Source organism: Callospermophilus lateralis, unplaced genomic scaffold, assembly GCF_048772815.1.
Source record: "Callospermophilus lateralis isolate mCalLat2 unplaced genomic scaffold, mCalLat2.hap1 Scaffold_65, whole genome shotgun sequence".
Lineage (NCBI taxonomy): Eukaryota > Metazoa > Chordata > Mammalia > Rodentia > Sciuridae > Callospermophilus > Callospermophilus lateralis.
Window position 1 is genome coordinate 3621866 of NW_027514826.1, and position 144179 is coordinate 3766044.

Genomic DNA, 144179 nt, shown 5'->3' on the forward strand with positions numbered 1-144179 from the left:
AAGTAAATACTAAGGTCTTGGCATCAATATGAAACCCAGTTATTCAAGAGATGTGTCTTGCTTTCATCTGCTAGGAATCAATGTTATTTTATTTTTGTTCTATTCTTTTGTTTGGTAGAAATTTGACCTCAGTCAAAGATAGCAATCCAAACCTCAGTCAATTCAAGATATCCTTCACACTGGGTTTCCAACACTCCTGAGGTTGCCCCATTCCCCTGAAGGGGCTAATGAGTGTGGAGCTTGATGATTATTACTCAGACTGGCTTCTGTCCCATTTAATTGGGCCACAGAGGTCATAGCTGTTGTCATCCAGGCTTCAGACATTCTCAGGTGTGACTCAATGTCGCATACCTCCTTGACTGGCATGCTCTTCTCCCAATCTCTAGTTTAAGGGCAACCATGGAGGCCGTCTCCCGCCATTTTGGTACTTCTCCAGTGATCCCCGACAGTACCGAGGGTGTGTGTGTGTGTGTGTGTGTGTGTGTGTGTGTGTATGTGTGTGTGTGTATGTGTGTGTGTATGTGTGTGTATGTGTGTATGTGTGTGTGTATGTGTGTGTGTATGTGTATGTGTGTGTGTGTATGTGTGTATGTGTGTGTGTGTATGTGTGTATGTGTGTGTGTATGTGTGTGTGTGTACTTCAGAATCTTACTCCTTTCTAGCTCTCTCTTCCTGAATTATTTAAACTTGTCCATCCAGGATTTTTGCTGCTTTTACCTGCTGACCCTTACTACAGAAAGTTTAGTCTGAGAAATGTAGGGTAGGTAAAAGTTATAGTCATTAACAGAGTACGGCCAGGGCTACAGGAATGTGGAAGCACGTGCTATCCCCACGTGAGCCTTCTGCACCTGCATCACAGGTAGTTGGTTCTGGAAACCAGAGCAGGCTTGATTCCCACTGAGTCCTCAAATCTCCCTACCCAGAGAGCCCTGATCCTCACCCAAAATAGACAAAGACATTCTGAGCCTTGGGTGGGACCCTGAAGCTCCTAATTGACCTGCTGCCCTGATCAGGGTGCAAGATGACACTGGGCTGGGCTGGAAAAAGGGGTTGGGTGGGAAGGAGATGGTCACCCCAGAGGGAGGTAGACATTGTGTAACTCAGCCATGGGGCAACCACGGGGTGGGGACCCTCAGTGCCCCCAGCTTTCATACATGGTTCTATCATGGACTTGGCTACCAGCTGATTACAAGAGGTTTGTCCTCATGGGCTCATCTCTAAAGGCTCTGTCCTGACCCCTGACCCTGGCCGTCGCCTCTCTCCCATCTTGCCATGGCTCTCTGTGTTTGCGTGTGCAAGTCTCTTTGTGATGCTATCCTGAAGTTCTCTCCCATTTTTTTTGCTGCTCTTTTTCTCTAGAATTATTTAGGAAATGTTTACTTGAAAGTTAGTTATACAAACCACTTAAAGCATTTTCTCCAAAGTGCATCCTACAAATAGTATAAACAATCCTCAATTATAAAATGATACATGAATGTATCCAAATTACAGTGGTTACGCTGTAATTTTCATTGACAAAGACGTGGTTGGCAGGATGTGCAGATTATTCCAAATTTCATCAAATCATATGGGAGTGTAATTCCATCCTCTGAATGGAATATTTAGCCCAATGACTAACTGAAAATTGTTCTCTTTCTATTCTAAAGCCCTCAAAACCTGCAAAGTCTAGGGAGGTTGGTGACCTCCAGTCGTTCTGCTGAGAAGCCATTAGCTCTATTACCATGGAAACTGAGGAAATAGAAGATTTGGAAAAACCCTGGAGGAAATCAGTGAGAAATTCATGGAAGAATGACAAGGAATCAGTCAAGGTGAGACCTGAGCTGCTTCCAGAAAAAGAGGAAATGCCCTGTACTGAGCAGGAGAGCCAGGATACAGAACCCTGCCGCCATATTCCCCTGCAGAGAAACTCTATCTTCAACTGCACCATGAGACGAAGAAGCCAAACCAAGGCCAGAGGCACCCCTGAGCAGAACTCCAGCCACCTGGAAGGTCAGTGTCAGGGTCAGAGGTCACAGCTGCGCCTTCACATCCCTGGAGAGTGATTAGCATGGAAGATTCTCATGAAATGAAAAGAGAATAAAAGGCACTGTGAATCACCAGGGGCAGGTCTAATAAGGTGGACCATTTTGAAGCCATTATCTACACAATGTGAATTCCCCCATATAAAGGTGTGTGCTGGTCATGAGAGTCTTGACCCCAATGATACAGTGAGGCTGACTTTTACTTAAATGACTCAACAAACCCTCCTAGCTGCACGTACCTTCCAGGAGGGGATTCTGAGCCCACTGAGGAATTCCTCAGTGGGGTCACATTCTATCCTGGCTTCTCCCTGTCACTGTGAGGATCAGAGTTTCTGCTGTCCTGAAAACAAATGAGATTCAACCTTTGGGCTATCTTAGCACCAGGACACCTTAGTCTCTTAAACCAGTTCCTGGCTCATTTTGTCTGCCCAAAACCTATTTGTTGAGCAGAATAAAGCCCAGAAGCCTTTACCCATGGGTGTGTGAGAGCTGCAGACCCTTTCCCTTGTGACCTGCCACCAAGGCTGAGTGGGCAGGGCAGGATTGCACATGCAGATGGTCTCCTGGCCCCTGAGGCATGGTGGATGCTGCCAGATGGTGCATTGGAGGTAGTAACCCTGCTCAGGTCCAGGGACTCCATAACCTCATCCATAAAAGCTATTCTTCAGTGAACATCAGGTATCTTTTGCCTTGAGTTAAACTACTCCCAGACAGAGACATAAGCAAACAATGTCTGTGATTTCTCTCGATTCTGGGATTGGTCAGCCCTCTGCTGTCAGCCAGTGGCTCATTTGGGCCTGGAAGGCTGGAAGGATCCTCAGCTCTCTGTGTTTAGCAAATGGCTCAAGGAGGGCCTCAGCTCCACCCTGGTGTCTCTTCCTCCAGCCCTTCCTCCAGCTCAAGGGCTCGGGCTTCTTCACCCGGCAGAGGATCCTCAGAGGCCAAGGAAGCTGCAGGGCTCCTCGCGCTTTCATCAGAGCATCGTGGTCACTTACAGTATGTTCCGTTTGTTAAAGCAGCTCCCAGGGCCAGCCCAGGTAAAGAGGGTTGGGGTAGATGGCCCTAACGCTCAATGACAGTAGAACTTGTGTTTGCTGGAACCTCCCAGAAACATTCACAAAATCCTGTGTCCAGGACTAAGTGAAGTGAGAGCTACACAACTACGGAAGTACTCTAGTCACGGAGGCTGGCGATGGGGACTGAACACACCCTCTCCACACCCTCTCAACTTTGTTTCCTTGAAAATTTATATAAATGAAAGTTTACAACATACTTCACACACAGAGAAAGTTGGAGTCTCTTCCTTCAGGACCCCATGATATAATGATGTCACTTTCCTGCAAGCCACATGCCAAGGTGGAAAAGGTGAAGAATGAGACTTTTCTGGTGGGGTCTGGAAAGGTTTCCCCAAGAGGAGGGTGTTTTGGAGAGTCTTGAGGGATGAGTAAGGACCTGGCCAGACGGCAGTGGAAGATAACTGGGTCAAGCACTTGTAGGTTCCCAGGGCTGTGTAGACAGACATTCCAAGGGCAAGCTCACCAAGCCCACTTTACAGATTAAAACAGCAACAGCCCCAAATCACAGCTAGTGAGTGGTTCGGCTCACAATGCAGTTCAGATGCTTCGAGTCCCCAGACCTGTGCAGACAGAGGAGCAGGCTAGAAGGACACTGTGCAGCAGAAATCCAATGCAAGCCACATGGCTTGCTTGAATTTTTCCAGTGGCCACATTAAAAGATTATGAAGAAGCAGGCAAAATTAATTTTAACAATGCATTTAATTTAACCTAATATATTCCAAATATTATCATCATATTGTAAAGTTAACTAATGAGATACTTTACAGCCATTTTTTTTTACATTGTCTTTGAAATCTCTTGGATATTTTATATCCCAGTCCTCTCAATTTATATGCCAACTTTTCATTGGAAATACTTGATCTGGACTTAGATTTCATAAATTGTACAGTCGGAAGAGTAGATCTATAAATGGTTCCAAATATCCTTAGAAGTTTCCTAATCGCTGAATCAAGTATCAGTTTTTACATTTTGATTTGAACTAAGTTGAAGAAAATGGAGCGTGCGCTGCTTCAGCCACACCAGCCGTGTTTCAAGCATGCAATGATCACTGGTGGCTAGAGGCTATCCTCTGGGGCATAGTGGGCATGCAGCCCAGCCAGCAGACAGAAATGCATGTGCAGCTGGTGAGCCGGGGGGGGGGGGCAGGGTGATTTCTACAGTGGGAGAAAACGTGGGTGTGGGGCTGTGTCTGAGATGATTGTGGAGACAGGATCACTGGGGAAGAGCCTTAGATTTGAGGACTCTTCAAGACCATCCAGGAATGCTGACCATGACAGGGGATACCTCACCTCCTGTCACCTCCACAGGTACCACTGATGCCCAGCCCAGAGGTATAAGATGCATGGCTTTATGGTCAAAATGAATCCCTCATTTCTCTGCCCTAGAGTTAACCCCACAAGATGGCCCAGCATTGCCTGACTCCAAATCCAAGGAGAAAACATCCTTTTCCTTCTCTCTGATGAGAAAGGACACAGGACGAGGAACTTTTAGGAGCAGACAAAATGAGCCGAGGCTGCTCTGGTCCACTATGTAACCAGAAGGCTCGTGCTCTGGGTCCACAGTGTGGAACTCAGGTCTGGGAGATGCAGGACACTCCCCTGCTAAATGGATGCCCTTCAGAAACATGCTCCAGCATTGCCTAATGGGTCCAGCTGGACTTACTATTAATGTTGAAAGGAACCAGACATCATAAAATCAGTTGAGAAAAGATGACAAGTTGTAGAGGATTTTAGTTCAGTGGAAATGAAAGTCCCAGGGGTTCTGGATGTTTTTGTCCTCTAAGACATTTCCAAATTTCCTTCAGGGGGTAAGAGGAGAAACCACCCTCCTCGCTGCCCTTACCTCCCCTTCCAGGGCGACAGTCACTGCTGCCCTAGTCTTAGAATTGCCTGAAAAGGGGGAGATAAATATTTTCTAACTTGCTCCATTTCTTAAATACCACAGATTCACAGGAAAATGGGAAATCTATAAACGAGCCTCTGACCTTGAATCTTCCCCAGAGCAGAAAGCCTCTCTGGAGAATACCAATGCAGATGGGACCAGGAGTCCAGAAAACAAGGTAAGAGCTGGCAGGACCTGCTCATGCAAAGATGTGTCAAGCATCAGTGTGCGGAGCCTGGCGGGGGTGGGAGGGGGTCGTGTTTTAACAGCACAATTGCTTATGTTAAACACACACACACACACACACACACACACACACACACACACACACCTCCACTATTTCCTTATTTAAAAATAAAAAGGACCAGGAGCAATGCTGCCCACCTATAATTCCAGATCCTCGGGAAGCTGAGGAAGGAGGTTCAAAAGTTCAAGGCCAGCCTGTGCAACTTAGCAAGACCCTCTCCCAAAATACAAAATAAAAAGGGTTGGGAGTATAGCTCACTGGTAGAGCACCCCTGGGTCCAACCCTGAGTACAAGCAAAAAAAAAATTTTGCTTTGCATGTCTGAGGAGCAGACATGGTTCAATCCCCAGTATGGGAAAACACACACACACACACACACACACACACACACACACACACACACACGACTTTTTTTCTCTTCCATCACAAAATTGAGAAATTTTAGATATTATGCATATTGAGAAATGGAAGAAAAAATGGCCAGAAAGATAAAGGAAGGGAAGGGGCCAGGGTCCTGTACCTCCTTCCAGGGCACACCCCCATATGACCAGGAGACTTCCACTAGACCCCTTTCCTTGAATGTTCCACCGTCTCCCAAAGGTGCCACTGGCTGGGGACCACGCCTTTAATACATGGGCCTTTGGAGGACACCTCCCCAAACCATGGCAGTCTTTCTGCTTGATTTGTGCTTATAAATGGAGGTTTCATGTTCTAAATTTAACAGACCAAAAAATACCATCAGCACCACCAGCAAAACCCCACCTGGCACAACACCAGTGAGTGTGAAGGGTGCCAGAGCCCTTATCTCAAGCAGAACCCCAACGTTTTACCTCTCTGTCTTGTTGTAATTGTCTCTATAGTTAGTGTCTTCATAAATCCCATTTTAACTACTCATCAAAGTCATTTTATGTCACACTAAATGTGTAGATCTTGAGTCTAGAGCTTGCATGGATACTCCTTGATGAAAATAAAACATAAATATATTCCCCTTGACCATCAACCAGACAAAGTACAGCACATGCCCATTGCCCCAGGAGGCCCTTCAGGCTCTCATATGTGATCATCTTCTGCCTTCCAACACCATGATGTTAGTTTCATTGGTTCTTAAACTTCACGCAAATGGGATCACACAGTGTATACCCGTGGTGCCCAATTAATTTTGCTCAACATAATATTTTTTAGATCCATGTGGATGAGATTTTCTCATTTATTGCTAAGAAGAAAAACCACAATTTATTTATCCACCCATCCTTTTTTTTGTTTTTGTTTTGTTTTGGGTGCTGGGGACTGAACTCAGGGGTGCTTGACCACTGAGCCACATCCCCAACCCTTTTTATGTTTTGAGACAGGGTCTCACTAAGTTACCTAGGGCCTCAGTAAGTTGCTAAGGCTGGCTTTGAACTCATAATCCTCCTGCTTCAGTCTCCCAAATTGCTGTAACATCCCTAGAAGAGTCTTTTTGTGGACATACACCTTCATTTTTCTGGAATACATATCCAGGAGTCCAATTGCTGGGTCTTAGGGTAGGTGTATACTTAACTTTATGAGAAATAGAAAAATAATTTCCAAATGTGCTATGTGCTTGTACTCTGTTACCCACTCAACAGCAAGGAATCAAAGATGGTTACTCTGTATCCTCTGCCACACTTGGAACCGCCAGTCTTTGTAATTGTACCTTTCTAGTACATTGTGGTTTCTCCCTGTTGTTCCAGTTTCCCTGGTGACCACCATGTTGAGCACCTCTTCATTGGCCTTCCATGGGTCTTCTTTTGTGTAGTGCCTGTTTATTTGCTGATTATTCATTCCTTATCTTTAATTTATAGTTTTTTATTTATCAAATAAAAGTCCTTGGTCAAATAGTCCAAATATATTTCCTACCAGTCTATAGCTTCTTTTGTAATGAGCAGAAAACTTTGATTTTGAGAAAGACTAACTTTGCAATCCTTTTTATTGTTTATCATTTTCTATGTTATCTAGGAAATATTTGACCACATCAAAGACATGAAGCTATTCTGTGTTTTTGCACAGGAATTTATGTGTTCAGCTCTCACGTTCATGTCCCTGTAGTCCATGGGGAGGTCCTGTGGCTCCAGAACCACCTAGTAAAACGGTCTCTGTCCCCCTCAATGAATCACACTGATGCCTTTTTAACAAGTTCCCTGTAGATATGTGGGTCTATTTCTGGACTTGAATTCTGTTTCACTCATCTAATTATCTATCCTTATGCAAATACCAGAGTGTCCTAAATTCTGAAGCTTTTTTGCAAAGTCTTGAAGTCTGGTAGTGTAAGTCCTCCTACTTTGTTCTTTTTAAAGATAGTTTTGACTATTTTAAGTCTTTCATATTTCCATATACATTTTAAAATTGCAGTGTCAATTCTACCCCCCCACAATATCTGCTAAAATTTCAGTTGAAATTGCATTGTTCTCATAGATAAATTTGGGGATCCTTTACACTTAAATACTGGCATTTAAAATCATTTAATCTACAAACACATCTTAGCTTTCCATTTATTTGCTTATTTTAAAAATTAATCCAGCAATGATTCATAGCTTAGAAGCTTTATGTATATTCTAATTAAATTTGTTCCCAGGTAGTTTATGCTTTTTGATCCTATTTTAAAAGCCAGTGTTTGTGATTTCACTTGTAAATTGCTTTTGAGCAAAATACATCTGTAGTATGTAAAAATACAATCAATTTTTCCACATTCACCTGGTAACCTGTGGTCATGATGAACTTGGTAATTACTTCTCCTGGTACATCCCTTTGGATTTTCTGTGCACACAGTCATGCCATCTGGGAATACAATTTCACTCTTTCTTTCCAGTCTTCATACCTTCTATTTGTTTTTCCTGCCATATTGCTCAAATAAGGACTTCCTTTACAATGCTGAATAGAAGTGGTGACAGTAGATATCCTGGTCTTACTCCCTGGTCAAGGTCACTTTGGTTGGGAACATCTGAAGCCTACTCATCTTTTTCAAGTGAAAGAGGTAATTGTAAGAGTGCTGAAGTCTCAGAGAGTCCAAGTACAAGAGAAAGCCCCTCTTCATAGGAATGGGAAAGGCGTTGAAACCAGGGTCACGTTACCCTGTTCTCCAGGGTCACAGGCCCATGGCTCCTTGCTTCTCCGTGTCCAGTTCTGTTCTCCTACATATTTCTCAGACCATCTTATTTTTCCTGTCATCCTGCGCATGACCTAAATGGCAGCCTTTGCCAGTAGGACCCTTCAACTCATCTCCCCAAAGTCTGGGAGCTTCTTTTCATTTGTCTTAGAGAAAAAGAATTTCTAAGCAACAGAATTGGTTGGCCATCCTTGAGTCAGATGTATATCTCTAGAACAATTAGCTGAAAGGACCAGGACAGGATTAAAGGGCCAGTCCCCCTTCATCAGAGGGAGCTGTGGGAGAATCAAGGAGACAGGGCATTATGTAGAGTCTGGTCTCACACGTGACAATGCCAAGGGTACCTGGGCGAGGGGAGAAGTAGCAGCAGAGATAATGAATGGGGAGTGGGGCTATAGAGAAGAATTGGGGTCTTCGAGACCAAGGTGGGTGTAGAAACCTGTCCCCTAGAGGGTTAGGAGCTTGGGTGGTGCTGATATAAGGCGGGTAGTCAGTGCCTCTTTTCAGAGGTTCTGAAATTCTCCACAGCTCACCCAGGGGCATTCTGCAAGTCCTCTTCCACACACCATCAAGCAGTGAGAGTCACGGTGCCACAGGACAGGGTGGCAGGAGAGAGGCACAGTGGCGGTAGAAAGATGCTCGATACAGAGGATTATGGGGGAAGAGAAGTGCTGGGGGAGATGGGGACTGACATTTGTTGAGCCCTGTTATACACACTCTCATTATTCACAGTTCACAGAAAAGAAAATTCAGTGCCTGGCCAGAGGTTGTACGGCTAATGAGACAGCTAGACCATGAACACAGAGACTCCTGCCTCCACTCCCCGGGGTCTCCCATGCCCAGGCTGCCAATGGGGACATGGCCAGGTGATCTTGGCTGTGAGAAGGAGGCTGTCCCTGTTAACCTGGCTGCAGAGGGCAAAGGCCAGAGGCATAGGTTTCCCTCACCCCCAGCCCAGCGCTGGCCTGGTTCCTCAGAGACCCTCAACCAAGTCAAGATGTCATAAGTTGGATCTTTATTTACGTAAGTGCAATGTCATGAATCAGGGTTCTAACCTTCAAAATCATCGCATGCCATGAAGACACCAAATTTATTTGAATATATGTAATGCTCACTATTTATGTATTTATATATATTACATACATAGTAAAATAGCATGTGCTTTCATAACCTGATATTTAGTATATACAACTAAGTTGCATCAGAAAACTTCATGTGGGCAAATTTCCTGCATCAGCTGAGTGAGCATCAGCTTTCCTTTCCCCAGCAGCACCCAGGGGAGCTGTGGAGCTGTCCATCGCTTCAAGGATCCTCAGCACTGAAGTCAGTGTTGCACCAGGGCTGTACTCTGTGGGGCCGCAGGGGCAGCCCTAGGTTGCCACAGCTCTGCTCTAAATGGTTGAGCCATACTCCCTGGTTATCAAATACTGTGACTACTGTCCCTGAATTCATCTCAAAAAAATGCCATAAGCTCCTTTAATGTAGCTAAGACTCATGCATGGTACTGTGAGTCTTTGCTGATGTTGGGAAAGGACCAGTGTCCATGCTGGCCATGGCATGTGTTTCAGGAAACCATGGAAGTGGCCTATGCAGTTACCCTGGGGCAGCTGGCCATAGGTTTGTCAGCATTTGTTTGGGTTGTTAATTCTGAGAGTCCTGCTGTGAGAATCTGTAAATATCGCAGACCAATACTGAAGTAGTCAGGGGCTGCTGTTTCAGGGGTTAGTTCATTTACAAGGTTTCAGGGCAAGAGAGGAGCTAAGGAACTGCAGCCTGACGCTGGCCAGTCTGTAGCTCTAGCTGTCAGATTACAGGAGAGAGAGCAATGGATCAAGACCCCACACAACGCGATTCAAATAGGGGGGTTGCGCCCCAATTTCTCATCAAACTGCAAAGAAAAAATAAACAAGAGTGGGAGGAAGCCGTTAGAAGACACTAAAGAAAGATGGAGTCATTACAGGGTGGAAATCTTACTTGAACCGTTTTTACAAATAAATGACCTGCGACCTGCAGGGGGAGATTAAAAGACAATTGGGGAAGTTTGAACTCAGATTAGAAATTTGGTGATGTTAGGAAATTGTTCATTTCCTTGGGCATCCTGGTGGTGTCATAGTGGGGTTTTAGCTACGTGTAACTCTTCCTGTCTCTTAGAGATACATCTTGAATGTTTTGGATGAAATGATATGATGTCTGGCATTTGCTCCAAAATAATCCAAGCCAGGGAAGGAGTGGGTGGAAGTGGAAGTGAAGGCCAGGAGTTGAGAAGTGTTGGAGCTAGGTGGTGAGTCTTTGGGGGAAATCATTATACTTTTCTGTCTACTTGAGTATATGTTTTTAAAATTTTACACAATAAAAAGTTTAATTGTTATCGAGTTTATTTTTAAAAGATTAATTATTTTACTTTATTTTTGAGGTGCTGGGAATTGAGGCTGAGCCTTGCACAAGTGCTCTACCACTGAGCTCCACTCCTGCCCACTAAAACTTATATATATATATATATATCAGGGGCTTAAGTAAATTGGCAAAATCATCAGCTCTTACTGTTGACCATGGCAGCCCCAGGGGCATTGATTCCTGGCTCCTCAAGGGCAGGCCCACACCAGGTTTTGCTCCCTCCTGGGCACCTGGCACGTGTCTGAGACACACTAGAGGAGCTCCGCCCTTGCAAATGATTGACACATGCACACATGCAGACTCCTGAGCAGATTGTGACCTTTAATCTCTTGAAGACACAGCTATGCAGACTGGTCCAGAAATGACCCAGGACTGTGGGGAACAAGGCTCTTACAAAGCCAGGTCACAGTGTCACCAAGACAGGTGACTGCTCCTGCAGGAATGTAGCTCCCCTGACTCAGGGCTCACCTGCCTTGCTGCCTGTTAGAGAAAAACTTTCCTTTTACCTCCTCTGTGCAGTTAGGAGACCAAATGCCTCCCAGTGAAGGCACTAAGGGAGCCACAGGAAGTGACTTTCTCCTGGCATGCCTCCACCCAGGTGCTACCTGAGGTCCCCACACAGGTCCCACCACCACCAAGCTCGTGGACTGTAAGCAAAGGTGCTGGCTGGATGGAAGAATCTCAGGCCCCTTGGACACAGTGACTGAAGGGAGGCTGGGATCTTCCATCTCTGAATTTGTTCCTATTTTTACCCTGTCTCAGAACAAATATAACTGTGACTTATATTTCACAGTTTATGCAGCTAATTTCATATACTTTTGACAGCTGTATCTTATTTTCAGCAGTTCTGAGCTTTTTTCCCTTCTGGAAACTGAAGGGGTGCCTTCCCCACCTCCCCACAAGGCCTCATGGATGTGGGATGCAGGGGAAGGGCCCTCTCAGGAGTGACCCTTGAGTGACACCTGCCCTCACCCAGGCACTGCCCTGCTGGCCACAGGCCCAAGCCCACAGGGGACCAGAGAGAGGCTCAGGAAGCTTGCGAGGCATGGGACGGAAGGGGTCTAGGGGACAGCCTCGTGGACGTGCTCATTCCTTGTCATTTACAATAATAATAGTGACAGCGCAGGGGGCGGTGCCAGGCTAGGCCTGCAGATTTGTCCACTGGCGGTAACATCTTTAGTGCTCTGGGCCACGGGCCTCTTCCCTCTCGCCACGTCGCCCGTCCAGGATCCCTTTGCCCTCTCCTGCTTCCTCGCGCCCACTTTACCTGTCAGTCTTTAATCTTCAGCCTCCTCACTCCACCCTGAAGGCCCTCCTTCATTTTCCCGGTTGTAATCGCCTTTCTATGTCCCCTTTGGGTTTTAGCTTATAGTTACCATTATCGAAATTCAGACCCTTTCCTTCAATGCCAAATTCTTCCCCCCTCTTACTTTGCTGCTATCTTATTATTTAAATTCCTAAGTTTTTTTTGTTTTTTTTTTGGAGAGGGTTACTTATTTGATTTCTTATTTCTTTTTAACTACAAGCCTTTATATGCTCTTTTATTTTGCTTACTTTACTGATGATAACTAACTTTTCAGTAACCTAATTTTGGTTCACTTAAACCAATTTAACTATTTTTCTTAAACTAATATTTTATGCATAATGTTAATTATACTAAGTTCCTTCTATTAGTCACAGCCTGTATCATGTTGGTCTTATCTTTTTCTAATTTTTTTGAAGTCTTAATCTGAAATTTTCCTCTAACGGGTTGGCTCTGGGGAGGGCGTGGAGGGTGGAGGTTGTGCACCGTGGGCCTGCTTCTTTCAGCTTTGAAACCCCACCTGCCCTGCCCTGCCCTTAGGAGCCTCCGCCAGGTCTTGGGGGCAGGTCCTGGTACAGGCAAGAGAACAGTGTGGTTCAGTGCACTGGGCTGAGGTCCTATTCATACAGTGTGTTGGTCTACTTGCTGTTGCTATAACAAAATGCCTAGAGTGGGTAATTTAAAAAGAAAAGGAATTTATCTCTCAAAGTTTTAGAGGCTTGGAAACCTGGACGTGTGGCACCACATCTGGTGAAGGCCTTCTTGCTGCAATGTGACATAAAACAGGACATCACGTGAGACGTGGTGGTGTAGACCAAGGCTGCCAGCTCAGGCCTCTCTTCCTCTTCTTGTGAAGTCACTAGACCCCACCCTCATGATCTCATGACCTCCTCTAATCCTCATTAGCCTCCCTCAGATGTCCTAGCCCAAGGCCGCTGATGAATGAATGAACAAATGAATGGCCTGCTGCAACCTCCCAGTCCAGGTTACAGAAGAAAGCCCTCACCTTGAGGTTGAGGTTGGGATGCCAGGGCCCAGTTCCTGAGGGTTCCATTGACACTACTCTGTGCAGTAGGTGTTCCCACAGTGGCCAGTGCACAGCCTGAGTTGCCTGGTACAGCCCTGACCACAGATGAACGTGCTTCTGGGACGGTCTGTGCTTTATCCATCCCTCAAAGGAAGGAGGATAGCCTTGCAGTCAGCTGCTGGAAAGAAGAGCGTTTTGGGGGGCAGATGCTTCACTCCTCTGACTTGAGGCATCTATCTGTTTGTGTGTTCACTCAAATGACAAATATTTACTGAGCACCTCCACTGTTCTGACTGCTGGCTCCTATTGGAAGATTCCTTATTTGGTGACTGAGGGTGACAGCCGCCACTTCCCAGGTAACCTCCCAGGAAGCCCCCAGGCCACAAAGCCAAGTTCCAGGAGCCACAGTTGGGCCTTAGCGGTGCAGCTCTGATGCACACCTGCTTGGAGTATTTCCAGGCCCCAACCGCCTCATCATGCCCCATGGAGGGATCTGCATGTGTCCTGGAGCCTGGGATGATTTCAGGAGGAGATCCTGGCCCTGGACAGATGCCCTGGGCAAGCAATGGGGACACTGAGGACTGTAGTCCCACTTCCTAAGCTTTATGAAGATGCAGATGTCAATGTCAGCAAAAATGTATTTCATACCTTTTTATTAAAAGAATGCATGTCAATCATCCTCTGGGTTGATCTAGCAAGTTGGTTGTGTAGGAATAGCTGTTTCAAAGCTATCTGGACAACATCAAGAGGCACTACACTGCCAGGTGCACTGGCGCATGCTTATAATCCCAGAGGCTCCAGAGGTTGAGGCAGGAGGATTGGGAGTTCAAAGACAACCTCAGCAAAAGCGAGGCACTAAGCAACTCAGTGAGACCCATCTCTAAATCAAATTCAAAATAGGGCTGGGGATGTGGCTCAGTGGTCGAGTGCCCCTGAGTTCAATCCCCAGTACCAAAAAAAGAAAAGAAAAAGAAAGAAAGAGGCAGCACACCAATCATTTTTTAAGTGTATATTGATCAAAACAATTGATCACATTCCCAAGATTTTCCAGCAGCAATAAGATGGCAGAGTCAGGAAATAGGGACCCCCAAATTTTGTGTGGTGAATATCAGCATTTCCAAGTAGAGAATGACGTGAGGTAAATCAAAGCAAGATTAGAAAGTGTAGCTGTCACCAAAAGAGGAAACAGTATCTCTATCCAAGGGGATGTGTTACTCCTGGAGATCAGCTATGGGAATCCTGGGGCTTATGTTCTCAGGGGATGGGAAGAGCAGAGTTCAAGAAAATAAAGTGAATGTGGTTGGTCCAAGGTGTTCTTAGGCTGAGCGCAGTGGCACACATCTGTAATCCCAGCAGTTGGGGAGGCTGAGACAGGAGGATTTTGAGTTCAAAGCCTTAGTGATGCCCTAAGCAACTCAGTGAGATCCTATTTCTAAATAAAATATAAAAAAGGCTGGGGATTGTGCCTTGGTGGGGGAGCACCCCTGGGTTAAATTAAAAAACAATGGAAATTACATTCTACCAGATTGCCACAAGGAGCCAGTGAAGAGCGTATGGTCAGTAAGCTGAGGAGTTCTAACACAGACAGGGGCTCAGTAAGTAGTGTCCACTGGAGCTGGACAGCCTGCTCTCCTTCACTCCCTCACTAGAACATGGTTCTGAGGTCCCATCCTGGGAGTTCATGCATACATTTCCCAATCTCAGTGGCCGCAGTCTGTCTTTATTTCTGAAGATCCACCTTAACCACCAGGCAGAGTGCTGGCTCTGCCTGAGGCTCCAACCCCAGCACTCTGCCTCCAACAGAGCCCTGCTAAGGCCACTTGAAGGCCCCCAGCCCATCTGTCCTTTGGAGAATCTGGCTTCAGACTGCACCACGCCACGCTGTCTGAGGCTGGGTGCTGGGACTTCGCATCTGTGTCTGCCCTCTACTCTTGAGCTCTGGAAGAACGTCTCCACTGAGCTGCACCTTAACATCACACCATGGCCTGGGTGAAGCCGTGCCACAAAACACAGCCACTCCAGATGCCCTGCCATGGTGACTACAGCAGCATCGCTGAGCACGTCATTCTTCATGCAGAACAACCCGTGGGAAATGACTTGTTTCACCCTTAAACAAGGAACTGGGGAATGGAGAGGGGGTGTGTGCTGGAGGGAAGATGTGGCCCTCAGCACCCTGGTGGTTCCAAGAGCAGCCAGCACGTGCTACCCTGAGAGGGCACGTGAGCCTCCCCACTTCCTCCTCTCTCTGACATGCTTAATTGGCGCTGTTGGTCCTGAACCTGACATGCCAATCATGCAGCTCTAAAACCTCTGAATTAAGATCCTGACTTGTGGAGTAGAAGAATAGCAGCTCTATTTGACCAAGTTTAATTACGATGCCAGGATCCAGGTCTTCTCGGGCTGCAAAGTCATGTGTGTGCCAAGAAGGTGGTGCTGCCTTGAACTGCAGGCAGCTACGAATTGTGTGTGAGCAGAATAAATGAGATGGGGCTCCAGGCTGGCTGTCAAACAGAAGAGTCTATTATGTCTAAAAAGGACCACAGGACGCACCTAGGTTGAAGCCTGTCTTCTGCAAGCAGCGCAACACCCCTTGGAGAGGTTTAAAGGGACAGTGGCTTTGTCAGAAAAGTCTCAATATCTGTCCACTTTGGGATCCACTTGGTGAGTGCCAACATAAAATGGGACAGTGGTAATGGTTGTCTTTGTCACTTTCCTGGCTCACCTCCAAGTTGGCCTCTGATGGCCCCTCAGCCCAGGATTCACACCTTCCTTCAGGTGTAGCATCAACTTGTGTCCGATCACCCACTCTGGCAGCTTCTGTATCTTTCCATGTCATGGGGACACTCGGGAGCCCAGGGAAAGACCCACATGGGGAAGAATCAAGGTTTCCAAGCAGATGCATAAGCTTGGAAGAGGGGCCAGCAGCTTCACCACAGTCTCAGGGAGGAGTGAGAACCACAGGCTCCCTGACCCCTAGGAGCTAGGGGACAGAATCAATGTCACTGTAAGCCGCAAAGTCTTGGGGATGCTTATTACACAGCCAACAGCCATAGATAACCAATTCATTGGGAAGAGTCTAGAAAATAGGGATAGAAGGTAATTCCACCTTCACACATCCCATGCTAGGCAGAATGCTGGCGCCAAGTCCCCCTGACTTCTACAATTCCCCTGTCCCCATGACAGGGAGGTGACCTGCCCTCTACTCCCTGCACTGTTCATGGTCTGAGGCAGCTATGGGCTATTGCCACAGTAGCAAATCCCAGCTTCCTGCCTGAAACAGTGAGGTGCGGCTGGGCCTTCTCTTCCCCCACCCTGCATCCCAGCTCCCTCCCTAGTTCTCCTTCCAGCTCTTCCTTCAAGAATCACTGCACTGACTCTCAAGGGCACCTGACCAGGGTTAAAATCCAGGCTCCCAGAAACAAGAAAAGGGGTGTCTTACAAAAATTTCCCTTGAAGATTTCCAGATTCTTAAAGAAATACTTCTATTCCCAAAGTTAGTGATGATCGTTTTTAAACAAAGAAAATAGAAGTTTACAACTTTAAATATGTCACCTTTCCATTCATTTTTCAAAAACTATTTACTAGGCCTCTATGATGTGAAAGACTATAAGAATTTTTTTAAGAGAATATAAAGATAAGATGATGTGCCCCCAAAGAGAAGAGTCTTCTGAGAACGTGCCTGTGTCAGATGACCAGCACCTGCTGTCTGCAGCTTTGCCTTTCTGTATGGCAGTCCCGGGGTGCACAGGGCCAGCCATAGGGTTGGGGCTGGCCTCTCATGTTAGCAAGAAGCCGTCTGAACTGACAGACCAGGTGAGTCTGGTTTTGACGGTGACAGTTATAGATCAAATTGTCTCTGGCTGGGGTAAGACACAGACAGTGGTGACAGAACCTCCCACAAGTGATACGCATTCCCAGCGGCTGTTCAGAACCCAGGAGCCTCCCCTACACCACCCCACTCAGGTGACCCAATGTGTGTGTCCCATCTCCAGTGAGGATTTGCCCCTTGGTTGGCTTTTCTGGAAAACTGGAATTCTGCTGTCATGCCAGCAAGGGTTGGGCGAGAAGACCCGAGAGGCTCCCTCTGCCTCCACCTCATCTTGGGGCAGATGGAGAGTTACCAGCACCTTGCTCCAGACTCAGGGGAGATTGGGATGGGATTTTCGAGAGCCGGTGGCTACTGAAGAGCTGACCATCGGCCTTCATGGATTCTTAGACTCATACATCCCTCAGAAATCATTTCCTTCCCTAGGAAGTGGGCCATATGCAATGTGTATCTGCACACATAAAAAACATTCACACAAACAGCACAGCTCACTGTATTTACAAGTCAGTTGGGAAAACAAACATCCTACAATTGAAACCAGTAAGAAACGTGAATAGAGTATTCACAAGTGTATAGAAAAAATCAACTTCACTTGTAAAGAAAAATGCAAAGTAAAAGAAGATATCATTTTTCAGCTATCAAACTGGCACTTTAAAAAGAAATTCTAATACTGAGTACCAGAAAGGGTGCAGGGGAAGACCCCGATGGGTACAGAGGCTTGACCTTCTGTAACCTCATGATGTGGGTGAAGAGCAATCAGAGAGTCGCTGTTCTTCATCAAAAATCTACTCTGAGAAATAGAAACCAGACAATGAGGTTTGTCACTGAGCTCTTCTCCATTTTCCCAAGGCTGAGAAGTGCTTACTGAGCACCTACTGTGATCCTGGTTCTTTGTTCTGGTCCTGGGGATTGAGTAGTGAATAAAAGGGAGGAAAGCCATGCCTCTGTGGGGCTCCACACCAGCAGGTCCCAGCACCCAAAGCCCCAGCTTTGCAATGGGACTGGCAAACTTCTTCCTTCCCTCAGCCTCCGTGCCATCCATCCTCAGTATTTTACAGCCCTCTGCACTTAAACTTGATTTTTAATACTTCTTTTAAGTCAAATGTGCTACTTATCTATTTTATTCGCCTCCTCTGTAACTCGTGTGGGCAAATGTGTATATGCGCGTGTTTGTGTTTTGCTGAGGTGGGGGATGGAACCCATGGCCTTGCACATGATGGTCAAGTGCTCTACCACTGAGCTATGTACCCAGCCTTTCACCAATGTTTCAGAAAAAAAAAATAAGCATAGAGAATAATTGAAAGACAGTGCAATGAACTTTCATATACCCTCAATTTAGATTCAAAAAATTTATTAATCCCTTGCATATTTGGATTCTCTTTTCTCTTTCTCCTTCCTCCATTTTACCTAAATTGTATGAAAGTAAATCACAGACAAGGTAATTCAGTCCCAAATACTTAGCATGCAGCTGAGAATAAGAATGTCCTGGCCGGGCATGGTGGTGCACATCTATAATCCAGCAGCTTGGGAGGCTGAGGCAAGGGGATTGTGAGTTCAAAGCCAGCCTGTAACTGAGAGAGGCCTTAAGCAATTTATTGAGACCCTGTCTCTAAATATAATAAAGTCCTGGGGATGTAGCTTAGTGGCTAAGTGCCCCTGGGTTCAATAGCTGGTACAAAAAAAAAAAAAAAGGGACAAACAGTGGTGATAGGATCATTAAAAAAAAAGAATGTCCCTCAACACAATCACAGTGCCACCTCCCACCTAAGAAAATCAACAGTCATCCATGATAGATCCACAAAAGATCTGATACCTACATTCAAAAGCTCCCAATGTTCCTCAAAACGTCTTTAGAGCTGGGCTTTGTAATCAAGGTCCAATCAGGCCTCAGTCACTGCGTTTGATGGTTTGATGTCTTTAGATTCCTGACTTTGAAAAGGAGCCCCCCATTTTTTTCCATGCCTGACTTTTGGAAAATCTAGGTTTATGGCCTTGTGCAATGGCCCCATGATGGATTGGTCTCAGTACTTTCTCATGCACTGTTCAACTTGTTCCTTTACTCACTGTGCAGCCTTTAAACTGAGAGTTCTTATTGCTTGATTAGATTCAAGTCGAACATTTTTAACAAAAATACATCCAAGTGTCATACATTCCAAACTGCACTCCAGACAGGACACTGATGTCAGCTTGGCCCACAATTCCCTTTTTTAAAATTTGATAATTTGGTTAATTTGGAAGTGGCTAGATTGCTCTGCAGTAAAGGTACAGTTTTTCCTCTTGCAGCAAATGAGTTATCTGTACCATGTAAATATCCTCTTCCCTGTTGAACTTTTGTGTAATGACTTTTAACATCAGATAGTGATCCTTCCTGCATCAACAATTATATTGGGAACTGTACACGGTGATGTTGTGCATTCTTTCTAATTTCTTTAGTTAATTTTCTTTTGAGGGGAAAAAAAACTCCTTTGATACCTGTTTATTTTGTTGTTGTTGTTATTATTTGAGTCCATCAGTATGGACTCATGGTTGCTGGGTTTTTATAATTCAATGCATTTTAATTCATCACTGTTATATTCCTTCTAACACATGGCCACAAATGTGGACAGGGGAGTCCCTACAAGCTGACTATGACGTCTCTTTGATGTAGTTCTTCCTGACTTTAATTGAGCACCTCCTTTCCGACCGAGCAAGGTACTTCATTTACTTTCTTCCACTTTCTGAATCCTAAATATAGAATCAGACATTTTCCCAAGGACCCCTCATTCTTTTTGGTGGAGAATGGTATTTAGAAACCAAGATCTGAGTTCTGGGTGTGCTCATTACCACTGGTAGGTCAATTCTTCTGGGACACTGTAGTACACAGACCTAGGAAATAGTGTGTGTGTGTGTGTGTGTGTGTGTGTGTGTGTGTGTGTCCATGTACAGTGCACAGTATTCCTTCCTTCTTAATTCTACCTGTTCCATATTTACATCTTGCCTTTCTAATACTAAGGACTCTGATTCTCAACATCAATGTATCATAGAATATTGCTCTATTTTACAACTACAGAAGAATTTCAAAATTACCTGATCCATAACCAATAGCAAATGTATTGTATTAGTCTCTTAGGGCTTCTGTAACAAAGATCTCATGGTTCTGGAGACCAGGAATTCAAGAAAGGCATTGGCAGGCCACGTTCTCTGGGAAGGCCATGGGGAGAGTCTGCTCCCTACCTCTCTCCTGGCTTCCAATGGCCCCTGTGACACACTCCTTGGCTTTGCCAGATGCATCATTCTAATCCCTGACAAGGTCTTCATGGAACTCTGTCCCAGTTCCCCTCTTCTTATAAGAATACCATCAGCTGGAATCAGTATGACCTCATCTTAACTTGATCATATTGGCAAAGACCCTACTTCCAAACCAATTACACTCAGAGGTACCAGGGTGAGGACTGGAACATATCTTTTCAGGAGACAAATTCATCTCACCATATCTACCAAGAGAAGTTGAAGATTTCCCTTCTTCTTCCTCCTCCTCCTCCTCCTCCTTCTCCTCCTTCTTTTTGAGTTCTAGAATAGATTTCAAAAAGGTTATAGAGTACTATGTTTAAAAATCACTCAACTTGGAGCTGGGATTGTGGCTCAGTGGTAGAGCGCGCATCTAACACATGCGAGGCCCTGGATTTGATCCTCAGCACCACGTAAAAATAAATAAATAAAATAAAGGTATTGTTTAAAAAAATTACTCAACTTGATTGTATTTGTTTATTTGGGTGCTGGGGATGGACCAGGCCTCCTGCACACCGTGCACACATTGCACACTTCAGCCTGGTGACTCTATGACACTTATCCCACCAATATTCTTCCCATGGAGACCAAGGCTGTTTCCAAAACACAGCTCTCAAAAACAATGCCTCAGCACCTGACCTCCTGCTCTCAAAAACGATGCTGCAGCCCCTGACCTTGTGCATGTCTTATTTAGCGCCCAGGGCCTGCCTCTGCAGGGTAAACTCCTAGATGTGGAGTTGCTGGGCAGGGGCAGACGAGGCATGATTCCAGGAATTATTGTCCAGTTCTGTCCCACAAGGGACTGGATGGTTGTCCTCTCGGCGTCAGTGCATGCCAGTGCCTGTTTCCTGACTCTTAGCTCAGTGATCATGATGGATTTCAGTCCAGGAAGCTCAGAGCTCCCATCTTTATAAGGATGGCAGGGTGGATGGAGCTGCCGAGCGTGCCGTGCTGGGACTCGGGCGTGGTGTCAGGAAGGGGCAGGGTGCTGCTCAGGTGCTCTCCAGGGAGAGGAGTTCTCTGTTCAGCTGTCATGTCTCTGATTCATGCTGTGGAGGAAGTTCTCCCCTCTCCTGCTAAGAATCCTTCACTTCTTAACAGAAAGCACTCAGCTCCTGACAGGTTGGACTCGCCTTCTTTTTTAAGGCATAAATGACAATTTCACAGTAGAAGCCTGTATTTTTGGCAAGCCAAAGACTTTCCTTGAAGACCCTACAAGGGAGGAAGGAAGAAAAGACCTATTAAAGACTGTCTTTGTAGCCCAAGCAAAAACAGAGAGCCTGGCCTAGAGATCCCACTGGCTGTGATAAATAAAAGCCACTATAAGAGCTGAGCAACATTTTAGAAATAGCAACAACTTAACATGCAATCTTCACTGCATGGAAAAAATGAGACATGGCCTTAAAATTAGGAAAGCCAGCAGCCACTGGTCAGTCCAGGGGAGGGACAAACAGTGGGTAGGTGAAAAACAAAAATGAAATTCACTGTTTGACTGGTAAACTGACTTTGTCCCCGGAAAATAATGGTCCTTTAACTACAGATACAATCACCTTTTAAGGGAGCAGAAAGGAGAGAAGATTATATTAATGAGTGAAAGGAAAAAGGGTTTGTGAGACGTTTCTGTGGCTGTGATTTACTGAGAGGCCCTGGGAGAGTCCCAGATCGGCCTCACTGAGCAGATACATTCAGAACCTACAGGGTGAGCCTGGGCCCTGTCCAGCATAGGGAGGGACAGAAGCCAGGGGCCACGCCCAGTCTCCACGCACAGCCCAGTAGGCCGGAAAACTCACTTTCTAATAAAGTGATCAGAGACTTGAGGGGGCGCAGCCAGCTGCGTGGTGGGATGTGGAGGAGGCTTCTGCACTCTGCAGGGAGAGAGCCCTGGTGGTGCCGGCCGGGGCCGGGCGCTGCCTCTGGCTGGAAGGGTGGCTTCTTAGGAGCGCTCTGGTGAGAACATGGCTTCAGTAGAAATGTGAGCCACATTCTGGTTAGGACTGTACACATGGATTTATGAAGGAGAAGGAATTTCTGGAAAAGGGACTATTTTCATAACCAGGCAGATTGGAATATCTGATAAGTGCCTTCATGTTAATGTTGCCAGGAAGCAATTTACTGTAAAATTTGAATTCATGATTCTTTGGAAACTGAAGAGCTTTCTCAGAGACAGATTTACGTAACAAAAATTGAGATGCCTCCCCTCAACTCATCCCCAGGTACCTGGAGAGAATGCAAGCAGCCCCGCCCCCTTTCCAAGTTCATCAGAATGCCCCACGGTGAAGCAAACACTTTGAATTCATGCTCTAAATTTATGCACATTAAGCGATTGATGTTGTTTTTAAAGTAACTTTCCTCCCTTGTTACATAAGTGACACATTTATTGTAGAAAAATTTCAAACACATATGAGTAAAAAGAGGAAAATTCCCTCAGAATCCAGCCAACCAGCTACAAGTAATGCAAAATATTTTTGGTGATTGGTCTACCAGTCCTTTAAAAGACTGTGTACATGCTTAAAATTCCATACCTAAAAGTCTACTTATAAACCAAATAAGACCATACTACCCTCCAGTTTAGAAATCTGCTTTATTTAATTCTGAACATTTTTAAATATTATTCCATATTATTAAATATTCTTCAAAAATGTTCATTTTTAAATTGTTTTGGTACTAGAAATTGAACCCAGATGCACTTCCCCACTGAGCTACATCCCCAGTCCTTTTTTTTTTTTTTTTTTTTTTTTTTTGAGAGAGAGTTTTGCCAAGTTGCTGAGACTGGCCTTGAACTTGTGAACCTTCTGCCTCAGCCTCCTAAGTGACTGAAATTACAGGCATGTGCCACTGCACCCAGCTCTTTTAAAATCTTCTTAATGGTACAGTATCCCATGATTTAAATCATCAATCTTCTGTCATTGGACATAGGGTCGCCTTAAATATTGCCCAGTTATAAGTAACAGTGCTAATATTAATAACACCATTGTAATAGACATCCTTACAGAGCTTTTTTTATTTTTTTCACATACTTAATAGTTTGTTAGGATATAGTCCTAGAGGTAGACTCTCTTTGCCAAAGAGCGTGAACATTCACAGATTTAATGTATGTGTTGTCAGATCACCCCTGAGAAAGATAATATCAAGTCACACTTCCACTCTCAGAAGCCAGTGACAATTTCTGTGCATTGGTGACCACCAGCTGTTCATTTTCAAACCTCTTTGATTGCTGTGTTGCTGGTATGTTTTGGAATTCCATGCTTTCTCTCTGTAAAATTCAAATATTTCATGCTCATTTGAACACCGCTGTCATGGTTCCTTAATAGACTCTTGGAAATGCAAATATCAGTAGTGGCCCAAAGCTGTGAAGTTCAAGGGAGAAATGCATTTTTTTCGACATTCCAGGGGCAGGCGAGGGCTGGCACTGAGCTCCAACATCTCAGAATGTGACCATTATCATCAAATACATACTGGTTTTTCTAGGAGACCCCAAATCCTTCAACAGATAGAACCGGTAACTCATCAAAGAGCTCTCCTTCTTCAGGATGTTAGGGCAAGGTGGTTGTTTCAATAGGAAATGGAAGGTTATCACAGGACTTCTTATGATGGAAAAGATTTCTCTAAAATCCAGTTATTTGGAAATTTCCAGGAATAAAGTCTGAACAATTTCTAATTACAAATATTCTTGACTACCTGCTACTCCTTCAAAACTACTTGTGTACCCCTGAGGGTCTCCTTCCAAATTACATACAAGAGGAAGTGAGGGGAAAGGAGGAAAAATATAAGGGGGAGAAATGAACTACAGTAGAGGGGGTAGAGAGAGAAGAGGGGAGGGGAGGGGGGAGGGGGGATAGTAGAGGATAGGAAAGGCAGCAGAATACAACAGATACCAGAATGGCAATATGTAAATCAATGGTTCTTCAACTGATGTGATTCTGCAATCTGTATATGGGGTAAAAATGGGAGCTCATAGCCCACTTGAATCAAAGTGTGAAATATGATATATCAAGAACTATGTAATGTTTTGAACAACCTACAATAAAAATTAATTAAAAAAAAAACTACTTGTGAACAGACAGCCTTTTCTTTCTGGTTTTACACTCTAAGCAGCTTTGCTACATTTGGCAAATTGCCAAGGAAATGCATTCTCCTTACCACAATGAATGTATTGCAGTACTAAATGTAGGCTACGTAGGAAAAAAATAATAATAATGTCTTTTCTATGTGTAGCACGTGATAGTTTGCAAAGTGCTCTTCTAAAACAAGACTAAATTAGATCTAACAATGGTTTATAAATTAGATGGAGGGGGCGCCTAGTCTTTTGTTTACATTTTGAGTTCTGATTAACAATCTCTAACCCCCGTGGCCACAGCCTAAAGCATAAACTCTGTGCACCTAGGCAACTCTTAACCTTACTTACTCTAAATTCCACCCCCCACATCTTTGGGAACTGTCAGCCCTTCAGTACTCCCTGCCTCAGATGCTCCTGTTGGTCAAAATCCATGACACTGGCCACTGCCCGACCCCAGGCCCCGTGTGCTCCAGCCTCCTTGGTTAGGAATACTCCAGAAATCCGTATTTAAGCCCTCCCTCCCTTTCCAGATTCAGATCAGCACACGAATCACAGCCTCTTATCTGTGAGGGTTTGGGGGAGGCTGTTTTGGGAAATACATTTCTATTTGTTCCATAAATGTGTGAATTGTGTGCATCTCATAGTTTAAGATCATGTCCACCATTTGTCCCAGCCTTTTAAGGACACTGCTAAGGACACATGAACAATGAAAATGCTTTTGGAAATTCTAATTTTCACTATTCAAGCCCCATCCTCCAAGCTGCTCTTAGGTTGGAAGTGGAGTAAAAATCCTTGGTCACCTATTTTTTATTCAGAAAATGTACTCACCCTAGCAATGTCAGATTTTTGGCAGTTAAGCCCTAAGATTATGGGCCTGCTTCTCGGAGTCACTGAACCCATCCAGTGCCCGCATTGCTCCTCAAACCAGACAGGGCTTTGTCTGCATCTCGTCACCCTCTGGCCTTTTCCCCATTTAACCAAGAGTGCAACTGTCCACAAGGCAACCATGTCAAAAAAGGACAAAAACAGAACAAACCACTCCTTGCCTCACCAAACCCTAAATCCAGGTCTAATGGGTTTGGAGACTCACCACCACAAGTGCAGCTGCCTCCCTCCAGCCTGCAGCACCAGGCAGGTGCCACTCCCTGCCAGTTCCCAAAGAGGTTGGCTGAAGAGACATCATCGTCAATCAAAGAGGCCAAGAGCAGGGAGGGCTGGTACACAGAAAGGCCCAGCCACGGCCTCCGGTGTCTGAAGAGGCACCATCTCTTTCCCAGACCTGCTGGGGATCAGAGATGAATGACATTTTCATAGCTGCTCCCAAAAATCTCAGAGTGGAGACAATAGAGCCATGGGAGCTCACAGGAGGGACCCGCTCTCATCTGGGCAGGGCCAGCCTGGACTGGACATTAACTCCATTGAGCATAAGTTACCAACAAGGAACTAGGGAGTCACTGAAGCTAGCAGATGCTGGGATCAGTGATGCTGGCAGCCATGTTTAGGACAGACAGAGGGTGGAGGGGAGACAGGGGAAAGAAGGCCAGGGTAGGAAAGTGACGCTCCACTCTAGGTCAGGCTAGAGGCTTGTGAAGGGAGGCACTGCCCCAAAACACCTCACTACAGACACAGCTGCAGAGTTTGGGGGTCTGCATGTCACCCTCAGTTGTCATAATTTGCTGGGACTTACAGAACCCCCTGACAGCTGCTATCCTCCAGAAACGACAGGCTACAGGGAAGCTTCCAAATTAGATTCAGCCGAGAGAAGAGGCAGGGGACAGTCCAGAGAGTACAACACACACAGCATCTGGAGGTCTTCGGAAGTCGGGGGCCATGCTGCCTTCCCAGCAGCAGTGGGTGACAGTATGCATAGAGCACTGTCAACCTTGGTTGCAATCTTGGGGTGAAATCTTTTCACCCATCAAGTGTGAGTTCCCGGTTTCTTGGAGCTGCAGTGAGAGGGTCCTCCCCTCCAAATACAGCTTGTCATTTGCTTCACTATCCCTCTAGCTTTTGGGGTCCAAGCAACTCTGGAGGCTGTGGCCCTCGATAGATTACTGTATTCACACAGATGAGTTTTGTTCATTTCCAAACAAATTAGAAGTCTTTTGAGAGTGACAGAAACTACTGCTTACATATTTAAAAGACACAGTTAATTAAAAGCTATCAAATGACTGTTTCTATAAGTTTACAATATATATTTGAGGAATGTATTCTAATTCCAAAAAAAAAAATCCAAGATATTATCCTATGAGATTAAGAATACAAGTGATCTTAACGTTTGGTAGTCTGCTAGCAAACCATGTGACCCTGAAAACAGGGTGATAGAAATCCGCAGTTCCTTGGGCTGGGGACACAGCTCAGTGGGAAGCATTTTTCTAGCATAGGCAACACCCTGAGTTTTTTTCCCAGCACTTTTTTATGTATAATTTTCTATATATGATTCATAAATGTGTATATGTATATATAAATATATACACATATATATTTATATATATGTGCCCATATGTGTGTATGTGTATATATGTATATGTATATATTTATGTATATATATATATATATATATATATATACACACACACACATATATGCAGTTCCTATTCCACACAACGCAGTCTTCATTCACTATCATATGTTCCCAAATCAGCTACTATCCAACTGTCAGATCTTGGACTTGTCATTTAACCCTCAATCCTGCTTCTATAAAATCAAAGTGTTGGACTAGATCATCCCTAAGCTTCCTTCCTCTTCTAGAAATTCTCTCTCAGCATCAAGAAAAAGTTTATAAACAAAGATTCCTGAAAGCTGAGGTTGCTACATAAATAAAAAATCCATTTTGCTGCCAATATTTATAACCCAAAACAAGAAGTAGATCCCTCAGATTGAATACCTAAGATAGCTAGGTATGTCTTTTTAAATGCAGACCATTAATCCATTCACAAATACTTAGAGAGCACCTACTATGTGCTAGCCAGGTACAAATATTTGAATATTTCTCAGTACTTTATTTTGTGAATGATTCAGAGGAAAATGTCAGTTAAGTGGAGATTTTAATAATAGACTGCCTAATAAGCACTAAATATGATAGAAAATAGAACATGGGAATTAAGCTTAAGGTTATATGCCTGAGAACTCAGTGACTTTCTAAACCAATTTTATAATTAAGGGGATATTTTTAGCTTATTTTTCAATTGGAAGATTTTATCATGCTCACCTTAATAGATATAATTTCAGTTTGATATTTTCAGATTTTTTTTAAGTTGAATCCTTCATATTTTGTGCAGCAAAGGGGGAAGGGACAGCTTCCATTTAGTGTCTCTAGGAACTTAAGGGCTGACACAGCCATGCAAACCAGCAGACCCTACTAAGGGCCCATAAAGTGCTCTTCACAGTGCCAGGCAGTGAGGGCTGTGATGAAGGAGAGGGAGGGCCCTGTGGGGGCAGCTTTTCAGATGGAAGTCGTCACTGGCAGGGTGGGGAGGTGCAGAGTCCTAGGGGAGGACACAGCACTTAGGAAATCCACAGATCCTGGGATAGTATGGAGAATCCATGCAGGGCCCATCCGCAAGCTGACAGGTGTGTGCAATGGCTGACGGGCTTTGCCCGCAGGTGATAGGGCTCCAACACAAGTGCTTAAGTAAAGGGAGAGGACAAAGTTGGACCCATAGTTTAGAAAAAGGAAGGAAAGAAAGAAGGACCCAGGAGAGAAGAGACTCCAACAGTCCAGACTCAAAAGAGAGGTAGGCTGCTCGAGGAACTCTAGGGACAAAGGGAGCATGGTTAGCCATTGGCACATGGAGTGACAGGAGATACAGAGCTGAGACACCTCTCAGGTTCTCCCTGGCCTCCTGGCTGCTGGGGCAGAGTCCCCAGTCTGGGAAGAGCAGCCTCCACCTCTCTTTTGAAGGGCTTGCCCCACCCCAACAAAGAACTTCAGTGTGGACCACACACAGAACCTTGGCATGGCAAGGGTGGGACCAACCACAGCATGGGCAGCACCTCCTCACGCAGTGGGGGCAACAGTGCCACCCAAGTGGCCCCTGAAGGTGGAACCATCTCTCCATTGGATCTGGAATGCAGGCTGTCAAGCAGAGAGCAGGTGCCTAGTTTGTTGTTTAGAAGGCACCCAATCTATGGTATTTTGTTATGGCAGTCTGAACAGAGGGTATCCAGGTGGACATGCTAGTTAGTAGACAAAAATGTGAGGGAGAGGGAGATCAGCTGGGGGTACCTGCCTCCCTGAAAACCATTGCAGAAGGCAGGTGCTTGACTTGGAAAGATTCCCGATGGGTGTCTCTCAAATATCCTGAGCCCTTGAGAGCAACAGGCATCGAAACTTTCGGTTCTGGCTCCTCCCAAAACAGAGAGCTGAGTGGCAGCTTTGGGAGCTGGGTTTCAGCCAGCTGCAGCATACCTTCCCACAGGAGGATCAGGGCAAGATGAAAGAGGCCAGGACAATGGGTGATCAGCCAGCGGATGGAAAGGGCAGTTCCCTTCCTGGCAGAAGGCCTTTCATCCTAAGTTTCTTGCTTACCTGCGCCTTCCCAACCCTCCCTGCAGAACACCTGCCTTATTCCAGGCTGGAATATATGAAAGCCAACCAACTGACAGGATCTGAACCCCTCCCACCAGCACTGTCTGCCCCAAAAAAAGGATTGTGTTAATTTTAACCAATGTGGAGGGGAAGGTGCAAAGGAAGACTCTCCTTACTTTTCTCTGTACCCCATCCCTACCCTCTGCGGACAATTAGCATTGGAATTGTCCTGGCTGCAAATCAAGGCCACTTTACCTGGATGTACAACAAGGGGAGCAGGATGGTCCCAGGAAAAGATACTGGCCAATGTGCCAGTGTCGTGCAGGACGGAATCCCTCTAGATTTCCCAGGTCACCTCTGAGCAGGCAGCAGGGGCGGCTTGCCTGGTCTCATGCCCACCTTCAGGACCTTGCCGAGGGGAACACTAGCTTCCTCCTCCTTTCAGTCACCTAGTTTTGCTCGCTTTCTGAATCCATGAACGGACTGAACTAGCTAACGGAGGAGCGGGTTCCAAGAGTCAAAGTGACTAGACAGGGAAACTGGGCAGAGTCTTGGCGCACTTCGTTTCTCCCAAACCCAACCCTGTCCCGCCAGGGTCTCTGGGTCGCTAAGAGCAGATGGTCCTGCAGCAATACCCGCAGGGGAAAGGTCTCCGCGCTACTCCCTTCCCACTCTAAGTGTCAGGAGCCATCGTGCGGGGGTCCTGTAAGACCCGAGTGTGTGCCTCCAACAGGGAACAGAGGGAGGCACTTCCAGCGAGGACACATTCCCCGAGGCCGGGCTCCGGGCGGCAGCGGCAGGGTCGACCAGCCGCTAGCCTGCCCGAAACTGCACAGGGTGCCCGGCGTGGCCAAGTCGGCGGTTCGAGAGTTCTCGGGGCAGAGCTTCACCTCGACCGCACCTTCCAGGAATGCCCGGCCGAGCTGCGACCACCGCAAGCAAGGGGCGGGCCGGCGGAGGCGCCGCTCGCGGACCCCCAGTCTACCCTCGCTCTCTCCGGGCTGGAAGCGGTCGCCGGCTGGAGGGAGGCGCGGAGGGGCGCGAGGTCAGCAGTTGGTGCCGCTGGGCCCGAGTCGCGCCCTGCCTGAGCGCCCCCGCCCCTCAGCAACCCGGCCTCGCCCCCGCCGCGCGCGCCCCTTCCGCCTTCCCCCGTTGCCGTGGCAACCCCCCGGAGCCTCCTGGCGCGCGCGCGCCAGCTGGAGCGCTCCACAGCTGCGGTGGCGCTGGCGGCGGCGGCAGCTCTGGCTCCAGCCTTGCGCGCTGCGACCTCAGTCCAGAGCCCACGCGTCGCCCCCAGCCCAGCCCGGGCCCCCAGCGCCGCCCCCCACCGGCCCCTGCTCCCGCCCCGCCGCCGGCCCCCATGGAGCTGCTGGCTGCAGCCTTCAGCGCCGCCTGCGCTGTGAACCACCCACGACAGCTCCACCTCCGAGAGCGCCGCACTCGATTTGGCGGGACACCTGCCCGGCAGGTGAGGACCGGTGGCCATCCCGGTTCCCGCGCACTGGCCCTGTATGCTTCCTTCCCTGCTTGCTCCCCCAGCGACGGACACCGACTGGCAAGGCCTATACCCAAACCCCGGCCCACGGGCTCCCGCTGCCCCCCACTCCTACCCGGGCCCTCATCGGGCGGGCATCTGGCTGGAGTAGGGCAGCTTCCCTGTCCTGGCCGCTGGCTCCTCAGTTGCTCCCCAAGATCACCTCCAGTGCCTTCGCCCCGGACGCCCTGGGCGTGCGCGTGCCACATGGATTCCCTCTCCGCCCTTAGTGGCCCTGGGACTGAAGGATTGGGGATGAAAGGGACTGGGGGCTGCATGACCCCGAGGGGCTCAAGGTGGCCTCCTGGCCGCGGGACCCATTGGGGCGACCATTCGGCGCCACCGAGCGCGCGGGCAGGGCGCGCCAAGTTTCCGACGCCTGCCCGTGAGCTCGAAAAACATGAAGGTTTGGGCGGTCTAGTGTGGGAATGAATCACCCCATCGAGCCCTGGTGCAGGACTAAAAGGGCCTTTGGGTCCGCCCTGCTGGGATGGGCAGTGGCTGCTGTGGTACCTTGGCCTGGACGGCCTGAGGCAGGGTGCCACTGGCCTGCACCCGATTGTGAATACGCCTCTGGCAAGCCGACCAAGGTGTGTTGTTGCTTAAAAATAACCAGTCTTGCGGCCCTCCCTCTCTGGTAGCGAGTCATCCTCCACCCTGGGAAATGGGACCACACCCGAGGAGTGCCCAGCCTTGGCGGACAGCCCCACCACCCTCACCGAGGCCCTGCAGATGATCCATCCCATTCCTGCCGACTCCTGGAGGAAACCTCATCGAACAAATAGGTGGGTGTCCTTGGTTGAGAGAGAGTTTTGTTTAAGAAAGTGGGTGCCAGGTGGACTCTGAGATCTCCTGGCCCATGGGATGTGGTTCTGAATGGTCCATAGGCAGAACTGCTACATCTTATTAGTGCTGTACCATTGAGCTAATTTAGCAAATGGATTTCTATCCTGCTGACTCTGCTTGGCCCTACTCTCCTGAGCAAGGGCTCTCTTCAGTCACTTCTGCTAGAAAGAAAAGAGGTGAACCAGTACTGCTGGACCCTGCAGAGTGAGCCTTCCTTGTGCTCCAGGCAGGGACGGGCCTGGGAAGAACAGGGCGTGGGCCCAGAGTTGGAACAGAGAGGGAGGTGTGTGGAGGGCCCGCCTGGGCAGAGCCAGGCTGATGGCCAGGGACTTTGCAAGCCAGGAAAGGGAAAATAGAGAAAGAAGGAGCCCCAGAAGCCCTTGAATAAGGAAGGGAAACCTCTCCTGGAATATGGCTCTGGGGAGACACCCAAGGAGCAGCATGTATGTCCAGCTCCTATAGGCCACCAAGAATTCACAAAGGGGGCGGAGAGTGTCCAAAGAACTCCATGCCTTGCACTAAGAAATTGCTTGTAACTTCAGGCTAGTTCTCATACCATCACCAGGGGCACCAGTGAATGGACCTGTAGTTTCCGTTCATCTGAAAGTGGTACTGGCTGCTTAGAAAATATTCTTCAATGTTATTAGAGCAGACTACTTGTTAAAATAAAAATTCTAAATTTGTAAATTTTCTTGTCTAAATAATATATCATTATTGTCCTTTAGCCCCAATCACTGGAATAGACACAATGTGTCCTCAGAGTGGAAAGGAGCTTCTGTCCCTATAGGAGACCTGGCATTTGGGAGGCTTTTCAGGCAGCCCCCCTCCTGGCTGCCAGGGAGCTTTCTAACCCAACCCTGAGAGGAGCGAGCCCCTGTGAAGCTGGGGGGGTGGAGTGTGCACTGCGTGCTAATAGGCTGCTCTGACTCCCAGAAGTTTGTCTCCTGTGGCACCCTGTACGTCAGGTTGGGGTGGGGGCACGATGGGGGCCTTTCATTTTGTTGGCTGAGGAAGTGGAGAGGGGCTAGTCTGAAACTGATGCCTGATTTCAAACACAGGGGCTCTTAACCATAAGGCATATCCCCAGCTCTTTTTTTGTATTTTATTTAGAGACAGGGTCTCACTGGGTTGCTTAGGGCCTCACTAAATTGTGAGGCTGGCCTCAAACTTGTGATCCTCCTGACTTGGCTTCCTGAACCACTGGGATTATAGGTGTGCACCACTGCATCTGTCAGAAATCCTGATTTTGCAACAAAGATTTTCCCAATGCTATGCCACATTGTCCTTTGTATGAGGAGAGCCACCTCTGCCTCAGCATATGATGGAAACTTTGGCTTCTACCCTCTTGAAGGGGCTCTTCTAGGATCAGGGCCATGACCAGGAAGGAATTAGGGTGGGGAGGGGCCAAAGCCCCCATCTGCTCCCAGGAGGCCGAGCACTTCCCCTGGAGCTGCAGAAGCTCCAAGCTGGAGTCCGGGCCCCTGAGACTTCTATCTGCCATCATGGGCCTAAGTTACCTCACCTGACAGTCAGCAGAGATGCTGAGGTTCTGAGCCTTTCCCCCACAGCCCCTTCTCCATATCTGCTGGTGTCATGGGGAGCATCTTTCCCTGTTTCCCATAGGTCTCCATGGATGGGGCGAGGGACAGCACAGAGCTGTCTCATGCCATCTCAGTCTTCACTGGAGACTGCATGGCTGTGCCATGCAGGTCCCTTCCCCAGCCCAGCTGCCCTCAGCTATGTGAGTGAGAGGATTCTTCACCAGGTGTCAGGAAAGGACCGCAGGGTCCTGAGGGCAGAGTGAAATCCAGGGGACAGAAAGTGGAATGAGTTTGTTTGCATTTTGTAGACTGTGTTTTAGATTTTGCAGTGGCCACCACTCAGGTTACACAGAATGTGTAACTAGAGTACACAGCTGTTGTCACAGTGGCTGTTGCCTCAGAGATCACACAGCCTGAGCCCCTGGAGTGGTGTGTGTGTGTGTGTGTGTGTGTGTGTGTGTGTGTGTATGTGTGTAAGAGAGAGAGAGAGAGAGATTGTCTATGCTTGGCACATAGAATTGCTCACTAAATCATAATTGATTCCCTGCCCTTCGAATTGTATTTGAAGAATGAAATAAAAAGGAATCCTCTTCAGGAGGAGGGATTTGAAATGACTCAGGAGGCTTTGGCCAAAGGAGCTGGGGACTCACCCTCCTTTTCTAGCCAACCTGTTTAGATCTTTTAATAAGAGTTGGAACTGAGCCTTCCTATTCCACATGCATGTGATACCAAGTGCAAGCTTTTGTAAATTAAAAAGATTTACAAAAGGGAAAATTAACTTCCATATAAAGTTGTGCTTACTGAACATTCAAATATAAAATAGGAATACATGCTATATTCACAACATTTTGAGCTGAGGCACAGCTGAGTGGTAGAGCATTAGTCTAGCACATGTGAGGCCCTGGTTTGATCCCCAGCACTGCAAAAAAAAAAATTAAATGCAATACTCTGAGTACAGCGAGTTCTCAGATAACATGTAGTTCCTCATATAAATCTACTGTATTTGGTGGTCTGATTTAGATTATACAGTAATCTGAATTTAATGCAAACAAAAACAAAAGATTATGAAAAGTAGTTATAATAGCATGTCAAATAATTTCGTAATCGTAGTAACTCCAGAAAAAAATTGGAGTTCCAATTTATGTTCTAAATATATAACTCAGTAAAAATGTCTGCATTTTTTTAATTCTAAAATTATTTTGGCTGCTATTAATAGAATATCTAGCAAAAACTGATCTTAAATGATGAAGGCATCCCATGTCAGTCAATGAGTCCAGGGGTGAGAAGGTCCTGAATAGGTTCATCACCCAAACAGGCATCACAGTGCTTCTCCTCCTCAATCTGCTGTAATGGCTCCAGGTATCACACCCTCCAGCAGTGGTCTGTAGCAGCAGGAAGGGTGTTGTCTTTTAGTGTTTCTTGGGGAGAGACATCTTTTTGAGAAACCCTTAGAATATGTCTCCTTTCTCTTTCTCTCCTTGGCCAGTGTCTTAATCTGTATATAACAAAATACCTTTTTGAGAGTATAACAAAATAACTGAGACAGGGAATTCATACAGAAAAGAGATTTATTAAACTCACAGTTCAGAGGTCTGAGAGCATGGCACCAGTCTCTGATGGGCTCTGATAAAGGTTCCCTGGTACTATTACAACATGGTGGGTGGCAGCATAATGGGAATGAGCAGGAGAGATTACATGCAAAAGATTCCAGTGCCAGGCTCATTGTTTTTAGCACCCTTTCTTTCTTTTTTTCTTTAGTTCTAGATGGACACAGTACCTTTATCTTATTTATCTTATTGAACCCAGTGCCTCATGTGTGCTAGGCAAGCGTTCTTACCACTCCACCACAGCCCAGCCCCAAGAACAACCCATTTTTTATGTGTATGGTGCTGGGAATTGAAGCCAGGGCCCTGTGCATGCAAGGCAAGCTCTCTACCAACTGAGCTGTATCCCCAGCCCAACAACCCATTCTTAAACTGAGGTTCTTGTGGAGTCCTTAAAAGGAAGTGGCCCATGGCCTAGAGTACCTCTCAACTCCACCACACTGGGACCAAGCCTCCACCTCGGGGACAAGCCATATCCACACTCTAACACTGGGTGACTCATTATGGTTCTGGAGGCTGAGAGGCCCAGCACCAGAGCTGATTCCCGATGGTGAGGGCTCAGATGGCTCTCTCGTGGAGTCTCATGTTGCAGGAGGGACAATGCGACTCCCCTCAACCTCTTTCATAAGGACAGTGCTCTGTTCATGGAAATCACTTCCCCAGATGCCCCACCTCTTAGACAGTCACCCTGGGCACTAGGTTCCAGCATATGAACTTGCAGGTGTCACATGCCCATGCCCAAACCCACTGCTGGCAAGGGGAAGGGAGCTGACAGGGAAGGTGTCCCTCAGTCAACATCACCCACGTCCTGGAGCACAGATGGGCGGCACCCAAACCAAACCCCTGCCCTGCTACCTGGGAAGCCAGGGTGTAAGGGACGGAGGGGAGGCCCTGAGAGTGTCTGCCACAATGTGGCAGTGCTGAAGTCTCATGCACCTGTGAAAAGTTGGAGGTAGTTCTGCCCCGGATTAGCTGCCTGCAGCATGCGTAAGATGTGCTTTCTGAAATGTCAGAAGTATGTTAGGTCAGACACTCCGAGGAAGCTTGGAAACTGCATTTAAAAAGATGTTCAACAAATGTTTGAGGGCCTCGTGGGTGCGAGTTAAACATTGGAAGGTGAACCCAGGTGGAAGCCTCCGTAAGCATCCTGTCTGTCAGAAGCCCAGGAAAATAACGAGCTTGATGGCAACAGTCATGTGTCACAATTGAGCCCATTTATGTAGTGACACTCAACTGTCCTTATAGGTCCCCAACCTGAGTTGTATTTAGCATAGATCGACTTTCATTCCTTTGTCACATGAACTCTATATTGTGTTCTGCTGGATGGTGACATTGCAAAGCACAGGGGTTCATTTAAAGGCTTTATGATTTAGAGTCATGGAACATTGGAAGCCAATGGTGTGACCCGCGGATAGACTGATGAGGTTCCCACCCGTGGATGTGACTGACCCAGCTCACGTATCCAGGGTCTCCGAGGTAGTCTGTTCCTCTCTCACCCCTTCCCACTGTTTAGACATGCTTAACACGTCTCAGCTGTACTAAAGGAGAGGGTGCTTTCCAAGTGGACAAACCTAGGGATCCCAGCCACTGTCCCAGGCTCCAGACCAGTAAGTCCAGCTGCCCAACTGGGTTTCTCCACTGGGGACCCCAGGACATTTTCATCTCTGCACTACCCCACCCACAGTCAGAGCCTCCACTCGTGTTCCTTGTCCTCTTGAATGGTGCCACGAGACCCTCTTGCCAAGCTGGTGACCTGGATTTTACCCAGCACCAGCCATTGCTCTATGTTGGACTGTCCCCTGAGTCTGGCCCTGGGCTCTGTTACTACCACCACTTCATCTGCTGTCCTTGGAACTGCAGCCCTCTCCTACCAGTCTGGTTCTGCTGAATGCAACCCAGGCATGCTTGCCTGAGAGCTCCTGGGGCCTCCCTGGCCAATGGGCAGAGTCCTGTTTCTGTGCATGGCTGACAAGACCCTTGGGGCTGACCTGTCCCCGCATCCTTGTGGAAGGCAGGGTCGTGTGGAGGGACAGTCCCTCTGCCCACAGCCAGTTGCCCTGAAGGGAGTTTTTCTCATGGAGCAGCTACATCCATTCCAACTTCTCGTACCCCCAGTCTTCCTTGAGACAGGTGCATTTGCTTTAGAACCAGCTGGGGAAGCCATGGGAGACTGTGCACAAGAGATGGGTCCCTTTGGACTCCTCAGGTTGCTGAGACAGGGATTTTTCCTCCATATGCAAATTGACAGGTATTCCCACGGCATGGATGAGTGTGCTTGAGGGTTACTATTGGGGCATTAGGGCTGTGGGAAGGTCCCTGCTGGATGTTGAGACCTAACCAGGACATTTCCGTCAACAGCGCTCTCCCAGTTACTGACACATCAAGGTCTGCCTTCTCATTTTGCTGAAGAAAGCCCGCATTTGTGTGACTGGATTTTGAATCAGAGACTTTTCTTAGTGGTGGAGAAAACTTGCACATTCTGGTCTTTCCCACGAGGGAGAGGAGGCAGTTTGCTCTGTGGTCCAGGAGCCTATTACTAGGAAGCGAGAGAGTCTGTCTTTCTCCGTGTGCTCCTCAGTAGAGCATCCCCTCACAGTAAGAGTGTGACGTTATAGTGATTTGAAATGATTGCCATCAAAAATCTTGTTCTTTTAAAAAATACAACTCTTTTTTATTCCAGGGCTCCTATATCAGAAATACCGAGATAAATCAACCATTCAAGAAATCGAGACCAGGAGGCAACAGGACACAGAGATACAGGGCGATGAGGATGGGTCCCCGACCGGTGAGGACACCCCAGAGGAAGAGGAGGAAGAGGAAGAGCTGGTGAGCCCACCCCAGAGGAGGGCTGTGCCCCAGATCTGCCTGCTCAGTAACCCCCACTCGAGGTTCAACCTCTGGCAGGACCTTCCAGAGATCCAGAGCAGCGGGGTGCTGGAGATCCTACAGCCCGAGGAGGTCAATCTGCAGGAGGTAAGTGCGGGGGCTTCACTTGGTCCCAGCTGATGGGGGGCCTTCCTCTGGGGGCTGAGGTTCTGCTGTGGTTTATCAGGAGGATGACTGGCAGGGCGCGCCCATGAGACCACGTGGGAAAGAAGACATTATCTCGTGGGCAACTGAAGGCACCTGTAGCCTCTAGGTCTGCCCCTCCCCAGGGCTGAGGCCCCGACAGGCACGTGCCCTCGGGTGGGAAGATGGCATTTACGCACCCTTCTTGACTGCCATGGGGCGTTTCTGCTAAAGCACCAGGTGATGCTAAGCCTGTGGTGACTGTGAGATCACCCCAGCCACCTAAGCTGGGTGACAGAAATCTGCTGTACTTCCTTTCCCTTGTCATCTTATCCCCCAACTTTATTTGGGGGCCATTTGAACTTTGGAGGAGCGGGGGTGCTGAAAGAAATCCCCCGGCGTGTCCACCCCCAACCCCAACTGGGCAGTGAGTCTCTTGCCTGGGTTTGTGGGCAGGATCCTTCGGCTGACCTTGGGCAGTTGTGAGGTTGCCTGGTCTGCAGCTGCAGGGAGAAACAGTGGGACAGAGACAGAAACAAGTTTAGGGGAACCTCAGGGCTTGTTTTAATGGAACAAAGATTATTCGGGAATCAAAGAAAGTTGTGTGATTTAGAGAGACAAGCATATGGTCAACTCGAGAAGAGAGGACTTGTGGATGTGTGTGTGTTGATTGTATCGTGTGTGTGTTTGTGTGGTGCTGGCGAGGGAAGCCGGGCCTGGGCGTGCTGGGAATGTGCTTTCCACTGAGCTACATCCTAGCCCTCTTGTTGTTATTTAAAAAGCAAAACAGCCCAGCTACTTGGGAGGCTGAGGCAGGAGGATCTCTTCAGCCCAGGAGTTCCAGGCCAGTCCATGCAGCAGAGTGAGACCCCTCTCTTTAAAAAAAATAAATAAATACAAATTAAAAGCAAACATGGTAGACTGCAGCATCCATTGTGAATGATCAAGACTGAGAACAGCTCCCAATCTGCATCCTCTAACTCAGACTTCGGCTTCCAAGCAGGTTTGCAGTAGGGAAGGTTTGATAAAATTGGATTTTTGAAGGACCACCAGGGATTCATCTAACCTCCTGTCCTGTAGAATCAGGAAAAATGAGTTTAAATGCTGGCATCCCTCCTGTCTCTTGAGTGGGGATTTGTAAGTGGCTACATCAAGAGTTTGTTTTAGGAGACTTCTGATATAAAACTTAGAGATCAGTCATAATATGTAGAACTTAAAAGAAAGCATGAGCCTTTCACAACATAAATGTAGCTAGAAGCAGAGAAAGGGCCTTTTGTATCACATAGAAAAGCACAGCAAACTGCAAAGAAGCACAGGAAACAAACAGCATTGAAAAAGGAGGCAGAGTTAATAACAAACCTGTCAGTTATAACAATAAATGCAAATTGCTGAAGCTCCTCCACTAAAGACGGAAGTCTCCCTTGTACCACAAAAGTAAATGACTTCATTATTATGGGATGGTAGAATCACTGGGCCAGCAGTTAGTAAAGTGAGCAGGAGTTACCTCATGCTGTTAAAGGTGTCCTTTACGTGGATAAAGGTACCACTTTGTTTTTAAGTATTTTAACGTTGCATATATGACTCATTGCTACCCTTGCATTACTTAAAAAAAAGTCAAACAACACTAAAGTGTCTACCTAGGCCTTTTCTTTGACCTTAGGTTCCCGTTGGAGAACTAACTTCATCTAATTTACCTCTTCTGATAAAGTACAGCCTTAAGGCACCGTCTGCTTTTGAAGTTTAGACATGTAGGACGACTCCATCAGAAGCCTTCTGGGTTGTTGTGACACTGTCCCCAGTGCTGCGCTCAAGGTTTTGGCTTCACCCTAGGGGCGGTTTGGTTTGGTTGGGGGGTGTTAACAACTTGCCTTTCATGAACTCAGAGTTTTCAGCTTAGTTTTTATAAAATGCTTCCCTGGCACTGGCCACCACTGATTCTCAGCATTAAGTGATAGATGGTATCACAGGTACAACTGGCTTGAAGAAGTTGAGGGAGGGACACAGGTGGCTTGAAGTGCAATGAGCGGGGTGTGTGTGGAGTCTGCCCAGAGCTCTCCGTGGGCCCCACAGGGCACCAGGGGACCTCAGTGAGGCGGGGAGCACAGGTGGCTGGGGAGAACTCCTGCGTGTGGCCTCCTAGCACCCACATGAGCGGTGGCTGTAGGGAGGGACCTCACCCGAAGCTGCTGGTCAGAAGTGAAGTGCATTTTGAATGGTAGTGGACCCCACCACACCGTCATTCAAAAGGCAGTACAGGCTGAGTGTCCCTAAGAAGAAGATTTGAAATGTGAAAGGCTCCAAAATCAGACTTTTGAGGCACTGACATACCACAAGTGAAAAATTGATACCATGAAGCTTTGCTTCATATGTTAAATTATTTAAGATATTTTAAATGAAATTACCTCTGGGCTATGTGTATAAGCCTTTTTGAAACATAAATGAACTCTGTGTTTAGACCTGGGTCCCATCCCCAAAATATCTCATTATGTATCTGCAAACATTCAACCACCCCCCAGGTCTGACATACTTCTGGTCCCAGCATTTTGGATAAGGACGACTCAGATCCATCTGGCCACCCACAGTGTGAGGGCCATTCCCACTGCCCTCCTGGCTCTGTCAAACATCCTGGTTTTCTGTAATCTGTCAGATAAACTCCCGCTTGTTCCCCTGCCTGTCCCCAGGACTTGCTTGAACAGCCTTTCACGCAATTATCATTTCCCTTCCTTTGTCAGCTGGCTGTTTTATTTTTCATCCTTTTTTAAAATTGGTTTGTTTATATTGGTGTTCTGATTGGTTTATTAGCAGCTTTTTGTACATTCTGGATGTTAATTCTTTTTTAATGTACTCAGATGCTTTTTCACGGTGGAGTGTGGGGAGCAACAGAATGTAGTGATTATCATTCTCAGTCCCACTCTACTTCTTAGCTGTGTGACCTGGGAAATATAGGTAACTTCTCTGTTCCTCAGTTGCCTTATCTGTAAAATGAAGATGTTGTGGTTCATTTTCTGTTGCTAACCTGAGACCAGGTGATAGGTAAAGAAGAGTTCATGGTTTTGGAGGCCGGGAAGTTCAAGGTGGCTGTGCTGGTGAGGGCCCTGCTCTTCAACTCATGGCTGGAAGTTGAAGGACCAGCAGGCCAAGGGGAGAGATCAGGGGGCACTGAACTCCCCCAAGAGATAATCCCCCTTGAGAGGAGAACATGAATCCACTAAGGAGGGCGACCCACAAGACCCCTGAACTACTGCAGTGGTGACGGGGTCTCCATGTGCGTTTTTGTGGGGACTGACGGCATTCCGTTGGGGTTCCTGGTGCTGCCTCCCGGGCCTGTGCACTGGGGGAGCTGACCTGCTCGCTTTGCTGAGGGTGTCTTTCTTCGTGAAAATCTATCGCTGTTTTCACCTGAGGTTCCCAGGATCAGGGAGGCTGGTCCTCAGAGCACACTGCACAGTGGAGGTCACGCGGGATCGGGGGCCGTGTGAACTGGAATGTGGGGTCCAGCACATGGAGCCCAGGGACCGCCCTGCTCTTGTAGCCCGCTTCCGAGCACAAGTGGCCCCACATCCTCATGCTGTAGCGGTGGGGCATGCCAGGCCCTGGGGGCCTGAGACAGTGGCTGACTGACAACGTTGTCCCTGGGCTCTGTCTCTTCAAGCTGTGCCACCCGCCCTAGTGGAGGCTGACCACTGGACACATCACCAAAAGTTGGTCATCGATTAATTAACCGAGATGTATAGCTCCTTAAATGATGACTGAAGTGGTCCAGGCTACATGTCTCACTACGACACTGTGGAACAAGAGATAAACGCTGTTACAACTTCACATCAGCAACCTGGACACCGCTTCTAACCAAGGAGATGGAGGATGCTGCTTAACATATCAGACTGTTTCAAAGAGGAGGGGGGCACTGAGTTCAAGATGCTGTGGAATGGAGGGGGTCAGGCGAGGCTGCATTTGGATAAAAATACTCACCCTGCTGGGCTTCCATTACTAAATAAGGGAGAAATCCAGATCAGATTAACTTCTCCCTGGCCAGGCCAGCCGGAGGCTCGCAGAAGACGCCCTCCAAACACGCTTCTGAGGAGAGCAACTGGCCCAGCTGGAAGGAGGCTCTGTGAGTCTGAGAGAGCAATTTTCTAGGAAAATACGAGCCTCCAAAAACTGACTCAAAACCAAAAATATCACCCAGGCACAGTGACAGCCATCTGTAGTCCCAGCTGCTCCGGAGGCTGAGGCAGGAGGATCGCTTGAGCCCAAGAGTTCAAGATCAACATAGTGAGACCCCATCTCTTAAGAATCAATCAAAGTTTTAAAATAAAAATGCTAAAAACACAAAAATACACCAGTGACCAAAAACTCACTGGCAGAAGAGATGCTGTGGCCAGTGCAGGGGGGCCACCATCACGGCAGGGCTGCTTCAGAACACTCCACAGTGAGAGGATCGTCCCACAGCTATCTTGCCACGGTCACCAGCCTCGAGTGGAACGTGGTTCCCGCGACTGAGGAGCTGAGGGCTAGACCCGCTCTCTCTCTCCCATGTCACTGCAGCTGCGTGGCGCTGGGCAGAGGTCAGCGGGCTTCTTCTTCAAGGGCTAGATAATGGCTGGTGCAGTCTCAGTCGGTACCGCTCGCCCTGCTGCCCTGGTGTGACAGAGCTACGCACATAGGCAGGAGGAGGCCTGCGTGTGTTCAGGATAACCAGATTTACAACCCACAGGCTGCCGTCTTCCCCACCTGGGCTATGGCATTCAAAAGAAGAAAATGCCCAAATTATTCAAAGGTAGGGTAACATTGACAATCAAAGCTGCCCTTATTGACATGCACATGCAAAAACATCTAAACCCACAATTGTAGTTGAAGACATGCTGAGAGGCTCCTCTCTCAGTAACCAGTGGAACCAAGAGATGTCAAATCAGCAGGGATGGGGCTGGGGCTGGGGCTCATGGTGGAGCTCTTGCCTAGCATGTGCGAGGCCCTGGCTTCGATCCTCAGCACCACATATAAATAAAATAAAAATAAAGGTCCATCAACAACTACATATATATATAGTTGGGATGTGGAAGAACTGACCACCATCAGCCAGCTGGAGCTGGTTAACTTTTATAGACAACTCCACCCAACCACAGCAGAATACAATTTTTTTTCAAGTACACATAGAATAGTTACCAAGACAGACCACAGCACACCTGAACAAATGCATAAGAAGTGAAATCATACAAACGGTGTTATCTGACCCTAGAGAATTAAAACAGAAATCGGTAATGTGAAATAACTAGAAAATGGCTGGGGACATAGCTCTGTGGCACATACTTACCCTGCATGCACTGGCCCTGAGACCCATCCCCAGCACTAAAGGGGGAAAAAGATAACAGGAAGATATTCAAACACTTGGAAAATAGATAACACACTCATAAATAATCCCTGGGCCCAAAGGAAGATAAACACACAAAAATTTGCTATTTTGTTTTGTTTTGGGGCTCAAATGATTTGTCCCAGTCTGCTTTGTCTTTTTTATTTTCTGTTTCATTAATTAATTAATTAATATTAATTAGGTATATATGAGAGCAGAATGCATTTTAATTCATTGTACAAAATTGCAGCACAACTTTTCACTTCTCTGGTTGTATACAATGTAGCGTCACACATATGTGCAGTCATACATGTACCTAGGGTGATGATGTCCATTTCATTCCACCATCTGTTCTGCCCCCATGCTCCCTCCCCACCCCTCACCACTTTGTCCCATTGAAGTTCCTTCATTTTTCCCATGCCCCCGACATTATGGATCAGCATCCACTTATCAGAGAGAACATTCAGCCTTTGGTTTTGGGGGATTGGCTTACTTCACTTAGCATGATATTCTCCAACTCCATCCATTCACCTGGAAATGCCATAATTTTATTCTCTTTTAATACTGTGTAATATTCCATTGTGTATATGTACCACAGTTTCTTTACCCATTCATCTATTGAAGGGAGTCGAGGTTGGTTCCACAGTTTAGCTATTGTGAATTGAGCTCCTTAAACATTGATGTGGCTGCATTACTATAATATGCTGATTTTAAGTCCTTTGGGTATAGACAGAGGAGAGGGATAGCTGGGTCAAAAGGTGGTTCTATTCCATGTTTTCTAAGGAATCTCCAGAGTGGTTGCACCAATTTGCAGTTCCACCAACAATGTATGAGTGAACTTTTTCCCCACATCCTCACCAACATTTATTGTTGTCTGTATTCTTGTTAGCTGCCATTCTGACTGGCATGAAATGAAATCTTAGAGTAGTTTTGATTTGCATTTTTCTAATTACTAGAGATGTTGAATATTTTTTCATATATTTGTTGATCAAATGTATATCTTCTTCTGAGAAGTGTCTGTTCAGCTCCTTAGCCCATTTATTGATTGGGTTGTTTGTTTTTTTGGTGTTAAGTAAAATTTTCTGTTTTAACAAATGTTGGCAAAACCCAGATTTTATTCAACTAGAAAATTCTTTTCAATAAGAATACGAAAGCACCCCAAAGAAAAATGGGTAAAACAATTCACATAGAAGGAGAACAAGTGGGTAGTGAGTAAATGAAAAAGAAATCAAACTCACTAATATCAAAGAAATCCCAGTATTGAGGTACTGTCTTCTGCATTTCAAAAAGACAGAGACTTTTAACCCAAATCTAATCTAATCTTTTAACCCAAATCGTGAAAAGCCTAGTGCTGGGGGGATTTTATTTTTTAATTTTTTATTCTAATTTGTTATATAAATGAGCATTCTGTTACATCAGTGATAAGCAAAGCATAGCAATCATTGTACCAAAATTCCAATAAGAATATTTTTGTACCTTTTCTAGTATTTCTAGATACAAATTTCTAGTATCTAGAAATTTGTCTTGCAAAATAATAAGATGTGTGCACAAGTATTTATTTATTAGGATGCGCATCCCAGCAAAAAGTTTCAAAGAATAAGGAGAAGAAGTCTAAATACCCAACAGTAGAGGAATTATTTAGCAAGACAGTATATCGCTATCCTAAGACACAGCATTAAAAACCATGTTTTCAAAGAATAAAATAGCAAATATTCATGATATATAACATTTTTAAAAAAGCAGAATAGAACATTCATCTATAATAGAGTGTGCAAAGAAAATAAAAACTTTATACATTTTTGGCTGTTTCCTGTGGATCAGATGAAGAAATTTGAAGATACCGAGGCGGATGGAGAAGCAATGTAGTTGCGTTCAGTGGTGGGAACAGGGACACACAGGCTTCAATGTGACTTGCTCCGAGTTTCGGGGATTGGCTTTTCATATTTAAAGAGGTCAAAGTAAGCTTTCTGTCTTGTAATGAACACAAAGCTGAGCTGTCAGACTGTACGCTCCCAAACTTTGGGGTCACATGCCAAAGCCCCGGGGCGACCCCTGCTGCCCCAGCTCCGTCTGCTGCCGGACCCCTCTCCACCTTCACAGATCTGGGTTCCCACCGGCCTCTGAGAGATGGTTTTTGAGTCACTGAGAACACGACACTTGGAGAAAGTAATTGGGATATATTCAGATTAAAAGAACAGGAAGGAGGCAAGTTAAGAAGGGCAGGGCTTCCTGGTGGGCAGCAGGGGGCTCTTCCAGGACCTGCAGGAAGGGGTGGGACACAGAAATGTCCTGAAAGAATAAAGAGAAAGAAAGGGAATGTGACTGTGGAGGGGGAGGGCAGGGCCACGCAGATGGCACTTGATTCTCCCACCTGACACCTGGCACTGTGGGACTGACACAGCCTGCAGCTGCCATGCCTTCAGCCTGGTGGGCGGTGTCCCCAACACATGCAGGACCTGTCTGCCACTTGGTCTCCATGGCTGGATGTGCAGGGCTGGAGACATGAGCAGGGAGTGATGTTCTGAGAATCTCCAGGGGACAGGGACACACACAGGTACACTCACGGGCGACGGCAAGTCCCCAGTATGCCCAGAGAGCGGAAGGGAGGGGCCCAGTGGTCTCCAACACAGTCTGAGTCTGCTCGTCCTCTCTTGGGTCTTGTTTGGCAGCTGCTTTCACTGCTCAGGACTGATATGTATTGCCTTCTTTGCGCCTGCAAAAGGCAAAAGGAAATTGCTTGGGGTTTTGCTTTTTGTGTTTTCTTCTTCTGTAGTTATGTACGGACAGCGTGCCTTTATTTTATCTGTTTATTTTTATGTGGTGCTAAGGATCGAACCCAGTGCCTCATACAGGCTAGGCAAGCGTTCTGCCACTAAGCCACAACCCCAGCCCAGGCTTAGGGTTTTTTATATGATGGGCCTATCAAAAACTTAAATTGTGATTGTTACTTTATTAACCAGCCTTCACCAAATCTCTATCTATAGGGTTAACCCTAACAATTCAGCAAGAGAGTCCTAAATTGGGAGGGGGCCAGCTCTTAAGGTGGCAGTAGCCATCACCCAAAACATCAGGTATTTCTTTGATCTGATGTTCTATTTGATGCAGAAAATAAACACCAATAACTGTTTTAACCAGATAGTGAAATTAGCACATACAATTTTTGAAATGAATCATTTGGATAAATAGTTTATGCATCTGATATAAAATTTAAAAAGAGCAGAAGTATTTGCAGAGGAAGAGTCTCCCCGACCCCATACCTATCCTGAGCTGCCCAGGTCCCTCCTCAGCCGCCTGTTTGCAGTAGAAGGTGTATGCTTGCGCTGTTGTATCAGTAACAAGCTGCTCTGGGCATCGCTGTGAGCCTGGCTTCCTTGACACTCAGCAAAATATTTATCATGTCTCTCTAAGCAAAATGTCTCTTTGTACCAGGAATTGAACCCAGGGACACTTACCCTTGAGCCACATCTCTAGCCCTTTTAATGTTTTTCTTTTGACACAGGGTCTCACAATTTGCCTATCTAAGTTGCAGGGGGGCCTCTGTGCGTGAGAGGGTGGCTTTGAACGTGGGAGCCTCCTGGGCTGCTGGAATTACAGGCATGTGCCCCTGCACCTGGTAGCAATCCATTTTTTTTGCAGCTTTTGGGGGCTCTGTTTTTTATCCGGTCCATATTTAACCAGCCCCTGTTAATGCACATTTGCAGTTGAAAAGGTCATATCTCAGGGATGTTCCCTGCAGAATTATTTAAAATCATGCAAAGACAGAATGCCCTCAGTGGGTCCGGTGGGGACCGCTGAGTGGAACAGCTGGTATACAGGCCACATGTGTTTGAACTGGGAAGACACCGCCCAGTTGTCCCCATGCTCTGTCTGTGGGTGGGTATGCTCTCTCCCCACCACGAATGTAGCACATTATCTAGCGATTTTACCTTAACTCTCATGCTGGATGAAAAATGGAGTCTGGTTCATTTGTATCCCTCTGTGAGGAAGCCTGAACATGGTGTACATTTATACCTGCTTTAATATATAAATTTTTTCAAATTGCTTTGTTACCGGGTTGTCTTCAGGAAATTTAATAATCAGCATTGTGATGGGGGCTTGCTGGGCTAGGCAGGGACTGCTGGTGTCAAGGGGTGCTGTTGGCCCTGGTACCTGCACCCCAGGGCTGCCTTTAGGATGGGGCTGTGCCTCGTCACACAGAGTGGCACTAGAAGTAGTTGTCACTTGAGCCCCCACACATGGGCTCCTGCCTACGCTCCAGAGCCCTGTCCACTATGCTGTATTTGTCAGAGAAAAATCCAAATTTACTGAGAAGAACATGACCCCCTGCTTACTGAGTGGGGGTGACTCTGCAGGTGGACAGATGTGGCTTCTCGGAGCTCAGGGCCACAGCCCTCCCTGTTCCTGACTCTGGCTCCTGGTGTCCATCCCCACATAATGGTCAAAAGGGATGGACCTGAAAATGTAAACCAGACCTGAGGGTCTCCCACTCATCCCTGTCAGTGATGGCCCACGACATGCACAGAGGGCCCCCCCCATGTCCTGCCCCCTCCCTCACCACCATCCTATCTCCTGCCCCCAAGAATCCATCTTTGGCACTCCTGGGAATGGGCTGTCTTGCCATCCTCTGGGGAACAATCCCAGTGTCCTCCTAGGACAGCCCTCTGCCCGTCTGGCCAGAGCACCTTCCCACCACTTGTGGAGGCAACGACAGTGGTTGGACGGGAAATGCCCAAGTCAGGCTCTGCGACAGGCCAGGCTCTGTGGCAGGCCAGGCTCCAGGCCGAGCATTTCACAGTCACTTCCTAGTAGCCACATGATGAGTCAGGGGGCCATTTGTACATGAGGAAACTGAGGCTCAGTGGGAGGCCGAGCAACTGTCACTGTGGCAGAGGTTCTGGCCAAGTCCCCACTCCAGGGCCTCAGGCCAGTCTGCAGCTCAGCTGCCCACAGAGGGACATGCCCACCAGTTACGTCACAGTCCTCGAAACCCTGGAGAAATGCCCCGCCTTGACGGGATCTTATGGGTCACAGGGAATCCAGGGCGGAGCTGGCAATCGCAGTGGCAGGTGGACAGGCCTTTGGAGTGGCTGTTGCAGATACCAAGTGCAATAGCCAGAGCTAAGAGCGCCATTTGGGGACCACGCTGTGATTTACAAATTTGGTCAGTCTAATGAGTATTCCCTGAGGATGGGAATCCTAGGCTGGCCAAGGGCTCAAAGCAGCTGCCCTGGTGGGGACGCAGCCGGCCAATGCCAGCCTGGCCAGAGCATGGGACATCCGGCTTCAGCAGAAGTTGGGACGCACACTCACACTCATTCACACTCGCTCTCACACACACCTGGCCCTGCCTGCTCCTCGATGTGCCTCAGCTGGCTCCACTGCAGGCTTCTCTCACACCTGCTCTCTCTGCTCCCCTGGGCTGTGAGCCCATGGTGACAGCAGGGACTGTGCCCGGTCACCTGGGAGCTCAGGCCTAGACCTGGACAGAGCAGATGTCCCGTGAGCTCTGTGGCACCAACAGATGCAGGAGTAAAGGAGTGAGCAGGCTGGCCAGGTCCCTCGTTAGCCCTGTTCCACCCACAAAGGCTTCAGCCTCTGATAGTAAAGTTACACGGATAAGGAAAAGGCGACCATATTGATGTCACTAATACCAGGACATATGCCACAAGACAGACACCCTGCCAAAGGAGAATTCGCAGATGACCAATTGCCTGTAAATGGATAAAGTGGGGGGTGAGTTCTGAGAGAATGGGCTCCACCAGCCTCCATGAACGGTGGTTCAGGCCAAAGTCAGCCTCTGAAAGGCCAGGCCTGGTTGTTCCCGACCACCTTGTCCTCCTGGTGTCAGGATGACAATGCCACCAGCCAGGGAACCAGGGTGGACCCGGGCTAGGGAGGCCCTTGCATGCATAATCGTGGTGCTCTGGTAGGCATCCTTCCTGGTGATGTGGTCGACAGACCCCCTCTCCCTGTGCTGCTGTGATTTGGGCTCAGTGCCCGCTGCCCCATACCTGTGGCGCCCTGTACCTGTGACACCGGTCTGGATCACCTTTGTTAGTTATGTGTGCCTGGAGCTTGGGAGCTGTGAGGGCTTGACATTGCCTCAAGAAAATTAAATTTAGCAGCAGGAAAGTGAGTTCCTGACAGCATCTGTAGCCAAGAAAGCTTCCAGGAACCTTCTCATGAGGGGCCTCCCTTGTCCAGGCTGTGTATAGGTAGATGGAGCAGCCAATGGCTAGCTGGGCATCGGTGCTGGGGCTGTAGGTTGACCACCAGGAGTCCAGGGCCGTGCGTTTTGTGTGGGTTCTTATTTTCAGGTGGACAAGGCAGTTGTGGTGCAAGGACGTTATGGAGAGGCCACTGCTTGTCTCAGCGTCTTGGTTCTCGCTGTCCTTATCTCAATCAGGGGCAACCTGGTGGCCCAGGGCCTGTGATTGGCAGCTCAGCCCTGGAGGATGTCACTGTCAACTTGGTTGCTAGGCAGGTCTGCCCTGCAGGACATCCTCGACTTACAAATCTGTTCCTCATCTTAAACTGCCTGGCTGGGTGGGCTGTCGGCAGGGTTGCTAGTGACTGCAGTCGCCCAGCCCACCCCCGCCTGCTGTAGTCCTCAAAACCCTGGAGAAATGCCCCGCCTTGATGGCATCTTACGGGTCACAGGGAATCCAGGGCAGAACTGGCTTCGCAGTGGCGGGTGGACAGGCCCTCGGAGTGGAACGTGGCTGTTGCAGATACCAAGTGCAATAGCCAGAGCTAAGAGTGCCATTCGGGGACCACGCTGTGATTTATAAATTTGGGGTCAGTCTAATGAGTATTCCCCGAGGATGGGAATCATAGGCTGGCCGAGGGCTCAAAGTGGCCGCCCTACTGGGATGCAGCTGGCCAATGCCAGCCTGGCCAGAGCATGGGACATCAGGCTTCATGGCAGGGGCTGTGCAGAGCCAGAATGGGGAAACCCACAGTCGTCTCAGCCCTCCCACCACAGAGGTGGGTGACTTCAGGCACGTGGCCTCAGCTCTGCTCCTGCTTCCTTCTGGTGACACAGGAGCTTCTATGCCTCCTTCCTGGGGGACCTTGGGGATTGAAGGGACAGCTGTACAAAGACCCCTGTCCCCAGAGCCTGTGTGTTCTCCCTCCCTCCTTCCTGACCCCTGGAGCTGGAGCTTGCTGAACCTGGGGAGGCCAGAGCCCTGCCTTCACCATGGCTGTGTCTGTCCATCCTCCTCTGCCGGGCCATGTTGGTTCCCAGGACTGTCCACAGCCTGGGGGCACAGAAACCTGAGGTACTCACCCACAGGTGTGGACGCCAGAGGCCTGAAGTGGTCTCTGCAGGGCTGTACTCCCTCCTTCTGCGGGAGAGTCCTTGCCTCTTCCAGTTCTGGCAGCTCCAAGTGTCCCTTGCTTTGGCCACACCTCCCCAGCCTTTTCTCCACCCTGTGTGAATTCATCACGGCTCCCTGTCACTCCACTATGGGCATGCCCACCAGAAATCCAGGACGACCTCACCTTGACATCCTTAACTCACATCTGCAAAGACCCTTTCCCAAACAAGGTCACACTCACAGGCTCTGGGGACTAGAATGTGGGCGTAGCCTCCTGTTGTGGGCACAATTCAACCCATTACATTGTCCCTCTGGGGACCTGAGCCACCCGAGGCAGATAAAAAGTGGAGGAAGATGGGGAGAGGAAGGTGGAAGGTGCCAGCTGACTTTACAGATTGAGGTCATTGTAAGCACGGAAGGCAGGCAGGCCAGGCTGCTGCATGTGCTTCACGGAGCCACACTTGAGAGGGCAGAGCTTCGGTTAGTTTTGTGGTGTTCACAGCTTCAGTGAATAAAGAACAAAAAAGTGCACGCATGCACACACGCACACACGTGGACACGTGCACACAGACACACATGTGCACACTCACACATGAACACACATGTGCATGCACACATGCACACACACACACACACACACACACAGATGGAAAAGAGGTGCCTCAGAAGAGCTTATTAGATTAAGGATTTCTTTTTCAAAATGAAGATTGTTTATTACATTATAAAATCCAACCTTAGGAGCGATGATACAGGCTCATTTTCTAATTTTCAGACAATTCAAAAAGTAAAAAAGGAAACAGTCCCCACCAAATTCCTCCCTGCTGGTGCCGGAGGTGTCATGGTGACCCGTTTCCTTCGAAATGTTTTTCTGGGCATGTGGAGTCGGGGACCTCTGCTCGCCGACTTTCCCTCCTGACTCTGCCAGTAACCCGGGCAGGAACCCGTGGCCTGGAGGACCCTCACCCTGGGGCTGACCTCATGTGTTCCTCCTTCTCCATGTCCTGGACCTCAACTTGTCCCCGATGTCCATGGCAAAGGAAGAGTTGTTGAGAGCATGCTCTAAAAGGGCAGGACACGGTGCCCTCTTTCACGGGGCTGCTTGTCCCCTTGGTAGGGGTGGCAGCGTCAGGGAGCAGCCATCCACACACCTTCATGTCTCCCTCCAGCCGGCTGGGCTTCCCGGTGCCTCTGAGCAGGAGGATGCAGTTGGGCTTCCCTGGAATCAAGGCAGTGACCACAGGGTCTCCTGTGTTGTGTCCCCGCCTCCCCTGACACAGGCCATGTTCGAGCTGGTCACCTCCGAGGCCTCCTACTACAAGAGCCTGAACCTGCTGGTGTCCCACTTCATGGAGAACGAGCGGATGAAGGAGATCCTGCACCCGTCAGAGGCACACATCCTCTTCTCCAATGTCCAGGACGTCCTGGCTGTGAGCGAGCGGTGAGAGCCGCCTCCCGTCCAGGCGGCCGAAGCTGGCCATGGTGCTTGTCCCAGGGCTGCTCTGCTCTTGATTGTTGGGAATTTTCCATAATTAATATGACCAATAATGACATAAATCCAAGATCCACCTCCCCACGCAGCGGGGTGGCCAGTGGCAAGTCCCAGGTCCGTCTCCATCAACCATACCCTGTGGGTCTCCATGGAGCCATGGCCGGAAGGACCCCCACCCTGAACTGGAGCCATGTTGAGTGGTCTCTCTTATGCACGGAACCCGCAGTTGTCCACTGCAGTCCATCTCTCAGGTGGGTGCTCGGCCAGTCCATGACTTGTGGGTGTGTCCCCCTGAGCAGTTCACCCTCCTGCAGTTACAGAGCCCCGGCTCGGGCCCCTGGGCTAAGACCTCTGAGCGTAGCCTGCCTCAGGCTCCCGATCCTCTTGGATGGTGTGAGCCGTAGTTGGGGGAAGTGGTTTTGAGCTTATGGCTGGGCCTGGTTGAAGTCAAGGGTGAGTCAATGGAGGAAGAAGAGACATCCATTGATTCTCTCAAAGAAGGAATGAACTCGGGCATATTATCAGGGTCAGAGGCCCACTCACCACCTCACTGTGGCCTGGGAATCTTGGCTGCTAAAGGTCACATGGGGAGGAGCTGACCAGTGTCTGCACTCAGCTGTGAGCCCCGGGCATGCCATGTCACATGTGGCCTTCTGCACTGACACCCACCTGTGCGTTAGTCCCTCCACCTCCCTGTGGCAGGCCCAATCTGGATGGCTCTGGACACAATGGTCACCGAGGCCTGAGCAGCTGGAGAGACCCTCGGCCTTGGCTTCTGCACCTCTTATCTATGTGCTGATTCCTGTTTCACTGTGGGAAATCCTGAGGTGCAGAAGTAAAGACACCCACACAGTGAGCCCTGGGCCGAGGCCCCTGCTTCAGCAGTGACGGGCAGCACAGGGGCAGTCCAGGTTCCCCCACCCCGCCCACCCCCATGGGACCATCCTGATGCAAGTCCTCATGGTCATTTTACTCCCTCTGTAAACACAGCAGTCTGTCCTGAGACAGAGATGAGGCGTCTGTCTACCGCGATGCTGTCATCCATCCAAACCAGATGTGCCCACGTGTCCCGCCAGCGTGCAGGTTTCTGGCCAGTCTCCTGGACCTGCGCGCTGCTTTGTCCCAGCCAGGGTGTGTCCTGAGCCTGCCTGCCCTGCATCCTCAGCCCAGCCGCTGCCCCTTGCAGGTTTCTCCTGGAGCTGGAGCACAGGATGGAGGAGAACATCGTCATCTCTGATGTGTGTGACATCGTGTACCACTACGCCGCCAGCCACTTCTCCATCTACATCACCTATGTGAGCAACCAGACCTACCAGGAGAGGACCTACAAGCAGCTGCTGTGAGTGTCCCTCCCCATCCCTGCCTTCCCTGGTCCCAGGGGCCCTGAGGTTGGCCAGACTGGTGACCGCATCCAGGCCTGCCACCTTCCAGGCCAGTGACAGTGCCCAGACCTGGCATGTTCCCAGAGCCTTACCCCACTGGACCCAAAGTGAGTGAGTTGTCGTCCCCCAGACCCGTCCCAGACCGCTGAGCAGGCCCTGTGCACTCAGGGAAGAGGAGGAGGCCGAGAGAGCCGAGAGATTGAAACGGGGATGAACTAGCAGAAGGGAGGGGCAGGGCAGGAGCTGACTTTGTGGCTACCCAGCCCTGCCCTTGGCTCGATTACCAATCCACCATGTCAGCAACTCCCTCTGAGGTTTCAGTTGACAAGATAATTTTTCAGTCACCTTGCCTCTGTTGAGTTTTTGCACTGGTCAGTCTTAAGGTACTGGGGCCATCCAGGAGGGCACTCAGTTCCACTCAGAAACTTCGAAGGCCTTTCTGAAGGTGACCTTCCACATCAGAGAAGAGCATAACTTCTGAGCAATCTTCATTTGGGAAGGAGGAACAGGATCGCAGGCCAGGACACACAGCAGGCTGAGGTGGCCTCTTGTTTGTCCTGGGAACGAAGGCAAGGTCAGGGGTTTTATGAGGACAGAGAGGTCCTCGCATGTTGGGGGAGCTGGCAAGCTTGATTGGAAGCAGCTGCCATGCCACCCTGGTCTTGTGGTCATAGTTCCGAGGACACTTGCTGAGAACACTTGAGATAGAGTGGCTGTACTGGCCTTTCAGGGCATCTCCCGAGACAAGAGCTGGTGACCGGTCCGTATGCCTGCTATTCCTGTGGGTCTGAAGCCTGCCCTTGGCTGGCCTTTCTGTGGGACCCCAGGGTTACTCGTGGATGAATTTGCACATCCAGGTGCTCCAGGGATAGGTGCCCACGCACCACCATGCCCAGGAGCCCTGAGGCCCCTCCCTGTGCCACATGAGCAGCATCAGGCAGAGCACCACCACTCAGCACGTGCAGCCGGGCCTGACACTCATCTCCCACAGCCTCCCAGGTCCTGTCAGCGCTGTGCCCAGCCCACCTGTCAGAAATAGCTCAGGCCCTCCTGGCAGGTGATTGGCACCTGCTGCCTGTTCCCGTCACTACGTGGGTTACCTCGCCTTGGTGTCCTCCTGAGTGAAATCATCTAATTGTGTGTCTGATTCACAGACTTGTCCACACAAAGAATCCTCGCCCTCCCACACGCCACCTATTTTGCAGACCTCACGGGCTGGGCCTGCGAAATCACTATTGTTATTTGACTTGTGCATGAACAGTTGATTTCCCATTAGAAAAGAGACAGAGAGAGAGAAAGAAAGAACTCGACACATTTTCCCTGACCGTGGGTCTCCGGGTCCCTAGGAGCTGTCAGTGGGGAGGAAGTGCCTCCATGTGCACCTCCAGGAGAGACCCACTGCTGTGTCTGTGTCCCCAGCCAGGAGAAGGCAGCATTCTGGGAGCTGATTGCACAGCTGGAGCTCGACCCCAAGTGCAGAGGCCTGCCCTTCTCCTCCTTCCTCATCCTGCCCTTCCAGAGGATCATGCGCCTCAAGCTGCTGGTGCAGGTGCTGCCGCCGGCCCATGCCCCCTGGGCTCCACAGGGTCCCCGGCACCACACGGTTCCCTTCTGTCTCCCCAGAGCTCTGTTGGCTTTCTAGGGAGATCATTTTTTCCACAAGTACTAATTAAGCTCCTACTATGTGCCAAGCATCTCCCTAAGCTGTGAGGGCCCAGTCAGAGAAAACAACCAGGAAATGGTTTTGACCATGAGGACAATTAATGAGGTCACGTGACTCCCTCGCCACTGCCAGTGGGGCAGGGGGCAAAGAAAGATAAGTGACATTCAAACAGAGTCTTGGCTTGGGAAGAGCCAGCCAGGTGGCCATCCGGAGGAAGGGCCATTCTATGTAGAAGGGACTGGATGCACAAAGGCCCTGGGGCATCAGGGTTCACAGGAACAAGGTGGGAGTGACTTTGTCAGAGGCAGACTCGGGGCCTGGGGCTCCATCCTGTGTGGTCTTCACCTGACCTGAGGGTGCTTTTCCGGGCTTACTGTGGCAGCTGCAGAGGAAGGACCGGAGGGACAGTGACTCAGTGAGCTGAAATCAGTGTCAAAGGAAGGAGGACAGACCAGGAGAGACTCCCAGGCTTTTAGCAGGAGCAGCCTGGTGCCCTCAGGGAAGTCAGGAGTGGAGGAGCCAGGGCTGGGCTGGAGCCAGTGGAGTTGGCCGTGACCTTGAGCAGCTGAGGAGCCACTTTCAGTTAGAGGGAGAGGTCAGTATTTAGTAGAAGAGGCCACCCAGGAGGGAGAGAAGGGGCAGACAGGCCCTGGGACAGAGCCCCACCTGCCTGAGAGGGAGCAACCAGGATAGAGGGAGGAACCAAGAGAGGCGTAGCCACAGACCCTGCAGGGGACAGGCCAGAGGGGTGGGGGCATCCCAGCTGCCCCACCAGGACAGCAGCTGGCTGGTGTGTCCAGTCAGGTCCTGAGCCTCAGGAAGCCACTGGCCATGGGCAGTGAAGGGCCGTGTGAGTCTCACTGGGGCCCCAGATGATGTCCTGGAGCCACAGCTGTGGAAGTCAGGGTCAGGCCAGGGGGGGGACACCAAGGGGCACCTGACTCAGAAGCAGAGGGGAGGAGGCTGGGAGGAGGTCTCAGAAGCACAGGAAGTAGCATCAAAGAGGTAGCAGCTGAGGGAACCCACGAGGCTATGGAATAAAGGAGGGACGAATGGAATGTTTTTAACTGAGAAAAACTGAAACAGTTTCTAGGGATGCAGAATAAACAGCTTTGACATGTTGTAGAGATGAACATACATGGATATATAAAGACCTTGATTTATGTGGGATGAAAACCAGTGTCAGATTGAAACCCACCTGCGTGGTGGTGTAGGAGAGCAGGGGTAACTGGGGGGCCCTAGGGAAGGACTCAGAGGAAGTGTGTTTGGGGATGAGGTCCACCTGGAACTGCAGGTCACAGTACTAGGGTACCCAGGGACATGCTGAGATAAGCACACAGCAGGCCATGGGGCTGACACTGTCCTCCATTTGAGGCCACCAATGTGACCTGGTTGAAAGGAACTTTTGCTCTAATGAGACAGCTGAGCAGCACTGGCCAGTAGGGACAGTTAATGACAGGGTTTGTGATTGGCCTCGCATGGTGAGGAAGGAGCGGAAGGAACCTGGGGAAGCTCGCAGGTCTCTGGCTTGGCTGCTGGGAGAGGAGGGCAGGCAGGGGTGGAGGAGAGAGCTGGGACCAACGCCGGGGAAGCTGGAGACACTGGGTACAGCCATGGTCCATGACAGCCAGGAGGACCGGGAGATGGAGCCCAGACACCCAGACCTCACGGGACAAAAGCAGACCTCACCAGGCACCCACACCATGGGTACCTGAGCACAAAGTTTTGTTAATTGAAGAAAATGGAACAATTGGAGAAAAGACAATTGTTTATTGATGGGGCCAAAGTTCAGGAAGCCTCAGGACCAGGCTCCCAGCAGTAGCTGAGGGAGGGAGGGGAACCGCAGGCCCCCCCAAGGCCCTTGGCCCCTGTCCAGGACAGGGGATGGACTGGGCTGTGCTCATCCTACTCTGGCAAGCCTTAGGATGGGGTGCCTCAACCCTTGGTGTGCCAGATCGAGGGCTGTGTGTGTGTCACGGTCACAGCTCCTGGGCTGGCTTGGCAGGAAGGGTAACGCAGCCTGTCCCCACTGGCAGAACATTCTGAAGAGGGTGGAAGAGAGCTCAGAGTGTGAAGGGACTGCCCTGGAGGTACACAGGGAGCTGGAAATGGTGAGTCCCTCCTGCATGCACGTGGGCCAGCCGGCCACTTGCCCAACATGGGCCACCCTCCCACCAGCCCCCTCATCTCTTTAGACCAGGCCTTCGTTTAATTTTTACTTTTACCATCAAGAAAAGTCACCAGAGCTAAAAATGTGCCCAATGGTGCTTGAGCAGACCTTCCTGCCCTTGAGACCCCCTCAGCACCCTCCTCTACTAATTCATGGTGGATGTTGGGGCAGCCACAGGGCACTCGGGGACACTCTTCCCCATCATGGAACTCTGCCACCATCACAGGCCCAGGCCTCCATCAGCTGTCTGGTGTTGCTCATGGCAAGTGTCTGGGGCCCATACAGACCCTAAGCTTGTCTTTGCCTCTCTCCTCAAGTCACAAATGATCTCCCTCCCTCCTATGGCTGTGTGGAGGCTGTTCCTGTTCTTCCTGTCCACTGGCAAGCTCTTTGTCCCAGCCCTGTCCCTCCACTCCCCTTCCCCATCCCTCAAGACTCACCCCCGCACGTGTCTCCTGGGAGGATTCACTGGCCCTGCCCAAGAGCGCTGGGCTTTCCCTGTGGCTGAGTGGAGGGCCCTCTCCTGATCCTCAGAGAGGCAGAGGACTCCTAGAAGTGTCCGGCAGGCAGGACTCGGGAGGGGTGAGCAGCTCTGTCTGCATCCTCGAATGCTCCCGGGCTCTGCCCTATGTGCCAAGCGGCTGCATCACTGCAGCTGAGAGCCAGTTGGGGCTGCTGTGTGGGATGTCTCCGCTGGGCTCTTGACTGCCATGATGGTGAACAGTGGGGTGCAGGAAGTCCTTTCCACTCTGTTACCGAGGGGCAGAACTTCGTGAAAGGAGTCCACCTTCCATGGACGAGTGGCATGGTTCTGTGCGAGTCGGGAGGCCAGCGCTTCTTAGCTCAAGGCAGTCGCTTCCCTGTTTGGGCTGCTGCCATGTCCTTCACCCAGGCAGGGGTCACAGAAATTCGCTGGCAGTTGTCCCCTTTATCATTGGCAAGGACAGTTCTCCTCCTGATCCTCACAGGGCAAAGCTGTAGCCACCACGGGGCCGACCAGGGGGTTCAGCAACCTGCCAGCTGGGCAGCACCTGTCAGAGCACCTGCCCGCCCAAGGCAGAGCCTCCTGTGCCCCCATGCCAGCCCCACTGGAGCAGCCACGCTGGGCTGCAGGAGGCAAGTCCTGTCAAAGGCCACATGCCCCAGAGGGTCTCACTGTGGTCATAGGGGGGCCAGGGGATGCTTCCAAATAGATTTGTTTCTACTTTCATTTCCCTTTTGCTTTTAATGAAGGGTATACTCTGTTTCTTACCACTCATTTTTTTAATATAAAGGGTTTTTTTTCTAATTTATAAAAGTAATTGATGCTCAACACAAGAAAATTCAGAAGATTCTCATAAGCAAAAAGAAGAGAGCGAAGGTGCCTGGCCATCTTGTACCCAACTTCCAGCAGGCTGCCAGGCCTCCATACAGACCCTGTGCACGCAGGTGCACACAAACTTTCTTTGCCAAAGGGGGTTAGTTCCTACACTCCCATCCAATTTGATACATGCAAAGTTCACGGCCTTGGTTGTGGTTCCATGGGACTGTCACATGGGTGTTCTGTCATCATCCCAGTCAGTCCCACGTGATGGACGGGTCTCATGCTCAGGGACCCCCCACAGGCACAGACATCACCTGCCGCTGCCCTGGCCTGTGAGCCAGCACAGAGCTTAGTTCCTTCAGAACGAGGCCCTGAGGTCCTGGTGGTGTCACAGCCCCAGCCTCTTACTGGGGAGCCAAGGAGTCACATGTGCACCCTCCATGGGCAAGAGGCCAACCCGGTGCCTCGCAGTACATCTTCCAGCCCGGCTGACACTGTGCCTAGTTGGGAAGTATCCTCTGGGAACAAGGCACTGAAGGCCACCAGACTCTCAGGTTTTCACCTAGAGAAAGGAGTGTGGCTGGGACGTTGGGTGGGCTGGCCTGAGGCAGCGTCTCCTGTCCCAGGTGGTGAAGGCATGCAACGAGGGCGTCAGGAAAATGAGCCGCACAGAGCAGATGATCAGCATCCAGAAGAAGATGGAGTTCAAGATCAAGGTGAGCCTGGGGTGGGAGTCAGCCTGCACCGCACCTGTGCATCCCACCTGTGTGCCCAGACTTGCCCCCGCCTGGGCCACCTCCCCGGCCCTGCTGAATCCAGTGCTCATGCCCAAGACCGTCCTCCAAACTTGCCTTCTGAGAGCGAGTGCCTGGCCCCAGCGCTGCCTGCTGGCCCGAGGCCCACTCTTAACTACTCACCGTGAGACCTTGAGCTGGTCAGTTTATGGTGACAGGGACTACTCTAGGATTCTCATGTCTGAGAATTTTCTGGTTATCAACCTTCTCCCCAAACTTTACATAAAACTTTGGCTGTTACTAAAGCCCTGAGGGCTCCTGGGGCCTGCGTTTCTGGTGACAGGCCACAGCACACAGCGCCCACCAAGGGCCCCAGAGATGGACCTGCTGTTTTCTGGGCTGATGGCCAATGCCCCACTCCCACCTGTTCTGCACAGCCAGGGCCAGCACCAGACCCTGCAGGCCAGGCTTCTGCTCTTTGGTAACTCTCTTTGCTCTTCCTGTGAACATGGCCATTCCGACTCTGCACCAAACAGGCTGAGTCTAGTGAGATGCTGATCACACACATGGCGCACACACTTGTTCACACACAGTATACACATGGCAGCACACACATGCTCACACACAGTATACACATGGCAGCACACACATGCTCACACATGCAGTATACAGATGGCAGTGCACATGCATGTGCGATACACACACAGTAGTACACACACATTTAAGAAACACACAGCACACACATCAACACAGGCACAAACACATGCCCTAAAGCCTATGTGTGGGTACGTACACGGCACAGAACACATGTGCACACACAGAGCCACACACGGGTTGAAGCACACACACACACAGGTGAAGCACACTTGCACAAGGGGCGCGCATTCACATACACTCACACCGCTGCTGTTTCCCTGTGCCTGGCCAAGCCCAGCCACCCTCCACCGTCACACCAGTGTCACTCGGTCAGTTTGCTGGGGGCTGGGGTGGGCAGGAGGGTCCAGGCCCTGACCCTGCCACCCCTCCTAGTCAGTGCCCATCATCTCACACTCCCGATGGCTGCTGAAGCAGGGCCAGCTGCAGCAGATGTCAGGCCCCAAGACCACCCGCACCCTGTGGACCAAGAAGCTCTTCCGAGAGATTTACCTCTTCCTCTTCAATGACCTGCTGGTGATCTGCCGCCAGATCCCCGGGTGAGCCGATGGGATGGCATGAGCCCAGGTCTGACCATGGCCCCAGGAGCTGGGCAGGTGGAGGACAGAGCTTGGGCTTGGGATCAGGTTTGGAGGTCCCCTGCTGTTGTCCAGAAGCCTCGGTTTCCCCTGCCATGAGGTGGGTTCTGCTCCCGTTAGTGTCTGGCACCCGGAAGCGCTCAGCCACTGCCCGCCCCACACCCTGGCCAGAAGGCTCCTGGGGGACAGGCGTGCAAGGGCTGGTAGGGGGCTGAGGAGGCTGGGCTGGGCTGGGCTGTGCTGCCTGTCCTGCCGGACTGACACGCCCACCTGCTCCCTTGGTCTCCAGAGATAAGTACCAGGTTTCTGATGAATCTTGCTGGATCACTTCCCCACAGTCGGTCCAATCAGTATGGAGGATGTAGTCCATGTTTTCCTTACCCTGAGAGAAATGTGATTAACAGCCTCCTCATCATTGTTCTTAGTGAAAGTGGTGGTTTCCTCAAGAAGGTATTTCATCTTACCAGAACATATCTACTATGCTCTTCTCCCTTTCTTTAAAACTTTATCATTACTGTTTGGTATACTTAGAATCAACTATAAATGTGTTTTGAATTACCATTTATCTATTCCTCTGCTAACATTTTAAAAACTGAGGATGTGGATCATTTTTTAATCCTAATATCAAAACATTTTTTCAAGAAAGAAATTCTCAATAAAATTGCTGGGATAAAGTCAATTCAACTGAAAAGGAAAAAGCAATCCAAAAATAATGCAGAAATAAATATTTACAAAAATACAAAGAAAAATATTTCAAGAAAGTGTGCTATTTGAAATTTTTATTTTCTGGTCTCTTTTAGTCCAGAGTTCCAGATGAAGCTCTCTTTGAAAACATAGCATTTGCACTTACTAATAAATTCAAAACCTTTTGTTGCTTTTATACTTACTAGTAAATTGAACAGGTGGATTAGAAATAAAACTTGTGACAGCTCTCAAAAGTGTGGTCCAAGGTGTTACACAGGACCTTGTTAAACTGCAGATCTTTGTTTCAGTTCATGTGCAGCAGGATCTAAAAATCACATATCTTATAAGTTCCAAGATGGGAGTATTGTTGCTAAAGTGTAGACTACACTTTGGGTAATAATGGTTTAGACTAGAGGACAAAGCATGGATCCAGTTTAACTGTGGACCTAATTTGTTTAGGTATCCAACATTTTAACATGAATTTAAATGCCTTCTTATAGACTTAGAAATTCTCACTTATCTTGTCCCTGCATTATTGCTATAAAGATGACTTTCTGAATTTAAATGAACAACCTGCCCCCAGTGAATGCATGAAGTTCAGATGCCTATTCATAGACTCCCTCCATTCATATTAAATGGTCTCTGATGCCCATGAATGTGTCCAGGAATGAGGCTCCAGATGAGAGGCACCCTCACTGGGACTAGAGAAAAATAAGAGTCCTGTATTCTTTTTCAAAATATTTGAGTAAGTTTAGATCTTCTAATCATTTCTAGTGGTTTCTATTCTGCCTAAAATGGATGGAATGTGTAGCATGTTGGGGGTTGTGGGGAGGAGGCAGTGGGAGAGAGCAGTGGTGGTTTGCTGGATTCTAATTATCAGAGAACAGCAGACAGTCTGCAACCTTTTAGACTTTCTCTTTAAGAACTTGCCATGTCCAGATCAAAGGAATTTATTAGGCTTTTAGCTCCCCTGTGTTTTATAGCTCAAAATGAACAAATTTTAAAGTACAAAGAAATGCTTTAAAAGAGTTCTTTTAGTCTTTATTTGAAGTCTCCTGCTCTCCTTCAGTTCACAGATATGTCGTACACTGAATGGAGGAATCAGACTACTATACTTTGATCATTTCACTATCTTGTTTGATTACTGTTTTCAAACTATGGAGTTTATCAGCAGGGGGCAGGTTGATTCCTGTGGCTTATAATGGGCAAAGTATGGGGGAAAATAGGTTTTTAGAAATAGTTTAAGATCAATCAGTTTCCTCCTTCTTCAAGGTTTAACAATAACATCATGGATAGATAGAGTCTGACACAGAATAAGATCAGATATTTCCAAAGGGGAAACTGACCAGCATGTATGGTGTACTTTTTTCCGTTCCTCATTTTCTCTTTAAAATTGTGACTTCTACTCCTTAGATTATTATAAACTATAATCAAACTCCTTAAAAAAAAGCAAGGGAGGGAGAAGCAAGCAAGAGGTAAAACAGCTCAATTTTATCTTTCATTTACTGAGCAAACACCACTTTCGGAATGAAGGCTAGGGCTGTTAAATGAGATTTTAAGAATTCAGCTCTTTGGGGCAAGGTATTGAATTGTATTGCATGCAGCAATTTTAACTATTGCTGTGAACTTGAGTTATTCATCCTCCCCCTAGGGATCATCAATTTATAGTTCCATAGCTCTAATTCAAGAAAAATAGCTCTGCTTCTGATTTAATAAATTAACACTAGCACATAGGCTTCCTTTTTTGGTATTTTGGAGGTGCCCTGAGTGACATGTTCTGCAGGTTGTTAGCTGGTGACTTTCACTATGGCTGCAGCATGTTAGCTCAAGGACTGGCTTCCTTTGTAGATCTGGGGACTAATGTCTGATTATGGAAACTTTTAACTTGGAGGTAAATGAGATCATGTGGGACTTTCCACTTTAAATAAATTAACTAGTTTTCAATTTGAAATGCAACCGTAAGCACAGAGGATGACAAGAAAAAGATGCTAATTAGACAAGATTCTGGACAAACTGTCTCTAGGCTTATCCCTCCTTCCTGAGTTTCTACTTTGAGAAAGGCAGTGCAAGAACAGGAGACTGAGGTGTCTGTCTTCTAAAGTTGTTCATGACACAAACCACCTTCTTCAGTCTTAGGTTATGATCTAAAAGTTTTCTTCTCCCCTAGAGTTTTTCATTTATTGCAGATATGGGGTGGCACTCTAGAAAAACTATTTCATAATAAAATGTAAGTTACCAGTAGATCAAATAACCAAATAAAAAGAATTTTAATGAAGAAAATCTCAGGTAGCTTTACAAAATAAAACTGAGTGTATCCTAGGAATACTTTTTAAATATAGGCACTCTAAAAGTCATTTTTTAAGGTTGACCAGAATAGTCATTATCAATTTTAATATGAGATAGAAACAGTAGATACAAATATATGTAATTTTCTATTGTCTTTATCTGAAAGCAAGATGCCATATATATTGTCTTTTTTTACTTTTTTGTTTGTTTATACTTACCTTTATTCAAAAGGACTTTGTATATTTGAATCTTTTGAGAACTTTAAAAATTTTGGTACATTAAGTATGTGCCAAATTTCTGTCAGTTGAGTGTTCAGAATGAATTTGTTAACTAGATCACATGTAATATGTTGACAGAGAGTATGACACATGTTTATTAATTATTCACAGTTACTTTTAATTTTAGTTATTTAAGTCCTGAGAATTTAGGGTTTTTAAAATAGATATATCATAACAGGAGGATTCCAGATTTGTGGTAAAACATGAAAGATGACTTCAAGACATTTCTGATTGTCAGGAATTCATCCCTTTGCATCTCCACAATTCCTGTTTTACTCCCAGCTATTAATAAGCACTAAAATGGCCTCTTTGTCCTAAGTATTCCCTCCCACTGCCTTTCCAATATAGCCTCAAAATTGAGTCCAGCATTTTCTTCATAAAATGCAAATCTTCTCATGCCACCCTCCTCCCTCTTAGTTTTAAATAACTCTCCAGCTGTTCCCAGCCCACCTTTTTTACGTAATCACCCTACGCTTTCACTATTCCCCCACAGGGAACAATTTTGGGCCCTTGAAAGCAATATTTTTTCCATGTATTTTTACAGGCTTTTCTTTGCCTGAGGGCTTTGTTTTCTTTCTTCAAGAATCTGCCTGCCTGACCAGCTTACCATCTGGGAAGTGTTTGTGGACACCACTTCCTCCCAACTCTCCCAAGAATGGTTAACACTCCCTCCTCTGTACTTCCATTGAACATCAATATAGCACCTATCCTAGTATATTGTGTTTCTTTTATTGCCTGTTTCTCTACTGAAATATGAATACTGTGAAAGTTGAGACCAGTTTTATTTTTGGAAACTCACCCATTCCCCTACACAAGTACAAAATTGCAATGAGTTTCTAGTTTCTTTGTGCTAATGCCTGAAGTTTCCTCATTCTTCCCTCCACATCATAGAAAATGACAATCACATCACTTAGTTTCCCTGTGCAGATACTGATGTATTCACAGAATACGTAGTTCATGGTAGTAGTAAGCACAGTGTTTTAGTCAGCATTGCTTTGCTGTGACAAAAAGACCTGAGAAGAACAATTAGAAGAGGAAAGGATTATTTGGCTCACAGTTTCAGAATTCTCTTTCCATAGATCGCTGACTCTATAAAGATCTAGGCCTGAGATAAGGCAGAAAATTATGACAGGAAGGTGTGGTGGAGGAAATAATTCAGCAAGTAGGAAGCAGAGAGCTCTATTCACCAGAAACAAAATATTTCTCTAGCCACACCCTATCTGCCTGCAGTTACCGCCCAATTAATCCCCATCTGAGGCTGAATGCATTGATTAGGTTAAGTGTCTCTTAACCCAATCATTTCACTTCTTTTTTTTTAAAGAGAAAGTGAGAGAGAGAGAGAGAGAGAGAGAGAGAGAGAGAGAGAGAGAGAGTTTTAATATTTATTTTTTAGTTTTTGGTGGACACAACATCTTTGTTGGTGCTGAGGATCAAACCCGGGCCGCATGCATGCCAGGCAAGCACGCTACCACTTGAGCTACATCCCCAGCCCTCATTTCACTTTTTAACATGTGTTATCTCACTCATGAGATTATGGGGGATATCTCATATCCAAACACATAGCATAAATAGTACAAGCTATTGTACCAATGCCTACTAATGACCTTGGGTAATTTCCTTTGCCTATCTTTGTTCTTGCATTTCTTCCACTTCAAGATGGAAAAGGCAATACTGTCTACTTCAAAGGGCTGTTGTGAAGATTACTCTATATCCACTCTCAAGGTAAACAAAGCTGAAAATTAGCTCAGGAGCTGCTGACAAAAGTACATTTAAATGTAGGTCCACTAGTCTTGATGGTTTCTAGTGATCAGATTACATTCCGGATTTGCTTATTTTGTCATTCTGGTCAGATGATCATGGTATGCTGTTCCTTCTCCTCACCTTCAACACATCTCTCATTCCCACTTGCATTTGATAATTCTGCTTGTTTCATTACTAAGAAAAAGAGAAACAGTCAGAATTGGACTTTTCACACTGCCAATCATTAATCTCTGTGACATGCATGCTCCCTCTTCTCTTGCTCCTTCTACTAGGCCCTCATGCTGTATCACAACATGGCAGAGATACCAAGTGGTGTGAGCCCTCTCTTCCTTTCTCACCTAGCAACTAATCCCACCACAGGGCTTCACTCTCAAAAGTTTATCTCAGCCTAGTTACCTCCCAAAGGCCAGACCTTCAAATACCAAGAGCATATGAACTCTGGGGGACACCTTCAAAAAACAGCAGGTTTCAAATTAAGCAGATGCACTTTACGCAATTAGCTCTTGATTCCTAGTGGAAAGATTTTATTCATTTGCTTGTCAGAAACACATGTTTCTGATTTTCCCTCTCTTTCCTGGAATGATCCTCCTCAATTTCTTTGGGTGGTTCCTTCTTAACTCCCCAAAGACTTTGAGACTTTGACTCAACCCATGGATCCTCTTCTAATTGTATCAACTTTTATTTGGTGATATTGTTGAGATTCACACTTGTTAGTGCCATTGCTAAGTTGATGGTTTTAAGCATGTGTCTGTACTGTGCACCTCTTCTTTGAACTTCAGACTCACATAGCTGTTAACCACCAAACTCTGTTTTTATGTCTAGAGTATTTTCAAATTAACATGTTCAAAATACTTTTGTTTTTATTTCTAAAGCATATTTCTTTGATGTTCTTACATGTTTTAGATAGTGGCACTTCCATTTTTCCAGTTTCTCAGGAAAAAAAAACCCTCCAGGCATCTTTAATATCTGTTCCAATCCCACACTACTTCAGATGCATCAACAAAATTCTTGTTGGCTCTACCTTCATTTGTATATCTCAAATTACTCCAATACTCATTACTCTCCCAGGCAACTGCCTGGGCATAAGCCATCATCATTTCTTGTCTTCATAATAGCCTCCAATTTATCTCTCAGTTTCTTTCATTACTTCTCCTGCAGCCTATTCTTGTTTGGCAGGGCAGTCAGAGTAAGCATTTAAATATGCTATTCATATCATCCCCTTTCTCTCTTGTCCTCCCATTGCCTTCTCATTTTATGAAAAGTAAATGCTGGAGTCCTCTGGCTCTATCTGTTATCCTGTTTCCTATATCCCTCTATGGCTGGCTTTCTTTGGTACTTCATTACTACTTCAATAATCCTTCCCCCCCCATTGAAATCCCTTACCCTCTTTCCACATTTATATTTCCCTCTAGCATTTGTCACAGTTATATTTTTAATTTACTCATTTATTTGCCCTCTCTTTCTACCAACTAGTATGTAAGCTCTATGAGATAAAGAAATTTTGTCTGTTTCGTTTACTATTAAATTCTTAGAACTGTAAAGAGGTCCAGAATATAGGAAGTCTCATTCAATATTCATGAGTAAATAAGTTAACTGGGAAACTGTTATTATTTGCCATTTAAATGCTAATTGTTTGCATGTGGCACACTGCACATGCTTAGGAATTGTATCACTGTATCACATGGAATGGTGACTTCTAAAATCTTAAGATACATTTAACTCTACATATTTGCTAAAATGTTTTTTTATAGTTCTGAAAACATTTTGAACATTGTAATGACTTGAAATGGAATCACTGCAGTCCTAGATAAAATGAGTGTGTAGTTTGCCTTTAATCTCTACTGTTATTTTACTAAAAAATTAGAAGTTATTTGCTATTTAAAGTAGGTTTCTCATAACCATTAATTGTGGTTTTAGCTTTCTTCTTTAAAATGCAAGTGAATGGCAGAAATTTAACACTAATATCTAAGCTGTGCTGCCTTAGCACTTTGCTACCAACAGTTGCTAATGGGAACACAAGTACCCTTTTGCCATATGATTTCATTTTTTTTTACTAAAGTCTTTTATATCCTTAAAAAAATTGTCTTTTCGGTAATGCATCATTTCCCATTCTTTCAGCAGCAATGTTGTTGTATTTCCTTGTTCCTGTCTTCTCTGCCTTTCATTACACTTTCATATTTTTCATTCTCTCTATCTGGAATATGATCCTCCCCTAGTTTTCTTGCCTCATCTCAACCATTTCAAATAAATGTTATTATGGTCTCCTGAATCACAGTAATGAAAAGGAAGCTTTTTGCTTTCATAACCTCTTTGAGATATCACATCAGTCAACATTGCAATGTGAAGTGTCTCAATGTTAATATTCAATGTAAAGTTGATGTGACCTTGATTATTCCATGATGATGTCCTGGAACCACAATATTCAGCCTCCAGATCTCTCATCTGATTTAGACATGCTGCTAGTTTCTTTATTCTATCCTGAAGCAAGCTGAGGGACTAATCTGACTTTCTCTACTCAATACATCTCTGTCTATAGATATCTCTGTGTAGTTTCTCTCTCTCTCTCTCTCTCTCTCTCTCTCTCTCTCTCTCTCTCTCTTCAGTTTTCAAGTTGAAAAACTAGTTATCTTTCCTCACTCAACACAGGGTTAATAGCTAAGATACCTGATAACAAAAGAAAGATTAACCAGAGAAAAGCACTATAGATTTCCTTAAAATATTTTCTTGACATGCAAAACTTCAGAAATATTCAATGACCTAAGAAAACTATTCTCATTGGTAGTCACACAGAAGTGTGATTGGACAACCAAAAAATAGCATATAATGGTAATAAATGTGAGGGTTACTTAGAGAGACCTGTTTGTTCAGATTCTTCTTGGTGTTTATTTGTGATTTTTCTCCTTTCCAGGTTTAGGGTAAAACACTTGTTCAATGAGGTTTTTCAGGGGTGGAGTGAAGGAGATCATCAGAGATGAAGTGAACTTCCTGTATTCCATGGCCAGTCTCAGGGAACAAAAACTGTTGACAGTGTCTAAAGGGTGAGGGAATGGGAGTGGCCTTCCTGTTTCTACTCTTTTCTGAGATACAAGGGGTCAGATTATGGGGTGGAGCTTCCAGCACATCCCTAATTAAGGGGGTGATGAAGTTTTATTCCATTTCATCCTCTACATTATCATTCTAAGCTAAACTCTAAAATTAATTTGGTTGTGAGAGTTTTACTGCTCATTAGTAAGTAAACAAACAAACAGGGCACCGTAAGATGAACAAGTGGAAATAAGAAAATCACTCACATTCTTATAACTGAAAAATCAGACCTAGGTAATCTGGTCCCTTCATAAAATCAATATATAAGAGCAGTTGGAATTTATAGATCAATAAATCACTACTAAAAGCAAAAGTCATGGAAGAAGGCACTGTAGATCAGCACTGTATGATAGAAATATAAGGACATCCACACATATAAATTGAGACTTCTTAGTAGCTATGGGTTTTAGTCAACTTGCCACGCTGTGGCCAAAAGACCTGACAAGAACAACTGAGAAAAGTAAAAGGTTAGTTTTGTTCACAATTTCAGTGGTTCAGTCCATGGCCAGCTGACTCCATAGCTCTGGGACTGAGTGAGGCAGAACATCATGGAGGAAATACATTGCAGAGGAACACACCTCAGGACATGGCAATAAGAAGCAGAGAAAGGCACACCCTCCAGTTACCCACTTCCTCCAGATGTACTCTACCTACTTACAGTTACTACCCAGTTAATCCATATCAGTTTATTAATTCACTGATTAGGTTTAGGATCTAACAGCATTTATGATCTAACATTTCACCTCTAAGTTGGATTATCTCACACATGAACTTTTGGGGGACATCACATATCCAAATCATAATGTTATATATTTAAAGGCAACACTTATCTTAGTAATATATTTAACCTAGTGTATCCAAATGTTATCATTCCAACCTGAAATCAATGTAAAAAATACTTAATATGAGCCAGGAGTGGTGGCGCATCCTGTAATCTTCCAGTGGCTCTGGAGGGCTGAGAGAGGAGGATCACAAGTTCAAGGCCAGTTTCAGCCACTTAGTGAGGCCCTAAGCAACTTAGTGAGACTCTGCCTTAAAATAAAAAAATGGAAACAACTGGGGACGTGGCTCAGTGGTTAAGTTCCCCTGGGTTCAATTCCTGGTACCAAAACAACAACAAAAAAAACTTAACATTTTGTATTGTTTTTCCACTAGTAAGTCTTCCAGACCAAAATATGTTTTCTATTATAACACTTTTAAATCCAATTTGCCCATTGTAAGTGCTCAATTGCCATAAGTAGCTGGTAGCTTCCATGTTGAACAAAAGCAGTCAAAATAAAGAAATAAATAAAGAAGCCTCTGATTGAAGAACACAATTAACATGGCTAAAGACCTCATTCAATATAAGCCAAATCCAAATCTCCCTCTGAGAATTTTCTCAATGGGGCAAAAGTACTACTCTGGAAATATTCTGAGTCTAGGACTTTTTTCATTTTCTAATTTTGCCTCAAAAGTTTTGAATCTATTAAATCCAGGAAGAAGAAAAATGAGAGAAAAGAAATTTGTCATCTCAGAGCTGTTTACTGTTTAAGTAACCTTAAGTTTAACCCTCTAGATCTCTATTTCTAAAACCATGAAGTCAGATTCATAGAACTGCCTTCCTCATAGAATTATAGCAAGAGTTAAATGATACATAAAGGTATAATATGAGCTTATCACCATTGTAAGTGAGTATGAATTAATAAATATTACCCCTTATTATTCTAAATTTCAAGGTTATGTTAACTTAACTATATGTATTTCAAATGTTAGTTCATTGTAGACCTTTAGCAAATTTTGCTTATGAAAGTGTTTATAAATTCAGTTTCAAGCATTTTTACTGCAGGTTTTGGATGTTTGGAAATGTATAGAACCTTAGAAATCACCACTTTTGGGGCTGGGGATGTGGCTCAAGTGGTAGCACGCTCGTCTGGCATGCGTGCAGCCCGGGTTCGATACTCAGCACCACATACAAACAAAGATGTTGTGTCCACCGAGAACTAAAAAATAAAAATATTAAAATTCTCTCTCAAAAAAAAAAAAAGAAATCACCACTTTTGTGATAGAGTTGGGTAGTGCTGAAGGTCCTTCTTTCCTCTTTCCTCATGATAGCAAAATATGAAAATGACAGACACCCTGTCCCCAGGTTTAGCATTATTTACCTTCAGAATGTGAAAGAATGATCATGCATTTCTATTGCTTAAGCAAAAGAATTTACATAAACCTACTATTTAGAAATAGATTAGTGCTGTTTTAAAAATAATCGAGGTGGTTTATAAGTCACCTTTTTGAATGTAAATGCCCAGGACATGTGATTTATATACTTTTGATTCTGTGCAATGCCTCTGGTTATTCTCTTTGTTGTAATAGTTAAATACATTTTTATTTCCCCAGAAAGAAATGAATATGGATTTCATACGTGATAGACTTGACTCAACTTTTTCCTCTGATAGTGAAATTCAATTTTCCTTTTTATAGTTTTAAAAGCAGAAATAATTTTACCTGATAAAATGTAAATGTGGTTAACACATTGCCTATCTCATTCATTAAGGAACTTGTTACCTTCTAACTTGTTTACTATACTGATTTCTACCCTCAACATCATTTTCTATCATTTTATTTTGACACTTTAGTATCCTTCTTGAGCTAAGCAAAGTTTCTTTCTTCAATAATTGAGAAGAAAAAGAAATCTAAGACTTCACATCTAGTTCATTTTTTACTTAGATGATTCTGCAGGCATCATTTGCAGCAGAAAGCACATTCTTTCCCCGAAGCCAAAACAATTATCTGTGACATCATAAAGAACTTAAACTGGCACATGTGAAAAATGCTGAATGTATTTCATTCAATGAAAAGAGCAGAAAAAGGTTAAAGGTTGACCGAGGTATGGGGAAGGCATTGGGCATAAAGAATAGGAAGCTATTATGCACAGCTATACCTTTATAAAAATGAACACAATTTCACTTGCTTTTGTGAAATCTGAGCAATGGTTAGTTAAAAAACAATTATGATGTTTGCAGAATGAAGAGTGATTTTAGCCTCACCACATTGTGAATGACTAAATCTTTTAGAACATTTCCTTCAAACAGAGAGGCATACACAAAAGGTAGAATATAATAGTACAAATTACAAGATCCCATTATTTCCTACATAGAATAGCAAATCCCTAAGCCTAGGGAAAATGTAAGTACAACAAATGTATGGAAAACAGAATATAAAAAAAAAGCATCAGCAACTAAATGTAGCAGCACTTACAGGACAAAAATATACACTAGTTTTTTTTAAAAAAATATATAGGTTCCGTTGCCCTCTCCCCATCCCTCCACCCCTTTCCCCCTTCCCCCCTCCCCTCCCTCATTTTTTTGGAAGCTTACGTCATTGTGATAAAGGAGCAGTAGCCTGGTATAATGGAAAGTTGCCCTGAGAGAATCAGTCTTTCCTCCCATCTAGGCTAGAAACAGAATAACAATTTCAATAAACTCTACCTCTCTCCTTGGGTTTTAGTTTCCTCATCTGTAAAATGAAAGGATTGCATTGGATGCTCTCTAAGGCCTCTGCTAGCATAAACATTCCCTAATTCTAAATTTATGTTACAAACTTGCTTTTGTTCCCAGTAGAGAGAATTTAGAATCTACAAATTTGGCCCTAGCAAATAGTGTACTGTAAAAGAGCAATACTGTTCATACACTTTCTCTCATTCCTGTTCACATATAAATTATTTTTCTAATTAAACATGAAGCTATATTGTTTGTCATTTAGGAGAGAAAACTAAGTGAAAATGAATAATACAGTAACCTTTATATTCTTTTTATTCTATTAGAAAGTAGGAAATGTGCCGGAAATGTTCTTGCTCTTTCCTATCTCAAGTATCCTGAATATAGACTCTTTCTGGGTCTTGCTGAGTGTTTACTAAGCATAATTTCTGCTGATCACATTTCAACATCTAGTGCATCCCACTTGCTAGTCTAATCCTCACAAATCCCCAAATTTCCTTCAAAACTCAGCTTAATCCCAAGCCAAGAAGATTCAATTTTTTAACATTTCAACATTTGAAAGTGAGAGCTAAATTAGAGATAGTAATATAAAAAAGAGTTCATTATATGACCTGAAATTGTTTGAGAGTGTTAATTCTGAGGTAGAGGTAGATGATATAAAGAAGAGAGAGGGGGCTGTTTCACAAGACAGCAGAGCCATGGAAGAATCCAGGACTGACTGAATTGTGCTCCCTTTATTGTAGGTCTTATTCTTCTTTATTCTCTGTTACTGCCCTTGTCAAATTAAGATTTTGGGAGCCCTTTTCACCCATAGAATGCTCACCTTTCCCCTCATTCACCCAGCCTGCCAAAGGAAAGTCAAAATGTGATTTGTTTGTGGCAGAGCAATCCATTGATCTTTTTGCCCAAATAGCCCCCATTTAGGCTAATTCTGGAAGGTTTGGCCTTTCATAACCAAAGTGGCCATTAAGTGCTTTCTTGAACTAAAGACCTTCCAGTTCCTGGAAATAAGAATGCTTCTACCATAGATGGAAGAAATTTTAGTTTGTCTGCTAAGTTACATTTTCTTTTAATTTTTTACACTGAATAATAAATCCCCTATCATTTGAAGCCACACAAATGAACTCTGTAACCTGAAATCAAAAGACCTGCTGAAACCATGAATATTCACATCTGAGACAGGGGCTGGAGGAGAAAGGAGCTTCCTGATACTTCTTGCTCTGATAATTCTCACTGCTGGAGCACTATAGTACAGCTATAAAACTATTTTCTTACAGTATAATAATATTACTTTTTTATAGCTAAAATCTGCTCTTCAGTTTTCAAGGCAGCAACTCCTAATTCAAATCTGCATGTGGCATCTAACTGGTAAGTGATGGAAGTGAGAAGAGAAACTGGATAACCTATCTCCTGGCCATTTTTTATAACATATCACACCTTTAAGCATAGGAGATTCAACATTATCTTTCCCCTTTTCACTTCATTAACTCTTTAGCAGCCATATCAGCCTTTCTTTCTGCCCCTTGAAAAAAGCAAATAAACCTTTACTCCAGGATCCTTATTGGTGGTATATATATATATATATATATATATATATATATATATATATATATATATATTATATATATAGTCATAATATATATGTGTGTGTGTATGTGTGTAATAAGAATTGTAATGCAAAAGAGTACAAGTATAAAGGCATGAATTGGTGTGAACATACTCTATATACAAATATATGAAAAATTGTACTCTGTATGTGTAATAAGAATTGTAAATCATTCCTCTGTTGTGTATTTTAAAAAATAAAATTAATAAAACTAAAACCCCCCCAAATTTATAAGTAACTCTTATAATTCAATAATAAAAAAACTGAAAAAATATTTATATATGCTTAACTTTCAATTTATTCATATCCCTAATTAAAATTTATCTCATAATGTATGCATTCTTTAATCTGTTATTCTTAGTACAACCCATTGCTTTCTATCACCTAATTTTTGTTTCCCAGTCTTTAACATTACCTGGCATTATCTAGGCATTGGTAGACTTGGTGTTGCTACTTCAAAAATACCCAGGAAAAGAATCTTCAGGAGTAGACAGTGTATCCTCTGTTTACTGAAATATCCAGAGATCCTATTAAAGTGCCTGTTGTGGGAGAGAAGGTGATCAAGAAACATTTATTGAGTAAATAAAGCAAACAATCAGCATAGAAAAACAAACGAGTATTTAATGACCTCTAGGTCATTAAATGTTAGGTCCAGAGAAAAATAACCAAATAAGTAAAAGTTCCATGTTTCTAAAATTTACCTCTAGATTTTTCTCAGTGATTTAGGTAAAGGCACCTATGAGGTAATATTGCTACCCACCAGCTTGGCCAAATAAGCCTCTGTTCCTTAGTTATTTAAATAGGGATATTTCTTAAAGTGACATCTAATTTAGATCAATATGCTGTTAGGAGAGAGAAACTAACCCTTGAATTTCTGGCAATTTTTACTAATCAAAATTAGTATAATTTGGACTGACGAGGTATCTCAGTGGGAGAGTTCTTGCCTAGCATGTTCAAGACGTGTGTGTGTGTGTGTGTGTGTGTGTGTGTGTGTGTGTTTGTGTATGAAATGAAAAATGAAAAGCAAGCATTTGATTTTTAAAATATTCCAAAATTATTCCTTAAACATGTAAAATTATAAAATACTTATATTTAAATATGTTAACAAAAAAGATTATGTACATGCAGAAATATTTAATCAATATTAGTGTTTGTTTATTGAGAGTATACAGATTTTTTTTAATTACATCTTCTAAATCAACTTTTGCAAGTAAGCAGGAAATTTAAAAGCCTGGTTAAAGACTTAGTGTAGAATGTAGAGTGTTTCAATACCTTATGTTTCTACTGTTTTTCCCTTGACTGAATATAAAAAGTGTGCTAAGTATTTCTTGCCTGCCTGTTTATCAAGCCATGTTGGGTCAGGCTTTCTGGGACTAAACTGGTAGCCTTTGACTATAAAGAATGTCAGGTAAATGGATGTAAATTGTCTTGTCTCTTGACCTAAGGGCTGAAAAATAGCATCACGGGACAAGTGTTCCACAAACCCAGGCCATTACCAAGAAAAGCCTGTGCTTACACATAGGGACAGAAGGTTACCAACAGCATACAAGTAAAAACCTCACTATCACTTAGTCACAATTTCCTTTACAAGTTTAAAAGAAGAATGCACTCTGCGAGCCAACATTAGTCAGCTTGTACATTCTGTCTGCTCAGTTCTAAGACACTGACTATCTACCTAAAGGTCTGATTAAGAAGGAAAAATAGAGTAGTCTCCAGGGGCATACTAATTTCAAGCTTATGTGAATGTTCTCATAGATAAATTCACCAAGGTTACAATGTGCTTGCTTGGCAATTTATCTAGATTACTAAGAAGAGAGTGCTATAGGAAAAAAAGATACTTCCCCAAAAGCTAAAATAATCTTTTCCATTAGGTATGGAAACGAAGTGCCAAACAAACAAACAAAACACACCAATATCAACATCTCCTCAGAATTATTGAATATGCAGATAGGCCTGTTGTTTCTGAGAACATACACTTAGGTTGGTAAGAAGAAGGGAGGGAAGAAGGAAGGAAGGAAAAAAAGAGAGCAAAAAAGCAAAAGAGAAAAATAGTATACTCCGTACTTTAGGTTACTGGCTCTTTTTAACTCAAATAAATTTTGCTAAATCTTTGTACATTCTTTTAGGATGTGTGGGATGTGGAGAAGAGGTTGCTAAATTAGTGGTTCTTAATATATTTTAAGTAAGCATTAGGATTTTCACTAAAACCTCTACCTAGAAAATCTATAAATGAAAAGATCATGGGATGCTTCCCATCTAAATTATGCGAGCATTTTTTATTTGACCACAATTCGCTATTGTCTGTTTCTCAGGGCCATCCCTTGATTTAATGAACTTCCAGTAGGAGGGAGGCACTCTGTTAAACTTCTAATACAGCAGTCCATAAAACCAGAAAGGATTGTTGCTTTTGTGAAGATTACATATTATTAAGACAAACAGATATTAATACAAGCATAGCACACACAAAAATGCATCAAATAAATGTAAATATGTACAGAACATGCATGCTGGGAGCCATCAGCCAAGTAGGTATGACAATCTCCTTGCCAGCTTTCTCCCATGCTGTCTAGTGGAAGGACTTCTGAAAGGTGACCTTGCTCAAGGACCAGGGCAGTTTAGCATAATAGGAGATTAGGGTGTTCCCCCTTTAGAATAGGGCAGTTTAGCATAATAGGAGATTAGGGTGTTCCCCCTTTAGAATAGGGTGTATCCTGCTGCTGAGTTCCTCTTGAGTTCTTAGGGTCAGACAGTATATTTTGGGAGACAGAAGCCCATGTGGAGTGGATTTGGGCAGAGAGTGGATTTGGGCAGAGTGTGGATTGGGGCAGAGAACGTGGATTCCCCCAGAACGTGTTTGTAGATGGCCAGTGTGAGTTCGAGAATAAAGAATTGCTGTTTGAATCTACAAGCTGTGTGGAGACTCGTGATTTGTGCCCAGCCAGAGACTGCGGCACATGCAAACAAATTTAAATGTAAAAAGCACCTGCAATAAGAGTGACAGAAGAGGTCTCCGGTGACAAGTATCTACTTAGTCTCAAAGATAGCGGAACTATTTTTTTCTGAAGATGTGACATTTGTAGGAGAATAGAGAGGTATATGGGAGATAAACAGAGGAAGGCAGTAGGAGCAGAGAGTACAGAGAATGCCTTAGGAGAATATGGGCCATGACATTAGAACAGGCCTAGATCCCAAAAGAATGGAGGTCTAGGGCTAGATGAGGGTGGAGAGCAGCCACAATATGAGGAGCTCCTACTTTCTGATTACCTACCAAAACTTGAGGTGGGTTGAAAAAAAGTCTAAAGATTTCAATATTTGAAATTATTTCAAATTAATTTTTCATAATTATTTTTAAAATCTGCATCATCCCAAGTATATTATAGCCTCAGGTATCTCAAACAAATGTTATTTTGTTAATAAAAAACTGGTTGGAGAATAGAAATGCTCAAGTCACAGGGTTTCCATCAGACACATTAGCAAAGGATTTCATATGAAGTGTTGGAGGAATTGTTCATCCCACAGATATTGACCATTAACCCAGAGAATGTACCTTTTAACCAAAATGTAAATTAAACATTATCATCCAACTTTGCAGTCAAAAGCACTTTTTGAAAATTTCTTCTTGGTATGTCTGGAGTGAAGGCTGGGAGTTAGAAGGGAGAGGAAATAATGCATATGGCTTGTACTGGAAACTTGTGATTTTGTACTGAAAGAAATAAAATCCTGCATATTATATATTATCAGGTTTTTATCATCAGTGGGCTAATTAGAAAGACTCCTTTTGATAAAACTATGCCCTATCATTTGGCTTTTTGCATTTGTCTGCACGGAAGTAGCCAGCACACACTGGGCCACTCCTGGCTATTGACACCACAGCAGATAACTCACTTTGATGTCTTCCTGATTCCCACTGATGGAATCTGTTACATTAGGCCTCCATGCCTAAGTATTGAAACATGGCCCATTAATTCTAGGGAGCTTTTGTCCTTTATAATAAATAGGCTTAAATTCACTTTATCAGCTTTATATCACAGAAATCCATATTCTGGTGATTTAATGATCATCTTGTCTACTTTCCACCCAAAACCCAACAGGATGCTCGAGTTCTAGCTGACATAAAATCCCTGTGAAGCTGCTATCAAAATCAATGTGATTCATAAAATGTTGATAAAATTTTCCTAGTCTATTATTTTAAAATGTAATCCTCTCTGGTTGTATTTTAAAAGTAGGAATGTTGCTCCTTTTGCTTAATCCTTTTAAAATTATTTATTTGTTGAAATATGGTTTTGATTCTTGTAACAGGAGATAGATGTATGAAATTCAGAGGTCAGTGATTAGCATTATCCAAAGTGATTTCCTGGTCATGTAGGGTCTCCCATCTTGAGATGTCACTCAATGTTGGAAGCAACTTCTTCATATCAAATCAGCATATTGTTTTCTTTACACCTTGAAAAACAATAGTACCTATTGTAGTCTATTTATAAAATCATACTTAATAATACTTCTTCCATACAAAAATTCCTTCACTAAATGAAACTGTTTTATATTCAATTTCTTTCTCCAAATTAGATCTCAATTTTGCAGTAGCATTTTATTGTCATCCTGTTTATTCTTAGAACACTACCCTCACCATTATACACAACTTTGTTTTTTAATTCCTTTGAAAAAGACTAATATCCAGATTATATAGAACTTAAAGGTGTTTTCTGTACTGTGGACAGTGATATGGAATAATTATATAGAACTTAAAGGTGTTTTCTGTACTGTGGACAGAGATATGGAACTATCTCTGCCCAGTTTAGATAGGATACCTCTGCAAGTGTAACCTTAATTAAAGTAATTTTGCGCAGCCCCTTGAGATGATTCATATGAGTGTCTTAGCTTTGTGGCAGATTAAAACAACCATGCCCTTTACCTACTGTTTGTATTTATATACTGTTCTTTTTTTTTAATTAAAAGAATGAGTTTGCAGATTTTGGCAATTATCATTCAATCAAATATTTGATAAGGCAGTAGCCTGAATATATTTTTAGCTTGAATTTTTATTATTCCAATTTTATGTCATTCATGGTATTGAATTGCATGTTCTTTATATAATTTCATTCAAATATCCAGAGAACAGGTTATTGCTGAGAGAGAAAAATAACAAAGTAGAAGAGCAACTTTATCTGGGTATGGTTGGAGTATCAGCCTTAAATTATTGAAACAAAAATGTACTTTGAATTTATTATTGCATACTTTATTATATACTAGAGAGTATATGTGAATGGAATTTTAAAAGTTGAAAGATACCCACTACATTTCATCTTAAAATGCTCAATACATATCACAATAAAATCCATACATAAAATAAGAAACAGTTTTTAAGAAAACATGAAACAAAATCAAAAGGGCAAATATATTATAGTCCCCTCTTATCAGTAGAGGATATGTTTCAAGACCCACAGTAGATGCCTGAAATCTCAGATACCAATCCTATGTTTGCTGTTTTATTCTATGCTTATGAACACACAATCTGTACCATTTTCATCTCAACAAAGCATTTATCTTTCACTATAACTGCAATTTTTGAAGTTTGAGGCACAACTACAAAAGTAAATTTCTCTTTTCTTCTTCATAATTTCATGAAAAGAATATTTGTTCTTACCATAGAGCTTAGAAACCTTGGTATATATTTCTTTTCTCTCTTTATTAAGTTGAGAACATTCATCTTTTCACTTAAAGGAAGCACTATATGGCTTCTTTTTGGCATATTTGAATTGCTATAACATTGTGGTCATGATTAAGTAACTTGATCTGATCACCAAGATGGCTCTTGTGTGACTAACAGGTAGGTAGCATATAGAACATGTATAACTGAACAAAGGAATAATTTATACTCTGGTCAGGATGGAGGTAGATGGTGCACAATTTTATTCTGCTACTCAAAATGCAGCAAAACTTAAAACATATTAAATGTTTTGAAATTTTTCTTTTATATGTTAAGATTGTGGTTACCTGCAGGTAACCAAAGCAGCATAAAGTGCAACTGTGGATAATGGGGGCAAGTAGAGTTGAATGGTGAGGGACAGGAACTCAGGAGACATTTTGAGGATAGTTGAGTGGATCCACAAAGCAGTTTTGAAGTTATTTTTTTGTAACTTGGAAAATATTTTTAGTGATAACGTTTTAAAAAAAATGACAAGATGAAATAGTGATCTTCCCATCACTAAATATTAAATAAGCATTATCTAAAAATTGTATTTCTCGCAATTATAGTAGGTGTTTATGAATTTTTCTGACAGCTCAACAATGAGACCTTTTAATTATTTCTAAATTTAATATTCTATGTTTCAGAAAGTAAAGAATAAAGTAAAAAAAATCATTACTTTCTATGCTTATAACTAACTCTCTTTGAGGGATATAAAATAAATAGAAACCAGAGTCTAAACTAATACTGGCTTACCCAAACTGAAAGAATAATGGTACGATACCATGTTAGACAATGTTCTGCTAAACTATGTAGGATCAATAAGCAAGAAGTCCAGTTGATAAGAGATCCAGGTGGGCCAAGCATGTTTTTTGGATTAAACTTCTTCAAAGTTGGGAATTGAGTTTTGGTTTGTAGGCAAAGAAGAGTGAGATAGATTTAATAGGAGAGACTTTTAGTAAGCAGTGAGCTGTGGAAACTTACATTTTATTCTAGTTCAGGACCTTATCCTTCATAACATGCTTGGCCATCCTAGAAATTGTTAGGGTCCTATGCTATTTTAAGAGGAGTGGCTTTTAATGAGTACTGAATCATAGTTCCAATTTTATGCTGCTTGTTAACAGGTTTTGATATCTTTAGTCTCCAATTAATATCAATATTTCTTTTTCTTTCCTCTAGTCATTCTTCATACCTTGTCAGTCTGTCTTTTAAAATTATTTGTTTCACATGCATTTCATATGTTTAAGAACCTATAGTGATGGCCAATAGTCCATGTCTGTCTGTAACATATAGCCTTCTAGTACTGTTCATCCATGGCAGTAATTGCTAACAAGTATTCATTGAAGATTTTACATACCATCCACTAAAGATTCAGATAAATGCTTTTCATGTATGTTCTCATTTAATCCTTATAAAATTATGAAATTGACAGCATTACTCCAGATAATCTAATATTCACTTACACATCTTGAACATGTGAGACCTTTTATCTATTCATTTATTCATTAAATGCATATTTGTGTTTGCAGCTATTCTAGGGTGATTGAGCTCAACCAGAGAAAATGTTACCCTCTAAGTAACATTTGGTAATATCTGGAGACATTTTTGTTTGTTATAGCTGAATTAGGTTTCTACTGGCCTTTGTTGGGAAGATGACATGAATTGCATTAAACATCTTACAATTTATAGAGCAACTCCTCACAATAAATGATCATCTGACATTCACGTCAATAGGGCTGAGGTTGAGAACCATGAGATAAGGTTAAGGGTTTTAATACCTAACAAATCAGACAGCCTCAGCCCCGGTAGAGCTCCTGTCATTAGTAAGGAAAACTGATATAAAATCAATAACCATAAAATTAAATACATAGGTATTATATGTGATAAACTGAAGGAAGTTAAAATAAACGGTGCTAGAAAAAATAAAATTGGAGTAATTCATTTAGATTCTGTTGGAGGGAAATAGCAGGGAAGGAGGTCTGTCTCTTTGTGAAAACAGTATTTGAAATGCAACCTAATAAAAAAAATAGGAGTTCAGAAGGCTAAATATGTGCAGAAGATCTGGGGAAGGTAAGAGCATTATATATTCAAAGAGTAGGAGAAAAGCCAGTGGGAACAGACCAGGGTGAACTGGAGTGTGTGGGGGTGAGAGATGAGCCTCGTTTCTGATTGTCTTATGTATATAAGTCTTTTCTCTCTAATAAGATTGCAGACTCCCATGAGGAGAACATGATAAATACAGTATTTATTTTCTATCCCATAGAGCACTTTGAACAATATTGGGACATAATAGGTACAGAGTAACTTCTTGCTAACTTGATTTGTGCATTTTTTCTAGGAATCCAGTTTCTAGATTGTATTATGCCTGTTTCCACTTTTGGGGAATGCTAGTGTGTTTGACAATTGTTCTGATTAATTCAGGGATTGCTTTCAATTGTAGACCCAACTTGAGCATTTCCATTTGTCAGGCAGCCACCATGTCTGCAGGCTGCCCAGGGCTGCACTGAGCATTTTATGTAACCACTATTACTAAATCACTTTTTGTCAGCTGGCCTTACTTTGGAATCTGAATAAAAACCATAGATATTATTCTTCCTGGAGAATTCATGCTAAATACCATTTTTCTCTCTATTGGATATTTGTAAATTGTTTAAATACTAGGGCAAATAGTTGCTTTGTAGTGTTTTGCTATATGAAGAATTCAGATTATTTGTAATGCCCTGAATTACTACAATCCATTTAATATCAAGAATAATCCAATATAAATACTCACAAAATATTTTAACATAGAGAGAAAAGCCCTTTGGAACCCGATATATTCTTTGGAAAACATTTCAATTATTATTAAGAGGATGAATTTTAAAAAGGTCCTGTTAGGCCCAAGGACACATAAAAATATTTTGATTCATTCCAAATACTCTATAAATTATATTATATTCATAAAGTAAATGTATTACATATATAATATATTTATACACATATAACTGCCATTTTAAATGGAAGTTAAGAGAATTGTCTTGGTCTGAATTGTTGAAATTTTGATGATGCTTACTCTACAGAAAAAAATAAAGAACTGATCTTTAAAATTATATGAAAGCAATAAAATATTTCTACTGTACTAGAAAAACAAAATACTTTCTATAAACAATTATATTGCCATGTAATGGGTCTCCAGTTAAATATGTGAGCTTAACATAGTGTTAGATGTCTTTCTTCAATGTTTCTTAGTATGTTCAGCATATGATGTGCTTCATAAATGATTATCGAATAGCAGGGCAAATAAACACTTATTTATAAACCTAATTTTTGTCATGTGCCTTGCAATAAAAATTGATAAATTGAGTGTGTATACATATATATATACACATACAGAGCCTATTCATATAACTCCAATAGAACTTTGCTTTAGGCAATATTTAAATTTAGGATAATTCAAAATACCTCTCTAATTAGCACTTTACTCTTTCTTGTTCTCTTGATTTACAAATTGCTTACTTTCTGAAATTAGGCAGACATACTTCCTCTAAGGTTGCAAAAGAAGGTACAATCAAACTTATTCAAAGGTCAGTTTAAGCTCATGTTCTTTTGGCCTCTTGCCACCAGGGGATAAAGTTCCTGATAGAAGACTGTGTAATCACTGTGGAGAATATTGGTGTTTGGAGGATTGAAAAAGAACAAAATATATGAAAAATTCATGGTCCTTCATTGACATGCATACTGTTCTTCGATTTTCATCAGACAGTAAATGAGAAGAACCTGAAGTCTTGTATGTGTTAACAGAGCTCTTTTAGATGCTGGACAACCTCTCTAAATAAATGCTCAGCATATCATGAAAAATCCTAACTCTGCATACAAGAATAGACTTTGTCACATGGGGGCCTAAATGTAGGCAGTGATTTTCATGACTGGCCACTATTAATAAACAATCTATATTAATGACAAAATGCGTGGAAGATAAGATGCATCATGAGATGACTTTAGCATATAGGGTACAGAGGCAGGTGTGAGATTTACTGTTCATTAGGCATGCTGATTACATCCAGCATTATATTAATGTAGAGAGATAAGAAGAATATCAGTTTTGCAAGTATATTTTGGAAAGCACTTTCTGCTTAATCTCTAAGCTAAGTGTTGTAGCAGAGGTTAAGAAAATTTTCCATCTACAAGAAGACATAATGAACATGTTGAATTGCAGTGCAGAGTTAGTGGCAGGCCCTAAATATTCAACTTTCTTTGAATGATAATCATCTTTAAGTCATATATATGTGAATGAGAGGCACTGCATGATTTATGATACTAGGGAGGCATAACATGTTGGAGTTGAAAGTGACCTTAGAAATCATCTAAAACTGTCTGCTTCATTTTGCAGGCGATGAAACTGACACCAGTGGAGTCAAATGATTTCTCAAATTTTCATGATAAATTTCTGAAAGGTTTTCATGCTAGTTTTGCTACTCCACAACCCCACTTAGGTTCTTATTACCAAGAAGAAAAGTTAAGTATCATATTTTTACCCACAGAACTCAAAAATTAAATTTGGATTCATTCCTTGTTTCTAATTATTTAGTAAGTACTTTCTAGGTTAAAATCATTGCAGAAGCAAAACAATTGGTTTAAGCAAATGCTTGACCTCTTTTGTACCTGTAGCTTGTTTGGGAGGTAGATGAAAAGGTGCTAAATGGCTCAATATGTGTCTTGCGGTGTGCAAAAGAAAGGCATTGTTAGTTAGCTGTTGATCTGTTGCTTTTTGCCACAATGGAAAGAATGTACTTTGTTTTGCTTTTCTCACAGCTTCATTTGTCATGTGTCTCAGAGTGACACAAATAGACAGGCTGACAGCAGATTTATTATGTAAAGCTCAGCTGAAAAATTAAATGACACTGCTAAAAGTCATAGTTGGCCTGACTAGCCACTTGGCATTATAGGAGTGAGTGAGCACTGAAAAACCCAGAATAATAGAGTGGTGAAATATTTGTGAGAAAAAGAGGTGGGGAATAAATCAATAATCTGATCAGACTTGACTGACCAAAGCTGGGAAAACATTTTTTATAAATCTCTCATATCTAAATTTTTGGTCTTTCCAAGCACAGAGAAGTCCAGTCCTTTTCAAGTTCTGGGAGGTTATCTGCCCACATGTTTTTAATGATTGAATTCTTTAATGGCACTTTCTCATATTTTCTTAGGTAAACTGTTGGCCATTAAAAGAAGCTAGTTTCCTTTAGAGTGGTACATGAATGTGTCTCACCAAACTGAAATCAGACCTGAAGAATGTTTGAATTAGGTATTATCAGGTGGCATTGCATATACATGGATAAAAATAAGATTAAATGAATAGTGTAGATGAAAGTAACCACTCATGTGATAAAAATTACAAGAACATAAAATATTCTAATTTTTATTAGATGTCTGATAATAATTTCTGTCATGAGATGGACTCCAAAGCTTTTATTTAAAAATAAAAGCCAAAGTAGCATTCTCTATTGAATACAAAGTGGGTCCCGAATTTCACTGAATTATAGGCATTTTTGTATGTCTCCCCCTTTATACTGTTTCAAGAGGACAATATAATGACTCTGGTGTTCTTTATTTCAAATGTCCATAATCAGGGTGGAATTATAAGGAAATAAAGGTATCTTCAGCATTGAGAAGATTTTAATGAGTGTGAATAACATGCCCAAAGGTAAAACTAATCTCATGTCTTATTGAATATGTGCCAACACTTTTTCCCCTTTATGATTAAGCAAGGAAGTTATTTCAAAAGAGCTGAAGGGTTTATTATCCCAGCATTCCTATGCAGTGTGAGAGAAATAATATGAACAGAATAAAAATATTTTTACTGTGAGTGCCACCTGGATAATAAGTATATGTGAATACAAAAGTGTATTTTAAATAGAGTAAAACACAAAATCATTCTCTTTTTTTCCCCAGGGAGAAAAGGGTGGGGGAGGGGAATAGATGCAGTAGTTCACTATTTTATCTAAAAGCCTCAAAATTCCCTAATGTGTTTATTCAGAACTACCCTAATGGGATATTGTTCTTTATGGTTGTCTGATTTGCTTATAGGATGCTCTCCCCATCTTAACAGGTTAAAAGCAGAACGAATGCAATAGAGCTGTGTGAGTCCTTTTGGCTGAATAGAACCCCTAGTGGAAATCTAATAACTTCAAACATAAAATATTGATCCCTTTCTACTTATTCTTGTGAATTCTTTTAATATTAGAGAATCTTATGTTTTCAAAATTACATGAAAAGCAAAATATAACGTTGAAGTTTGCTTTCCAAAGTATCACTGACTTTTTCTTTGTAATGTTGAAGGTCAGCTTTGTTTTGCTGAATCATTATAGTAGCATTTAACATAGAAAGTGTTCAAATACCTGGAATTATAATGAACCTACTTGGTGCCAGTAGGAAAACTGTCTTTTTTACTTGAAACTGTCTTCTTTCTATCTTCAGGCATGTAGAAAACACTGGAAGAGTTAGCAGGAACCTTAATTTTTCATCTTTTTCTTCCGTTCCTTAAATATGACAAAAATATGACTCTTAGAGGATAATAAGTAATCACTGTTACCACTCAAGGTGTGAAAATATTTGTTGGCTGAGATCTATTTGCTTTGGTATAGACTTAAGTATCTGTAGTGCTATACCAGAGATCCACCCTCCTAAGCAATCCTTAGGAATCATTTGTTCTATACCCTGCTGGAGCAAAATAATATAACATAGTCACACTGATAAGGAGATTAGGGTTATCAGTTGCAAAGATGTGGAACAAGAAAACAAATGGGAACACATATATGATATCTCTTAATATTTAATAACTATAAATCATTCTTATACCAATAAATTGTTTGACTCCCTTACACTGACAAGTATGTCTCTATATAACCAGGAATAACCAATTTGAATTTACAATTCAATGGATTCCTTTAAATTTCTCCTTACCACAGTGATACAGATAAATTTGGCCACTGCTTCCTATCTATTTCCCCTTGCCTCCCAGACTTCATTTTATGTTAGAAGATCCTTTGCTTGCAAGTATGGATACCTCAGATCTTATGTCAATACAGTGTCTGTATCTCTATAAATAACTGCCTATTGGTTTAGCAGAGGCAAACTGGTTCCCCCCAGAAAAGAGACCCAGGTGGACTCAAACTAGTTTAAAATCATTCAAATAGTGTTCTAAGGTCTTGTGAACTTACAGTAGAGCCCCCAGCTGGCTACCCCGTAAAATCTACAATCTTATTAGAATATCTAACCACATTCCAGAACTTCCCAATCAAAATTTGCATTTGAAAAAAAAAAAAAACCTCTCAGTGGTTTGAGGCCCATTGGTTTAAGATAGAGTTATGGGAGTCACAGATACTCTGTTGGTAATTTCCTTGGTGGCTCAGACTTTTGGCTCTGTGATCTACCTACCTTCAAAATCTAGACTGTAAAATATGTAAGGACATTTTCTTATTTAATATTTAGTCACTATGGATGAAAATACAGGCCAAAGATTTGTTACTTCTCATGGAAGTAATGGATAATCAGAGAGACTACACATATCTGGGAGTTGAGGCTATAATAAGAAATCTCTATGTCTTCTTCTCCATTTTCTGTGGACTTAAAATTGCTCTAAAATTTTCTTTAATAAAGGAAATACTCTCATAAAATAATTTGAATACAAAAACCTTCTATCTCATACTTATAGGAAATAATGATTGTAGTGGGAAGTTCAATTTAAACAATCAAATGATTTTATGGAGATTTTTAAACAAATTTACAACTATTTGTTTCTACTTCGGGGCACAAGCTCAAGTTCTGTTCTGTTCATGTAAATACATATATTTAGATACTTGAAGAGTACAGGCAGCTGTTGATCATAGCCCCAATGCCAGCTGCATGAACTCACAGGCTAAAACACAGTTCCTTCTGTTTATCATCTAATTGTATACCTAATACTTACAACTACAGTTAAAGTTTTATTATTAGTCCTTTTTATTTCTGTCTGCCTTCACTTACTGTCAGTGTTAATCATGTACATATTGAAAAAAAATGCATATTTGTCATCTCAGTTGCTTAAATGAATTTTGTTTTAAAAATAATAACACTAGTTGATACCCAAAAAGTTTTAATGAAAGTTTTAATTAAGTATGTAGATAAAGATTTTGAATAATAATCTTTCAATTTCATGTAATTTGACACTATTTTAGATGATGAACACTGATCTCTATATGAAGAATTAATATTAGGTAAGAAACATTAGTAGTTTTCCTTAAAATTGCTAATGGACATACTACTTAATTATGTAAAATATTTAATTATTTATAAATAACTTCTATCTACTTTTTATTATCTAATATGATGCAAAAATGTTTATTTAGAAAATCTACATCAAATATCTATTTGAAATTTTGTATTATTTCCAGTACTTCTCAACCAAATATAATTGTTTTGCAAGTCATAAAAATTTAAATATTTAAAATTACCTTTAATAGGTCAACACAATTTTAAACTCATTAATTATGAGCACTTACCTATTGAATAGAACATTCAAAATTAAAATATGATCAGGAAATTTGAAATAATCCCATTATGAGTAAACTATAACTAATCACCATTACTTTCATTTATAATTATTAGTAAACTTACTTAGCTTGGTATTTGTATATGTATATGAGATGGGAAAAGCAAAGGGATTATAGAGATAAAAGTAATGTTGAAAAATAAATTAAAATTGTAAATAGAAAAAGAATATAGAATTAATATCAATTTCATCTTTATTTTATTTTATGTGGTGCTGAGGATCGAACCCAGTGCCCCACGCATGCCAGGTGAGTGCGTTATCGCTTGAGCCACATTCCTAACCCATGCTAATAAATTTTGAATGCCTTCTAGCCAGGTGAAAAGGACAAGGGACATGCAAATAATAATATCATTGTGTAGTTTAAAAAACTGAAAAAAAATACTTTTTGTCTTTTGTTTCTTAGAATAAACAACATGCATTTTTTAAAAATTAAAATAAACTTCAGAATGCCTATAAAATGTAAAGTTCTGTAGGAGGTAGTGGCTTCCCCATAATTACCAGAGAAAATCAAGTCCTCAAAGAGAAGACAGGAAGGAAACAGACAATCCAACATAAGGTGATGAATTTTAATATAAATACAGGACATTTTCTGTGCCCTCATCTTAGTTTAAGATGTTAAAACAAAGAACCATCAACTGAGTGTGTTAAACAACAAAAATTTGTTTTTTACAATTCTAGCAAAGAGAAGTCCAAGTTCCTGGTAGCAGTGTGGTCCAGTTCTTGATGAAGGCCTACTTACTGGTTTACAAATGGACCAACTGTGGTTATATTAGAATATATACATTCTGGCAGAGACAAGAGTGAGAGAAGCTCCCTATTGTCTTTTTTTCTGAAGGCCCTCCTCCCATTCATGAGGATTTCACCCTATAAGCTGATTACCTCCAAGATTTTTCCTTCTGCTAACACTATCACAGGTAGGATTCAGGATTTAACATATTAATTTTGGGGGAATATAAACATTCAGTCCAAAGCACCTTACTGTATACCAGCCCCTATTCAGAGTACTATCTGTATACTGATTCATCTATATTTTATTATAATTCTGCAAGTCAGGTTCAGTTATTATCATTACCCGATTAAAGATGAAGAATTACCAGCACAGAGAAATGGCATCACTTGTTTACCTCAGTACATGATAAAGACTGTGCTGTTCTGAACTTGGTATCAAATGCTTATACTGAGTAGATAATTTATATGAGCCTGACAAGGAGCAGTATATGGATGATTTTAATGAAAGTAACTAGGTTATCTGGCATAAGCTTATTCCTGCATCTACATTGTTTCTATTAAGATTCTTCAATTTGTAATATATGTACAAGGAGTCAGATCCTCATAATAAGCTTCATGGTGCCTTCGTTATATATTTTTTTGAACTCTGCAAGTTGAGACATTTTTAACTAGACCTTGCTGCACAGAATCTCCTGCCATTTGTGAGCTTAGCTCATTAAATATTTGTTAAAGGACTGACTGAGAAGTCTAGTATCTGACCTCCCAAACTTTGCATTCCAAAGACTTAGGAATGAAGAAGCTAATTGGAATCTAATTTAAATTCTGAAAAACTCATTCAATGGTAACATATGGATTTCTCCCCTCACAGTTTATCCTTCATTATTTTTAGCGAATTCCTTCTCATTCATATAATTCACTCATTGTGTCATAAAACCTAGAGAGCATCCAAAAAATATGCACACTAACTCTTAGTATGCCACCAGATTTATTACTCAGAAAATAGTCCTCCAAACTATATTCACACCAATAAGTTCCTTTTTAGATTCTTCGTCATTTTATTTTCTTTAGTAAATCTAATAATATGATTAGAGTTGCTCAGATAATCTTCCATCTCAAGGTTTTATTCATTTCTGATTCATTGTGTCTATTATTAAACCCAGCTGTTGATGTTTTTGAACAAACTGATTTCTGAATTAACTCTACATTGTGTTCTCTAATAACCCCACTTCAGTATTACCATGGGTTGCTCCCAATTTACTTTTAGATAATTAAAGCCTCTCTTTATTTCTATCTAAGTTGCCTGTTTTATTTCCCAGAACACAAGGATGTGATTTGATTCATGTTGCTCTAGGGGTCTAAAGTTGATAATCATTTTTCTACATCTGCCCTCATCAGTGTCTGCTTGCAATATATGTTGCTATATCCCCATCCCTTGGCTTCTGCTCATTAGCATTCACATTCCTACTGATATATTATGTTTCTCTGCCACAAGCCATTCCTTGTTGTTTTCCTATAAAGTCGATACCTTTGTATCAGAATTGTCCTAATTTCCCTAGCATATTAGATATTTTCACTATTGACTTGTTTATGATGATTATTTACATATGAATGCATCTGCTTCAGAACTGATGACACCTTTTACTGAAATATGAATATATATGTATATATATATATATATATATATATATATATATATTATCAATATCAGAATAAGCAATTTGCAAGTGAATATAGGGAGAGAAGAAAATGTAGGTCATCACACAAAAATCCCTGATTGTTTCTCTGTTATTTTCATGATGGAAACTAGAAAATTTATACATTATTTGTTAAATCAGAACAAAGAGAAAGTGGTTTAGAAAATTATCATATTCAATATATTCTAACAGAGGTTTTCTTTTAGAATTATATACTTATAATTATACATATGTATCTGAATATGTACCTATGCAGGTACATACTTTAAATTTGATATGACTTTGGGTTTATACTCTTAAATACTTAATTTTAATACTTAATTACTTAAGATTTTTTTTTACCAAATATGTATGTCTTATATGACAAAATCAAGTAATAGAATTTTTGAAGAATATGTAGAATCACTAGTTTTCTGTATGTAGATTTAGAACTAATGTGTCTGGTATGAGTTTCTTGGATTTTATTAATCTCCTTTAATAAAATACCATTATTTTCTGGATGATAAATATGTAAATTTATCAGGAAGACTATGTCATTAATAGTTTTATTGTGAAATAGGAATTGGAATATATAGTTAATGCAGGTAGGAAATTTCTCTAAAAGTCACTATCTTCTTATAATTCTTGGATCACTTCGTTGTTTCACAACTTTCCTACCTAATTGTATAGTTACCAAAATAGTAACATCTATACTGAAAAATCCATATTCCTGGAAGTTAAGAAAGTGTGCTTTAAGATTGTGCAGATTAATTTAATGTTACCTAGTAATATAAAAACAATTTCTTGGAAGCACCCAACCCTCAACCTTTTCCCACAATTTTTACTAAGCAAAAAACCTAACTCCCTTTAGTTTAGCTTCTTTAAAAATGTGTATTAGTATATTTTGCCTTTTCAAGAATAAGACTTTCTTCATTCTTTTAAATAACTCTCTAATAATATGTACTTGAAGGAATTAGATTTTAAGTATCAGTAATCCAGATTTTCCTCTTACATGCCAACTCTTTTTACCATGTGGAATAATATCACAGGAATCCCTATTACCAGATGTGAAGAGTTTCTTGGAAAGATTTTCTATTTTACAAAAGGGAGAGTTAGAAAAATAATTTCTTAAAACTTTAATGCTCCAATCGCCTGCTAGTAGGGAGCTGAGATAGTAAGTAGAATGTTTTGAGCCTTGATTTGGGACAACCTAAGAAATCCAAGCCTGTGAAGAGGACTTAGAAGTTGACGTTTGATGTCCTGAGACTTTTCTTTACAGTACCTAGAGTATTAAATATTTCCTATACTATAGGAATCTTAATTTTTTAATATATAAGAAGAATCCAGATATAAAAACAAAGCTATTTTTAACAATCACCACAAAAAACATTTCATCATGGAAGCACAATCTTATGATGTTTTTCTTAATATTATTGACAATACAAAAGTGACAAGGAAACTGTGTTTCAGGGGAAAATTAAATAGACCTACTTAAAATATATACAGAGGTTAAATGTAGAAAAATTTGAGAAAATGAGGTTGAATATGTAGGACAGTTTTGATATGAAGAGTCTATATTTTCTTTATATTGTTTCTGTTTTACTACAATCCTCTCTATCTTTTGGAATCTAGTGTTTTTCCTAATTCAATTATCAATTTTCGTGTATCTCAGTTTAAGTAATCCTATGGTATTTATTTTTAATCAATGAGAATTAAAAAAAACTAGTTGTAAGATCTTTTCATACTTTTCAGTAAGAAGATCATTTCTAAATCACTAAAGTTTTCAAAAACATATTGTAACCTTTACAAATACTTGATATTTTTCAATTTAATTTTGACCTTTAAGTTTATAATTTTACCAATGCTTCTGGTTCTCAGTTTTCAAAACCAAGCATTAAGCTGATCAGTTAAAACCACTGTCCTGTACTAAATAGTGATCAATGTATTGACCTGTTCCCTAACATAATATTCTGTTTAAATTTTAAACAACAACTAAAAACAATTGTGACTGTTTCTTTTAGTCTTTAAGCAAGTGAAAGCATTTTCTATACTTTTCTGTACCCGTCAGTGAAAAATGTCAACGTGAGCCAGCAACATCATATTACACTCTTTGTTTGTATGTTTTGTTGCTTTACATACAAGGTTTTCCTTATAGTTTATTTCTCCCTAAGAGGCGGCACTTTGTTAATACGGCTATGTACAATTTTCTGACAAGTGCTGAACCTACGCTAACAAAAAATGGTTCTTATTTATGATGTGTCAAATTACTGTTCTGAGAGTAGACCTTTTAGGTTGCATTCAGCCTTTAATTTGACTGAATTTAAATGGCATAAAATGCCTTTTAGTTGGGCTTTGGCTGGCATATTATATATCTCATTTCAATGAAAAACATTCACATGCAAATACGGTTTGGAGTGAGGACAAATGCGAGTATCATGACTGATGAAGGCTTTTGATCACAGTTCTACACACTGAAACCTTGAAAAAGAAGAGGCTATTTGGACTGGCATCTGTAATCCCATGAATTATTTAGTTCACATTATTCATAAATCTCTTTGAAGAGGAGGTTTTATGAGGTTTTAAGGAGGAGTTGTCTTAATTTTGTTGCCAGTTTCAATGTATGCTGTAAGTGCCTGCCTGCATAGGAGCACTTTCTTTAAACGCTAAGTCTTCCCTAGTCTGGAAAGTGTGTTACTCTAGTACACTAGCAAGTAAATCTTGTAGCTCTTAGGAAACGGAATCACATGCCCATTCCATCTTTACTTCATCTACCAGGATCTATTACTATAGAAAAGTGAAATAAGTATAATTTGGAGCATTTCGTTCTGAGTATATGTAGAAGTAGACTTTTCCACAAAACACATTTTCTATTTCAGCTTCACAGCAGAGCAATCTGAACTCACTCCTTCCTCCCAACACCATGAATCCCCTTTCCTCTGGACCTTTGCATTGAAGTTGCTGTCTGTACAGGCATCTCTTGCCCCAGATTTCCAACCAGCTTCATCTAGCTGGGGAATTGATTTTTTCAAAATTTAATCCCACACTGTTGACCTAGCCCTAGTTTTACAATTAAGTTCTATTTGAATTACTTCTCTAGATAGTTGTTTTCTTTTCTACAGTATAAAATCTCCCATGACAGGGACTAGAAGTAATCACATTCTTTGTCCAAGTACATCATTATTCCTATAATTTATACTGCACATTCAATAAGTGGCTCTTAGATTATCTTAACTTGAATTATATTCAAATTATATCTCCAAAATGGAAAAAATGGATATATTTTGTTTTCAGTTTATACAAAGAACTATAACTTCAAAATTATTTCCACATCTGAGCCATTGTGAGAAGTTTAATATTAGGTAGTACTGTGGGGAAAAAAATCTTCCATTCATTGATCTTGCATTGGCTTTTGGCTAGCACAGCATGTGACTCATGTTCAGGCCTTGTTTTGAAAGTGTGAATCAGAATTTATAGTTTGCTCACTTTAATTTTTAAGCGATATTATCTACATTTTAAAACTAATGAACAGTTGCAGTTTGTGATTCTAAATAACTATCTCAGCCTTTCAATTTAGAGTTCACAGTATTTAACAATGCTGGGAAGGAAGAGACTTAGAATACATAATATTTAACAGTATCTTCCCACTCTTAGGATTCTCTGATTATCTGAAATTATCCCAGGTGGGATTTTAGGCTTAATAGTAGATTAAAATGTAAACAACCTGAATAAATTTAGTTACAGTTTGACTATTTAAAAATCCTGATAACTTTTCTCTCATAAATATAATTTTCTTTAGATTTGTGGGATTTGTCAACATATTTATTAATATGCATACATAAACTGGTTTGTAAAATTATAAAACAACATTGTGACACAATATTTACTTTCCAAGATAGATATACTATGTAATTCTATAGATGAGATAAGCCAGAACAATGGCTACTGAAAATCAAGAGTTATGGTATAAGGGGAAGATTCCTGTGTTGGGACATGGAAGCTTTCGAAACTTCGTAATCCTATTGTCAGTGACTTGGTATTACTGAGAAAATTTCTTACTGTCCCTCCAGCCTAAGTTTCCCCATATTCAGTTTGGAATTAACAGTGACAGATCTTAGAATTTTTTGTGACTCCTTATGCAATCATAGATGTGTAAACATTTTATTTAAAAGCATTACATTGCTTGTCAAATTGTGAGATTTAATAATATTAATTAACTCTACAAAATTTATGGTAGATCATTTTCTGTAAAGGAAGGTTACTTATTAAAAGAATGTATTTTTAGTTTGATTTAATGAAGTTGTTAATTGTTGTAGGCTATTTACTTTTAACAAATGCACATTTCTAGATATCTTTGGTATGCTTAAATAGGTCTTTCAAGGTAATGGCCTACAAAGTTATTGTTAGGTTTCATTATGAATGTAGCTGTTACAGACATTAAAACTCAAAGCAGCGGGGCATGGTGGTGCACGCCTATAATCCCAGTGGCTCAGATGGGAGCCTGAAGCAGGAGGATCATGGAATCAAAGGCAGCCTCAGCAATTTAGCAAGGACCTAAGTAACTCAGTGAGACCCTATCTCTAATTAAAATATTAAAAAAGAGCTGGGGATATGGCTCAATTGTTAAGTGCCCCTGGGTTCAAACCCTATTACCAAAAAAAAAAAAAAAAAACCTCAAAGTGGAAGGTATCAGTTTAAACAACAGCAACAAACAAAAAGGATAACCATCTAACTTCTTCACGATTGGGTATTTTATTAAACTATGAACTATTGTATATCATAATCATTATCTTTAAAAGTATATGTTGGTAATCTGATAATTCTATGTAGTATTTGATATATAAAATGTCATGATGATATTAGAAGCAAAAATAGAATCTATTTTACCTGTAGCACAATATGATGCCATCTCCCCATCTCCCCACTTGGTTGCCATAACATTTTTAAAATTTTTAATTATTATTTTCATATTTTTTATATGTGGCAGTAGAATGTATTTTGAAGTTATACATATATGGAGTATAATACCTCATTCTTCTGGTTGATGTGATGTAAAATTACATTGGTCATGTAATCATATATGTATATAGGATAATAATGTCAGACTCATTCCATTGTCTTTCCTATTCCCATTCCACCTCCCTTCCTTTCATTCCCCCTTTGTGTAATTCAAAATACTTCTGTTCTTCCCTAACCACCTCTCCCACCATTATGAGTTAGTATCTGCAAATCAGAGAAAATGTCTGGCTTTTGTTTTTTGGGGATTGGCGTATTTCACTTAATATGATATTTTCCAGTTCCATCCAGTTACTGGTGATGGTCAAAATTTCATTCTTCAATATGGCTAATATCCAATTGGTTGTATATACCACATTTTCTTTAGTCATCTGGTTGGTTCCATAGTTTGGCTATTGTGAATTGAGCTGATATAAACATTGATGTGGCTGCATTACTAGTATGCTATTTTAAGTCCGTTAGATCTAAACAGAGGAGTGGGCTGACTGGGTCAAATGGGGGTTTCTTTCATTCCAGTTTTTCTGAGGAATCTGTATACATGGAGTAACATTTAGAGATGCTCAGAAATTGAGCACACAGAATATACTTCTGCATCATTTACATATCCTGATATCTCTCTCTCTCTCTCTCTCTCTCTCTCTCTCTCTCTCTCTCTCTCTCTCTCTCTCTCTCCATACATTTTTTCTACTTTCAGTGGCAAAGTTCATTTCAAATTTCATTTTGACTATAATTTCAGACTACTTGAATCCAATATTAATATAAAATAGTGATACTTGTGTTCATGAGTGAAACATAATTGTTTTGTGTTCATAATTGCTTTCATTTAGAGTTTCTTCTAAAATATTTACCCTGTTCTACAGAGGAGACAGTTCATGACATTCCAAGATATCTGTAACCTAATTGGCTTCCACATGTAAAATATGAAGTGGCTTGTTTAATACACTGTAATTATGTAGTTTGTAATTACAATTGTTTTCATGTGTCTGCAAATCCCTCTGTCATTTTGACATTATATTTTAATAATGGACACTGTTTGAAATAATTTTTCCCCAAGTGCTCTTTTAGGCAAAGTTTGTGATAAATTTTCCAGAAAATTTTCCATGAAGTTACTGTGCAGAAGATTTTGCTAGTGCACCAAATAGATTTTCTGAAAATGAGCTTTTAAGACCATTTTCCATTTATTTCCATATGACCCAAATAATGTTACCTATAGGCATTTTACCATAAAGGGCAGACTACATTAGGTCACCCCTTCCCTCACAATATTGAAATAACCACATAAATAAAGTTCCACTCAGAGAATGTTTGACTCAGATAAAAAGTTCAGACCATAAAATTATGTTCTTCAAAAATTATTCTTGTTAATTAACATTGTATTTGACACAGAAATTTAATTATATATATATATATATATATATATATATATATATATATATATATATCACATATATAACATATTTATATATAACATTATATATATATATATATATATATATATATATATATATATATATATATATATAAATTTACACATAGCTTTTAACATGATTTTTATAATATGTATTTTTAAATTTTCATATGATCATAAGATGGGCCAAACTATGACATACTAAATACATGCTTTTTAATTGTCTTGAAATACATTTGTGACAACTGTATTATACTGCTAAAAAATGTCACATGTGTTGCTTGTTTTTGTGGATTTCAAATTGAGATGTAGTTATAGGGGATCCTCAATTGCCCAACATCCAATATGCCTTCAGTAAAATATTGATTATATTGTTTAACCATAGTCTATAACCTAAAATTCACCTTATGATTAGCATTACTGTATCAATCAAGATAGAATAATTCCTAGTGTCCCAGAACTAATTAACTTAATAAAATAAATTACACAAAAATCACTGACTATATGAATATGGAATAAAGATGTTAAGTAGAAAGCAGACTGTACCAAAAGGAGATGCCTCTGATGTTCTCCATAACAAAATTTTCACTGCTACCAAAATATTAATAATTATTCATCTATTCATAGTTGAATTAATAATCTCATTTCTTGTTTTGTCACCTATAAAGACATGAATAGTGCATCTATATGTTATGAAACCTAATCATAGTATATTACAATAAAAATAATTGACCATCTTGTCTAAAGGATTTGAAAAATGACATTTCTAAATGAGTGCATTCCTCTCCATTTGGTTTCTAAAAGTTGTGGGAAATAAATAAGAATTTAAGTGATCCTAGGATCAGCATTCCTTAGCGTATGCTGTGCCCGAGCCCTTATAGTGTTTTAAGGAATCATTTTACCTGAAGTAAAAGTCACAACAAGATCAGAGAAGTAGCAGTAGAGAATTGGACATGGTGGCTGATGCACAACATCCTGGAGGTCACCTTTCATCTTGCTCGAGCTCCTCACTGCAGATATATGCAAGAGGGCAAAACCAAGCATTTCTTAAGGTATATATGCTTATGCATGGAGGAGCTTGACCTTGCCAGATAAAATGATTACCTTTTGATGTCCTGGGATTTAAACGTGTTACCTGAAGACACATTGAAGGAGATTAGACAGACTCTTGAAAATTATTCCTACCCACATTCTCTCTTTGCACAACTTTTCCAGATTTAACCCATTAGGTAGTAATTAGGAATGTAAGAACATTTACTTTATATTTCATTAATGATAATTTGCTTGAGCATGATAAGACAAATCAATAGCATATGGTCCTGAGTTTCATACTTATTTATATTTAGTGATATTTCTTCACTAAATAGAATTTAGTAAATTTTACATATTTCCCTAGAGTCTATATTAGCTGCATATGGAACTATCTCACTTTATACCAGTGTACCAGTCAATAAATACCTTTAATGGGTGATACTTTGGTTCTCTCATTGAAAATAATTGTCATCACTAATACAGAGTCCAGCAATTATTCTTTCTAGAAAAAAATTAAAAGTACTAAATTATCGATGATATAGTAAGAACTCAGAAAACTTATATGTACATATGGTTACACAAAATAGTGTTCCCTATCCACACATACAAAAGCAACAGTACACATAGAGAGAACATTATGTTATATATATTTTTTCATACTATCTTCAACCATAGATTGGGAACTCTTACTATTGGGTACCATCTCACCACTGATTCTACATGACAATAAAAGAATTTTGATGGCTCAAAAACTGTTCAAAGAAGCATTTTCAGTTACCAGGATACAATTATAAACCCATATAATGTACACTTGCAAGAGTGAACTCACATAAACTACAGACTTTGGGTGATCATGATGTGTCAATGTAGGATCATCCATTGAAAGAAATGTTCCACTCCACTGGGGGAGTTGACAGGTTTGGCTATGCACTTGTGGAGACTGGGAGCATATGGGAAATCCCTGTACTTTCCTCTTAGTTTTGTTATAAATCCAAAATAACTCAGTAAAACAGTCTTATAAAAAAGTATTCAAGTGAACATATATAATTGCTTTACTGTTTCACCACCGCTAATATGGGCACAGAAATATTATTTACTTTGCATGCGCTTAAATTAGTAAAATGGAATGTATTTTGAAATAAAGTAGGGAATAAAAATTTTAATTAGGGTACTAATTCAGCAGAAAATTCTCAAGGTATTATAGCCCCCAAATAGAAAATGTGACCAACCTCACTGATTTTGGGAGTTATTTTTAAGGATATGTTTATCAACACTTCTTCCATCTAATAGTGTACCTATAAATGGCAACATGTAATTAAGTACATATATTAAATCTTTCAATTAAATTTGGCTGCTGAGGATCTGGGGAATAACATGAAATAAAGTAAATTTTCAATAATATATTTTGTTCAGTTATAGGTTTTAGATATTTCTAAAACAGTTTCTTGGTTTAGTAGTATTGGGTACCATCTCACCACTGATTCTACATTTCAATAAAAGATTTTTGGTGGCTCAAAAATTGTTCAAACAAGCATTTTCAGTTACAAGCATTTTCATTTAACTGTAAACCCATAGAATGTACACTTGCAAGAGTGAACTCTTAAATAAAATACACGTCAAAGGTTTTTCATGTACTCTATGTATTGAGACCCTTTTATGTTTGTAGTTTCTCCAGGCTTCCATAATATTATATAGCTGAAATATCTAAGGTTTTTCATTTATTTTTATAGTATTCTCTAAAGGCATGAGTTTGAATCCTATTTTTGACTTGAAAATCTGTATCTATACTTACTGGGGCAAAAGCCATATGCTGTAGGGAAGTATGAATTGTAAGAAAGAGACTTAGAAGTTGCAGTGACTCATGACATTTAAAGAGATTTTTCACAGCAAAAAAAAATAAATATAGAAAAAGATAGTAGTAAACTCAGTGTTGGAAGCATAGAAATAGTGGAGAGAAAAAATATTAATGCTGAATAATATTTTTGATACATATAATTAATTTTGAATTTATAGACTGCAGGAGCATCGAGAAGAAAAAATTATATATTTTATTTAATTCTCAAAATACACATGAATAAAGTAGTTAAAAGTTTACAATGCTTTTATATTGCATCTTTCTGGAAGTAAAATGATTATATGAGAGAATGAATTACTAAGATTTCATTGTTTTAAGATAATTTAATAAAATTACTTCAGTGTTACCTATTTGACTTATTCATACTGTAAATAATTTACTCACAAGATAAATTGATCGCATTCTATATAAATATATGTAGATAACAAATACTATTTTGTTTAATACACATTATCATATTAAATCGTATTAAGGGAAAATGATAATACTTACAAATAAAATATACCTAGATTTTTAGTTGAATTTGTAAAGTATTTTAAACAGTTTTTATTATCAAAAATGTAAAACATTTAAATAAATATGAAGAAGTAATAAATATTATAAATTCTAAAATTATTTTGAAACAAATATGAAATAACACATAACGTGTTATAATTATTTAATTTTATAAACAGATAATGGCTTTAAAAATGCAGTTACAATATTATCTCATCTAAATGTTAGTAATACACTAACCTAATATAATATCCAGTGTTCAAATCAGGATCCAAAGAAGTCCACATGTGACAATTGGTTGATTCATCTTTCTTCTTTTCTTTTGGCATGGCTAGAAAATGAACTCAGGTTTTGTGCATGACTCTACCCTTGAGCAGCTTCCCCAGTTTGCAGGTTCTTCCTTCAATTGATATTTTTCCCTGGAATGTATTTAATAAGTGAAAAAATAGCCAAAATTTTATGTGGCTTCAAAATTAAATATCTAATTAATTACATTGATTTGACATATTTTGTGACCCTGCATTTATTGGACAACTGAAGTTTAATACAGAGACATGATTCTATCCAGGTTTGTTAATTTTGGCAAAATCACTTAAGTGGGTAATGTTTTTCTATGAGAAAGCATAGGTGTTGGTTATTTCTTTTCTAATCCTGGAAATCATTACCCAATTATAAGAATTTGTTAGGGCTGGGGATGTGGCTCAAGCGGTAGGGTGCTCGCCTGGCATGCGTGCGGCCTGGGATAGGTCCTCAGCACCACATACAAATAAAGATGTTGTCTCCGCCGAAAACTAAAATAAATAAATATTTTTTTAAAAAAGAATTTATTAGGGATTATAGAATGGTAATTTTCTAATTCTATTATTTTTAATATACTTCTTGGTTGAACTATTTTTATTAAAAGAAATTTCTGCTTATCAAATTTTTTTAACCATCAGGGTATAACTTCAATAGAAAATATATTTTGCAAAACATTTTGAACACCATTTTCACACTTTTTTTCCTTGTATGAAATTTGTATGGTTATTAAAAAATAAAAACTTGTGAAACTAAATTAAAGTCACATTTTTCTAAGACTTTTGATATTAATGAGCCTTATGGAAAAAAATTCTAATGTTTAGATGATGCTAATTGATAGTTCAGTAAGATGTTATTTTAAATAAGTTTAAGGTAATTAGTGAAAAAATGTGTTTTACTCTGTGGTACAGGTGATTGGAAAAAAACAAAAAATAGAAATAAAAGTAGGTGGCTATCTAATTCTACAAGGCAATTTTTATTTCCATATCTTGAAACACTTTAATATTGTGGTATTGATACTGTAGATTTGCTAATACTGCCTCTTTTCAAATTATTTACTTTATTTTTAAAAAGACATAAAAATAATCTGGTATTGATTAGCACTACTAATATGCCACATCAAATTATAACATTTTGACTTAGTGGATTTAAAATACATATGTTCATTTAGTGTGGTGTTTTAGTTGTACAATTGATATTGTAGAGTTTTAAAGTACAGAGAAAAGCATTTATCCTTTCTCAGCTAAAGTTTGTAATGTTTTGGATCCCTTCATTTTATTGTATTTCCTCTAGGAAGTAGTGGCAATGCCATTCTCATTTATTTCTGTATTTTTTTTGCTATGCACTCTCAAAGTAATGTTTTCATATTTTAAAACTTTATATTATACTATCTGCCAATACCAATGTTTTGCTTTGTCTTGATTCATTGCAGATATATTTGGAACAAAGGAAACAGCCCACACAACAAAATATTAAATCATAAATGTCAGAAAACTCTATCTCTTTTTAGTATAAACTCTAAAATTCATTACCTATTTTTAAAAGAAATAATGGTCCCTTATCTACTACTGTGCACAGGAAAGGAATAATCAAAAACAGAAGACAAAAATATCAAAATATTTCAAAAACATTCTACATAATCATAAAATTAAACAATCCATAAGATTTATGGATCTTAGTATCAGCTATCTCTAAATAAGCATTAGTTTTGTTTTTACTGACTACTTATTAAATGTATCAGTAATAAATGAGTGCAGAAATACTATTAAGGCAACAATAAATCCTGAAAATTTTATATTTTACACATATCACAAATACTGATAAAAATATGACAGTAAATTTTAACATAAGAAATAAGAAATGAAAGAACAGGGGAAGTGTGACTAGGTAGGTAAAATTCAAGGCATGTAAAATTTGTCTTGTCCCTAACCATGCCTCCATGTCCTATTCAAAGTCCTTGAGATTCATTTTGAGAGATATTGTTTTAGAGTTTCCAATTCTCCAAACACTTATAAGAGAGAGACGCCTCTTATAAATAGCCAAACAAGCACATTCCTCAATGGGACTTATTAACCCAATGGGTAACATGATGAATTAATTTTTTACTTTTTGATTCTTTGTATTAGAATTTTTAGGGAGTAGTGTCAGTAATATAATGACTAATATTATCTAACTATTCAGCATTCATATGTAAAAAGTGAGGATAAGTTCATTACTCAGATGAATTTTCTTCAAACATTATTTGCACAAGTTTTCACATGATGAATATTATGATTATTTTCATTTCTAAATTTAATATTATAACTAATAATGTCTGAAAAACTAGTGTGAACCAATGTAATGCTCTAATTTCAACTTGCTACTTGCATTATAAAAGTGAAGAATTGTTGATTTCATATCTAAAACTTTTCTCTGGTCAAAATATCTTTAATTCCTTTTTTTCCATTTTAACTATGAACAGTTGAATTTGCATTTTTAAGGTAATTTTCAGTCACTTTTGGGTGGTGTGCAATGTGCACTTTATGACTTATAATTGGACTGTGCTGACAATGGAAAATCTTACAAGTATTGAACATGACATTTATGACAGTATTGCTGTCATCTTGGCTTCTTTTATTGAAAATGCAGAGAATTATAATTGGGCTAACAAGCCTGGTAGCCTGGTCTCTTTCCTATTATATTAACTAGCCTAGTCTAGCATTAGCTGCCTGAACACACAATGAAACAGGCCTAGAGCTTTTGTTTTTCTTTCTATTTTATTTTGGTACTTGCCCAAGAATCTAAGAAAAAAATCTTCTGCCTTCATGTAATGTTTGAGAATGTTTGATAATTTTTCTCCATCCCACCAAGAAATGTAAACACCTAGGTTTTCTATCTTGATTTCACTGATTTTGGATAAGAGATTAATTCTAATAAAAGACTAGTTGTATTTGTTATGTATGAGAAATTATTATCTTAAAATAATAATATCAATCATTATCTTAAAATTTTATAATTTTTTGGCAATTTTTCTTTGAATTTATTCTAATTCATTCTAAATGTTTTTTTTAAGTGGTGGATTGATTTCAAAATGAAATTTCTCTTCACATGAACCAATCAACGTATTGACGCATTACTGTATCCTTTGACTTTCAGCAAGTAATGTAGCTTACTGTATATGAGAGTGAGTTTTGTGAAATATTAGATATTTTGTGAATTTAAAATACTTTGTAAATTTAAAAACTAAATTTTTAATTGAAAATTAAATACTTAAGAAAAATTATTCGAAATAGTTTTTGATTTAAAACATCTAAGTTTGTAGCATGTCACCTATTAGGAATGTTAGATTCTCTACTAGTTTTATTCTCTTTTTCTGGTTTCTTAAGATTTCAAATCATTAGCTTACTATTACATTTCTTTTCCAAATATTCCCAAACCTTCTCTCAAGATATTTAAGATCTTTAGTTGATTGTTTTTTTTTTTGTATAGAAATATGAAAACAACTTGAAAATTTGTCCTATAGACATTAAACATCACTATAGCACAGAAGAGATCTTCTGTAAGGATCTGTGTATCAGAATTAATATTAAAAAATACTACAAGTCTATAAAAAGAAATAGTCCTTCAGACAAACTATAAGCACTACACAATTATTTTAAAAAGTGAGTTAGAACTCTATGTATTAAACTGAAGAAAAATATGGGAAAGCAGAATACAAAATAATATGCACAGTATGATCTTGTTTTTGAAAATAAAAGACAAAAAGTACATTTTTTTTTAAAGAGAGAGTGAGAGAGGGAGAGAGAGAGAGAGAGAGAGGGAGAGAGAAGTTTTTTTTATTATTTATTTTTTTTTTAGTTATTGGCGGACACAACATCTTTGTTTGTATGTGGTGCTGAGGCTCGAACCCGGGCCGCATGCGTGCCAGGAGAGCGCGCTACCGCTTGAGCCACATCCCCAGCCCCAAAAGTACATGTTTGTTACTGAGTTTTATTAGAACTTCAAAATTTGCAATTAAAAATAACATTAGTGGTTTTTTTTTAATTTTATTTTTTTAATGTGGTGCTAAGGATTGAACCCAGGGTCTCATGCATGCTAGGGGAGTGCTGTACTTCTGAGCCACAATCCCAGCCCCAACATTAGTGTCATTTTTATGTTTCTAGTTTAATGGGATCTGTTCAAATTGGCATCTTAGAAGTTGACAGTGGAGGAGAGGGGATTATGTTTACTTTTCTCTGTCCTCTAGTATTTTAGATATATTTCAAATTTGTATTTAAACAATGAAGCAGTCTTATTTCCTTCATTAAAAAGGCATACATTACTTTAGATTTAATATTACATAATCTAGTGTCTCCAGTTGGTTATTTAGTTGTTATAAATTATAGCCTAATAATTAGTAAAAATGTTGTAAAACAAATAGTAGTTAAATTTTTGATCTTTGAGGTTCTTTTTTAAAGTTCACAGTAATATTGTAAATCATTCTTCTTTTCCAACCACCTACTTATATTTAAAATTGTGCAATAAATAGCTTGAGTGAGTTTAAGAAAAGGACTTAATCCAGGTTTCTTAATATAATTTTAATTTTATTTAAGTGTTTTGTTTGAAAAATATTATTTAAAATACAATAGTAAGATAGTGTTTGTTATCCGTGTTTGAAAATGAATTTTCCCATAAGGAAAATTTAACTAAACTTTCTCAATTTTTTTTTTTAGTTCAAATACCTTGGAAAAATGAAGTGTAAATTAAAAGTTTCCATTCCTACTTCATGGGTACTAAATCCAAAATCTAAATTAAATTGCACTAAAGGTCAGTCTACAGAACTTGAGACTTTATATTTCCCAATTAAGGGGTGGGCTACTTTATCTTTAATATCCTTTAGAAAGTGAAAAAACACTCCCTCCTCTTTCAGTCTTCATTATCAAATAATATCCAATCAAAGTAGAATATATCACTTAAAAAGTGTTTAGAGGTGTCTAATTATGCATTTTGACTAGGAGTCATCCTTTGTATTAGCAACTGTCCTATAGGACTAATTAATTTAATTTCCTCATTAAATTTATTTCTGCCCCAAATAGTGTTTACCACTAGATATAAATAAGCTTCAATTTCTACCTCTTAAGGGAATCATGCCAATTAAAGTAATGAAGTTTTCAAGTTTCATAGCTATATAGTCAACCATGTACCAAAATAGCTGGGGTTTAATGAATCATATGATTTGAGTTGGGTTTTGTTGAAGTACTGATGCTTGCAGTTTATTAAGTGACTCATTCCTTAAATACAAACACCACAGGGTGTAATCTTTGTGCACAGATTCTGGGATTTGATAAACCTAGGCTAGAATTCAAAACTTGCTTTCTTTGTGCTCTGTCACCTTCAGCAGGTAACTAGACAATTCTAACTTTCATTTTCCACACCTATGAGGCACAAACATCAAAACTTAACTCTCCAAGTTGTCATCATCATGTGGAAGATGTAGGGAAAGTGTGAGACATCAGGCTCAGCATTTAGTAAAGCATTCAGTAAATAAAATGACCTGCCCTTGTGATTAATTCATACTTTTTGGTTTACGATTTAATTGTTAAATGGTATTAAACATATTTAAAGTGTGAAGCATGCCTGTAATAACAATGAATCTAGAGGCTGAGTGCAGAGGATCCTTAGTTTGGGCCCAGCCTGTGCCAACTTGCAAAGACCCTGTCACAAAATAAAAAATAAAAAGGAGTAGGGATGTAGCTCAGTAGTAGAGCACATTTGGATTCATTCCCCAGTACACTCCTCTGCAAAATAATAGCTATGTATGAATAACTTTTTATTGATTATCGTTTAAGTCTTAGAACTAAGAAAAACATAGAGAAAGAAGTGTGTTCCTTGAGTTTGGTGTCTTGTGGTGTTTCAAGTTGCACCTCACTATTGGCCCTCCTGTCTTACTTTCTTACTCCTGTGTTTCAATCATATACTAATGAAGTATAACAATTGTCATTTTCTTTGTTATAGGTTCTCTTGATATAAAGTATGTGGGCAATATAAATGTACTTTTCAACTTAGTACTAATAGCATCTCTGTTTTCTTGCTAACTAGAAAGTCTGTCTAATATCTAATATTTGTTTCTTCTTCTTGTGCAACCTTTCCTTGGTAATAGCTGCTGCTTCAAAGAATAAAGTTAAAGGTGAGCCCATGTCCATTTTGCATGGTTATGGTGATTCACTTTTCTGCTTATTCCAAGTTCTCTTAAATGATGAAATCTATTCTGTTGGTGTCAATGCTATTTCAGTGCATGAATACTATTTATAAGTTACCCAAAATGCATGTATTTCAACCATTCGGTTTTTGATATATGTCTGTTTGCATGGTTGTTTTTAAGTTTGTTTTCTAGTTTTGTTTTTCATTTTATTTCATTCTGAAATGTGCTTTTCATGTGCTAATATTTTGCCTGTTGACCTTAGCTTCCTTAATAAAATTGAGAATTAAAAAAAATGTCATAATTAAAGCTTGAGGCAAGTCACAAAATTCTGTATGCCTTCATATAACTATTTGAAAAGGAAATTAAATCCTCTAAAAGATGAATATTATAAACAGTTCGAGTTATTTATTATTTTTTCTTCTATTTTGAGATAGTATTAAATTTGTTTGATAGTAACCTGAAAACATATTTTCATAAAAAATATGCACTTGTCTAAAAACCAAAATATCTTCCTAAAAGCCAAAAATCTGTCATAAGGTGTCTAAGCTTTTTTGAATTTGGAAAAAATTCAAATTATCTATCTATATAATCTGTGTATCTACTTATGATAGTATGTACTAGATTCATAGTTCATATGATTCAATTTATATTTCCCATAGTAATCTATTCACTGTTTGTAAAGTTTTTTTTTTTCTGTTTATGTTTCTCAATTAGCCAAAAAGCATTATTTTATTTTACTTTTTGACTTTTAGGTCCAAGTTCTAGTTTTATGCTTAGTTTTAATATAGTAAGTTAGGCCTACTTTTGAAGTGTTAACTTCCTCCTCTTGATAAAGCTTAGTATTTACTTTAGAACCCATAGTTTCCTAGCAATGTATTTGTCAATAGAATACTAAGTGTAAAAAAGGGGTTGGCAAATTATTGTCACCTCCATGCCTTGTGTAGGTTCTTGTATCAGAAAATTTGATAGAAATATTAGCCAATATTTACTGTAGTAATTTTCTGTCTGAATTTGAAAAAAAATTCATAGAACAATTAATGTATGTTTATAAATTAATAAACATAATGAATTCATATAATAAAAGGTTAAGAAGTGTTGTTTCAGAAATGAGGCATTAAGAAAAATGTAACAATAATGTGTCAATGGTGGGTAAACCCATACATAGAGAGACAGAGATTCTTACTAAAATCTGGGTAATACTTTATGAATAAGGTTGAATGTTAACTTGATCTTAAAAGATGATTAGAATGTATATAGAAAAAATGTAGTAAAAAACAAAGAAGATTAGATCCAGGTACAGTTGTGTACCCCTGTAATCCCAGTGACTAGGGAGGCTGAGGCAGTTGAATTACAAGTTTGAGACTAGCCTCAGCAATTTAGCAAGTTCCTAAGCAACTCAGTGAGAACCCTGTTTCAAAATAAAATATGAGAAGGCCCAGGGATATGGCTCAGTGGCTAAGTGCCTGTGTGTTCAATATCTGGTACCAGCAACAAAAAAGGAGTAAGAAAACATATATAAAGCTAAGGAAGGAGGGGTGATTGCAGTCTATTTCAGTAAAGTGAGAAGACATTTTGAATGAGCCCTGAGTTTTTAAAAATAAATGTAGAAAGTAAATTTGAAGATAAAACAATAAGGAATGGAGTGAGCATGAGTCATTGCTGCATTGATTCCATAAACCTCTAGCAATAATCAAAACTATGTTCACTTAATAATTCTCAAATATAATTGCAACTAATTAAAAATATAATTAAAATTAATTCAAATTATAGAGGTTGCAAAGTTTTAAATACAGGAAAATTTTTTTTTCCATTGGATGATGATACCATAAATTATTCTAGAGGTTCCATGTCTTCTGCTGGCTAGAATTTTGCAATGCAAATATATTTTTGTACACAGATTAATACTTCCTACATCTTTTTTCCTACCCTTACACATATTTTTATTGTCTTTTTATCTCTTCTGACATGCATTCAGAGGGCTTTCAGACATAGTTTATCCCATGCCTGTCTTTTTGCATGTGCCAGTTATTATAAAGCAAGAATAACACTTTCTAGAATTAACTGCACCTCAATCAGAAATTTAAATTTTATTTCTAACCATTGTTTGAGAAAGATATAAATTATTCAAAGGTAATAGATTGAACTCTGCAATACTTTTATTGTCTAATTTCTGTGTCAAGGTAAATTGTCTTTAAACAGGAATAAAATTTGGATGCTGAAAATAGAACCCAAGTAATGTAAAAGTGGATGGTTGCTTAAAAATAGTTCTTTCCTCTGACCCAGACAAGTTACTTCCCAGCAAATCAAGGGAAGTTCTGGGGAGGATCACATCTCATTCACTTTATAAAGTCTTGGAAAGGTGGGGAGATTCTGACAGAATGGAGAAAGAAATGTATTCTCATTTTTTACAAAATAGAAATGTGGTGTCATTCCATAAACCCTAGACTAGTGAATTCAAAATCAACATCCCAGTAAGGAATTTTAAATAAGGCTCCTATAGTAGTTATTTGTGGGTGCTTAGATTAAAACAGAGTTCACTAGGAGTCAGCTAATAGTTACTAGTAATGGCATAAAAGACTACCTTAATTTTCCTCCTTTTTTTTTAATACTGGTTACAACTATTGCACAATATCGGCGCACAATAATATAGACATTGCATATGTAAATTTTATCAAATTATGTAGCAACTGATTATCTTCATTGGTCAAATCCAATGGTGGATTGACAATCAGCATATTACTTATTTCTTTTCTGCTGAATATATATTGCTTCTTTTGATTTTCATTACCCCTGATCTCAGTGTCTCTGTACACATTAGATTTTTAAAAAAATATTTTTGACTCTTTCTCTCTTCTCCATTTTATTCTGAAGCAGAGGCATCATTGAGACTGATCTGATCCTTGAGGAGATCATCCATTGCAGTGTTGGCTCAGATCTCCACAACTCCTTTGAAAAATACACTTCATTTCATACAAAATAAAGGAAGCAGCCATTTTATAGATGGTTGTCTACCCACCAGCAACCCCTCCCCACTGCTGACTGGCAAGCCAAGAATAAATTACCCAATCACACTGCTTCTCTGAAATCTTAAGTCTGAGAAAAGGAAAGGAGAGAGGGGAAAGGTGAAAAAGACAGTAGGGTGAAGGAGAGACAGTTGATCAGATAGGTTATTCTCCATGGCCATGAATTCTGTGTGTGAACTTAAAAAGATAAACTAAATCTAAGAGAGAGGAATGAAGCAAGGTTGTATAAAAAGAAAGAGGAAAGAATACCCTAATTGTGCCCAATCCCCTTGTTCTAAAGTATGTCTTGGCTCTGTTTTATCCCTGCATTTTGGGTCTAAGAAACAGCTTTATTTTAGCTAAGCTTTCTAGACGGATTTCTCTTTCAAACAATCCAAAGAGAACCAGTTGGTATAGGTGTCTTCTTTCTCTACAACAAGTTTACTTTGTTGGTTTTGATGATTACTTTTCTTGGCTTGATGTCACCTACTGAGCTTTTGCCTGCTATTCCCTCATTGTGCAGAACACTTCCCCTTCAATATTAAAAGCATTGTGCTTATTTTGCTTTGCAAATCTGAATGGTCTGGATTTGCTATCTTCTCATAACACCAAATTTCTCTGATTTTCTAGGTTTATAAGATTGGGAACTTCTTTCATTTCTACTCACTAATAGCTCTCACATTTGGTTAGGTACCAAATAGTCCTGGTTGGATTGCACTACCATCGTATCCTCTTCCTCAAGTCACTCATTCCTCAGAGCTTGTCTGGAGTCTTTTGTAACTTGTTTCCCACTTTAGTTCTCCATACTCTACAATCTATTTTACATCTGTATATCTAGCTGAAATTTAAATAAGATCATCAATGTTTTGCCACTTAGAAGAAATGGGCATCTGAGAGTTTTCTTAAAATGTCTTTGTGTAAAATAATTTTGTTTCATTCTATAATAAATTTATAAAAATATAACAAATGTATTACACTGCTTAATATTGCTCCAAGATCTTACAAATTTTAAGCAGTTTTAACTCAGTAGAAATATTTTATTCTCTAATCCTGATTTTTAAGTTGTTTCAAAATTCTGCAACAATAGTAAGGATAACATTTTATGCCATTTCTAGAACACCAGCTTTTAGCTACTATTTTCAAAGTCTTTAAGTCTTAACAATTATATTATCATTATCCAGTGCTCAAATAGAAATTAGCATAATTATTCTGACAGTGCCTAAGAATTCAAAGATAATGCAAGTGCTCAGCTATATAAATTGAGATACACATGTAGTTCAAAAAAAACAATATTTTAATTTACTAGATTTATTAAGGAAAAGTCATAAAGAATATCATTAAATAAAATATTCACATGAGACTATATACAAATCTGATGTAATATAAAATATAATATTTAGGGTGGAGTTGAAAAGAATATAAGAAAATGAAATTGGAATGTTGTTTCAAACTATTTTGAGATTTTTATTTTAGGTGTGGCACCTGTTTTTAGTTTGCACTATGTAATGTATTTCACACATTGAGTCATTCATTTTGTGTTTAAACATAGGTTGAATCTTGATTTGGGGACTCACTAGATTTCAGTATTTGGACATTTGACTAGCTTCACTAAAGTTGATACAACATTCAGTTGTTGTGAAAATTATATAGGATCATGCATAAAAACGAATTATCCCAGGGCTGGCCCATAATAAGCCTTCAGTAAATTTTGCATACTGTAGTTTTGAATATTACATTATAATCATCAATACCAGTTATATGATATCTGTAGGGAAAAAAATATGAAAACATATAGTCCAAGACAAGTCTATGTACTCAATGCTTTTCTAGAAGTGTTAACTAAATTTCATCTTCATGATGATGTTCATATATTTATATTCGTTATAAAATTAAAATAAACACATAAAATATATGAGTGATCTAGTAGGTAGTTTTTACCTTTCTTCAATTTTGTTATTAAAAACCAAAGTTAATGAAAAATATCATTAAAGAATTTTAACTCAAAGTGAAAAGAAAACAAGAAAATTATTTCATAGAGAGGTCTGTAGGATATTTAATTTTAAAGTTGTTTTTATTCTGAGTGAAAAAAAATTGAGAAATAAGACCATACTATTTTTCTTGAAAATATCAGATATTTTTTATTGAAGATTTTGTTTAGATTTTAACTTAAAAATATAAGAAATTCTTCAAATTTTTATATTACAGCTATAAAATATTCATGAAAAATTGCTAATCAAGAAATGACTACTAAAGCTTACATTTATCCTGCATAAAACTGATCTAAAGGAATATGTTTAGGATGCTAGGATTATGTAAATGAATTTTAAAACATGTTATGTTCCTATAACACAGTCACCAAGGGCTCCAGATAAAAGGCTCTCCAGTGGTACCTTTTAGAGGAATGCTTTCTTAATCCACACTCTAGTTGAACTCACTTCTCTAGTAAAATCACAATGAAGGCATTGCTATATATACTAGTGGAATAATGCTTATAAAATTCTAATGTATTATTCCAGCTGTTTTCCAATTTAGAAATATGAATAAAAATGATAATTTCAACAATTAATCTTTCCTGTACATTATTATGGGTCACACCATAACCTAAACATTTTATATTAGTTTGTTGAGATGGGTATTATTATATGGGTATTATTATTATCCTCATTTTTAAAATGTGGAAAATGAAGAAAAAAATAACATATTTAAGTTCACATAATGAGTGAGAGGCAGTGCAAAAATTCCAAACCAGACATACTGACTACTGAATCTATTAATGCCTTTGAAGAGACTGGCTTAGTCGAATTTATAGTTTACCTGAACCTTATTTATTTAAATGCTTTTTCTTGATCCTATTTACTCAAAAGGGAATGATGTTCAACAAGTTATGCAGTAGGCCAACTTAGACAGAAATATTGGCCAGAAAGTGAGTCTTAAGCAGACCTTTCATTTCTTATTCTGCCCTTGTTCTCTTTCTTCTAGATCTTTCACTCTTTCACCTTATGTTAACCTCACTCCCTCTTGGGAAAGTGAGAAGTAATTAGTTTCTTTAGTAATGTTCTAGAAAATTTTTGGGGATAGATAATGTGAAATACTGAGCTCAGAAGAAGAAAACAGGGTTAATGCAGGTGCTCATGAAAATTTTATTGTAAGATGATGCAATGGGTCAAGATATGGATAATTTAATATTTTTAAAGTACAGCTTCCTTCGGTGTGGTTTCTGTTTTTTATTTCTCAGTGTGTAGCGATTTTGACATGGATTTTCTCTCTGGATTATCTCATTACTTTACGTTGTATAACTATCTCCCTTCATGTTTCTCAGTACAATCAAGCCTGAGTCATGATAGAAAGACCCCTCTAGATATTCCATTCTTAAGTCTAAGAGAATATTATTTTTCACTTGAGTTAATGGAGCTGCATTTTCCCTGTCTTTGCTTTCTTTGTGAAATGCAAACACAGGCTTGCACTTTATTGTGGGAATGTGGATGAATGCAACTCATTTGACAGCAAAACAGGTCACAGCTTTGTATAGCAATTAGAAATTAGTTTAAGCATTGCTCCTTTAAGTTTATATTCTTATTTCTACCATAAATAAATCATCAGAATAGTTTTTTTATTCTATTTAAGCACATCTCATCCAAAAGGGATGATCTTCTGGGATTTAATTCATTCACTTGGCTCATGTCGTTCCATTATGCTAATAAAACTGATATTTGCTTCCTCTACAGCTGCTGTGTGGGGGTTTAGAAAGTGTGTAATTAAAATCTCAAGGTTTGTGTTTTTTTTCAGATTTTTAAACAGAACAAACTTATAATAAGGGAAATACAGTGATCAATGTATACCAGTTAGTTGGGCCTTTAGGAGCATTTTGAAAACATGTTATAAGGACAAATATTAAATTACACTAAAAATAAATGTAACTCTATTTTTCAAATAAAATGATGTTATGGTCATATATTAGTGGAAAAAAATCCCTTGACTTAACATCCTAATCTAAAATTTTTATTATTAGCAAAGTGCACTCTTAAAAGCTTTTTAGAAGGGTATTTGAGTACTTAAGTTCTAGCATTTGCTCTATTTTTATTTTTTCTTTAGTAATCTATAAAATGATGATAAAAATGTCTACACTACCTACCTCACAGAGTTATAATGATCAAAAAGAATATTTCAAAACACATTTAAAACAGCCAATTGTATTCAGATGTAAGTAGCTCCTCATTAAATAAGCCATAATCAGAGACAGGAACTTCAAATTGAGTGATGAATTAAATGTGGCCCTTATACTGAGCCCATGCCAAAGATCCATGCATGAATGTTCTTGTAATACTGAAAACTTTTTAATAGTTTTTATTACTAAATACCCTTGGAAATGAATTAAAGCAAGCCTATTACTTCACTGGCTAAATCTATATTAAACTTCTGTAACCTGTGTTTTAGTCTTTCCAAGCTGTAATACAAAAATACCATAAATTAGGTGACTTATGAAAAAACAAAATTTATTTTTCCCAGTTATAGAACCTAGGAAGTAAAATATCAAGGCAGATTCTATGTCTGAAGAGGGCCTGCTTTGTGGTTCACAGATGGCACCTTTTTGCTGTGTCTTTATGACACAGCTCTCTGGGGCTTCTTCTATAAGGGTACTGATTTCATGTGTAATACTCCACTTTTATGGCCTAACAGCTTCCCAGTGGACCATCATCAAATACCAATACTTTGGGGATTAGGTTTCAAAATATAAATTTTTCAGGACACAAATATTCACATGTAGCACTATGTTAAGATATTGCAGGGAGATATTTTTCCCCTAATTTTTATTTCATAAAGCTTTGATGAGTTTGATCACTAATTCATTCATTTCCAGAATTGCTGGAAATTTATTAATGAAAAAAAGTTCTAAACCATAGTATATTGCAATGTGATAGACTATGAAGAAAGACAAGCATTCTTGGACAAGGGAGAGGAGGCAGTGGCTTTAATTTTGAATATGGAGACCAAAAAAAATTGAATATTTGATCTGAGAATTAATAGAGAGAGAGAGCAAGCCATGTATCAGGAGAAGAATTCCAAGAAAAGAAAGGAAGAAGAATAAAGTCCTTAAGGCAAGAAGGGCCTGAATTATTCAGGGGTCATTCAGCAACCCACGTGACATGAAAATCATAAACCTGGAGTGTAAAGATATAAAATCACAAAGGAAATGAATACACAAGTCATCTAATGACTTTTGCTTTCCTCCAAGTGAAATAGAGAGCCACTTGAAGTTTGAGCAAAAGAGACACATACGCTGATTCAATTTTAAAGAGATTTATTTCATTTCCTTGATGAAAAAAAAAGACTATAATCAAAATTTTTAGGACACTTTCCCTAAGAAATTAGGGGACACATGATAGTTGAATTACGAGCATTGTAGCAATGAAGGTGAAATTACACCTACAAGAACTTAAAGGCTAGAAGTGAGGCACCATAAAGAGGGTGGATTGTAGAATGACATTATTTTATTTGTTTTAATTATTTTGTGTAGACTAGAAGGACAAAGTGACATTGATGAGATGGAGAAGACCTGGGAGGAACATTGTAAAACAACTAGAGATTCATGTCGAGTACATGAAGGTGGAGATAGCTAGAAGGCATTCCAGTGACATAATAATTAGAAGTTGTTACATGAAAATGCACCTCAGGAAAAAAAAACTCTATACCATTGATAAAGTATACGGAAATCATTAAGTTATAGACATTGTTTACAGTCATTAGCTTGGGTAAGCTCACCAAGGACATGAGTGGAGCTAGAGAAGAAAGTAAAAGCCTTTGGATTGAGTTCTTGGGTATTCAAACCTTAAATAGATAAAGATGATGAGAGGAAGCAGAGAAGAAAACCAAAACAGGTGAAGAAAACATTTCCAAAGTAGAAGTGGTGTTCAGCTTGATCAAATGCTCTTCTTATTTAAATTCTTTTATCTTGATCCCAATTATCCAAATGAGAGTGAGGTCAGTTGTCAGGGTAAGTAGGCCAACTTAGATGGGAACACTGGCCAGAAAGTGATTCTTAGTAGATCTTACATGTTATTGTTATTAGAAACCCAGATTTCATTGTTAGAGACAAAATAAAAATATAAAAAAATAAATTTGAATTGACATTCTAAGAATTCATGACTTTTCAAATGTATTTCCTTGTTCTGCCTAATGAAAAGGCTTAGAAGCAATGTTGTCCTAAATTTTAAGATCCTAAATGCCAAGAAGCAAGAACACAGGTATTTGTAAACATATTATTCCTACTTTTCCAATTATTTAAACATTTTATATTAAAAAATGTAAAAAAAGAATATTGGTGGGCTGGGGATGTGGCTCAAGTGGTAGAGCACTCCCCTGGCATGCACAGGGTGCTGGGTTTGATCCTCAGCACCACAGAAAAATAAAATAAAGATGTTATGTTCACCAAAATCTCAAAATAAATATTAAAAATTATCTCAATTCTCTCTCTCTCTCTCTCTCTCTCTCTCTCTCTCTCTCTCTCAAAAAAGGAACGTTGTTCATTGTAATTCTAGTTATGATATTATCTGCAGGTAACAATTGTAAACCCTGGGGCAGAGGTAATGATCTGAAGTCACTGAAGTGGTGCTCAAAGCAGACTGGTCCTAAAAGACATTTGGTTCCTCAAAGAATGAAACCTCATGAAAATCCAGGTTTTGGTAGCTTTTCCCAGAGCACCTCCCACTGCTCTGACTCCTTTTCTTAATATTGGAGTGGTGGAAAGTCTCTTTTTTTTTCTCTTTATCCCCATCTCCTGCTGGCTCACAATTGCCTCAGATTCTATGTATAAGCTTCTCCTTTACTTGGATATTAGTTTCTGTCAACCCACCTCCAAAGTGTAATGAACATATAGCCCTATGTGATTCCCAATCTTAAATAGGATCTTCTGAGTGAGACATTTCCTGACTTCCCAAACTTTATCTGGTTCTGTTAAGATAAAGAAAGCTTATTACAGAAATAAGGAAAACTATTGTAACACTTCCTCCTATTTTCTGGTAATAAAGGATGCACCAATTAACTTTAGGAGGGGAATACCTACCAAAATGTTCAATAAAAATGTTTAATCAAATTTAGTTACATTAAGATAAGGTGGTTTCATTATCCTATGATTTGAATTTTCCCACCTACTTTTGAGAAAATGGAATAGACTTTCTGCTATACAAGAGTATAGAATATATGGATTGCATTTGCCTTAAAATGTGGTTACTGCTTGCTACATTGAAGTGTGATGCTTAACATTATGTGTCAACTTGGCTTGAATAAGTCTCAAAATTTTGATGAAATTCCCTTACAGAGGTTGCTATGAAAATTTCTTTAGATGTGGCTGATATTTAAATAGATTTTCAGTAAGACAAAATACCTGTCATAATTTGATCCAATCATCTGAAGGCTTTATGAGAAAAGACTGAGTTCTTCTAAAGAAGCATGATTCTGCTGCCAGACTTCCTTTAGACTGAAACTACATCATCATCTCTTTTCTAGCCCACAGGAGTGCTCTGCAGATTTTAGAATTATCAATCTCAGCAAATGCCTAAAACTAAAGCTGTATCCCCTCTCCTCCTGCTACCCCTCCTCTCCTCCTCCTCCTCCTCCTCCTCCTCCTCCTCCTCCTCCTCCTCCTCCTCCTCCTCTTCTTCTTCTTCTTCTTCTTCTTCTTCTTCTTCTTCTTCTTCTTCTCTATTTGTCAAAGCCATCAGACTTCCATCTGTTTAATAAAAATAGTGTAAATGAAACATTAGTTTTGTTATAATTACTTGGTACCTTAATAATTTTAAAGAATTTTTATCAATTTCTTTTGGTATTTATGCTTGTAAGAAAAAATTAACATTGACATTCATACAAATACTATTAACATTCTGAAAATGGTAAATCCACATAATGAAAAATTTGTGTTCACTTTTATGTGCAAAATACAATAATTAAACAGTTTAGGGTAGTTTTTCAGGGCTATTCTGGAAATTTTTATCCAGGATATGAGGCCTGAACATATTTTGAAGCAATTGTGTTTAGGGAAGTGAAAATATAATATACTGGAATTATGTGAAGAGGGTAAAGAGATCAAGAAAGTTCAGATATGTCATTATTTAGAGTTAGACTTCATCCTTTAGTTGGTTTAGAATTGTAAAAAAAATAAAAAATAAAAAAATTGAAAATTGAACAAGACAGTATGTTAAATTGAAAATTGAACAGGACAGTATGTGATATGTATTGGAAGGTAATAAGAAAGATAATTCTTTGTGTTCTTTTTAGACAATTTCTAGGGTGGCTCATGGGCCCCAGGTGGAGAGATCAGAGTAAGGTGGAATTATATCACTTATTAAAAAGAAATAAGAACTCAAGAGAGAAGGAAGGAGTTTAAATTTACCTAATAAAATACCTTCCTTAGCCTTTTTTTGACAACAGATAAGTAATGTGCAGATGTAGTGACAAGATGTAGAGCAAGGCACATCTCCCACACCAGCCACATGAACACCCAATAATCATCACACTTATGAACCAAAAGTATATTTATTCTATTTTTATAAGTTATATTAAAGATTGTTGTCATGATGAAATAAATGATTAAAGTTTAATTCTTTTTTATATAGGTCATAAAATCCATGCAATTATATCTTGGTTAGTATAACAGATTGAATCATATCATAATTTTATCATAATCATATCATAACTTCATGATATACAAAGAAATTTGATGTCAGGAAAATAACTAAAAGAATGGTCTGAATACTTCTTTTCTGCTATTTTTTCCATTTTTTCTGAACCTTTCATTCTGTTATAATTCAGTTATCAATTTCATTTATCAATGGACATGTATGAAGTTCTAACATATTTCAAACTAAATGTACTTGAGAAGTTCACTTGAAGTATACATTTTAGTGTAAAACAGGAAGTTATATAAACTTATCTATGTCCTTCTTGATTCTGACCATCCTTATTGCTATTCTCCTTTCAGTACTCAGAATCAAACTAAATATCTCTGCTCAGTCTTTGTCAGTGCCAGATTTAGTATTTGTGCCATTTAGTATTTATGCCCTATCAAGTTTCTTAACCTTTTTGATGCCATAGATTCTTTCTATGAATTTTGCTTAAAAATATTTACATCATAAAGTTTTGAGACTTAGATAAAATAAAAAATTATTTAGAATATATAGTGCCTCAAAGAGATGCTAACACTATATGTCAATAATATCTTGGTGTATCTTTAATATTACTTGTTTGCATTTTAAATCCTATCAGAAATATGTTTCAAAATTTATTTTTATAAAATAGAAAAAAATCTAGCACTGACAAAGATTGAGCATAGACAAATTTTAATAAATTTGAAATTTTTAATAAAAATTTCTGTGTTATCATCATAGGTTTTTTTCTCTTTTTTCTCTATATGTTTTACCTTATCAAATTAAACAGCTAAAATTGATATTTCTAAATATGAAATTAAAACCAACTGTGGCTCTACAGTGATCTTTAAAGAATATTATAATTAATGATGTTCTTATTAAGATACTATGTCCAGATATCTATGCTAATTTTCAATTTTGAAAGCCAAGGTAAAGAGCACGTGCATTAAATTTGACATTAGGATAGGATAATTTTTCCTCAGTTTGCCCTTGTTTTAAATAAACTATTCCCCTCCCACTGTGGCAAAAGATGTATAGAATTTATTCATACTTTACTCTTCAAAAAGTTCTTAAGAGTAAAGGAAATGTCATTTAATATTTTATGACATATCAGTTGAGGAAAAACTATGTGAATTCTCCTTTAACATCTAGATGAATTTTCCCTCTCCTTGCATCCCCTTAATATGTGGAAGAGCTAATTAAGGTGTGGAGCATTACAGAGTATTGTATGGATTGCTGCAATTAAGTGCACATCTCCAAGCAACATAGAGCCATTATGCAAAACCATTGTGAACAGATGATACATTGAGCAGCACAGCTCTGCTGTGTATCTAGTCCTTGATACTGAGAAATACTTCACTTGAGATGGAATATGCAAATAGAAAATCCACACAAGGTCAGAGTGAGAAGGCCAAAATGCCACCCTTTGTTGGTTTCAAAATGAGAAATCCATTTCTGCTGCATAATCAAGTTAAAATAGAAAAAGAAATCCGTCAAAGAAAATTCAGATATTTCTCCTCCTTTTTGCTTCTTTGTAAAATAATTCTTTGACATTTGCCACTAGAGATAAATAGAAGAATTATTTTCACTGTGCATTATTCCTCTGGGGTGATTTTATACTTTTCTTAATTTCCTAACATTTTTCCTCTTGTATTTACTCTAATGAGAGAAAATGGTGATGAACCATTACTCAAGAAGTCATCCATGATCATTGCTTTATTTATACTTTTCCACTCTCTGAGTTACCTTGAGAAAGAGTCTTTTCATTCTTTTCTTTCTCCAGCTTAAGTACAACAATAATAATAAACAAATAAATGTGTATACTTTATTTTCCTAATAGGATAAAATGATTGATAAATGGTAAAATGATTTTTATTTAGGTAAATAAATTTTTAGTTGTTTCTCTTTTGTGTTCATCTCAGGTGCACAGGGGTCATCTCATGAATTTCTGCATTTTGTCTCATGCTATTCTCCTAACTCACCTTTTTCTTATCCTTCATCCCTAATGCCCACTTCTCTGTTTATGCAGATTTCTAATGAGTTTTATGTATGTACTTGGATAAATATAAATATGTCTCACTAAATAAGTCTTCTGTGCTTAATTCATGTAGCTATAATTCAATTTTATACATTTGAAATTGTACAAATCCAGTATAACTATCTTAACATTGTCTCCAACTTCTCCTGATTATCTCTAATTCTGGCATTTCTGTGAACAATGCCAAAATAAAGCAATCATGTCTATGTTTTTTTCCAAACTTTTTAAAAAATTGCTCTAAACTTAAATCTATGAGTAAAATAACTGGAACAAAGGATATATTACATTTAACTTCATTCATAGTCAGAATAATTCAATGATCTAAATTTTCATTTAAGTATTAATTTTGTATACATAAATTTAGAGTATTCATATATTTAAAGATTTTCTGAGCAAGATGTAGATACTATTTATTTTATGTCTTGAGATATATGGATCTCTCTTTTTTAATTTTAAGAGGAAAAAATTAGATTCATAGAAAAATTGAGGGAAGTTACAGAGACTTTTTATATACTCCTTGCCCCACATGAGCAGAGCTGCCTCAAGTTAACATTCTGTGCCACTAATAATATATTAATATTTGTTATGAGTGTGTGTGTGTTATAGTCCTTGAAATTATACTGATATAATCAATATCCAAAATAGATAGTTTTTCTATCTAAATAGATAGTTTTTCAATATCCAAAATAGATAGATTTTCTTTTTAACCTGGCAGATTTTTATTTTTAATATTTAAATGTTTGAATTATTAAAAAGTTAGCGATATGCTTTTATTTCCTTTTAGCTCTCTAATGTGATGGATTAGACTGTAAGGCTTCTTGATATTGAACCATGTTTGCATTGTTGGGATAATGCCCAATTGATTATGTATTTTTTTCTTTAAAAAACAACCTTTTCCTATTCTGGTGAAGGAGACATAACACAAAATTTCCTCTTGTGATTACTATGAAGCATACAGTTCTGTGGCACCCAACTAACACCACCATGCCATGTATTGTTTTGTAGTACATCATTAAATTTTCTTGTCAGGATTTTGTATCTAAAACCAGAAGTGAGGAAAAATGAGACCATAATTTCATTGACTTGAATTCTTGCTCACTGATTTGGGAACCCAGGTTTCCCAGCCTTCTAAATAAGCTGGCAGCTTTCACTCTGTTTTCTAGAAATCCTTGCATGGGAGCGAAAGGAACAGTTTCCTCCAGGCACATGAAGAATCACCTATGAAACCTCCCTGCTGGTGTCTCTGTGACATTTTTGGGTGCATTTGAGTGTAAATATTTTATGGTTACTTTTTGTCTGTGCTAGGCAAGCACTCTATTGTTGAGCACACCATTCTTTTAAATATAACCCAATGGCGCTCTTCAGTCCCCTGCCTGGCCCCTCTGCCAGGCCCTACCTCTGATTCACCTCTTCTTCAGCTCCTGGTTGTGTTCTTCTAACTGATACTGGAGCTGCTTTCTCTGCTGCTCTAGGGGCAAGTGGCTAAAATCCTCTGAAGCCACAGTCTGCAAAGGAAAGAGAGGGTTGAGTCTGGGATTCTGAAGCTGAAGCTTCCAGGCGCTGCACACTCCTGAGATTCAAGTCCACCTTCCTCCCCTTCCAAATATCTTGGGAGCAAGGTCATAGACAGAGTGAAGAAGGAGTGGGACCCAGCTGGCTGCAGGAAGCAAGCCTAGGGTCCACCACCTTGCTGATGGGAGGGCCAGTGCCATCCCTCCTCCCACAGTCCTCACTTACCCCCATGGCCTCCTGGAAGGATCTGGAAGGATGATAGCCACAGATTGACTGACTTACTGATCTCACTCAATAAGACCAAGGGATCATAGACATAGCTGGTAAGGGAACCCATTAGGCAAGGCCAAGGACATGACACCCTCTAGGGGGAAGAGGGTTGGGGGGGCGTGACTACCAGCTGGGTCCAGGAAGGGACAGGCAAGGAGGAGGCAAGGGCAGAAAATGAAGATGGACAGAAGGATGAACATAAGTATGGATGCAGAGAAGCAAAAGCAAAAAAGAAATAAAAAATAGTAATAATATCCCAAATCAAGATGCATAATCACACAGAAAGTACATGTAAGGGCAACACAAAATCTGATAGGTAACAAGGAGGACATTAGACTCAGAGAAAGAGGTCACACCTCTCTCTACCCCATCTCCTACATCCCTTGACTATTAGGTCTAGGGGCTGGAACAGGGATGCTATAGTCCACTGGGTTTTCTGGACTCAGTTTAGAAGGAGGTACAGGAGGCATTTGCATGAAGAAAGTCTTCAGACACAGGCCAAAGTGGCATGCCACTCATAGAGGGCTGTGGAAGGCAGGAAAGGTCAGGGGTTACAGCTTAGGAGGAGAGGGCTGAAGACCAGAATGGCTGGTGTCAGTGGGAGGTGTCTAAGGCATACTAGGGAGTCAGGAGCTGTCCAAGATATAAACCGGTGGTATTAGGGTTTACATCTGATGCTGAAAACACACAAACAAACAAAAAATACCAAAACTATAGAGCATAAGGATCCATCAGATGGATAGAGATCTGGGGTTAGGGGCACTCCTAAAAGACAGGAACACAAACTGTCAGTCCAGCACGAATTCCACCAGCAGATCTTCTCCCAGCATCCTGAGCATCAGCAGACAGATGCCACAGGACAACATCCTGCCCTCCTCAGTCTCAGGGGACTCCCAGGCCAATGTGCTGCTGACTTGCCTTCCTTCCCTCCAGCCCAGGAATGTAGCAAAGAGGAAAAGTATGGCCCAGGACTCAGCATTCCTGTGGCTGGGCTCAACTCATTAGGGCCTCAGCTGTCCCCACTCAGTGTCTTCTCACACAACATTCTGGGCCCCCACCTTGCTCTTCTTGCCAAAAGGCCAGCGCTTGGCACAACTATGGCCAGGGCCCTGGAACTTAGGCTCTCCATCTGAGCAGGTGTCCAGGCCATTTTCTGAGTGTGCACAGATCACAGGCTGGCTGAAGTCCTCAAATTCCACATCACCAGGGTGGGCATAACCTGACTTGTGCACCTCAATGAGAATCTGGGTGTCCTGGGGGAAGGAACAGTGGGTGGGCAGTCAGGGGCAAGGCCCTACCTAGTTTGGGAGATTCCCACAGTGCCCACTCATTGGCCTTCTCAGGCACCCACATTCTTGGTATCCACAGTTTAAGCAGCCACCTTCATGTCCTCAAAGCACTTGGTAATGATGAGTAACACCTGCAGTTCCATCTCTGACAGCAGCCAGTACCCTGATTTACTGATCTCACTGAATGTGGCTCTATACTCTTCCTTGACCTGCAGTTTCTGTGGGGACAGGGAAAACGCATGAAACACATGAGTGGAGGCAGATCAGGTATAAAGCATTCTGCAAATATAATGGTGCCCTAACTGTCAGCACTAGCTCCTGCCCAGTGGGGTGGGGAAGACACACTCCGGTAGGTGAAGCTGCAACATAGGGCTGGGGGTTGAAAATGAGTTACATAAGAACTGTAAATTGCTTCAGGTCAATTTGGTATCACTTGTGTTTTGACACAAAGTTATGGGGTATATCTTGTTTCCAATGTTTATTTAGTATAAGTGATTTCGGATCTGTATGTACTTTTTTTGGTAAATTATTTTATTGAAATTATTATTTGAAATAATAATTTTTTCATTGAAATAAAAATTTACAAAGAATAGGTAACTATCCCCAAGGAGTTTATTGATTAAAAATATCAACTGGTTGGCTATTTTATCTGCACATAATTAGTGGAAGTTTTTGTTGTTTCATACTGATTGGACTGAAGTAAATTTGAACATATATTTAAGATAAATATGAACTCTGATAAATTTTAAGTTATTCACTTCATAAATTATATTTTTGGAAAAAAACTCATGGTACTTTTAGTTGAGGAAAGTAAATGTCTTATCTGGAGCTTGGCCCCAAACAAAGAAAGGCACCTTGAGTTATTCATTCTCAGCAAGTAACATTTCTTTCCATACCTTTATTCATCCACTATATAGCTATTGTAAATCAGTGAAACTATTTTGCAGTAAATTCAGAAGATATGAATATCATCTTCTAACCAGTTCTCTATCTCAATTTCTTTAGGAATAACGAGCAGCACCTATGTTCCCAATGGAACCTGGAGGAAATTAACAATAATGTTGAGGAAATAGGTCCTCCATATGATTAGATTGGTTTTATATCCATCAATCAATCATTCAATAAATGTTTTGAACACTAACCAGCATTGTGTTCCACAGATACATGGTGATGTATCTGTGGAAAACAAACAGAAAAACATTTTTTTTTAATTCTTGTCTTTCTTTATAAAATTTACATTGTTGTTAGGATAAATAAACCAAGTTATTGATTGCTTAGCATAGTTATATTCTTCAGCTATTATTTTCACTATACTTAGTATTCCAAAATAATGATAGTTAATCTCATTAAATAATGGCTAATTAACAAGATTTTAAATTGGTACATTTCTGGGAAGCCCCTTGGAATATAAAACAATAAACAAACAGAGGCCCAATATTCCCATTTGACAAGACACAATTATTTGCCTTAATTAAATTAATATTTTCAGAATTATTGTGGGGATAAATTTGTTAAACTAGTGCTTCAAGGAATTTCAGGTTTCTTGTAGTTCTTGTAAAATCAATTCTTTTATATTATTCGGGGAATGGAAGCAAGTGCAAGTTTAGAATTTTATTTTTGTCAGGGTAACCAATTTTTGAAAAGCTAAGCTTGGTTTCTTTCTTCTGACTTATAAAATAAGAGTCAAGAATTATCTTCCCAAATGAGTATAAAATACTAAATATCAATATTTACCTCCAACTCATAGATTTAGGCAAATAATCATTTGAAAAATTAAAGAAACTTGTTTAATGTAATAAACTCAGGGGTGTGCTTCTACTGAACTACTCCTCAGCCCTTTTTGTTTTGTGAGACAGGGCCTCACTAAATTGTCCAAGTTGTCTTGGAGCATGCAATCTTCCCACTGAGACACTGGAGTCACTGAGATTACAGGCCAGCATGATACTATATGGAGCTTACATGGAGCTTATGGAAAGGTAAGAATAATGCATATGTGTGTATCTTATACATAAATATATGCTTAGTCTGAAATATATCTGTGTGCATAAACTGTGTGTGTGTTTGTATATATTATGGTGGTGCTAGGTGCTCTGAAGTCAGTGAAGGGCTATAATGCAGTGGGCAGGGATGGCCTCCCTGATAAGGTAACAAATGAACAAAACATAAAAGTGAGAAAAGGGACCATTTGAATAGATGTACAAAGACAATAAAAGCAGCAGAAACTCCCTCACAAAATCAGACACACTGACTTATCAACTTGGAGTTATAGGACTGAAATCTACATTAAACCCAGGGAGAAAAAATCCCAAGTTAAGAATATTATATACAAGATTGACTAAATTATGGGCATGCACAGATGTGGCATAATGAATTTTATGATTATGTATATTTACAATATACCAATTTTTTAAAGTTATAGTCTAAGTTGAGTGTGGTGGTGAATGCCTGTAATCCCAATGACTCAGAGTGAGGCAAGAAGATCTGGAGATCAAAGCCTGCTTCAGCAGCTTAGTAAGGCCCTAACCAACCTAGTGAGAACCTGAATCCATATAAAAAATAAAAATTCTGGAAATGTAGCTCAGGGTTAGAATGTCCCTGGGTTCAATCCCCAGTACCAAAAACCAAAAATAAAATAATAATAATTAAAATATAAATAAAAAAGAGAACATCTAAAAGAAACCCAAAAGAACATTATGCATCAAAGATCAATAATCAGATTAACAGAAGACTTAACAACTGCTGCAGACACAAGCAGATAAAAGAGATTTCCAAAGGACTGAACAAGAACAACAACAACAACCTGTCATTCTAGAGATTTATGACTAGTTAAATTATAACTAGAGTAGGGGTAGGAAAGGACAGCTTTCTCCCTGAAATAAAAACTATTAAGCTGTTATTAAACAATTAAACCACATATTTTGGTGCACACCAGTAATCCAAGCAGCTCTGGAGGCTGATAGCAGAGGATCGCAAGTTCAAGGACAATCTCAGCAACTTAGTGAGGCTTTAAGGAATTCAGGGAGATGCTGTCTGTAAGTAAAATATAAAAAAAAGGGCTTGGGATGTGGCAACCCTGGATTCAGTCCCCAGTACAAAAAATAATACATCTGAATAAAGCAAAATGACCCCAGAGAAAAGGTATCATTTGAAGGAGGAATAATTCACACAATACAATTGAAAAAGATCTTTATCATTGTGGAATTAGAAAATACATAAACAAAGAAACAAAATGGAGTCAGGTGACAACAGTGTTCTGAGGAGAGCAAGATGAGACGTGTGTCAGAGCAATCTGGAGAGGAAGGGCCCTGCTTTGGACAGGCAAGTTTTCTTTATCAACATCAGCACAACTGAACTTCTGAGCCAGAACAGTCCTTAGGGTGGGAGCTGACCTGGGCATGAAAGGATGTAGACAACACCTGCCATTTTAACAACCAAAAGTGTCTCTAAACAATATCACAGGCCCTTAGGCCCGCTCCTGAGGGCCCTAGAAAGAGGTGTTCAAGAAGGCAGGGGCTGGCCTGGGTTGCCAGGAGGTGCAGATAGGGACCCAACTCCAAGCTGGCCCCAGCATGTCCAGGCACAATCTAGAGGGGCCATCCAATTACTAGTATCCAACAGGATCTCAAAATTACTCTTCTGTTTCTGAGCTGGAAAGGGGACTGATGTGATGTTTGAGCAACTCCAGCGGGTACAATAGGGTCCTCTCTGCTGCCTTGATATCATTTTCCAGATTTTCCTGAAGCCGCTGGCAAAGTGACCAAACCAGAAAAACCAGTAACACCAGGCTCAGAGCCCCCAGGGCAACCACAGCCAGCCACATAAGCCATAGGTATTCCATGGGGGCCTGAACCTCCAGGTCACTGAGGGGCCCACTATCACAGCCACAAGATACCCCTCAACAGCCAGCCATGTCCCCTACTCCTCTGAAAAGCAGTTGTAGACCCCAGCATGGTGATATTGGGCAGTCATCACCACCAGGGCTTGGAGATGGGCATCATAGTGGATGGAGCCTGGTTCATCTGCAGGTAGGTCCTGGCCCTCAAAGATCCAGCGGGCATAGGCCAACTTGGAGGAGAGGGACAGGGAAGTACCAAGTCTGTGCCCACTACCATTGTGATGCTTTTCAGCATTCACCTGACTGTAGCAACAGAGAGAGAAGGTAACAGAGTCAGTGCAAGAGACCAAGGGCCAGGGAGGTGTGATGTGGAAAATCCACCTAAGGACCACAGCCCATCTGGAGTGGAGGGGAACACAAAAAAGCTCACCTTTCTTAGTGCCATGAAGGTCACAAAAGCCTCTGGTATCTGAGATCCCCATGTTCTGAACAAGTAGAGATCTGGCAGAGGAAAGGGGTGTCAGAAGCGTGGTTCCAACCACCGTATCCACACACCTTCCTGGTCCCAGCCCTTGCAGAACCCAGCTCACCCAGAGTAGCTGGCCACAGACAAACAGTGACTAGTGTTGATGCTCCAGGCAGAGTAGGAGTCCCGCGCAAGGACACAGTCTGCACAGATGTGGTACTTCACAGAGTCTGCCAGGGGCAGCTGGACCAACTGAGAGCAGGAGCCAGCAAAGAGAAGCTTCTGTGGGAGAAGAGGAGTGAGAGGGTTGGTAGGGCCACATGCATCCCAGGGCTGCTCAGACTCCAATAAGCACAAGCATGAGAGGTGCCCATGTGAAGAAGAGGCAGAAGACAGCACTGCAAAGGAAGGTGCAAGTCTCAAGAAAACAGGGAGGCTATACACACAGAAGGCATGAAACATTTTCCTCCAGTGCCCTTGGCTCTCACAATAGCACCAGCACAGCATAAGGTGTTCTCTGTTTGAATGGTAACTGCCAATCTGAGTGTTTACACAACCCCATATTCTTTCTGCTATTACTCCATGTGCTGGGAAACAATTTTAAGTGATAATAGCTGCAAAAGGCAAACAAATCATCATCCAGAGGATGCTGCAAATGTGTATGAGAGTTAAGGAAAAAGACAACACTTCAGGGGACATGGTGGGGAATCAGCGGGTCAGGCCCAGTGCACCACTGGGGACTAGGGAGAAACCAATGCTGGGAGGGCACCATAAACATGTCAAAGCTGGGGAAGTCTGGTGAGTATGGAGAGGATCAGAGAGGAGGCTGTAAGCAGAGTCCTGGACCCACATAGAGGTGTCTAAAAAAAAAAACATGAGTTTTCTCCAGGACTAATTCTGGGAATGCAGCCCTGCAGGGACCAGGGTATACATAATGCTCCTGTGGAGTGCCAATCATGTCAGCACACACCCTGACTTCCCAGGCTTGCCCTGAGCTTACTTAGGTGTGCTGAACTGGCCAACCATGCCAACCTGATTTGGGGATGGTGGAGTGGGTGCAATGGCAGTGCATGGAGTCTAATTAGCTACCTTGCTTGGTGACAGCACAAGGCTTTCCACATTTTTCTTATCAAACACTTACAGTTCCTCAATCAGGTAGACCCCAGGCCTCAGGATCACAGCCTTGAGCAGCCAGCCATCTCCTGGAAAAGTCTGGAGAAGGGAGTGTCAATGACAGGGAATGAGGCTCTTGGGTGTCTCCCAGCCCCAGACACACCCAAGAGCTTACCTACCTGTGCCAATGAACAGCAGTGTATAGATGGCTTTGTCAAATCCTGTAAATTGGTCAGCCACCAGGTGGGTGAAGTTGGTGTTTTCATGAGCAGGGGCTGGCCCCATGAAGGCTCTACCTGCTTGTCCATCAGTGGGTGCTTCTTGATGAAGATGAGGGTTCTGTCAGCCAGCTCCAGAGAACTGGTGTGACCATGGTGATGGTGCCATTTGTTGATGCACTTGTGAGGGTAGGGGTATGGACAGGGGAGCTATCAGCTGTTGGGAGGCCACTGGAACTGACAGGGAACACTTCCTGCCCAAAAGACTCACTGAACCAGGCTGGGGGCTGGGTACTGGGTCAGTGTATTGACCCCACTTCTGCACTTCCTCAAACAACCCAGGGTTGGTTTCTGCCTAGTCCCCAGTGGTGCTCTGGTCCTGACCTGCTGGTTCCCCAACATGTCCTCCTCCTTGTAGGGACCTTGGAACACCCACTGGATCTCTTCCAACTGGTACTCACAGACTGAGGAAAGGTCCACATTACCCCTGTTGCAATGAGAGAGGGATCTCAAGGGTCAGGTCCAATGCCCACCTTAACATCTCACCCCAGCTCCAGAGATTGCAGGAATGTAGGGATCAGCAGAAAATGCTCATGGGCAGAAGAATATACCAGCAGGCAGATCTAAGGTGCCACCAGGCAGGGCCTTGCCTTCTTTCCCCAGGGGCCTTTAAAACGGGCAAGTACTCAGTGTTCCAGACACTGACCACTTGGATGTCCCTATAGGACAGCATGGTTCAGGCCCTCCCACCCACATACTGCCCTTGACCTGAACACCTGCTCATCCCCACCCCAGCATTCCTGCCCAACTCACCATCACATATGAAATACACCAAAGAAGGTGGTCTTGTGCCAGGAGGCACCCTGCAGGGTGTGCACAGCCTGCAGCTGGTTGAAATAGAGCTGCTGGTTGGGCACTGAGCACCCCAGCTGTGACTTCAGGAATTTGGTCCACTTCTTCTGCAGTGTGTGTGCACCGGCTATGTCACTCTGGCAGATATCAAGGAGATGCAGTGGGTCAGCCGATGCCCAGCCCACAGGGTTCCCAGGGCTCATGCTGGGGGCTCAATACCTTGCAGACACAGGCAACTTGGGCCTGCAGCTGCTTGGTACAGCAGTCGTATTCTACCACCCTCTCACTGAAGAAGTACACCTTGTCGTCATCCCCTGTGATGCTCCCCACACTCTCAGGGACATAGGCAGAGGCAATGAAGTGGGGCCCTGCAGCAAGGCAAGGAGGTTCAGTCATGAGGTGACAAGGACCTCACAGGTTTCCCACCCTGGGCTTCCTCAGTCCTTCTCCCTGCTCACTGGTGAGCCATAAGGCCTCGTACTCTGCCTTCATGGGGTGATAGGGCCCCATGTTCTGGAGGATGACAAGCTGGGTGCCCAGGAAGTTATTGAGGGTGGCTGAGTACAACTCACCATCTCTGGGAAATGGAAGGACAGTCAGGCCATAAACAAGATGTAGACACCCAGAGTGTGTCAAGTTCCAAGGAACTCACCCAAAACAGGCACAGCCACTCACCTACAAGAAGGCCAGTGTGGCCCTTAGCTGGGTCATAGGGACAATTCCCCTTCCCGTCATCAAAATCTTCATGCTCCAAAGTGAAGGTGAGCATGTTCTAGAGGCAGAAGGAGGATGAGCATGAGGGCAGGACCCCATACTGGAAGCCAGGGTGGCAGGCAGCCAGGGTGGGGCAGCAATCACAATGTAGGTGCACTTGGGCTAAAAGGCGTAGGTACCACAGACATACAGATGGGAGGTGTTGTAAGGCTGCAGGAAGCAGATGCAGTTGAAACACTCCATCTTGGGGATAAAGGGATCAGTCAGTGAGACCCCTAGGTGAGGGCCACTAGTGCCGAGGCTAAAGAGAGGTCTGACCTCCTATGACAGTACTCCAGGGAAGAGTGCCCTGTGAGGCTCAGGAGGCCAGCAGAGCCTGAGCATCCACATTGTTGCTCTTCCCTTTCTCAGAACACTCAATCTTCTTCTCAACTGGTGCCTCCCAGAAAATCTAGTGGACAAGGAATATGGTAATGTCATAAGTAGATGCAGAGAAGAATGATTCCCTGTGGGAAATCTTGATCCTCATCCTCCGGAAACTTCTTTCAGTAGAGGACAGAAGCCCCTAGCCACCAGCAAGGAGCCCTGGCACTTGTCTTCCAAGTCACTCAGGAGGCTGAGGCAGAAGTATTACAAATTGAAGGCCAGCCCTTGCAACGTAGTAAGAACTTGTATGTAAATAAAGTTTGAAAAGGGACTGGGAATGCAGCTCATAGAGTGTCCCTGTGTTTAAGCTCAAGTACATGGGTATGTTTGGGGGGAGTCCCATAGTACTTCATCATGGCATAATCCAGTAAGTGCCATAGAAGGGAAGAGAGAGCTTGCTGATCCTGATGGGGGTTGGGAAGGCCTGGGGGCACACTATTTGATGAGATACCATGTGGTTTAATTGGGTCAAATGGTGGTTGCATTCCAAGCTTTCTGAGGAATCTCCATATTGCTTTCCAGAGTGGCTGTACCCATCCAAATTGATTTATTCTAAGCAATTGTCTTCCCATGTCTTTTAAGTTTAGAGGCAAGGAGTTCTTTTTCCAAGGATGTCATGCCACTTTTTAAATTATTGTTGAAACTCTAAATATGTGCAGCTTTTCATCCACCCTTCCCACACACAAGTAAATGAATATCACAGTATCTCACTGGATCTCCAGTGCCCATACGTGTTTGCAGCTGATGGCAGGGTTGAAGTTTTGTGGCAGAGATTAGACAGCACAGGCTCAGAATGTTTCTCTCCTCCTTATTTCCCATCCTTTTATCATTGGAGATGGAGCCCAGCAGCCTGCTTGAATCCTTAGGTAGTGTGACCCTAGAATATTGGTGGCATTATTTCTACTCTCCATTAGGCACCAATAGCAAAAAAGCAAATTGGGAGCACACTTATAGCATCTGCAGTATGTATGAAGTTTGTGTGCATCTGTTGGGCTGCAGTGATGAGATAAATCCTCTTTGTTAATATGTGACTTTCAACTTGAAGCCTCCCCAGTCTCTGAATTATAAAGCAGGTTGCTCTGTGGGCAGCCTTTCAGCCAGAGAACACATGGAACAGAGCAAGGGATAATCCTGGGAATGCAAAGAGCACACTGGAATTTTTTTTCCTTTCCCTTTTGGTGGTGACTTTAGGTAACGGCTTCGTCAAAACTTGGCTGATTCCATAAAGCCTTGCAAGTAAGGGCTGCTAGAAATGAGAGCACACTGAAGTATGTCATCAAAAGAAGAACAAGGGGCTGCTCTTGTAACATGCACTCTAGTACCTTGACCCCTCTCCTAAAAACTATAGTTCCGAGTCAGGCGTGGTTGTGCATACCTGTAATCCTAGTGGCTCTAAAGGCTGAGGCAGGAGGATTGCAAGTTCAAAGCCAGCCTCAGCAAAAGCAAGGCCCTAAGCAACTCAGTGAGACCCTGTTGCTAAATAAAATATGAAAAGGGCTGGGGATGTGGGTCAGTGGTTAAGTGTCCCTGGGTTCAATCCCCTCTAAAGGGGGAATTTTTTGTGTATGCTAATTATATAGAATAATGGGTTTTGTTGTGGTATATTTGAAACTGCATATACCATAACTGTAGTATAGACAAAGGGGTCAGAGGGAGAGTTGAAGGGATGCAAGGGGAGGGTACCCTGAATGAAATATATCAATCAGAATATCATGAATCCTATAAAGAAGAAACGTTCAAGCCTGCCACAGAACTAAGACTCTGTCTACCACCAACAGATGGAGCTGGGGGTGGGGGGCTTATGTCATGTCCCTTTGGCTTGGAAACAAATATTTGTAAACACTTTTTAAGAACCTAACATAAATTGAGACTGAAATAGAAGACAGGAACTTATTATACTTGATCATGACCTGTTGGCATATTACTTAAGATTTATTGATTCCCTTCTTCTATAATTCCATAGTCATAAAGAGAATTGGAATCATTTTGTCAAAAGCTGGAATGCTAGGTAGTGCTTGTCCTGGAGAAAATGTACCAGAAGTTTGTGCCTCAAAGAAGTGGAATGGAGTTACAGCTACAAACCTGTTTTCTCTGATATCCATTTCTAGGAAATTGTTTTCACAATATCTGAGCATCTCTTAATTAATTGGTAAAATGAATTTCTGAGCAGAATTGTACTGTGGTCTGATAAGCCAGAAAATCCCCTCTTATTCACCCCTCACAAACACTCTGCTTAGCATTTTTACAAAGATTCTCCCCTCTTCAAAGATGAAGAATTATTGTTGTTTTTATTTTATCAATCCACATATTTAAACAAGTTTTTTTCTGTTTTGTTTTATACCTGAAATTGAACCCAAGGGCAGTCAACCACTGAGCTATATCCCCATCCCCTTTTCTATTTTATTTAGAGACAGGATCTCACTAAGTTGCTGAGGCTGGCTTTGAACTTGCAATCCACTTACCTCAGCCTTCAGAGCTGCTGAGATTACAGGGGTGCACCACTGCACCCAGCTAAATGTAACTTTTTAATTCCACTTCTACACATGGGTGTATAAAGTCAATGTGACCTCAGCTGATGTAACCTGCAGATTAGCCACTGGTAAACACAAACAAGATTGGTGACTTTTCAAGCAAATGGTTAAACATGTCATCACTTTTCACAGTTTGTCCATGGTTAGCATATACAGTTTCAGCAAGAATCTTGCAGTTTCTGATGTAAGTTCTTGCCATAAATTTTTATTGGGGGGGGCAGGGATAGGAGCTGGGATTTTCACACTAAAGCCTGCTGTCTGTTGTGTGGATAACCCTCATTTTTTTTCTTTGCATTTGACTGTGCAGATGACATAAAAACATTTTGTGAATTGGAAAGTATGATCACATTCCCCCTCAGGTTTCATTGAGGCACAGATTCCTAGTGAATCTAGTTTATGCCTGCACATTTTTGGGGAGGTGAAGTACTTTTGCTCTGAAGGATGCTGCAGCCACTTTTCAAGTGGGAAAAAAGTTATCTCTAATACATGTGAAATTTTTCACTACCTAAGAGGAAGGGAGTTGGAAAACAGCTTTTTTTCTTTTTTTTTTCCTTTTTCTTTCTTTCTTTTTTTTTTTGTACCTGGGATTGAACTCAGTGGCACTCAACTACTGAGCCACATCCCAGCCCCGTCAATTTTTTATTTTATTTAGAGACAGGTTTTCCCTGACTTGCTTAGGGCCTTGCTAAGTTATTGAGGCTGGCTTTGAACTTGCCAACTTCCTGCCTCAGCCTCTTGAGCTGCTGGGATTACAGGCATGCCCAGCTAGGAAGCAGTTTTAAGTCACAGAGACATTTGATGTGCATATTTGTGTGAGTTAGAGTCTTACTAGAGACATTTTTAAAATAGTTTTTAAGTTAGAGATGAACTCAATATCATTATCTGGTTTATGTATTTTTATGTGGTGCTGAGGATTGAACCCAGTGCCTCACTTGTGCTAGGCAAGCACTCTACCACTGAGCCACAATGCCAGCCCACAAATTAATGTATTAAAGCTCAGATTTTCCTCCTGTCAAGTGGAGTATTACCAACATACTTCACAGGGTTGCAAAGAGGAGTTAGAAAAAGTGCTTAGAAGAATATATTCTCTATAATCCTTAGATATTGTGATTAATGTATCATGCACAATTTCAAGTAGCTTACATCATAAGACACAGCTAAAAAGGGTGAAATGAATATCCCCTGGTGTAGAAAGTGGTAGAAAAAGCAATTTGATACATTCTGGAGTCCTGATACATTTTTACTCTGGAGTCCTGATACATTCTTACTCAGATCGTGAATGGGGTTCTGTGTGCCCCTCCTATGGTCCATGATGGTTTTGCTAGGTTTGTATATAGTAGGAGTACAGGTAGAGCAGCAGATGATACAGCCTCAGGGCCAGGCTGTATTTATCCACATTATCTGGGAAAAGACCTGAGGTTCCTGGGGGAGGAAACAAACAGTAGCTGATAAAGTTTGGTGGTACTAAGCATGATTCCAGAGAAAGCAATGCTCCCCAGCTAGCTGGTGACAGATTCCTTCCTGCTCTTCCTTTAAGCTAAGAGATGAGCAGAGGTTGATGGGCAGGGAGTGGGCATGAGTTTGATTCTTCCTCATGGCTTTATCTTTGTGAAATAGGTTAGGGAGATTGTTATTTGGACCTTCAGGATATTTCTGTACCCCATAATGAGTGAGTCTGTGCTAGACAGATTAATAGCACTCCATAAATAGAGATGGCCCCCACCTTATGATGGGTTGACTTAAAATATTTCAACTTTACAATGATGTGAGAGCAGATCTTGGCAACCACTCTGTTTTTTTTTTTCACTTTGAGTTCAATATTCAGTGAATTCCATGAGCCTTACAACACTGTGTTATAAATTGAGCTCTGTGCTGGGCACAGGGGTGCAGGCCTGCACCTGTAATCCCAGCAGTTTGGGAGGCTGAAGCAGGAATATCACAAGTTCGAGTTCAGCTTTAGCAATATGGCGAGGCTCTAAGCAACTCAGCGCAACTCTGTCTCTAAATAAAATACAAAATAGGGATGAGATGTTCCTCAGTGGTTGAGCGCCCCTGAGTTCAATCTCTAGTACCCCCTCGCAACAAAAAGAGATATGGCATCAGTGATTTTGCTCTGCAGCAGACTCACACCACTGGAGTTTGTTTAAGGCAAGCTAGGCTGAGATTTGATATTTGGTGGGTTAAGTGTATTGAATGCATTTCAATACAATGTTTTTAACTTCCTGTGGGCATCCTTTTATTGTAGATTGAAGAGCACGAGTATTGGTTAGTGGGTTGAGGATTAGGGGACAACCTCTAAATATTTATGTCATCTATAGAAAAGCAAAGAATTGACATAAACTAGTCTATGTTAGTTACATATTAAAATTCTTGATGTGCCATATGCTGATAAACGTATAACAAATTATTGCTGTAATGACTGATAATACTCAGTTTGGAATTGGGTAGACATGTTAGCATATGACTCTTTGGAGCCAGTACAAACTTATAAACTCACACAACTAATTAATAACCCTTGTGTGATGGGTACTGTGCTAAGTGGTTTAGGTATATTTGTTCATTTAAACATCACTGTAACTTTTTTTTTTGGTACCAGGGATTGAACCCTGGGGAACTTAACTACAGAACCACATCCCCAGCTCTTTTTTTATAACCAGAGCCACATCCCCAGCTCTTTTTTATATTTTATTTAAAGACAGGGTCTTGATAAGTAAGTTGCTTAGGGCCTTGCTAAGTTGCTGAGCTGGTTTGAACTTGCAGTCTTCCTGCCTAAGCCTCCAGAGTTGCTGGGATTACTCGTCTGTCACCATGCCTGGCATAGAACCTCTTTTGAAAGGAGAAAACTGAAGTTCATAGAGTTCAAGAAGCTAGCCCAAGGTTACATGAGTTGTTAGTGACAGAATTTCCATGGGGACCCACACAGCCTGGCTTCAGGGTTCATGCTGTGGACTCAAAACTATACTGTCACCTCTCAGCAAAATTTCAACATTGCTAATCTGAAATTTCCTTAAGTTAGAAAAAGTCACACAAGAGCACAGTCTAAATCAGAGCTAAACTTGACTAAATCCTCTTGCTCTGTCCCATTTGCAAGCAGGTGCAGCTGTAGGTTGGGGAAATAGGTTCCTTACTCCCTTTGAGTGTCCAGAATTACCCCTTGAAAGCCACACACTCCTCCTGGCTGTGTCTTCTCTCCCACAGGCATCCCTCTTTCCCCAGACTGTGCCAAGCATACATCACTCTCTTCATACAGGAGTCTACAAGGGCCTCCAAAAGCATATTTAAGTGTTACCTTATGGCTAATTTTCTCCCTGGAATCAGCCACTGTGGAATTCTGAGGAACCAAACACTTGCCTTTATCACATTGTTTACACTATATAAGCCATTTTATTTTATTTTATTCTTGTACCAGGGATTGAACCCAATGGTGTTTAACAACTGAGCCACATCCCCAGCCCTTTTCTTGTATTTTATTTTGAGATAGGGACTCGCTGAGTTGCCTAAAGCCTCACTATATTGCTGATACTAGCCTTGAAGTTGACATCCTCCTCCCTCAGCCCCCTGAGCTGCTGGAATTACAGGTATGCACCACCACCCCTAGCACATTCCCAGCCCCCTCCATCACTCAGACACTCATACTCCACCCCAACTGTACACTTTTGAGTTATTTTTAAGCTACCCCCTAGAGCCCTCTTCTTCATAGGAGTGCTCCTTTTGTCACCAAATAATGTAGATCAGTGCCTTTAAAATAAAAATGTCTTAATTTGAAGATTATTTTTCCCTTTGGTCATTCTAGGCAAAGAAATGGCATTTCTTCTCACTGTGAACCATCAGGATGCTGCAATGTAGGACACATTCTTTGTTGATATTTTGTTCTCTCAGTGGGATCATTGTAGATATTTCTGCCACATCAATCTGGGTTGTGTTATCCATCTGGCATACGCTACGGAGGATGGACATGGTCAGGAAGAAAAGGGCAGTGGTGTCCAGGGCTTATCTCTACCTAATGGTGGACCGTTATAGTGGCCTGAAGCAAAGGGTAGAGCTATTGCACCTCTGAAGGGTGCACAGCTGCCTACAGATTCACCTGTGATAGTTTCTTACCCTGAAGTGTACAGGGTAGACCAGGCACAGTGGTGCATGCCTGTCATCCCAGCATCTCAGGAGGTTGAAGCAGGAGGATCACAAGTTCAAAGCCAACCTCAGAAACTTAGTGAGGTGCCAAGCATCCCAGTGAGACCCTGTCTCTAAAAAAAAATACAAAATAGTGCTGAGGATGTGGCTCAGTGGTCAAGTGCCCCTGAGTTCAATCCCGGGTTACCCTGGTCCCTCCAAAAAAAAAAAAAAAAAAAAAAAAGCTGCTGGAAAGGGTTTGACATCTTTCTCACTCTGGGTAATGTGACTGTCCTGTCAGTATTTTATCCTCACATCAGTGATGCCCAGGCAGCTTTATCTATTGATGGTCATCTCACATGCCCCCAATTGTAGCCTGTCTTATGTCTTTTGCATAACTCAGTCCTGCACCATCAATGCTGCTTGATGTTGATAGTGACCATGAAATAATAAGAAGGTGGGGCATGATCTAGGTGGGTACATGCACACTTGGTGGCTAAAAGTTTTCATGGTTCTGTGTGTATTCATAAAGGACCATGAAAGTGTCAAGAGCATTGATTTTTGAGGTTACAAATTAAATCTGGTGGGTAGGAAAATTTGCACACATAGAAACTATTAATAATGAGGATTGAATGTCTCTCTCCCTGTGTGTGCAGCTGGAAAGAGGAACCACTTTTGTGATGCAGTGAAAAAATCCCTCACCTACCAATTTATACACTTTAGCTTTGGCTAAATCTCCAATTTCTCTTATCCTTCTGTAAAATGGAATGATACCATAGGGATTTATGAGCATTAAATAATTTGATGACCTTAGAACAGTAGGTAGTTGATACATATGTGTGTCCCCTGCATAGATAGTATTATTTTGGTGGATGTGGGTGGTGGTGATGGTGACGTGAGTCTTGGAGACATTAAGCATATATAATAACTATTTGGAAGACTATTGTGAGCATTCAATAAAATATCCTGCTGGATAGATTTTGGTCATCTTTGAATCCCAATACAATTGGGAGCAGTTTCACAGTCATGGAACAGTATAGATATTGCTTATCATTTTCCTTCTGATTATAAGTATCACCTAGGATATGTAATTTTTTTTTCAGTATTGAGGGTGGAACCCAGGGCCTTGCACATGCTAGGCAAGTGCTCTACCACTGAGATGCATCCCCAGCCTATTCTGATTCTCATTCTTCTTCTTATTATTATTATTTTGAGACAGGGTCTTCCCAAGTTGTTGAGGCTGGCCTGAAATGTGTCATCCTATTGCCTCAGCCTCCCAAGATGCTAAGATTATAGGTATGTGCTACTGTGACCAGCAAGAAACACAAGTTATTTTTTTTGTACCAGGAAATGAACCCAGGGGGCATTTTATCCACTGATCCACATCTCCAGTCCTTTTATATATTTTATTTAGAGACAGGGTATTGCTAAATTTCTTAGGGTCGCACTAAGTTGATGAGGCTGGCTTCAAACTTTCAATCCTCCCCCCTCAGACTCCCAAACTGCTGGGAATACAGGTGTAAACCACTGTGCCTGTCAGGATATAGAAATTTCCATGGATGTTATCTTTCCATGAGAATTTTAAAGTTCCTCACTACTTGGCATATTATAGTTCCTCTTAATAGTGATTATCAATATTTTGTCTTATGCCAGTCATTCATGATAGAGTTGATTTGTCTGTGGGGAGACACATGGCAATGTTTTGCTTGTCACAATTATGCAGAGATGCTACTACCATCAAGTGAGTAGATAACAGGGACACTGCTAAACCTCCTGCAATGCACACACCATGCCTTACAGCTGGGACAGCCCAGAATATCAATAGTGCCAGGGCTAAAGCACTCTGCACTAACTGAAAGCTCCTTGGAAGCAGCACTGTGTCCTACTCCCTGTCCTGAGCCCTGGCATGGATCCCTATCAGATCTACCTTGGGTCCTTAGGTACCTCCTGAGTTACATAGTCTACAAACATTTAGCCCTGGGTTTAGCATTTCTGCAGATTAACTTTGTGACTTCTAGGTTTCAGGATTCATCCACAGCCATTTTTAATATTTTATTCAGGACAGGGTCTCACTGAATTGGTTAGGGCCTCCATAAGTTCCTGAGGCTGGCCTTGAACTCATGATCCTCTGGCCTCAGCCTCTTAGATGCTGGTATGACAGGTTTGTGCCACCATGCCCATCTCTCTTCTGTTTTTATTTTACAGTTTTGATGACAGAGATCTAACACAGGGCCTTGGACATACACATATAACATACACTATAAATATAATTTTATCCTCTTAAAAATATTAATCTCATAATATCACAGACATTAGGAAAGAAAACAGTATAAACACAGCTCAAAGCACTGTCCATGGACTGCCCTCACTCTGATGAACTGTTGATCCCCAGGCAAGCGAGTACAAAAAGTGAGAGAGTTCAGAAACTTGGGAAGCCATGGGCCAGTGCTTGGTGGTTTCTGTTCTCTGTAGGTATCTGTCTTCACCATATTCAAGAATATGAATTTCTTTTACAATGTATGACCTTTTAGTATTTAAACTTTGCATAATAGTTAAAATTGTTGGATAATTCAAAGACATATTTTTCCAACTTTTATCATGTCAATGTTAAAATGTACAGAGAAGCTGAGGGAGTTCTAGGGTGAACAATTATAGAACTACTAAAAATGTGGATTGGGTTGCCATGCTGCTGCTTGCAGGTCCCACCAGTGTGGAAATAAAGCCTCTGTTTGGAAAGGAACTTCTTCTGGAACAAGTCCTGCTCCTTATTTCATGTATTGTTTCCTGCCTGCTGTTGTACCACTCAATCAGGACTGAGTAGTTTCTACAGAGAACTTTAGGCTCTGCTCCTTCACCAAGTAGCAATACATGGTTGTTTCAGAAGCACAGAGAACATATATTTGGATCCCCAGTTTTAGCAGATATTGACATTTAGGTGTCTTAAGTGCACATTTATATCTCTTTCCCAATCTTACCCTGTCACATCCTACCCCCAGTCTTCTGCTTATTTTATGGTTTTCTCCTTTCATTCACCTTTTGGTTTATTCTGATCCAACTTCTTTCCTAAATTTATTAGAATTTTTGGTAATTTTTTTGGTCTTTGTGTGTGTATGTGGGAGTGTATTATGGGTTTTTGTTTTTATTTATTTGCTTTATTTTGGTGGCAATAAAAAAAGATGTCCAGAGACAATTACAATAATAGTAAAACAGAAACACTTACAAGTGCCAGATGCAAGGCATAGTGAACTATGCCTTACATCAGATTGAATCTGTCACCCCCTATTTTTTTTTGTTTATACACTTCAGTGAAGGAAATAGAGATATGTTTGATGTCTTCGATTACATTTTTACCTTCCATAAAGTAAGATCATTATCATATTAAAAGAATTTCTTATAAAATGCAGGACACACAAAAAAAAGATTTCTCCTATTCATATTTAAAGCTTGAAAAACATTAAGTGCACTGTATAACAGAAAGAAAGTTTCAACAGGGTGTTTTTAACCATTTAAATTTTTTCTTTCTATAATGTATATTGTGGGAAGGGACACTTCAACAATTGCTTTCTGGTCACACATAAAACAATTCTACCTGTCTTCTGTGAGGATTTCTTGCAACATTTATAAGGACCTTCTTTCCCGAAGAATTCCTGCCAAGTATTTCCTGTGGGACAATAAAAATAGTTATCACTTGTTAGGTTTATTTGTTAAGAAACTAATCATGATGAAATGATGAAGATAGTTGTGTCTTAAGTGTAGTTTTAAACTGATTGTTTTTTTTTTTTTGGTAACAGGCATTGAACCCAGGGGCACTTAGGCACTGAACCACATATTCAGCCCATTTTTTACTTTTTATTTGGATACACGGTCTTTCTAAGTTGCTCAGAGCCTCAATAAGTTTCTGAACATTGCTTTGAACTTGCAATAGTCATGCCTCATCCCAGAGTTATTGCAATTGCAGACATGAACCAGTGTGGCTGACTGAAATTAATTTTGATGAATCCTGGGGTCTTTTGGAGATCAGAAAGCTAATATATCTTGCCTAGTAAGTCTCTCCATGAACCCTGAGAAAATTCTCATACTTCTATCGGCACAATACTCTTTGTTTTAAGATAGCTTTAGAAAATTGAACATCAATGTTTATTCTTTTTTTTTTTTTAAAGAGAGAGAGAGAGAGAGAGAGAGAGAGAGAGAGAGAGAGAGAGAATTTTCTAATATTTATTTTTTATTTTTCAGTGGACATAACATCTTTATTTGTATGTGGTGCTAAGGATAGAACCCAGGCCGCACGCTTAAGCGTGCTACCGCTTGAGCCATATCTCCAGCCCTCAATGTTTATTCTTAAATTGCAGTTTTCACAAATGTACTGGGTGAAACAACACAAGTAAAATATCTAGTAATTTTCATAAAGATCCTGAGTTATATTAAAATGCTATATCCACTTTCTCAATAAGTAGAAAAAAATGGAGTAAGATGGAATATATTGATTTTGTATTTTTTTTAGAGAGAGGGTCTCACTGAGTTTCTTAGCACCTCGTTTTTGCTGAGGCTGGCTATGAATTTGTGATCCTCCTGTCTCAGCCTCCCAAGCTGTTGGGATTACAGGTATGCACCACCATACCCAGATAGAATATACTGTTTTAAATGAGTTTTAAAACTTCATTTTTTCTTGTTAATGTAAGAACGTGAATCAAAGAGAACACTAGTGACATGGGAATAACAAGTCTGTAGTTGCATTAAACAAATTTTACATTTTAGCAAATTTTTCACTGTAGGCAAATTTCTTTAACTATTCCAAAAATGTTAGACTACAATGAATTTTGCTGATAGGTGATGAGCCAAGTTTCAGGGTCTTGGAGATATTATGTGTGTTTGCCTCCAATTCTTTTCTGGAAAACATCTGATAAGAATTTAACTTTTAACCAAATAGAAGTATCTATACAAATGACTCACTTATTTTTCTTGGTCCTATCCAATTTTTTTTCTTGAGGAATTTTAAAATTTTGAATATAAATGTTTATCTTGACTATTTTAATTAATCTTCTAACATTTGATATGTTTTTCTCCTCACTTTTCTAACTTATCAGAAATTGTTTCATACTGCTTATGGCTATTTTCCCCAGCTTGGTAAAATTTCATATATTTGTGGAGCATATTCATCACAGTGTAATAAGTGGAATAACTTGATATTTTCATTTCTTTCAAGAATGTATTCTCATCAAACCCTAGAATATTCAGTGGAGCAGGGAATAAATTATTTATCACTACCCAATAGTAAGGGAAGGTATAAAAACTATAAAAATGAAAATTTACTATTTAAGAAGGAATGGAAATTTTTTGGAGAGAGAAATGGTAAAAAAATTTCTTAATGATTATAACAAATGAATGATTATTATTTAAAATAAAATCAGGTTATGTTTTTGAATAACATTTCAGAAGACTCCTCAACTTATGCCACTCCCATTTTGGGGTGTAATACTTTTAATTATGTAATTATACAATTTTACTATTCAGTATTTTGTATAAAACCAGTAATAATATACCATATTTTTAAATCAAGAATATGTATCAATCTACATATATATGCACAATTTACAGGCCATTGTAAAGCTATCTTCAAAATACTTTCAAGATAATCAACATTCAATCAGTTCTGTCAGCTTTAAAAGTATGATAAGAAACATTTAAAAAACAGCAACAAAAAAATCAAAACAATGATCAAAGACTGATAAACCATTTATTTTTTAAAACTAATAATCCGTTCATGATTGCAGATTATTAGTCTGCAAATTATTAATATAATACTGCATTACTCTTCTATGAAAGTTCTTCCATGTGATAAGGAGGTAACTTCCTTCAGAGTATGGGCAAATTGTCCCATGTTTTAAACACACCCCATAGTAATTGCACGTAGAGATATTGTTCATTCAAATTAAGAAGAAATGGAAGAGCAGCAGTGAGCTTCACTAGAACCTTTTAGTTGACAAGAACTATTCATTAATTTTTTTTTTTTTTTGGGCGGGGGAAGTTTGGTAATCATTACTTTTTAAATGCTATAAAAATAAGAAAAATTAAAAAAGCAGGTGGTTCCTTCTAGAAAACATTACACAAGAGTGCACTGCTCATCTGTCATGGATGGCAATTCAATAAAAGCAAACACTCAAGGTACTCTTGGCAGAAGACTTCCAGAAAATTTACAGTCTGTGTTGCCTGCATGTCTGCTTCAAGCCCCCAAAGTAGACAATAGGACTTCATGGGAACACTGGGAATGCTTCTGAGACTAGTCTGCACAAAAGCTAAGTGGAAAACAACCCTTAGTAAGCAGTAGCAAGGTGAGTTTAAGTCAAATGGGGGAGTTGAAAGGCTCAAGCTTATAACTGGAAAATTCTACAGAAAATTAAAGCCACCACTCAGCACAGGCAAGGGTGCCTGTGAATGAAGTATGGCTTACCATCAACCCTCTCTGTTGTTGAGAACAGTGTTCTAGTGTATTTTATACACCATGATTTTCTCTATGCTAGAGGAGCATACTTTTTAGACACTCAGCTCTGGGACTCTTCCTGATGGTTGATGATTTGAGTGAAGTGCACCTATGAATATTTATTTCTAATTTTAATCCTAGTGGAAGTGCTTTTGGTGTATATTTTAAGGTATTTCAGGCCCATTAGTTAGCAGAATCACTCTACCTGAAATGTACTCCTTCATTTTCTATAGAAGGAAGGTCTCCAACTGAACTCCAAGTTACAATCCTTGAAGATGTGTGTATTTTGTGGTTTCCTGTTGGATGGAGTTTGCACTTATTTGTTGCAGAAGGAACTTTCCATGTGTCAGACCCAGAAATTTTCTGGTTCATAAACATGTCCCCAGTAAGCTTAATCTTGTTGCTATAAAATTCTTTTGATGTAATAGCATAGTCATCTGGGAATCTGAAGGAATGTGCCTTCAACAAATCCAAAGTGTCCTCTGACTAATTTAGTGAACTACTTACATACAGTGATTATGACAGTGATTTTAGCTGGAAAGTTGAGAAGCCAACCCAAAAAAGCAACTTATAGAAAAGCACTGTGGTTACCAAAAGTTTTGACCAAGTCCCCAGATGACTGTGCACTATGAGGGGCCAGGATATGGCATGAGCCAAGGTGTAAAGAACAT

At 40.9% G+C, this 144179-nt stretch overlaps 2 pseudogenes; one reads left to right on the plus strand and one right to left on the minus strand.

Annotated features, from left to right (window-relative positions):
• Nucleotides 1–1721: 1721 nt before the first annotated feature.
• Nucleotides 1722–63691, plus strand: LOC143390145 (ephexin-1-like; annotated as a pseudogene).
• A 53744-nt stretch (nucleotides 63692–117435) lies between these two features.
• Nucleotides 117436–117544, minus strand: LOC143390148 (small nucleolar RNA U13; annotated as a pseudogene).
• Between the last annotated feature and the right edge of the window lie 26635 nt (nucleotides 117545–144179).